Genomic DNA, 144,179 nt, shown 5'->3' on the forward strand with positions numbered 1-144,179 from the left:
ACATTTCGGTGTTCCTCAAGGTTCCGTTTTAGGACCACTATTGTTTTCACTATATATTTTACCTCTTGGGGATGTCATTCGAAAACATAATGTTAACTTTCACTGCTATGCGGATGACACACAGCTGTACATTGCAATGAAACATGGTGAAGCCCCAAAATTACCCTCGCTAGAAGCCTGTGTTTCAGACATAAGGAAGTGGATGGCTGAAAACGTTTTATTTTTAAACTCGGACAAAACAGAGATGCTTGTTCTAGGTCCCAAGAAACAAAAATATTTTCTGTTAAATCTGACAATTCATCTTGAAGTCGTCTCAAATAAAAATGTGAAGGACCTCGGCGTTACTCTGGAACCGAATCTCTCTTTTGACGAACATATCAAGACTGTTTCAAGGACAGCTTTTTTCCATCTACGTAACATTGCAAAAATCTGAAATTTTCTGTCCAAAAATGATGCAGAAAAATGAATCCATGCTTTTGTTGCTTCTAGGTTAGACTACTGCAATGCTCTACTTTCCGGCTACCCGTATAAAGCACTAAATAAACTTCAGTTAGTGCTAAATACGGATGCTAGAATCCTGACTAGAACCAAAAAAAATTATCATATTACTCCAGTGCTAGCCTCCCTACACTGGCTTCCTGTTAAGGCAAGGGCTGATTTCAAGGATTTACTGTTAACCTACAAAGCGTTACATGGGCTTGCTCCTACCTATCTTTCCGAGTTGGTCCTGCCATACATACCTACACGTACGCTACGGTCACAAGACGCAGGCCTCCTAATTGTCCCTAGAATTTCTAAGCAAACAGCTGGAGGCAGGGCTTTCTCCTATAGATCTCAATTTTTATGGAATGGTCTGCCTACCCATGTGAGAGACGCAGACTCTGTCTCAACCTTTAAGTCTTTATTGAAGACTCATCTCTTCAGTAGGTCCTATGATTGAGTGTAGTCTGGCCCAGGAGTGTGAAGGTGAACGGAAAGGCTCTGGAGCAACGAACCGCCCTTGCTGTCTCTGCCTGGCCGGTTCCCCTCTCTCCACTGGGATTCTCTGCCTCTAACCATATTACAGGGGCTGAGTCACTGGCTTACTGGTGCTCTTTCATGCCGTCCCTAGGAGGGGTGCGTCACATGAGTGGGTTGAGTCACTGATGTGATCTTCCTGTCTGGGTTGGCGACCCCCCTTGGGTTGTGCCGTGGCGGAGATCTTTGTGGGCTATACTCGGCCTTGTCTCAGGATGGTAAGTTGGTGGTTGAAGATATCCCTCTAGTGGTGTGGGGGCTGTGCCTTGGCAAAGTGGGTGGGGTTATATCCTTCCTGTTTGGCCCTGTCCGGGGGTATCATCGGATGGGGCCACAGTGTCTCCTGACCCCTCCTGTCTCAGCCTCCAGTTTTTATGCTGCAGTAGTTTATGTGTCGGGGGGCTAGGGTCAGTTTGTTATATCTGGAGTACTTGTCCTGTCTTATCCGGTGTCCTGTGTGAATTTAAGTATGCTCTCTCGAATTTTCTCTTTCTTTCTCTCTCTCGGAGGACCTGAGCCCTAGGACCATGACTCAGGACGACCTGACATGATGACTCCTTGCTGTCCCCAGTCCACCTGTCCCCAGTCCACCTGGCCAACTGTTCTGCCTGCGGCTATGGAACCCTGACCTGTTCACCGGACGTGCTACCTGTCCCAGACCTGCTGTTTTCAACTCTCTAGAGACCGCAGGAGCGGTAAAGATACTCTTAATGTTCGGCTATGAAAAGCCAACTGACATTTACTACTGAGGTGCTGCACCCTCGACAACTTCTGTGATTATTGTTATTTGACCATGCTGGTCATTTATGAACATTTGAACATCTTGGCCATGTTCTGTTATAATCTCCACCCGGCACAGCCAGAAGAGGACTGGCCACCCCTCATAGCCTGGTTCCTCTCTAGGTTTCTTCCTAGGTTTTGGCCTTTCTAGGGAGTTTTTCCTAGCCACCGTGCTTCTACACCTGCATTGCTTGCTGTTTGGGGTTTTAGGCTGGGTTTCTGTACAGCACTTTGAGATATCAGCTGATGTACGAAGGGCTATATAAATACATTTGATTTGATTTGATTTGATGTGTGTCTCCCCAGCCTAATGAGCCCTGTGGCAGCTCCACGTACCAGACCGCCCATACGTCTCCTCACTCCAGTGATGATCCATGACACGAAGCCTCCAGTGATGATCCATGGCAAGAAGCCTCCAGTGATGATCCATGGCACAAAGCCTCCAGTGATGAGCCATGGCAAGAAGCCTCCAGTGATGATCCATGGCACGAAACCTCCAGTGATGATCCATGGCAAGAAGCCTCCAGTGATTATCCATGGCACGAAGCCTCAAGTGATGATGCATGGCAAGAAGCCTCCAGTGATGATCCATGGCACGGGGCCCGCGACGAGGGTCCCCGCACCAGAGGTGCCACCAAAGTGGGGTGAGCCAGTGGTGGAGTGGGGTCTGCGTCCCGCACCTGAGCCGCCACCGCGGATAATTGCCCACCCAGACCCTCCCCTATAGGTTCAGGTTTTGCGGCCGGAGTCCGCACCTTTGGGAGGGGTACTGTCACGCCCTGACCTTAGAGAGCCTTTTAATGTCTCTATTTGGTTTGGTCAGGGTGTGACCGTGACAGGACAGTCGTTGGGAAACGCTGCAGTAGGCTGTATATGCTTCCATTGCTTTACTAAGCTGTATACAGTATAAGCTTTTGGAGTTGGGAAACACTGGTCTACTGTATATGCCACCAGCTATAGCCTAACCTAGCAACACCATAGTGTGGGCATGCATTCTCATCACAGACCCTGTGCATGCAGGGAGATGCACCATCACAAAGTCTTTTGACTGAAGTGTGAGGGGGAGTTTTTCTGCCCATCCCCACGCATCCCTAGTATTGCGGTGATTACTAGTTGCAAGGCTCATACATCATAAAGGCCCATCGCACAAAGAGGATCACGCTGCACCCAGGGGAACGGCGGCTGCCGAGGGGGTTCAACTTTGCGGCGATAACAGCCACGATTAAAGGAGTATAATTAATGCTCTATGAGGTAAACCTATGACATGCTTCTTCTATAGTAGCCAGCACAATCTGATACAAGTAGAAAAGACAGAAGGGGGAAAATACAATGAAGAAAAAACTGGAGGAGAGGGAAAAAAAACTGAGGATCTAGGAAACTGTTCTCTCCCGTTTTCTGGGCTCAGTCTTGCTCTGTCTCATCTTATTAGAAAGCTAATACAACTGTCTGTTCTAATACGGGAGAGCAGCTTTTACATTTTTCTTTCTCCCTCACACCCTTTTTCTATTCCGTTCACCACTAATCTGTGCTGTGCCAGCAGACGATAAGATGGGGCACGTCCGTCGCTTCATAGCCGTGGTTTCGCCGGGCTTTGTGGGAGCTTGAGTTGTACAATGATTTGTTTCAAAAAGTTTGGAGTGGAAGGAGAAAGAAAAAGTAAACTTTTCCAGGTGTATTTTATGTCGAATTGTGCTGTAGTTCTTAGGGTTTTTGTGTTGATTTTGCTTTCTAGAAACCTGAAAGAAGGAAAAGCACATCCCTTCTTTGTTTTACGTACAAAGAAAGCTCAGTCTTGGGGCCTTTGAAGTATACAAAGTGGTGGAGCTTATGGAGGTATTGTTGCTGAGGAGAGGGATGAATTTAAATCTACGGAAATAACTCCTACTGGCTCAGCTATTGTAAAGGATCAAGCACGTGTTAATGGACCTTGAAAACAAACTAAGAACCCCCAGGCAAAATGGGAAAGGCTCTCAAGCGCTACTCCTATAAAGAATTCTGTAGTACTAGTAATAGTAGTATGATAGTACAATATATGATCAAATTTTATGGAAACACAATTAAACTCAGCATTCATTCTCAATGGATATGCTAGTAATTCACACTTGCCCTTTGCATTACAACATGTATTTTATCTCTCCCAGAGAACCAGTAAGGTATCACATTTAGTCCTGCACACATTTTGACGACAGGTGATGAAAGACAAAATCAAAAATGTGTTGAGCAATATGCATATAAGTCACAGCCCCCACTGGTATCTGCAGAATCCCTCACCCCTGGATGTCTGCATGTGTATATTTGACACAGGGAACATCTCTCTGGCAATAGAACAGTGTATATCATGCATAGACATTGCTAGTCATAAGGGTGCCTGGAGTATACTGGAAAGATACAGTCCTCTTATTCATTATCATTGAGCTTCTCATCAGTATTTTAGTATTCTAAATGAATATTGGTTACTTATCCAGCATTAAAAAAAAATATCTCTCTATCCAAACATAAATTATACGCCATTTACGAATTCTGATGAGAGTTATTTAAGGACATTGACATTTCCAGATGGGTATTTAAATACTTACAATCTTTTGCTGATATGTCAGACTAGGGGATCTATGCTTATTTCATGAGTCAGTCTGATGCAATATTTTGGCATGCCATGCATTTTGACAAGTGTCCAGTGTTGGGAGCCAACTTGGCTGTATTGATGTCGTATTTTTTTAAAGAAATTAAGTTGATTTGGCTGACATCTGATGCAATGCTAGTTGAGGAATGAAGCATTTTCAGGGTAAGGTATACAGACTCCAACTCCTGAGGATTGAGGAAGTGCTGGTTAATACATATATACCTTTTAAAAGTATAATCCATTGGACAAACTCAGCAAGGAAAAAAAACATGGCTGGGGTACTGTGCCTACAGCGGTTGGTATTTTGACTGTCAAAATAGTGCAGCTATAATTATAACATATAATTATGTTTCAAACCACATGGAACTTTTCTCTGTGTTTTTCTGCATGTTTAAAGCTGGAGTCCATAGCGGTGAAACTGCCACGTCCGTTTTCGATATTACAACAGCAAAGACGTTACTTCAAACAATGTTTTTTCTCCCTATGACATCATTGCTGGCATAGTAGAACAGCAGAGTTTGTCCTATGATTCTTTTTACCATTTTGGTGGATGCTCATTTACTCAAAACAAAAACAATAACAAATGCGCCTGGGTTGGCCAGTTGCGCTATTTCGCCTATCGTGGATTTCGGCTTTAAGGCAACAGAGATGGATATTGTTGAAGACACATTCTTATGGGGATTTCCCAGTTGGAAATTGGGAATCAATTCTGGAAAGCCGAGGAATACATTGACGTAATCTCATAGCGATATGGAGGCATGGCGCGGGAAGCCTAATTTCTTCCTCCTATGAAAATTGTTGTCTTAACATTTGTGAGAGTACATTGGGCTTTTCATGTGGTAGTAGGTGACAATGTCTTAATTGGCAAAAGCTTTTTGAGATCCATTGGGCTCATAATGTAGCTAGCTTTTCGGGTAAGAAGCCCTAGCGTGTCATCTGCACCTCATCATACTGATTCTACCCCTGGTGGCATGATTCAACTTTCAGGGAGTCACCAGATTCGCTGACACAGGGAGATTAGACTGATCTTGGTCAATCCCTAAGGCAGGGACCACAATCCACCATTGTAATGTTATGCTAATGAGTAGATATCACTCACAATGTAGGCAAGTAGTGATTCCAAATCTCTGTCAGACCCAGGCAGAGGTTATGCCGCAGTGGAGGGTCCCTGACCGCTTCCAATTCATACTTATGAGTTTTATGATTGGATGTATTTCAAGGCCTACCTTCAAACTCAGTGCTTCTTTGCTTGATATCATGGGAAAATCTAAAGAAATCAGCCAAGACCAAATGTAAGTCTGGTTCATCCTTGGGAGCAATATCCAAATGTCTGAAGGTACCACGTTCATCTGTACAAACAATAGTACACAAGTATAAACACCATGAGACCACACAGCCGTTATACCACTCATTCTGTCTCCTAGAGATTAAAATACTTTGGTGCAAAAGTGCAAATCAATCCCAGAACAACAGCAAAGGACCTTGTGAAGATGCTGGAGAAAACAGGTAGAAAAGTATCTATATCCACAGTAAAAAGAGTCCTATATTGACATAACCTGACAGGCCGCTCAGCAATGAAGAAGCCACTGCTCCAAAACCGCCATAAAAAGCCAGACTATGGTTTGCAACTGCATATGGGGACAAAGATCGTACTTTTTGGAGAAATGTTCTCTGGTCTGATGAAACAAAAATATAACTGTTTGGCCATAATGACCATCATTATGTTTGGAGGAAAAAGGGGGAGGCTTGCAAGCCTAAGAACACCATCCCAACCGTGAAGCACGGGGGTGGCAGCATCAAGTTGTGAGGGTGCTTTGCTGCAGGAGGGATTGGTGCACTTCACAAAATAGATGGCATCATGAGGAAAGATAATTAGGTGGATATATTTAAGCAACATCTCAAGACATCAGTCAGGAAGTTAAAGCTTGGTCGCAAATGGGTCTTCCAAATGGACAATGACCCGAAGCATACTTCCAAAGTTGTGGCAAAATGGCTTAAGGACAACAAAGTCAAGGTATTGGAGAGGCCATCACAAAGCCCTGACCTCAATCCTATAGAACATTTGTGAGCAGAACTGAAAAAGCTTGTGTGAGCAAGGAGGCCTACAAACCTGACTCGGTTACACCAGCTCTGTCAGGAGGAATGGGCCAAAATTCACCCAACTTATTGTGGGAAGCTTCTGTAAGGCTACCTGAAACGTTTGACCCAAGTTAGACAATTTAAAGGCAATGCTACCAAATACTAATTGAGTGTATGTAAACTTCTGACCCACTGGGATTGCGATGAAAGAAATAAAAGCTGAAATAAATCATTCTCTCTACTATTATTCGGACAGTTCACGTTCTTAAAATAAAGTGGTGATCCTAACTGAGAATTTTTACTAGGATTAATTGTCAGGAATTGTGAAAAACTGAGTTGAAATGTATTTGGCTGAGGTGTATGTAAACTTCTGACTTCAACTGTAGCTACCACAAATCATTATTTACTAGGCTTCTCTTTTAGCCTCCCACTCGTCTATCTCAGATAACCTTGGGTGGGTGGGTGACATTTCCTGTTCCACCAAAACTACAGTGCCAGCAACCTTCACCAGATAGGCAATTATGAAGGCCTAAAATCCTCTGAAGATCTGCATGTTGAATCAATAACACACTAGCTGTCCCTTACTTACCAATGTGACAGGAACAACCTCAATGTGAATCGACTTGATGTGCCAAACTGGTTGAAATGTGAACGCAGCTCTTCTAGGCAAAAAGCTGACTAGGTGATTATTTGACTGTAAATGTGTTTTAGGGGTACAAAATACATGGATTTACACTTTTGTAGGGAGGTCACACTTACAGTAGGCATTTACCCACTGTATAAACAGTGTATTTACGCTGTAGCAAGCTAACAAGTAGGCCTTACTCTGTAAAATTGCTGGTTACAGAAATTCCCTTACATTTTCCTCAATGTCAAGTAAAGCATGTGAAACTACTGTGAAATGTCCAAAAGTAACTCCAAGAGGAAATTATTGACTGCATTTGGTTTCAAGTATGTCATATGTGGGTTGCTTCCCTGAGACACACACATGAAATAGCCTCAGAATAGATCGATAGCTATTGATCATTCCTGGTTCGCAGACATTGGAGTTCTTCTAAAAAGTTTTTGTTTATTTTATTAAGGTAAGAAAAATGCATTGGAAAATCTAGAGAAGGTATGGATAAAACCAAGTTGGCCTACAATACAAATGTCTACTTGAAATGTTTTTCCCAGCATAACTTTGAACTCAATTACTCCGTCTTCTGAGATCCCTTATGGATGTCACCTGTTAAATCCACTTCAATCAGTGTAGATGAAGGGGAGGAAACAGGTTAAATAATATGTTTTAATTGAGACATGGATTGTGTATGTCTGCCATTCAGAGGGTGAATGGGAAAGACAAAATATGGTCGTAGGTGCCAGGCACACTGGTTTGAGTGTGACAACAACTGCAACATTGCTGGGTTTTCATCTTAAACAGTTTCCTGTGTGTATCAAGAGTGGTCCTCCACCCAAAGAACATCCAGCCAACTTGACACAACTGTGGGAATCATTGGAGTCAACATGGGCCAGCATCCCTGTAGACTGCTTGTGGAGTCCATGCTCCAACTCATTGAGGCTGTTCTGAGGACAAAAGGGGGTGCAACTCAATATTAGGAAAGTGTTCCTAATGTTTTGTACACTCTGTGTATATATTGTAATACAAATGAAAAATACAACATAATATCCATCATGTCTTTGTGGAACGCATCACCTGATCATCACCCTTAGGTGGTTCTTGGCCGTGAGTGGTATGGCCCAGGGAACGATGCCCAATCAATGAATAAGTGCTAGGTATAGCTCTGAGTTGCAAAAAGCCTTACAGACTGTGGAGGCTCCCCAGTGGACCTGATCTCTAGTTGCCACTGCACTCCAGTGCACATAGTCTCCAAGCCTATCTCTCTGCGGAGCCCTGCTCCGAGATAAGAGGAGGAAGGTGCTAACCCGGTGATAAGGTGGTAGTAAGGTTGGACACTTTTCCCTCAACACTTGCAAACAGGCCATCACCATTGAAACCCCCCTTGTGTGTAATAGTGGGAGCTCCTTTGGAGCAATACTCAAAGTCTTCTATTTTTAATCGGAACACATTGGCAAACACTGCCATGCTGCTGTGGGAAGGGGGAGCCAATCTATTACGGTCCAGGCACATGTTTCACCGGGAGTCTAATTTCAATTTTCTTCAAAGACACTGAGCGAGGTTGCAGTCACAGTGGAACTATGCTTTTCCACAGTAATATTCAGATCACTTTATTTTGGAAATTAAATCTGTGAGGCTGGTGGTCTCGGATAGGGATACCTGAAAACCTCTTAACTACATTACTTATCCGCTATATCAAAGTTTAATGGACGTGAAATCCATTTTACAGTCTTACGCATGCTCTTTGTATGCCATTAGCTACATACTTGTCCATGAGACCCCCTAGAGCTATATATTACCAAGAAACACATTAAAGGAGACATTGGACAGTCTCGGTTTGTCAGCCCCTTTCATTAATTACCACTTTTTCTTAATTTCTTTCTCTGACTCTCATGAGGAGGGAGTGTACTGTTGCCGGAGAGTCAAGTCTAGGTCCAAAAGGTTCCTCGACGTCTTCTACCCTCAAGCCATAAGACTGCTGAAAAGTAAATTAAATGGCTACCCGGACTATTTGCATTGACCCCCTTTTCCTTTACATATAGATGTTTCTGTTGTTCCTGAAGTATGTTAGCTACCATACCATACATTTGAACACGCAGTACAGTAGGCCTGTATGACGACAGGTGGCATTTGAAAGATTTTTTCCTCTCAAGCTCAAACCAAAATGGCTTCAGAATCCATATTATTTCCAAATAAAATCATTTCTCTTATTCTTAATTTCTTTCTCTGATTCTCATGAGGAGGGAGTGTATATACTGTATGCAGTGTTGGGTAGGTTACTTTCTAAATATAATTTGTTATAGTTACTAGTTAGATGTCCAACATTTTTAGCAGTAATGTAGCTTTTGGATTACCCAAACTCCAGCCTGATCTGAGACTTGATGTAATGTAGTAAAAGTAAAAAGTAAATGCTACGTTTGGTATGGTATGGTTACATAAGACAGAAGCTTACTTAAGGCAGAAGCAAAAGTAGGGTGGCTGGTTGGGAGGATGGGTAGTTCTAGCAACACAAAGGTTGCAATTTCAAATCTCTTAATGGACAACTTTAGCATTTTCGCTAAATACTAACTCTGCAACTACTTACACATTTTTAGCTACTTTGAAATGACTTAACATCTTAGCTAACCCTTCCCCTAATCTTAACCCTAACCCTGTCATGCGTTTCGGAGCAGGTGAAGTGTCCAAGTGGTGTGTGGAACACCGTTTTCCACTCGTCCCTCTCTCTGATGCGGACCAGGTGGTAGGCATTCCGGAGGTCGAGTTTGGTGAACACCGTGGCAACATGGAGGGGGGGGAAAGCAGAACTGATGAGTGGCAAGAGGTACTTGTTCTTCACAGTGATGTTATTCAGCCCACGCCTCATTCCAGATTCTCTCAGTGGCGAGGGTGCGAGGGTGCGAAACGCAATCGCCATCTCAGCGGCACTATAGGAGCCTTGACGGAGGGACAGAAGTCGCTTAGTGGCATCCCTACCACAGACAGGGTGGTCGAAGACTCATCTCCTCTGTGAAGCTGGAGTAGGAGGAGCAGATGGGAGACTGTTTCATCCATACCACCGTGGCACAGGAAAGCGCTGCTTCACAGAGGCTGCCAATCAGGAAGGAAATCTTGGCCCGTTCGCTAGCATTAGCTTAGGGCTGTTGCTCAAATACTAGTGAACATTGTACCAAAAAGGCTTTGCAAGCTCCGAGGTTACCATCGTAACACTTGGGGGTCGGAACAAACGGCTCATAGGGCAGAGGAGAGGGACTCGGGGCAGGTTGCGAGCTCTGGGCGGTTTGGCCTTCCAGGTTCGAAAGGCTCTGTGAAAACTCCTTGGCGTGCTCCAGAAGGTTTTTCAGGGCTTGGTCATGTTGCTTGGTCGCCTTGGCTGGCGAGGGTTTGGTGGAGAGGATCTGAGTCTGCTGGGTTCATATCTGGGCCAGATCGTACTGTCACGCGGAGAGGAGCAGATGAACCCAAGAGCAGACTCGGAAGAGGAGACTGGGATGAGGTATTTTGGTATTTGGTATTTTATTTGGATCCCCATTAGCTGTTGCAAAAGCATCAGCTACTCTTCCTGGGGTCCACACAAAATATGAAACATTATACAGAATGACATAATACACAACATCATTAGACAAGTATAGCTCAAGGACAGAACTACATATATTTTTAAAAAGGCACATGTAGCCTACATATCAATGCATACACACACACTATCTAGGTCAAATAAGGGAGAGACGTTGGGCCACGTGGTGTTGCTTTATCTGTTTTTTGTAAACCAGGTTTGCTGTTTATTTGAGCAATATGAGATGGAAGGAAGTTCCATGCAATAAGAGCTCTATATAATACTGTACTTTTCTTGAATTTGTTCTGGATTTGGGGACTATGAAAGTCCCCTGGAGGCATGTCTGGTGGGATAAGTGTGTGTGTGTCAGAGCTGTGTGTAAGTTGACTATGCAAAGAATTTGGGATTTTCAACACATTAAAAGAAGAAGTGATGCAGTCAGTCTCTCCTCAACTCTTAACCAAGAGAGACTGGCATGCATAGTATTTATATCAGCCCTCTGATTACAATTAAGAGCAAAACATGTAGTTTTGTTCTGGGCCAGCTGCAGCTTAAACTTCTTCAGGATCGGTGGGACGTTGAGCTAACGTAGGCTAATACAATTAGCATTAGCAATTAGCAAAACAGCATCAGGCAAGGGAAAACAGGCATAACACGAAAACAGGATCTTAATCAGGAACAAATGGCAAAAAAACGCAGACTGACTAAGCAGAGGTTACGATCTGTAAGTGTGGAAGTGGCAGGGCTGAGTATTTGTAGAGGTCTTGATTATGGAACAGGTTGCAGCTGGTGGGGATCTGCTCTGCCTCCAGCACACCTGTCTCTACACACACACACACACACACACACACACACACACACACACACACACACACACACACACACACACACACACACACACACACACACACACACACACACACACACACACACACACACACACACACACACACACACACACACACAGAGGAAGAGGGAAAGAGCACATCGGGAGTGGCGGCAGGTTAGGGAGACACAGGATGTAGTAGAGGGCGTGGTAGGCGCAGATGTAACAAACCCTAAGCTTAACCCTAACCTTAACCCATAATCCCTAGTTTAGGTAATGTTAGCCACCTAGCTAACCTTAGTGTTAGCCACGTAGCTAACGTTAGCCACAAAACATTTTACAAACTTCATTACATATCAAACATATTGTAATTCGTAACTTATCATTCGAAATGGATGATGGATATCCAGAAATTAACACATACTATACGAAACATAACATATCATACTAATTGGCATGTGCTGGATTTATGGTTACTATGTTACAACTACTACGGAGTCCAGGTTGCAAACTCAGTAACGTAACCTAATTACTTTGAGTTACTTTTGGATTAATTCCCCTTAGAATAAAGACAAAAAGGATCCATCAAACGCATTTGATGTGTCATCATAGTTGTGGTCAGACTCAAGCAAACATCCTTTCTGAATTTAAAAGTCAACCAAGAAGTAATCACCTACTTTTTGTTTGTTATCTGATTCCTGGTAACGTAACGGATTACAGTTACAGTGATCTTTAAATTGACAATTTATCATGAGATGTGCTTTAAAGGGTAAACCTCTATTCACTCTGTGTACACCTAAAAGGCTATGAAGAAATAGAAATTCAGACAATGTAATGCATACAACTGTATGATAAAAACTCTCCAGCCTTGAGAGAATACCTGAGGCAAATACTGTATGTATGCACTTAATCATTTATCCTTAGCCCATGTTGCTATAAACTGGAAAGTACTGAATGTGATTAAATTACCAAAGGGCTCTGCATGACTGTATGTGACTGAGCCTCCATTGAGAGAGCAGCAGTGCATTTTTAATGACTACACTACACAGACTACTACCTGCTATCTCTGCGGATCACACGAATTAGACTGTGGTTCATTTGATATGTCAAAAGCACTGAATTAACTTTGTAAGGGGTTTTACTCAGTGGGATATGTTCAGTTCAGGGTGGATGAATTAGACATAAAGAAATCAGCTTGGGTGATAGTAGAGTGGTTCACTGGGATCTGGAATTTGTTTTGTTTTATATGACTATAAACTTATGTGAATATCTGGATAGTACTAACTAATAGCCTTCCCACAAATGTATAGCGAACTATAGGGTACTGAATTCAAGTCTACACTAGTAACACCCTTGTTCCTGTAGAAATGGTTTGTCTCAACTTTCCACAGACACACTTTAAAGGAAATGTACTAACAGCCTTTTGGTTTGCATTTAGTGGGTAGCATTGGTGTGACAAACTAACTGATTTCTCACTCCCAGAGTAAGGTAGTCATGTTCTCGAAATTTAGCAAAGATGGCAGTAATTTTCAAAAGCGCAAGACCTGTTTTTTTTTTTTCTTCATGTGAATATTTTGGCAAGGCGCTACCTTGACAAATAGCACTAATTTTAGCACAACTATGAGGACATATAAATACACAGAAAGACATGTCAGTCTGTGGACTCAGCTCGGGCCGAGCTGTCTAACAGTGTTTCTGGTTTGGAGAAAGAGAAAACACAAGGCCCCCGTGGCTGATAAGGACTGGCACTGATATGGTAGCCAAACTAATTAGCCAAAGAAAATTGGGCCCTGGTCCATATCAGTTAGCTCCAGAGAAGCCAATCTAGCGCTCTCAAAGTGAATAACCCCAGTTTGGGCTGTCTGACTAGGGGCTGCCAATGATAGCTAAGCGGGTTCAAGTGATTTTTGAAGGGAAATAAAATGTATTTTCTCAGACGGCCAACTAGCTCTGAGACAAATTCGTTTTTGAGTATAACAGTACCAGTTTAACTTTGGATCCAATTCCTGGAGGTCTCTTTGGCGCAAATTGTTTTTGCATACAGTGGGCTAGCTTTACAGTGAGAAAGTCTGCACCAGAGTCTTTTTCCTACATTGTTTTTCACCTGTACAATTTTAGACTGTACAAAAGTACTAAAACTATCATTACATCAATGTTTACTAGGGGTGGCAGGTAGCCTAGTGGTTAAGAGCATTGAGTCAGTAAGCTAAATGGCCCTGGTTCCAATCCCAGGGCTGACTAGGTGAAAAATCTGTTGATGTTCCCTTGATCAAGGCACTTAATTCAAGTTTGTCTGGTAAATTGCTCTGGGTAAGAGTGTTGACTATAATAATATGTAGGTGTCCAGCATTTTTTTCTTAGCTGGCTGTTCCATGTCAAGTCCTTGCTTAGTAAAGCATTTATTTATTTATGTAGTGCTCTTGGCAATTACATTTTTTGAGGGGGAGGGAGGGAGGGGGGGGGGGGGGGGGGCAACACACACAATGAGGATCCAGTGTCAGTTTCTCTCGACCCCCAATGAGATGCCCCATGTTGCACAGTAGAGTGTCAGCCCAAAGCTGGCCCTACACATAAAGGAGGATTTGCTCATGATAGAAAGATACAAAGAGTATTACAACTTCAAAATCAGGTTTGCACTATGCTCCTTATGCACATACATACAGTGTTGAACCTAGGTAATTATTTATTAACAATGCTCTCTCCTATTGGATTTGAGGCACATTGGAAATGTACAGACAAAACATAATCAGAGATTAACCTCACTGAATGAATTGAGGCTAGGGGAGTTGAGATTTGAGCCGGAGCAAACAGTGACAATGTAATTGGATTGTGACAAGCGAGCAGCCGTAATTCCGTGGATTTTATAGCTTGCTCCATTCTTCATGTTATTTCCCAACAGCACTCAATAATAGACAGAACACGATTACAGCATCATGGATGACCATTTTGTTGAACATATTGCATCTACAACACTATGGGCTGTCACACATGTGACACATGCCAGTGTTCTTGATGCAGGCACAGTATGTGATGAAGCAGTGCTGGTCTCACTCTGTGTTGACCGGAAGGGGGAGCCATTTTGTAAACACAGAGTCCTGCACTGCCCCCTTATGTGGTGGCACTGCACAGGGCATTGTGAATCCTAATTGCCTTCGTACAGCTCACACGTTGGTGAAATTGGGTGTTTGTTCGATTACTTATGATATTTTACAGGAGATCCATCTACAGTAGGTATGCAAACATAGGCCTAGATCTGGTCCCATACATAAGGTGGGAGCTGCATCTGTGTAAAATATAATTTGTGGGAGGAGAGGTACTGTACAAGGTTATGAAGGCTGTAGCCTACTCTTTAATATCAAAATCTATAGTCAAAGACTTGCCAAGTTCTGTAGCTCAAATACCTTGAATATCATCTCACTGTTGTCTTATTCATGTTTTACATTTATGTAAATACTTCAGAGGTACATTTCTCTCTTATAACCTCTTCTTAATCGTTTTGCCCTCAAGTATGCCAACTCCTACATGTAAAATACACCCGTACTCTAACCTTGTCAGCATTTCCCCAAGTACACACTTCCTCTCCTCGCCTTGTGCATAGAGTTGTATGGTTTGTTACATTTTTAAATAAATGTTTTTTGTTTGGCAGACATTTTAAAGTGAAAAATCAGAGTCTCGTTGTAATTTCATTCATGTGGAATTGCCCAGCTTCGTTTTTCTCTCTGTATTTGTTTACTCTTGTTGCCTGGCAGTTTTCAATTACCCACGTCATCAGAGTAGACTACCTTTTAGCTGAAGATGTTATGAATCACAATAATGACACTTCTCTAATAAGCTTTATGATTGTCTTGGCATAAGACATGAATTGACTTAGTGCTGCTGTGCCAATTAACTGTATTTGGACATATTAACTGTATTTAAACGCATATCAGATAAAATAATGCTATTGTAATGTTCGCTTCCAACTCACACTCTCAAATACGTAGATCCCCTGAACGCAGCTCACTCTCCAGATCCTGATCACCTGAATTCTGATCACCTGTTCACACACTTGTATGTCATTATCACACACTATTTAGTTCAGTTGTTTGCACCCCATCATTGTGAGGTATTGTTTGTTTTGTGACACACTTCTATTTGGAATGCTGGGGTTCCTATAATGTAACCCTCCCGTTTATGATAGTTTTTGCCTGCCTCACTAACGATGCCTGTTGGATTTCCTGCTATCAAGCTATTGCCTGATCTCCCTGATGACGTTACTAGCCTTTTCCCTGGCTATACTGTTGCCTTTTTGGAACCCCTGTCTATGACATTCTGCCTGCCCCTGGACCCAGCTACCTGCCTCCTCCTGTGGTCCTTTACTTATATACACCTGCTGCGCCCTGCGCTTGAAACCAGCTCTCTGTCTCCCATCGTGTTCGTTACAGTTATGTCTTTATAATGAGTATGTAAATGTATTTGTTTCAGCCCAATGGCAACCCCACTACTTGGTTTTGATACTAAGCTGCGGGTTGGGGCTGGAGAAATGTAAGCACTCTCAAAATCATAGATGGAGCCATCAATGAGACTGACCATCCATGAAATCAAAAAGATAGTTTTAATGATGTTTTGAAGCTATACCGTGTGTGTTTACAATAACATTGGGTTGTGATTAAGACAGTTGAACTAAGCTCATGTGGCATTTATAAGTTATTCTTCAAGAATAAATGGACATATCATTATCTCATATTGCTCCTTTAATTCATAAAATAATTGGTTGGACAGTATCATCAAGTAGCCTCCAGTTTACTCAACATGTTACCAGTTGCATATAGACTCAGATAAAAATACTTCACTCGCCATACACAATAACAATTTTTTTTACCACTGTGGAGAAACACAAAGTCTGGTTTTATGAAGCTGAAGTGAGCATGCTTAGTCAAATCCACATGGGTATGGTTATTCTGGGCAGGCTAAAGTTAAGCTGCAGAAGTTAAAATGTCACCGGGGACAATTCTCACAATTTGTTTAAAATAAGTGAATGCATCAGAAAACACAAAAGCCTTAGTTTTATTCTACTTCATTGCACACCATTTCATGGGAAATATACCTTAGGTTTCTGAGGAGGGACTCTGCCCTCAACTTGGTCTCTTTGTTTCTTTCCCAATTCCTATTAAATATTTAAACAAGCTTGACAATGCCTGAAAAGCTCAGCCTACCATGAAAGGATGGGAAATACACAAGAGGACTTTGAAAGAGGAAACCCATGGAGAAAGAGAGAAAAAAAATATTCCATCAAAGTAACCACAGGTTAACTTTTCTAGGTGTGTGTGTGTGTGTGTGTGTGTGTGTGTGTGTGTGTGTGTGTGTGTGTGTGTGTGTGTGTGTGTGTGTGTGTGTGTGTGTGTGTGTGTGTGTGTGTGTGTGTGTGTGTGTGTGTGTGTGTGTGTGTGTGTGTGTGTGTGTGCGGGCGTGCCTGCGTCCATGTCTCATAGAGAGAGTTGAACTGTTGAAAGTTGACAGCATACAAACATATTTTATTTTCACATAATATGCAGCAGTCTGGGTCAGGAAATCACCAAAAATAATCCTTAAAATAGCTGTTTGCCTGGGGAAAGACCTTGTCCACTACATATCTGTCGCCAAAACCACTGGCTCCAGGTCATCTATGAGTCTTTGCTAGGTAAAGCCCCGCCTTATCTAAGCTAACTGGTTACCATAGCAACACCTACCCGTAGAACGCGCTCCAACAGGTATATTTCACTGGTCATCCCCAAAGCCAACACTTCCTTTGGCCGCCTTTCCTTCCAGTTCTCTGCTGCCAATGACTGGAACGAATTGCAAAAGAGAGCAGCTTACCGATCACTGTACCTGTACACCAATCTGTAAATAGCACACGTCATCCCCCATATTGTTATTTTATCTTCTTGCTCTTTTGCACCCCAGAATCTCTACTTGCACATCATCATCTATCACTCCAGTGTTAATGCTAAATTGTAATTATTTCACCTCTATGGCCTATTTATTAACTTACCTCCCTACTCTTCTACATTTGCGCACACTGTACACAGATTGTATTATTAACTGTTACATTTGTTTATGTGTAACTCTGTGTTGTTGTTTTTGTCGCACCGCTGTGCTTTATCTTGGCCAGATCACAGTTGTAAATGAGAACTTGTTCTCAACTGGCCTACATGGTTAAATAAAGGTGAAATAAGAAAATAATATATATATATATTTTTTATTGACCCTCAGATCCCATTTCAGCAGTAAAATAACAATAGCGAGGCTATATACATGTAGGTAGAGCTAAAGTGACTATGCATAGATAATAAACAGAGTAGCAGCAGCGTAAAAGAGGGCGGGAGGGCAATTCAAATAGTCTGGGTAGCCCTTTGGTTAGCTGTTCATGAGTCTTATGGCTTTGGGGTAGCTTTTAAGGAGCATTTTGGACCTAGACTTAGCGCTCTGGTACGGCTTGCCGTGTGGTAGCAGAGAGAACAGTCTATGACTAGGGTTGTTGGAGGCTTTGACAATTTTTAGGGCCTTCCTCTGACACCGCCTGGTATAGAGGTACTGGATGGCAGGAAGCTTGGCCCCAGTGATGTACTGGACCGTACGCACTACCCTCTGTAGTGCCTTGCGTTCAGATGCCGAGCAGTTGCCATTTAAGACAGTGATGCAACTTGGCTCAAATTAAGATCCTACATCTGTACAGTATTATATAAATAGAGAGCAGTCACAGAAGAAGTAAGAAAAAGCATGGCATCAAGCATCAACTACATTTCATGAATTTTTAGCCAGTCAGCCAACATGTCATAATTTCAGATCCATATTAGTGCTCATGAACAAATCTGCCTTATTGACTTCGGTAGTTTACTGTAAGATCGTATTAGAGTGTAGAGGGCATTGCGTTTCAGCTGCCATTTTGTGTCATCTTGGACTTGAGCTGGGCAGTCCGGCCCACCACATGCCTGTAGGAATTGGCTGTTATGTCACGTCACAGAAGAAACATCTGTGACTCACTTCTGCCAGGGAATCCAATGTGACACGCATGTTCCCTTATGCCCGTATGGGTGCCACACATTGATTGGGTATAGGCGATGGGCAGAGGCTGGTGGAAAAGTCTTCCCATGTCACATTTTAATGCCTAGAGGGCCATTCCTAAAATGGTTGAGATAGAGGAAAAGGATGTGTCATTCTCTTTGGCAAAGGGCAGACATCAACAACTTGCGAGATAGTTTCAGATAGCTGTGTTTGATGTTTGGCTGTCTTTCTAGAGATTCTAGGAGAATGTTATGGAGGTCAAGTGGGATAGGAACAAAGGTTGATCGTACACTCTCTGTTCTGATAAAGATCTTCAGCTATGATGGCATTAAACCGGCTGACATTTCTCTTTCTCTACTCCTCTGCCACCCTCTCTCTCTGTGTTTGAAATATAACATTCTGATGCTGTACAGTTATCTGATTTATATAGAAACTCCGTGCAATTCTATTCCCCCTTTCACATTGTTACCCAAGCAGGGTTCAGTGCAATGTCAAGGTGACATCAACTGAACACATTATCGTATACACTTGCAGTGGAAGCAAGTGTGGTTTCCAAGAAACCCTCAGTCACCATCCCATAAGAAATGCATCTCATCAATTGAAATCACAGGTAGACGCTTCTGGTTTTCAAAACATATTTCCATCAGTGCATTAGTAACGAAATGGCAGGCAATTTTTAAAAACTCAAAGAAGTGTCCTGGTTGAGGAGATTGAGTTTTGGTTAAGCATCTTCGATCGAACGTTATGCCATATTCAAATGCTTTCTTGGGATTAAAATAGCAAATTAACCACATATGACAAGGCCATATTCCATTTCAATTAAGAATCAGACATAGTTTCATGACTTGCCTGCCTAACTAAAAATATTACCCAAATGAAAGAATCTGTCTTAAGACTGAACTGAGCTGTTCTTCATCCTAAACCGTATTAAATAAAACTACAGCACAATCGCCTTAGACTCTGTGAAATGGATGTACAGCTTTTCAAATTAATAGAGCCATTCTGTACCGTTCAGTGTTGACTGCTTATCAAGAGCAAAAACAACCTTAAAGTTAACTTTAAATTCAACTGTGAAATTTAGAATCAGTATAAACACAGGAAAGCTATCTAAAATGTCTGTGAAGATCCAAAAGTATTTTTTTTCTCATCGACCTTGACCTACTTGCCGGGGGTGGGGGGGGGGGTCTTCATAATCAGGCATCTGTCAATGTTCAGAACACCTTAAGCACCTCCTCAGTTAATATGTTGTTTGTGTCAGATTCTCTCTGTACTGTAGCCCCAAATCTCTGTCCTGTAATATTGTCATAAATGCTTAATCTGCCAATTCCAGAGTACTCTTTAAATGACACGTGCTCGTCTTGAGTGAGTCTACTTCTCCAGATGCATCTTAAAATGAGATTAATCATCAGGGACAGCGGTGTTTAGATGAGTCGTGCACCTGCCATCGGAAATGTGCCATATCAATCAAAACCCGAGGTGCTAATGATCATCTGCCAGAAGTTCTAGCAGAGGGGACCACCATCTCCCCCGGCGAAGTCATTTGCGTCGATCTGCACAGCCAGCGCATTTGGCCTCCTCTGCAGTCCTAATAGCTCCAACGCTTTGTCTCCTGCCGAAACGCTCTCCTCGCTCGAAGATTAATTATTCTCGTCCACAATGCAGATCTGACAGATCAGATTTGCCAAAAATAGACAAATAAATAGAATGGGGGGAAATAAATAGCAGGCCCGAGACACAGCCCGGGTGCATCAGAAGAGCTGCTTAACGTCCCAAAAGCATTTTTTTTCGGAGTGTTCTTTACATTGAATTGGATGACATAACTTTGGCAATAGGCTTGGGAATGGACCTGCGGGCAGGAGTTCTCTATAGTTTAATACGATTAGCCCAATGAATGTCTACACAGACCTGGCTCCTCAGGAGCCCGGGAGTCATTCTCAAAATCGGACTAAGCCATTTCAAATTGGCCTCAGAGCATTTGGTATTATTTTGCATGTAAATCCGAGACACTTTATTTCGTATGATATGTTACATTTCGTTTGGTATGTATTCATTTGTGGATGTCCATCACCCATTTCGTACAATACGTTACACATTTTCAAAACATATGATATGTTATGAAATCCAGCTCATTGCCAAAGCTAGGGGTTAGGGTTAGGGGATAAGGTTAGGGTTAGGTTTAGGAATTAGGTTAAATGGTTAAGATTAGTGTTAGGGGAAGGGTTAGCTTAAAGGGTTAAGTTTAGGAGATTGCTAAAAGGGTTAAGGTTATGGGAAATTCTTATCTAACCATACCAAATGTAACATACAGTATGTACTAATATGAGCATTCCAGATTTACATTTACTATGTTCTGTCTAGTCTATGAGACCAGGCTTTCCACTCAGGACAGGGATCACAAGGCATCTGAATACTGGTGTTTTGGAGAGAGGGCAAATACGTCTTTGGGGAAAGGCTCTAATGAATTAAGGAATGCTGAGTAGCATAAGTCCTTTGTGGTTTGATGGTAGAAAAACGATGCTGTAGTACGGTGTCACAGGTTATGGAAATATGCCTGTCAAGCATCAGAGCACTGCAAGTTCAAGGCTCAGATAGACTGTATAGTACTGTGAGTAACATGACTGTACACATTGGCTTTGAAAACTTAAAAAAACTTAAACATCATTTTTTAATTACAACAATTGCATTCATATTCATGCCAATGTTTTATCTATTGATTTGGGGTCTCCCTACTCAATTCATATCTCATAAATGCATGTTCTAATTGAGGTTACAAATAGCACACGCAGACTATCTGCAGTGGGTTGCAGTCTGTTGAAGATGGCCAAATAGAACGTGATAGGTTGCAAGCTTCAATTTCTGTGCGGGGGCCGAGATAGATCCATAGAGCACTCATCGAACGCCTCCACACATGTGCTATGGGTAACCAGATTCAAATGCTCTTAAGTGACGCAGATGTCCTCTTTATCCTACTCCAACATTGTGTTTGCATGCTGCGACAACGCATCTCTGATCAGCATGTGGTAGAACATCTCTTCCCTCGAACAAACTAATCGGAGCAGGATAGATGACACCTCCTTTGCTTATTCTACCAATTTGTTGAGATGCCAGATAAAATCCTGTAATGCTACCATATGACAGTTTGCAGTTGTCATAGAAAGCCCATTGATTAAAAAAAAATATATATATACAGTGGGGAGAACAAGTATTTGATACACTGCCGATTTTGCAGGTTTTCCTACTTACAAAGCATGTAGAGGTCTGTAATTTTTATCATAGGTACACTTCAACTGTGAGAGACGGAATCTAAAACAAAAATCCAGAAAATCACATTGTATGATTTTTAAATAAATAATTTGCATTTTATTGCATGACATAAGTATTTGATACATCAGAAAAGCAGAACTTAATATTTGGTACAGAAACCTTTGTTTGCAATTACAGAGATCATACGTTTCCTGTAGTTCTTGACTAGGTTTGCACACACTGCAGCAGGGATTTTGGCCCACTCCTCCCTACAGATCTTCTCCAGATCCTTCAGGTTTCGGGGCTGTCGCTGGGCAATACGGACTTTCAGCTCCCTCCAAAGATTTTCTATTGGGTTCAGGTCTGGAGACTGGCTAGGCCACTCCAGGACCTTGAGATGCTTCTTACGGAGCCACTCCTTAGTTGCCATGGCTGTGTGCTTCGTGTCGTTGTCATGCTGGAAGACCCAGCCACGACCCATCTTCAATGCTCTTACTGAGGGAAGGAGGTTGTTGGCCAAGATCTCGCGATACATGGCCCCATCCATCCTCCCCTCAATACGGTGCAGTCGTCCTGTCCCCTTTGCAGAAAAGCATCCCCAAAGAATGATGTTTCCACCTCCATGCTTCACGGTTGGGATGGTGTTCTTGGGGTTGTACTCATACTTCTTCTTCCTCCAAACACGGCGAGTGGAGTTAGACCAAAAAGCTCTATTTTTGTCTCATCAGACCACATGACCTTCTCCCATTCCTCCTCTGGATCATCCAGATGGTCATTGGCAAACTTCAGACAGGCCTGGACATGCACTGGCTTAAGCAGGGGGACCTTGCGTGCGCTGCAGGATTTTAATCCATGACGGCGTAGTGTGTTACTAATGGTTTTCTTTGAGACTGTGGTCCCAGCTCTCTTCAGGTCATTGACCAGGTCCTGCCGTGTAGTTCTGGGCTGATCCCTCACCTTCCTCATGATCATTGATGCCCCACGAGGTGAAATCTTGCATGGAGCCCCAGACCGAGGGTGATTGACCGTCATCTTGAACTTCTTCCATTTTCTAATAATTGCGCCAACAGTTGTTTCCTTCTCACCAAGCTGCTTGCCTATTGTCCTGTAGCCCATCCCAGCCTTGTGCAGGTCTACAATTTTATCCCTGATGTCCTTACACAGCTCTCTGGTCTTGGCCATTGTGGAGAGGTTGGAATCTGTTTGATTGAGTGTGTGGACAGGTGTCTTTTATACAGGTAACGAGTTCAAACAGGTGCAGTTAATACAGGTAATGAGTGGAGAACAGGAGGGCTTCTTAAAGAAAAACTAACAGGTCTGTGAGAGCCGGAATTCTTACTGGTTGGTAGGTGATCAAATACTTATGTCATGCAATAAAATGCAAATTAATTACTTAAAAATCATACAATGTGATTTTCTGGATTTTTGTTTTAGATTCCGTCTCTCATAGTTGAAGTGTACCTATGATAAAAATTACAGACCTCTACATGCTTTGTAAGTAGGAAAACCTGCAAAATCGGAAGTGTATCAAATACTTGTTCTCCCCACTGTATATATATATAGACTATATATAGACAGGACCAGTCAAAATTTTGGATACACCTATCCATTCAAGGGTTTATCTTTATTTTTACTATTTTCTAATAATAATAGTGAAGACATCAACACTATGAAATAACACATATGGAATCAATTAGTACCCAAAAAAGTGTTAAACAAATCAAAATAGATTTTATATTTGAGATTCTTCAAAGTTGCCACCCTTTGCCTTGATGACAGCTTTGCAAACTCTTGGCATTCTCTCAACAAGCTTCACCTGGAATGCTTTTCCAACTGTCTTGAAGGAGTCCCAACATATGCTGAGCCCTTGTTGGCTACTTTTCCTTCACTCTGCGTTCCAACTCATCCCAAACCATCTCAATTGGGTTGAAGTTGGGTGATTGTGGAGGCCATGTCATCTGATGCAGCACTCCATCACTTTCTTTCTTGGTCATATAGCCCTTTCACATCCTGGTGGTGTGTTGGGTCATTGTCCTGTTGAAAAACAAATGATAGTCCCACTAAGCGCAAACCAAATGGGATGGAATTTCACTGCAGAATGCTTTGGTAGCCATGCTGGTTAAGTGTGCCTTGAATTCTAAATAAATCACAGACAGTGTCACCAGCAAAGCATCACACCTCCTCCTCCATACTCCACTGTGGGAACCACACATGCAGAGATCATCCGTTCACCAAGAATCTCAAATTTGGACTGATCAGACCAAAGGATATATTTCTACTGGTCTAATGTCCATTGCTCGTGTTTCTTGGCCCAAGCACGTCTCTTGTTCTTATTGGTGTCCTTTAGTAGTGGTTTCTTTGCAGCAATTCGACCATGAAGGCCTGAATCATGCAGTCTCCTCTGAACAGTGGATTTTGAGAAGTGGAAAGAAATTCCACAGATGAACTTTTGAGGCACACCTGTTAATTGAAATGCATTCCAAGTGACTACCTCATGAAGCTGGTTGAGAGAATGCCAAGAATGTGCAAAGGGTGGCTATTTTGAAGAATCTCAAATATAAAATATATTTTGATTTGTTTAACACTTTTTTGGTTACTACGTGGTTCCATGTGTGTAATTTCATAGTTTTGATGTCTTCACTATTATTCTACAGTGTAGAATATATTCAACATAAAGAACCCCTGGAATGAGTAGGTGTGTCCAAACGTTGACTGGTACTATCATGCCCCATTTGGCGTGATAGATTCAATTGTACACGTATATAATTCTAAAGGAAGCAAATGAATAAGCAAATGAATAGAAGAATACTTGGTCAAACTCACAGGTCTCTCATACAAATGCATGCATGCATAGTGTTAGCCATGCAGTATCGAGATAGACTCTCCATGACTGTGGGGTGGTAGACGCCTTGCTCCCAGATGCCCTTGCAATCGTTACTGCATATACACAGACATCTAACTTCCCCTGGATGTTTCATTTGGCAATGCATACCGGGGTCGATGGCAGGCTATCATTAATTAACATTGACAGCTAGGGCGTTGACACACACCTCAAACAACACAATTACATCCATGCCCTGACTCACAAAGGCAGTATAAGGATATTATCTCTGGCATACCTTGGGATTCGGGCCCTGCATATATATTTTTTATTAGTTCTATGGAATTTACTTTATTTCAAAGCATAATTGAAAATATTCTGATAGCGGTTGCTATGAGTTGACCAATAGGTTACCCAATGGATAATTTAGTGTTGAAGCACTACACGAGGCCCACTTTATCAATATTTAATCCAGACAGACAACCAGTTGTGGTTCCCAATTTGAATACTTTGAAAATGCAGTCCTTCTTTGAGATAATCACTGATCTTACATGAATAGGTAGGGGAAAGACTGAGTTTCACTAAATGGCTTCCAATGTCAGATCAGTGATTAGATAAAAGAAAGGTGTATCTGAACTGGACCTATGCCTGGTAGGGTACATAAAGAATGACTAAATATACAGTTACTTGAATACAAGACTACCTGACTGTGAGGGGCATTGTATATGGAGCTATTAGTAATAGGGATGCACAATATATCAGTGAACATATCGGAATCGGCTGACATTAGCTAAAAATGCCAACATCGGTATCGGCCCGATGTCTAGTTTAACGGCGATGTGAAAAAACGATGTCAAAGCTGATGTGCATACCTATATAACGTAGGTACATGACATAATGACGCCACATAAAATTTGGCGCTACACGTAAAACACAGCATTCCTAACCTAGCCCACAATGTCTGCTGTGTGGATCGAGCAGTCAACAAGTCGAGCAGTCATTTGAAAGAGTAAGAAAATTTCAGCATGACAACTCAAAGGCGATATCCATTAACACCAAGATAATGGAATTCATTGCCCTTGACAATCAACCGTTCTCTGTCGTGGGTGATGTTGGCTTTCGCGACTGGTCGAGGACCGGTACACACTAACGTTACCAAATGCGTATTGTTCAGATGTTGCCCTGCCGGAGTTACACAGTAGTAGCGTCACTGCTATTAGCTTCACGACATATGATGGAATGCCATTTGGGTCTTTGCGTGTCAAAAAAGATAAACGTCAAATAACACTATTTGACGCGTTAAATAAGCTTTTCATTTGACACATCAAATAACACAGTTCTATTATAGAATGTTGTGTGTTCTGAATTTGCACGTGCAAGCCAAGCGCCACCACTACTATCAGTATCAATGTCAAAGCTGTACAAAAAAGTCTGAAAACACCGGCCACGAATGATGTGTTTACAATACCACGTTGGAAATAAAGCATTATTTGTTCGACCGCAACTTCTGGAGTAGCGAGCTAGCTTTAGCTTGGTACCTAGATAGCACCAATGCAACCAGCCTGAAAACAATGACCAGTAGAAACTGCATTAATTTTCACTGTTCTTAGCCATGAGTTAGGAATGAGTAAGTTTTAACTAGGTAGACACTTGTTGTTTGCCTATTGAAATTAATCTTCAGTTCATGAAAATAAATAGCTAGCCAGCTACTTAACCCTGTTGTCCAAAGCTAACTTTATAAGCAGCCAGCTAGCTTCATCTGGCTAGTGAGGCTTAACCTGACCAGGTTGTGTTTTGTGAAGCTAGTCACAATAAGGATTAGGCACAATATTGGAATTTGCGGTTTGCCTTCAAAATAAAAGTACCTCTTTGAAAGTGATGCAGAAGGTAACAATTGGTGGATTCATGACATATTTAGACTAGATAATGTTTAACAAGGTTGAAATGTGAAGCAATAAAATGGGGTATCAGGCTATTCGGTGACACCCACAGCACACAACTGTGAAGAGTTTATGCAAATATTAGCATTGTAGCTCTTATTGCGGGACTGTGAATGTGTGAAATCATCTCCCCAGTCAGCATATTGTGTGTATTGACATTCATATTGTACTGTACAGCTTTACCTGAGGATTGGGGATCAATGAAATGCGGTAACAGTCTACTCAATACTCAATATATTTTTTCCCAACGTCCTCCTCAGAGTTATCAGTCTCCAAAACATCCACGCAATATTGTTTTTCCTCAGGAATAGAGTTCAATACACGTAGGTTGACAATACATGTGTATCAATTCAGTTGTTTCAGAGTCCCGCAATAAGAGCTACGATGCTAATGTTCTCTGAGTGTCACTGAGTAGACTGATACCCCATGTAATTTATCCACAATCCATAGGTAAGGCTGTACAGTGAAATAAGTATAGATATATATATATTTTTTTTTAACCTTTATTACAGAACAAATTCTTATTTAGAATGATGGCCTAGGAAGAGTGGGTTAACTGCCTTGTTCAGAACAACATATTTTTACCTTGTCAGCTCAGTGTCTAGTAACCTTTCAGTTACTGGCCCAACGCTCTAACCACTAGGCTACATGCCGCCCCATACACTAGGCTACCTGTATGCCCCCAATGCAATTCTAAAGTATAATACATCCAGTGTGATTTCAACAGATTTTTGTCAAATTAACAAATTATTGTCTTTTGTTGATTTTTATATAACAACATTCCAAGCTCATTTAGTATGATCTATTAAAGTATTGCATAATTCTAATATTTGCATTCATTTGCATCACTGTCAATGACATACTTTTATTTTGAAAGCTAACCGCAAAGTCCACTATTGTGGCTAATCCTTATTGTGGCTAGCTTCACATAGATGGGTCCGACCACCATTAATCAAATAACTGTTTTAAAAATTAGGGTTATTTTAGACGATGACACCTAGCTATATAGTTAGCTAGCTAACTATAGCTACTGAAACAGATTGTCGTTTTGCTATGTTTTTGGGAAAGAACATTGTTTGCATCCATGAGCTAGCTAGCTTTTTTTATAACCAGCACTGTAGGTGCGCGACACAACTTTACCAGCATCATAGCATACATATCGATATATCATTGTGACATATGAAATACGAGTGATAGTGTAATCAATGTGTAATAACTACTAAAAAATGTATGAACGCATTCAATTATTATGTGACGCGCAGTCATATTCAGGTCCTGATTGATCAACAAGCTTATTTGACATGTCAAATAGTGTTATTTGACATGTATCTTTTTTGACATGCAAAGACCCAAACGGCATTCCATAGAAATTCTGGATTGAGAATGAAACGACTGAACAAATGAACAACGAAACAACACATCAAGTAAGTGAAAGAAATAGGTTTGGATGATGTTTTACTAGTTTTGGAGACATACGTCAATGCCAACAAAATAACTTTTTGGTTAGTGTGGTGTGTGTGTCTGTATGTTTGTGTGTAACCTTTATTTAACTAGGCAAGACAGTTAAGAACAAATTCTTATTTACAATGACGGCCTACCCCTGCCAAACCCGGACGACGATGGGCCAATTGTGCGCCGCCCTATGGGACTCCCAATCACGGCCGGATGTGATACAGCCTGGATTCGAACCAGGGACTCTAGTGACGCCTCTTGCACTGAGATGCAGTGCCTATGTGTGTGTGTTAACTATTTTACTGTACTAGAATGCTTAAAAGGCTGCAAAAATATTAAATATCGGTTAACGGTATCGTTTTGTTTTGGCGTGTAAAATATTGGATATCGGTATCGGCCAAAAATGTCATATCGGTGCATCACTAATTAATACTTTGATATCCAGGTGTGGCCGTTGCTGAGTTGCCATGATTAGAGGTGCTTAATTTAAATGGCTTCAGCACATATTAACAGACTAGGGTCTATTTTTCTCCACTTCTTGTCTGACTGACGTGCCCAAAGTAAACTGCCTGTTACTCAGGCCCAGAAGCCAGGACATGCATATAATTGGTACCATTGGAAAGAAAACACTTTGAAGTTTGTAGAAATGTTAAAATAATGTATGAGACTATAACACAATAGATATGGTAGGAGAAAATCCCCCCAAAAAACAACCATAATTGTTTTTTTTGAGAGCCCATGCTCTTACAATGGAAAGTATAGGGGAATATCCAAATTCAGCTCCCAAATTGCAATTCCTATGGCTTCCACTAGATGTCAACAGTCTTTGTTCAAGGTTTCAGGCTTGTTTCTTCCCAAACAAGGAAGAATTCTGAGTTTCAGTACTGGGACTCAGAGTTGGAAATCAGTCTGTGCTCTCGCGACGAAGAGGACGCGCACCTGCTAATATCGTTTTCCTATTGAACATACTTCTTTCCGTATGAAATATTATAGTTTAATTACATTTTAGGGTACCTGAGGATTAGATAGAAACGTATTTGGACTTGTTTTAACAAAGTTTAGAAGTAGCTTTTTGGATTCCTTCTCCGCCTGTTGAACGAGTGGATTACTCAAGTCGATGGCGCCAACTAAACTGACTTTTTGGGATATAAAGAAGGATTTTATCTAACAAAACCACACCTCATGTTGTAGCTGAGATCCTTTGGATTGCAAATCAGAGCAAGATTTTCAAAAAGTAATTGAATATTTAATCGCTATTTGTGATTTTATGAAGCCAGTGCCGGTGGCAAAATATGTTGCTGTGGGGCGCCGTCCTCAAACTATCGCATGGCATGCTTTCGCTGTAAAGCCTATTGTAAATCAGACAGTGCAGTTAAATTAACAAGAATTTAAGCTTTTAATCGATATAAGACACTTGATTGTACCTAAATGTTTAATATCTATATTTTTTATGATAATTTTTTTAATTGTACGCCCTCCAATTTCACAGGAAGCAGTCGACAGGTGTCCCGCTAGCGGGACTTTTTTCTGTACTATTTTCTGATTAGTTTTGCCTTGTGTTTGCCTAGAGTCTAATCAGCAGCAGACATTTGAGCTCTGGCAGGTTGTGTGGATCTATATAGAGCTGCAGCTGCCCTGCAGGGCTGGGATTAAGCCCAGACAGGAGACGAGACCATCTACCCACAGTTTCATTCCACAACATTTCAACAAGCCATGACACCCACCATTTCAAATTGTTCCGAAATAACTTCTCTTGTTTGTTAGAAACAGGTAAGATTGGCATTCCTGAAACATCATTTTTTAAATGTAATTTGATCTAGGAGAATAATTTGATCTAATTGATTGCACCCAAATTTGCCCATTTATGTAACGCTCCTCCTCTTCGTCTGATGATGAGGAATAGGAATCATCGGACCAACACGCAGCGTGGTAAGTGTTCATAGTAAATTTAATCAAATAAACTGAACACTGAATGACAAAAAAACAACAAAGAGAGTGAACGACACGAAACAGTCCTGTAAGGTGAAAAAACACAAAACAGGAAACAACTACCCACAAACACAGGTGGGAACAGGCTACCTAAGTATGGTTCTCAATCAGAGACAACGATTGACAGCTGCCTCTGATTGGGAACCATACCAGGCCAAACACATAGAAAAGGACAACATAGAACAAAACATAGAATGCCCACCCCAACTCACGCCCTGACCAAACCAAAATAGAGACATAAAAAGGATCTCTAAGGTCAGGGCGTGACAGTACCCCCCCCCAAAGGTGCGGACTCCGGCCGCAAAACCTAAACCTATAGGGGAGGGTCTGGGTGGGCATCCATCCGCGGTGGCGGCTCTGGTGCGGGACCCTTGCCGCCGACACCGGACTGGGGACCCTCGCAGCGGGCCCCGGACAGGAGGGCGACTCTGGCTTCTCCGGACAGGAGGGCGACTCTGGCTTCTCCGGACAGGAGGGCGACTCTGGCTTCTCCGGACAGGAGGGCGACTCTGGCTTCTCCGGATAGGAGGGCGACTCTGGCTTCTCCGGACAGGAGGGCGACTCTGGCTTCTCCGGACAGGAGGGCGACTCTGGCTTCTCCGGACAGGAGGGCGACTCTGGCTTCTCCGGACAGGAGGGCGACTCTGGCTGCTCCGGACAGGAGGGAGACTCTGGCTGCTCCGGACAGGAGGGAGACTCTGGCTGCTCCGGACAGGAGGGAGACTTTGGCTGCTCCGGACAGGAGGGAGACTCTGGCTGCTCCGGATTAGAGGGCGTCGCTGGAGGCTCCGGACTAGAGGGCGTCGCTGGAGGCTCCGGACTAGAGGGCGTCGCTGGAGGCGATGCCTGAAACTCTTTCTAAAGACTGTTGACATCTAGTGGAAGCCATAGGAACTGCAATCTGGGAGAAATTCCTTTGAATATCCCATAGACAATTGAACATTGAAATGGCCTGTGACCTCAAAATGTTCTTTTTACGGATGGATACTTCTCGGGTTTTCGCCTGCTATATCAGTTCTGTTACACTCACAGACATTATTTTAACAGTTTTCGAAACTTCGGAGTCTTTTCTATCCAATGCATATTCTAGCTTCTGGGCCTGAATAACAGGCAGTTTACTTTGGGCATGTCAGTCATCCAAACTTCCGAATACTGCACCCTAGCCCTAGCCCCCTGCCCCCTAGCCCAAAGGTTTTAACCCACTGTTCCTAGGCTGTCATTGAAAATAAGACATTTGTTCTTAACTGACTTGTTCTTAACTGACTTGCCTAGTTAAATAAAGGTAAAATAAAAAATTAATAAAGTACTCCAAGTAAGTCAGAGTAGTCAGCTTGGACTGCTGTTCTTCATTCACAATTGGTGATTACATAATTATGCAGCATTCACTTCCCCTCGCTCATCAACTCCCACATCATACTACTTCATTTAATCTGTTGTTATATGTGTGAAATTAGTTTCGGTATAGTTTAGGTGCAGTTTTGAGGCAATTATTGGGGTGATTATCAACTGGGCACAGCACTTTCAAATGTTGGGAGAAGAAGTGGCAACAGTGGAAAACCATTCAGAAAATGACATGCCCTTCTAAAACTGGTTAAAACTCCAGTTCTATTTGTGATATTAAGATTCTAACAACGACAGTGTGTTATATAAACTTATTTAAGAAACATCAAGGATGACAAATAAAATGGCAGAGTAATAAAAAATGACATTCATGAGCCGTCCAAATGACTGCTTTAACGGTTCTAGTGTTAATCTGTGTCCAGGAAATGGCCCCATTGGGTGTGGTTTATTCTCTTAAACAATGGCTGGATTAGTTACTGTTAGACCATTCCTGTTGAACAAGCAAACCATTAAGCTACAAAGGTTATAATGGTTTCAATGTCATGGTCTCTAAGGGTCTTCAATTGTATAAGTCCCAAACACAGACTGTAAAGTGTTTTGCAGGTATTTGGTTGGGTTTAATGGTAAATGTCAATAATTACAATATATATAGAGCAGTTTCCTACACAAATTATTGAAAAACATAAGACTGCCATGCAATGTAATATTTTATTAGGATTGTCACAACATTTTAGTCCCTGTCCCATTTCCCCATCAAAGTTTTGGGCTTGTAAAAAAAATCTTCATATGAGAATTGCATAGGGATAGCCCTCGCAGAGTGGACACTTGTTGGACTATTCATGGAGAGTTGGGTTGATGTATTAGATTTCTAAGAGACGAACAAACTTAATTGCTTTCATGGAGGACTGGCTTGAATTGTGAGAATGACCAGACAATTTATTTTCATAATGAGCCAAATCTTTTGTTTTTTCTACTCGAAGTTGTAAATAGAAATGCTGTGATATGTTCAATAAACACAAGAGATCAGCAGAATGGATAAAAGGGTGTGACGGTATATTAGGAACAGCGGCATCCAGTGGTCAAAACATGGTACATTCACACTACTTCATGGTCAATAACAAATTTATCTGACCAAGCCCAAAAAAAGCCATCAGCAGATTCACAGGGAATACATTACACAGTATGAAGAAGCAATACTCCAAACCACATACTACTTGTCAAGTAGTCAGGCTAAACACATTCTTTGCACGCTTTGAGGATAACACAGTGCCTCCTTTGCTACTAAGGACTGTGGGCTGACTACTTGTCAAACAGATCATTTATACTGTATACTGGTTGTTTGAGTTTTATTGGCTTGGGGTGTGGAGGTCCATAGTTGGCTTTTGGATTTCTGATGTCATTATTTATTGGTAGGAAGAAGTTTGGTCCTAATCGGATTTTGGATACTATATTTATTGAATATTATCTGAATCCTATAAATGGAAGTGGCCAATTCGGGTGCAATAAATTAGCTTAATTTCTCTGAGATCAAATTATATTTCAGGAATGCTACTCGTGTCTATTACTAACTACAGAAATGATTTAAGAATAATCTGAGATGGTGGTTGTAGAAATCCTATTTCTTGTTCTTTTGAACTTGGAATGACCCCACAGGGTACTACCCCTACTACCAAACACTTTAATACCAACCTTCACTGCCACCATTTTCTGCAACTGGAAGAGTACATTTGTGGGGTTGTGTGTTCTGTTGTGTGTTGGTTTTAAACCATTCACTGTGGCAGAGATGGACCTTGTACTGTGCTACATTTGGAACCATTTGAGTAGAGCGCAAACAGAGAAAGCCCTGAATGCAGAGTATTTTGTGTTTCCAAAAGCTTTCTCCAGAGAGAAAATAGGGGCCCATTTATAAACCCTGTCATTTAACCATGTTTATTCGACTCCAGGAAAACAGTCTGGAAGAGAAAGCAGAGAGGACAGCCAAATCTAGCCTCATTATGTTTTCAAACAATGGCCGCCATTAACGTCCAGTAGAGTTTGCACAATGGAACAACAGAGCATCTTATGCAGATGGATCTCCACCTCCACCAGACCTTTCAGCACATCTTTCAGTTACCCCCACAGGGATCTGGAGGAAGGCCAGTGGCACGTTTTATTCTTTGGTCGAGATGCCCATCCATTGTGCCAATATCTGCCTGGGCAATGAGAGGAAGCAGTTGGGTTTGACATTGAGCGATGTGTAAAGATATGTGATATTTGTATTATATTTTATAAAACTGTGTTTTATTTTAACCTTGATATATACATTTCTACAGATTGATTACATGTGTGTGGTTGTGCAGCATGTTAAAAGAAAGAGCTCAGAAAGGAGAAAGCTTGCAGAACTGTAGCAGGAGGAGTTATTCAAGTCCATCTTCTATACACCGTCTTATTTAAAATCTTGTTAACATGGCACGTGTCCTTGGTGTATTAGCACTTTGTGCCAGGTCTAAAGCCGAGCCTCTTAGTTACACGGGAACACTGTGTGTAAGCCATGTTAGGAACATTCATTATTATCCCTGCAAGAAATTCTGAGGCACCTTTTCAATTGGCAAGTTTCAGTGTTTAAACCACTGTGATATTTTAGTGACGCATGTCACGATGCTGTCACGACTTCCGCCGAAGTCGGTCCCTATCCTTGTTCGGGAGGCGTTCGGCGGTCGAAGTCACCGGCTTTCTAGCCGCCGCCGATCCACTTTTCATTTTCCATTTGTTCTGTCTTTGTCTTATCACACCTGGCTTCACTTATTCAAATACTTGTTAAAAAAATTATTTAACCCCCTGTTCTACATGTTGTATTTGTGAGTGATTATTTATTGTAATTTCGGTCCGTCTGTGTGTGCTCAAGATGTTACTTTGTATATTTGTCTTTTTTGAGTAAAGCACGTTTTTTTACTCGTATCTGCTGTCCTGCACCTGACTCTCTCACCAGCAACACACAGGACTCATTACAGATGCTCAGCTCACAGCCTATTGTTTGATCCATTTACATTGTATTATATTGGGACTGTAATTACTTTTCGTAGTTTCATTAAATGGAAATGGAAATTGGAAAATGTCAGGTACAAATTTACAGCGGTATTGTCTCACACTTGATAATGACGAATGGAACGGGTGTGTGATCCGTCATTCCGTGTTACCTTTGAGCCCGAATAGATGGCTTCTGCTGACAACAGTGACAGTGTCATCTCCAAACTGGAGGTAATGTACTCTGAACTGCAAAGATTTCAACAAAATGAACTTAAGTAACTTAGTTATCGTGACATTACTATGGGTGGGGGGGGGGGGATGTGTGAGGTAATGTCTTCTCAATGTCTTCTCCTGGTGATTAAAAATGAACAATTTACTATTATATCTGTTGTGAGGTGACATACTGGTTAGGTAGAGAAGTCAGCATGTGGAAAATGGAATCCCCAAATGCTGCACTACTTTTCAAAGCTACCATATGAACCAGTTCATCTTAAAAGACAGGATATGACATTATCCTCACTCTCTGAGTCAGAGGAATCCCGAACATATCACACGACAGAGAGGAAGGTCAGGAGGTTGAAAAGAGAAGGATGCTGAGGGTATTGACTTAATACTGTCATAAATAATCAAAGGGTCCATCATGAATGCTGTTTGACTTGTTGCTTGCTGGCAACCACTGAGCATCTGTTCAACCACAAAGCCAGTAATCTACCCACCCTTAAGCCAAAGCCATCTCAATTACAGAAAGCCATAATATCATGGCCATATCATGGCCCCTCACCCAGACAGGATAATGCCACCTGCATCCGGAGGTGTGTGTGTGCCACTGCAAATATCGGCCCCAGCTGCCTCACAGATGCCCATTTGTCCTCTATAAACCCAGACGTGTTACTACATTTGACATTTACAAAGCCATATTTACATTCATTTAACATTTACATTTTAGTCATTTAGCAGACGGTCTTATCCAGAGCTACTTACAGTTAGTTAATTCATCTTAACTTGACTTTCGAAGATTTTAGAAAGGCAGGGCAGGATGGATATACAGTGGGGAGAACAAGTATTTGATACACTGCCGATTTTGCAGGTTTTCCTACTTACAAAGCATGTAGAGGTCTGTAATTTTTATCATAGGTACACTTCAACTGTGAGAGACGGAATTTAAAACAAAAATCCAGAAAATCACATTGTATGATTTTTAAGTAATTAATTCGCATTTTATTGCATGACATAAGTATTTGAACACCTACCAACCAGTAAGAATTCCGGCTCTCACAGACCTGTTAGTTTTTCTTTAAGAAGCCCTCCTGTTCTCCACTCATTACCTGTATTAACTGCACCTGTTTGAACTCGTTACCTGTATAAAAGACACCTGTCCACCCACTCAATCAAACAGACTCCAACCTCTCCACAATGGCCAAGACCAGAGAGCTGTGTAAGGACATCAGGGATAAAATTGTAGACCTGCACAAGGCTGGGATGGGCTACAGGACAATAGGTAAGCAGCTTGGTGAGAAGGCAACAACTGTTGGCGCAATTATTAGAAAATGGAAGAAGTTCAAGATGACGGTCAATCAACCTCGGTCTGGGGCTCCATGCAAGATCTCACCTCGTGGGGCATCAATGATCATGAGGAAGGTCAGGGATCAGCCCAGAACTACACGGCAGGACCTGGTCAATGACCTGAAGAGAGCTGGGACCACAGTCTCAAAGAAAACCATTAGTAACACACTACGCCGTCATGGATTAAAATCCTGCAGCGCACGCAAGGTCCCCCTGCTCAAGCCAGCGCATGTCCAGGCCCGTCTGAAGTTTGCCAATGACCATCTGGATGATCCAGAGGAGGAATGGGAGAAGGTCATGTGGTCTGATGAGACAAAAATAGAGCTTTTTGGTCTAAACTCCACTCGCCGTGTTTGGAGGAAGAAGAAGGATTAGTACAACCCCAAGAACACCATCCTAACCGTGAAGCTTGGAGGTGGAAACATCATTCTTTGGGGATGTTTTTCTGCAAAGGGGACAGGACGACTGCACCGTATTGAGGGGAGGATGGATGGGGCCATGCATCGCGAGATCTTGGCCAACAACCTCCTTCCCTCAGTAAGAGCATTGAAGATAGGTCGTGGCTGGGTCTTCCAGCATGACAACGACCCGAAACACACAGCCAGGGCAACTAAGGAGTGGCTCCGTAAGAAGCATCTCAAGGTCCTGGAGTGGCCTTGCCAGTCTCCAGACCTGAACCCAATAGAAGATCTTTGGAGGGAGCTGAAAGTCCGTATTGCCCAGCGACAGCCCCGAAACCTGAAGGATCTGGAGAAGGTCTGTATGGAGGAGTGGGCCAAAATCCCTGCTGCAGTGTGTGCAAACCTGGTCAAGAACTACAGGAAACGTATGATCTCTGTAATTGCAAACAAAGGTTTCTGTACCAAATATTAAGTTCTGCTTTTCTGATGTATCAAATACTTATGTCATGCAATAAAATGCAAATTAATTACTTAAAAATCATACAATTTGATTTTCTGGATTTTTGTTTTAGATTCCGTCTCTCACAGTTGAAGTGTACCTGTGATAAAAATTACAGACCTCTACATGCTTTGTAAGTAGGAAAACCTGCAAAATCGGCAGTGTATCAAATACTTGTTCTCCCCACTGTAGGTCTATAACAGTTTGGGTGTAGAGTGTCTCCCCTTTGAAGAGGGGGATGACCGTGGCAGCTTTCCAATCTTTGGGGATCTCAGACGATACGAAAGAGAGATTGAATTGGCTAGTAACAGTGGTTGCAACAATTTCGGGCAGATCATTTTACAGAGGGCCCAGATTTTCTAGCCAAGCTGATATGTAGGGATCCAGAGCTTTGTAGCTCTTTAAGAAGATCAGCTGTCTGGATATGGGTGAAGGAGAAGCGGGGAGGGGGGGGGGGGGGGGGGGGGCTTGGGCAAGTTGCTACAGGGGGTGCTGAGATGTTGGCCAGGGTAGGGGTAGCCAGATGGAAAGCATGGCCAGCCGTAGAAAAATGCTTATTGAAATGATCAATTATCCTAGATTTCCTATCCTCAGTGCGGTGGGCAGCTTGGAGGAGGTGCTCTTATTCTCCATGGACTTTACAGTGTCCCAAAACTTTTTGGAATTAGTGCTACAGGATGCAAATTTCTGTTTGAAAAATATAGTCAGTCAGGAAAGCTAAGGCTGAGTATATTGATTCCTGACCTCAATGAAAAGTTACATATCGCAGGGGCTATTCGATGTGAATGCAGAATGCCACAGGATGATTTTGCGCTGGTCAAGGGCAGTCAAGTCTGGGGTGAACCAAGGGCTATATCGGTTCTTAGTTCTACATTTTTTTGAATGGGGCATGCTTATTTAAGATGGAAAGGAAAGCACTTTAAAAGAGCAACCAGGCATCCTCTACTGACGGGATGAGGTCAATATCCTTCCAGGATACCCGGGCCATGTCGATTAGAAAGGCCTGCTCGCTGAAGTGTTTTAGGAAGCGTTTGACAGTGATGACGGGTGGACGTTTGACCACGGACCCATTATGCACGCAGGCAATGAGGCAATGATCGCTGAGATCCTGGTTGAAGACAGCAGAGATGTATTTAGAGGGCAAGTTGGTCAGGATGATATCTAAGAGGGTGCCTGCCCATGGTTACAGATTTAGGGTTATACCTGATAGGTTCCTTGATAATTTGAGTGAGATTGAGGGCATCTAGCTTAGCTTCTGGAAAGGTGCATTTTTAAAAGTAGAGGCTCGAATTGTTTGGGCACAGATCTGGAGAGTATGACAGAACTCTGCAGGCTATCTCCGCCCCCTTTGGCGTTCTATCTTGTCGGAAAATGTAATAGTTAGGGATGAAAATTTCTGGATTTTTTGGTGGCCTTCCTAAGCCAGGATTCAGACACGGCTAGAACATCTGGGTTGTCAGATTGAACCAGACATTGTAGAGTCTTCTGATGACAGTGATGGGAAGAAACAGTGATCAACAGTGTTGTTGTCACAGAAAAAGTTGACCGAGTTTTGAAATCACTGGAATGCCCGGTGGAAGCAGAGTATGATTGCAAATGTGAAGGGAGTCGAAAAGAGAACACAGACGGCTGTTGTATAAAAAAACAGTCTGAGGATTACATCTTCATACAAAGGACAACCATGGCATCCAAGACAGAGAGGGCAAATCGCTCATCCATATACAGTACCAGTCAAAAGATTGGACACACCTACTTATTCAAGGATTTTTATATATTTTTTACTATTTTCTACATTGTAGAATAATAGCAAAGACATCAAAACTATGAAATAACACATATGGAATCATGTAGAAACACAATTTCTTTTAACAAATCCAAATATATTTGATATTAGAGATTCTTCAAATTAGCCACCCTTTGCCTTGACAGCTTTGCACACTCTTGGCATTCTCTAAACTAGCTTCACCTGGAATGCTTTTCCAACAATCTTGAAGGAGTTCCCACATATGCTGAGCACTTGTTGGCTGACATTCCTTCAATCTGCGGTCCAACTAGGGTGATTGGGGAGGCCAGTTCATCTGATGCAGCACTCCATCACTCCCCTTCTTGGTCAAATAGCCCTTACACAGCCTGGAGGTGTGTTGGGTCACTGTGCCGTTGAAAAACAAATGATAATCGCACACCAGATGGGATGGCGTATTGCTGCAGAATACTGTGGTAGCCATGCAGGTTAAGTGTGCCTTGACTTCTAAATAAATCACTGACAGTGTCACCAGAAATGCACCCCCACACTCTTACAACTCCTCCTCCATGCTTCACGGTGGGAACCATACATGCAGAGATCATCCGTTCACCTACTCTGCGTCTCACAAAGACACAGCGGTTGGAATCAAAAATCTCAAATTTGGACTCATCAGACCAAAGGACAGATTTCCACCGGTCTAATGTCCATTGCTCGTGTTTGTTGTCCCAAGTAAGTCTTCTTATTGGTGCCCTTTAGTAGTGTTTTTTTTCTCAGCAATTCCACCATGAAGGCCTGATTCACGCAGTATCCTCTGAACAGTTGATGTTGAGATGTGTCTGTTACTTGAACTCTGTGAAACATTTATTTGGCCTGCAATTTTTGAGGCTGGTAACTCTAATGAACTTATCCTCTGCAGCAGAGGTAACAGCGCTTGATGGTTTTTGCGACTGCACTTGAAGAAAGTTCTTGACAATTTCCGGATTGACTGACCTTCATGTCTTAAAGTAATGATGGACTGTCATTTCTCTTTGCTTATTTGAGCTGTTCTTGCCATAATAATTTTTAAAAATGTAATACAAGTAAATGTTGTATTGTAAAATTGTAATGCAGAGTGCCAGGTCTCTCTCCATTCAGAGATGACAGTATGAAGCCTGTCTATCAGTCTAGACTTCATCACACCATCTTGCAAGTCTCCTTGTGCTGGCACTACATGTTTCTGTGAAGACATACACGCATACTGTAGTCACTGTTCTATTACCAATGACAGTTTGGATAGGTAATATCTGACACATAAACAGTTACTATGTTGAAGTTTGAAAAGGTCAGATAAAACCTACCCAATTATTGTCTCGGCATCAAACGACCAAGGCTGGCATCTAACCAAAGCATATACAGTCCTTTCCATCTGTAGAAATAGGCAAAGTTGAGGCAGAGTTCATCATTGACACATGGAATGAAAAGGATGTTGCAAATACTGGACATTTCTGCTGCACTCTATTCGTAATCACCTTCTATCCCATATGAGGGATGTGTTGAGTGCCATGTCTCTCTCCCTTCAGAGATGTCAGTACCAAGCCTTTCTATTGGTCAGGACTCCATCACACCATCTTGCAAGCTTCCAAGAGCTGGCTCCATAGATTCATCTTTGAACGCATACACAGCCAGAAGAGGACTGGCCACCCGTCATAGCCTGGTTCCTCTCTAGGTTTCTTCCTAGGTTCTGGCCTTTCTAGGGAGTTTTTCCTAGCCACCGTGCTTCTACACCTGCATTGCTTGCCGATTGGGGTTTTAGGCTGGGTTTCTGTACAGCACTTTGTGACATCAGCTGATGTAAGAAGGGCTTTATAAATACATTTGATTTGATTTGATGATATTCTGCATGGTAGAGTACTAGGGTCCTTTGGCAGGGCATGCCAGCCATATTTGTCTGTGCATCCTGCTGGAAGCATGAATTGTCAAAACGGAGGAATGGTCAATCCGCATAGGGCTTTTCCGTCTCACGGCCGTGATCCTTTAAACACGTTGGTGGCAATGAAACAACGGAGGCTCATCCAATAAAGGGGAACTAAGTTGGTGGAGGGGTGATTTGCATGTAGAGCTTAAGAGAATACAGGAGGTAATATTTTCGCTTTAGCATAATTTGCTCTACAGATTAAACTGCCTCTTATTCAATCATTGCTCTTACTATATGCATATGAATCATACCATTGGAAAGAAGACAATCTCTAGTTTCTAAATCCGTTTCAATTTTGTCTCTGAGTGATACAGAAGTCATTCAACAGCACTTTCCATGACCAAGAACATAAAATCAAGATGTGTTATGCTGGCTTCAAAGCTCTGCCTATATATGGTCGTGCCCCCTATGACCAGAAACACACCTCGTTCTCCTTCCTCTGGTTGTCAAGATGACGTCAGAGGAGAAATTCTTTGTTTATCTGGGACTGACGTGAAATAGGACCCAATTCTTTGGCGTGACCGACAACTTCCGGTTTACTGAATCGCTCGAATTTGAGCTGCGTTGGTGTACTGTTTTGCTGGCGTTATGTATGCAAACTATCTCCGTGTCGAATTTTGTTTGATACATGTGACCATATCATCGTAATGTATGTTTTTTCAATATAGTTTAATCAGATTATTTGAATTTTTCCGGGAGTTTTTCGGTGTACCGTTGTCGGATTGTATTTACGTTTGAGAAATTCGTGCCACTCGGCCGGTACCTGTGCTAAATGCAGTGGGAAAAGAACATTTCTGAACGGAACCAACGACTCATCTTGACAAAGGACACTTTGATCAACATTCTGATGAAAGATCAGCCATAGTAAGACCCAATTTACGATTTTATATCATATCTGTTGTGCATGTGAACTGGACGTGGGCGCCTAGCCGAATCTGCCTGGTAAAAATATCGTGTCCTCCGCTAACGTGGTTAGCTAATAGATTTACATATTCTGTCTTCCCTGTAAAACATTTTAAAAATCTGAAATGGTGGCTTTATTCACAAGACCTGTATCTTTCATCTGGTGTCTTGGACTTGTGATTTAATGATATTTAGATGCTACAAGTTACTTGTGACGCTATGCTATCTGTGCTAATCAGTGGGGTGAGTTGGGGGGTGCTACCGGATCAGGGTTGCTGACTCGTGAGAAGTTTTAACAAAAGGGGACATGAATTGTTGACATTTGTAATCCAAACCCAACCTTCAATTACACGTTGTGACGCACATAGTTTCCAAACTCCGTTTTAGACGAGACTGACTTTATGACCACAATGATCCTATTTACCGTTTGTTGTCAATTTTGACACGAAATGTTTGACTCATGTTTGACCACATAGGCAGTTTTTTATTTGATTTCACCTTCATTTAACCAGGTAGGCCAGTTGAGAACAAGTTCTCATTTAAAAAACTGCGACCTGGCCAAGATAAATCAAAGCAGTGCAATAAAAACGTTGGTTTTTAGGAGCAATCGTTCTTCAAAGTGAAATGCAGACTTGAAATGTAAGAATATGCATGACTTGTGACTTAACTCGTGTATGCAGGTAAGCACCACAATTTGAAATTAAAGATTAATGAAAGGGTTTTGAAAATAATCAAGCAGAGCACTGGGAGGAGTCATCCACCTTGGCCGAGGTTGAACCTCCATGGGGGTTACTTTAGTTTCAGGCCCTGCTTAGCCTAAATGCATATACTATTACCTGCTTTCTCCTGCTCTACTAAAATTAAGTATCCTTCAAGGACTGTATTTGTGTGGTTTATTCAAGGAACGAAGAGATGTTTAGTTTTATGTGACCCGATTCAGGAAAATATTTTTTATCAAAATGCGTTTTTGGGCAGAAATGCCTTTTTTGAACATTTGAACTTTCATGTGTCTTAATATCAAACTTGTATGTAATTTGTAAATATGAATACAATTGTTAAATTACTAGCCTAGCTGGTTTAGCCACAGAGAAAGAACACAACCTCCCCTGCTAGCCATGATTGGCTGAGATAATGAGTGGACTGGACATGCCAAGAGATGAGTTTGGATTGGTCATCTGTTTTTTATTTTACCTTTATTTAACTAGGCAAGTCAGTTAAGAACAACTTCTTATTTTCAATGACAGCCGAGAGATGAGTTAACTGCCTTGTTCAGGGGCAGAAAGACAGATTTGTACCTTGTCAGCTCGGGGATTTTAACTTGCAACCTTTCGGTTACTAGTCCAACGCTCTAACCACTAGGCTACGCTGCCGCCCCTGTGTTGCATCTTGTGTCTATAAAATGAGCTGCTCGTAATGCTTCGATAATCCTTTTTTTTTTTTAAAGATAGAACGTTAGCCATGAAGAACTGCAAATATGTCGCTACTTCTCTCAATGACATTGTTGCCCTGAATTTATCAGGCGCTATCGACAAAGGTCAGTGGGAAGAAGTTGTGATGGACTATCGTGCCATGCAATGCTGACTCTCTCTCACTCTGAAAATAACACGTTTTGAAATCAGTGGAACACAAAGGGCCAAACAAGCTGTGCAAACTAAAAGGAAACAACACAGGATATCTTATAAAAGGGTTGCAGTCTGCGGTGAAGCTTTTATCCATGAATACAGGTAATAATCTAGCTACAGATTATGTTATATGTTTTTAATTGTTTTCATTGCAATCTAAAGCTTGCTGTTAGCTAGCCAGCTGGAGTTTGATGGCTGGCTTGCTAACTAACATTGCAGCTAACGTTATTTGGTTAACTTTAGCTTGCTATGACAATCGGTTTGCATTGCTAGTAACGTTATGGATTGGGATTATAGTTCATTTTTTAGCTTGCTAACATTACCCTGACATGTCTAAACGAAAGACCCCAATCTAAAGCTCGCTGTTAGCTAGCTAACGTTAGCTGAGGTTATGTGGCTGGCTTGCTAGCTAACATTAACTTGTGTGTGTAACATTAATGATGTATCTCAGAATGCCGTTTCGCATCAATTGTATAATAATGCTAAAATATCTGTATCTGGAATATGTCTTTCAGCATCAATCAGTATAACACGCCTGACAGACATCACTGTGACGGGTCAACATCTCACAGGCTGGAAGATGGTATGGTGCTGGTGGAAAGCTATGGCTGGCAACAACACCTGACTCCGTACTTCAGGCCAGTGCCACAAATCATGCAGTACTAGCACTTCAGTTAAAACAATTAAAATGTAATTGTATTTGGTTATTCTTATCTAAACCTGGGAGGTGAATTGATGTTGTGCAGGGTTGTTATGTCTAATGATTTTTTTGTTGTTATTCCCTGTTTTACATCTTTGATGCTTTGGAGCCTGGTGTTGTCACCAAGGAGCGTTCGGACTGTCGGGACCAGGTTTCAGCTGCTTCGCAACGCTGACATCCTTCCTCCCATAGATGGTCAGCCTGTAAAAGCACCACCTGGACTGGACACAGCTCGACAAACTATCTTTTTGACAAGATCAGGGAGTTTTGCGACGAAGAGGCTATGGACATCACATGCCCTGCACCAAAGTCAATGGCAGGACTGAAACAGGCTCTCCGAATATAGATTCCCTTGTTCATGCGTGGTTTGGACGGACCAGTTATAAGCACTATCTGCAGTGCCTCTATTCAAATGACTCTCCTAACACACACGCCATACGTTGCTGCTACTATTTATTTTTTTATCCTGCTGCTCAGCCACTTTACCCCTGATTGTATGCATATAACTACCTTGTCTATCACTGATATTGATATTGTTCTTGTACATACTATATATTTTATTTATATTGACACTGTTTCTGATATTGCTACTATGCAAGTAACCATTTGGCTGTACCATTTACACCTTCTGTAGGGAGCATCCACTTAGCAAAATGTTGATGTATAAAATTAATATTGATCTGGTCATAACATTATTTTGTGACATACCACAACAATATCATGTGACCGTATAGTGTCCACCACATAAATACATGGTGCATGCATCAGTGTATGTACTGTACATGTGCACCTCACTCAGGTTTAAACTCAGGTTGCATGGCCTTCACTTATGTATGGAATAATATGTGATAAGTGCATGTGTAACAGTATTTAAAGTTTGCTGGTGTGAAGGCCTTTGAGCAGTGGTAAAGTGCGTAAGTAAAAATACTTGTACTAAAGTAGTTTGTGGTATCTGTACTTCATTTATATTTTAGCAACTTTTACTTCACTACATTCCTAAAGAAAACAATGTACTTTTTACTCCATACATTTTCCTTGACACCCAAATGTACTCAAATCATTTTGACAGGAAAATTGTCTAATTCACACACAGAGAAAATCCCTGGTCATCCCTACTGCCTCTGTTCTGGCAGACACACTAAACACATGCTTCGTTTGTAAATTGTGTCTGAGTGTTGGAGTGTGCCCCTGGCTAGCCGTCAATAAAAATAAAATAAATTGTGCTGTCTGGTTTGCAATGGTTTATATGTTTTCTATTGATACTTCAGTACCTTGTGCCCCTGGCTATCCATCAATTTAAAAATAAATACAATTGTGCCGTCTGGTTTGATATAAGGAATTTAAATGATTTATAATTTTACTCAAGTATGAAAATGTAGTATTTTTTCTGCCACTGGATGTGGCTGGGAGTTATAGCATGTCTTTCACATGACCCATTTTAGACAAGTGTGTCTGGGTTAGTCTCATCTAATATTCATAACATTTTTATCTGAACACTTTGTTTACCTGTAATTGTTCCTTATTGTAGGCTACCACTTTGACTTAATCTTTACTACACTACCCACTGTTTAGCACATGACCTCACATGTGAATCCTTAAAAAGAGACAGGTGGGGCTGGCTTAAGAGGGTGTGAACAAAATACTGAATGGGTCTAGACAAAGGAGAGCTCTCCAGTAGGTAGCAAAACTTTCAAAGGCCCTTTTATGAAAAGTGAGTTTACAAGTTGATCAACTTTCAAAGCAGAATTAGTTTCCCATTGTTTCTCAAAAATAAGTCTACTTTAATCCAATGTAAAAAAAAAATTGCTACATAAGACCGATTTGAGCTGGTCAGTCACATATGTCAAGAGGTGCTGGTAAAACCTTGATAGTGGTGCTTGAATGTTTTTTCTGAAAACATGCAGGCACCCTGAAGTGTGATAATAATAGAAACAGTTCAAAGTAATGTATTCATTAATTCATAATTCACTAAATCCTTCATTTAATATACCAGTGATAGCCACTAAGGCAAGCTAGCAGTGACTAGCGTTATCATTCAGTGTGGCAAATAAGCATGCACAACCTTAAACAAGTGAATGATCATTTACTGACATTTATGGAAGAGACGTGGGCAGATGTGGACAAAGATTTAGTGCAGCTGACGTCAAAGGCACACGTAAAGTGTTTATCGGAGATGTACAGGATGTGTGCAGGTCCGACCACGGCTGTACACATGCCCACAAATATCCAGAAATTGTACTTTCAGACTTACGTGCTGGAGTCTTCGACCCGTAAATGTGCCTTTCCATGGAGAGTTGCTTTTGCCACTGTACAGCTATGATTACCGGATATTGTATATTAATGTAGTATTACCATATTCTTGGCCAACTGTATATATATATTTCACCCCCACCACCTCAAGCATGTGTAACGGATGTGAAATGGCTAGCTAGTTAGCGGTGGTGCGCGATAATAGCCTTTCAATCGGTGACGTCACTTGCTCTGAGACCTTGAAGTAGTGGTTCCCCTTGCTCTGCAAGGGCCGCGGCCTTTGTGGAGTGATGGGTAACGATGCTTCGTGGGTGACTGTTGTTGATGTGTGCAGAGGGTCCCTGTTTCGCGCGAGGGGACGGACGTAAAGTTAAAACTGTTACACATGCACAATCAGTGGTCTTGAATCTACAGTATAGCTCCTCTCCACCTACTGTAAAAATGTAGAGTACTTTTGCATACATTAACTATGGGTCGTAGAAAAAAAGAAGGGAAGCGCTGTTGACGTACACAACAAACTCCAGGTCAAGGCAGGCAGAGGTCGGTAATCCAGAGGTAGAGCAAAGGTACAGGACGGCAGGCAGGCTCAGAGACAGGCAGTGGTCTGGCGGGCAGGCACAGGGTCAAGACAGGCAAAAGGTCAAAAACCAGGAGGACGAGAAAAAGAGAAACCCAGGAGCAGAGACAAACCACTGGTAGGCTTGAACAAACAAGACAAACTGGTAACAGACAGAAAACACAGGTATAAATACACGGGATAATGGGGAAGATGGGCGACACCTGGAGGGAGTGGAGACAAGCAGAAGGACAGGTGAAACAGATCAGGGCCTGACAACTATGGGTCGTTCCATTTGATTTCAAACCCTTTTTGATTTGAATGCAACTTTCTATCCATATTTGCCCATGGTAGAAGTGGTCAGAAATTAATATTATGGACCTGACTGCAAAGGAGGAGGTTGAGTTGCTCAAAGTTGACACATTTTCCACCCTACCATGAGACATCCATGTCTTCCGCACTGTAAAAGATAAACGGTTGAGTTCAATATAATTGAAAAGTTTACAAAACAGCGTTGTCAAACAATTGTATACATTTCTTGAAAAAAATATGTTTTATTTTATCAAAATTGACATTTGTTTTACCTTTAACTCTTTACACTCCAGGGAATGGGCCTATATGGGTAGGGCTACATTGAAATGTTTCTTACAGAATAAATATGAAAAGCATACAGACAAGCATGGTGGCAATTGAAGTTTGGAGATGATGGGAAAAGAATTAGACCAAAGTTGAAGACACATCAGTTCACCTGACACAAGACTAAATCCAAACAATACACTGTTGGTTTTATGTGCATTACATTTGCTGTACTTTTCACTGCATTTTTTGATAACTAAATCTGAAAATACTCTGAATACATGCTTAGTATATTCCTGGAACATATGGGGTAGGTGCAACATAAGACAAACAAAATGACAAGGGTTTGAGTGAGAGGACTAACTGGTTTCTCCAGGTGGCCACACACCTCTCCAAAGTGTGCACAGTTTGTAAGTAATTTAAATGTACTTTTATGACTCAAAGAAGCGTCTTTAACTTAAAGGTGTTTTTTGAGCTCTCCTAGCTGTACTAGAGCAAGTACACTTGTAGTTTTGTTTGCAACACAACCCTGCATCCCCACCATCTCACAATTACTGATGTTGACTCTATCCAAAAACGACCCGTTATAAATCGCAATCTGGGTCAGGTGGGCATCATTTGAAATCTTGTTGTATTGCCAATATGACTAGCCAAGGTATACAATGCAATCTTACAGTGTTAGGCTTTCACAAGGCAATTCAGAGAAACAGATCGTCATTTTGGTGCGCATAGAAATGAGTCATGAGTGCATTCAGGTGCGTTTTTCGTGACCAATTTTCTTCACAATATACAAACATAGGCTCATTCGGTTCACAACAAACATGGGTATGATGCCCTGTCATCTTGTAACTGTAAATCAAACACCCCCTCCCCAAGGTGTTGTAAGCGTTCCACAGGGATGTTCGCCCATGTTGACTCCAATGCTTCCCACAGTTGTGTCAAGTCGGCTGGATGTCGCCTCCCGAGTGGCGCAGCGGTCTCAAACCCAGCAGCGTTGTAGTTCTTGACACCGGTGCATTTCGCACCTACTACCATACCCGTTCAAAGGCACTCATTTTTTTGTCTTGCCCATTCACCCTATTAATGGCACACATACACAATCTATGTCTCAGTTGTCTCAAGGCTTAAAAAGCCGTATTTAACATGTCTCCGCCTCTTCATCTACGCTGACCGAAGTGGATTTAACAAGTGACATCAATAAAGGATCATAGGTGTCCTTAATGTTTGTACACTTACTGTACGTATATGACATGAGTTCTATGATGTCGAAATGTGAAGTGCACATTTGGTGTTTGGCTTGCTTGTATGACATCAAAGCAGTATTTATTATAATCCTCAACGTCTCCTCTATAAAAATACCCTCGAGCCCTCAATTCACAGCATTTCCCTTCCTCAGACAACAGAACATTTGCAAAAGTTGCCTAATTAGCATGACGGATGGGGGCAATTTCTTGTCGTGTGCAGTGCTCAAGTTCAGAACCCATACAGCGCTGTGAAGTGCAGAGCTTGAGCTCTGAAATAATGTGTAGCATGTTATGGTCCAGCCACTGCTTTCTAATTTAGGCTCTTATCAGTGCCCAAATCTGCCATTTTCAACAAGAATGTGTGTGCAAGTGTACATTTCTGGAAATTTCCAGCCGCGTTCAACCCTGCACAAGTCCCGTATATCTCCAATAACGTCGCTCCCATAAATGACAGTAAATGATTTGGTTGTGCATGCTTATTTGCCCCCACTGAATGCTAATGCTAGTCATTGATAGCTTGCCTTTGTGGCTGTCACCGGTATATTAAAATCAACAATCAATAATTAAATTAATGAATTACAGTGAATGATGAATGAAAACTTTCCTAGAAATGATTTGTATTATCATTAATATCACACATCAGAGTTTCTAAATGTTTTCAGAAATAAAATTCAAGCACCAGTATCAAGGTTTTAGTTCCTTGAATAAAACACTGAAATCCACTTAATTACTTCTTGAAGGATAATTAATTTCAGTAGAGAAGGAGAAAGTGGCTAATAGTATCTGGATTTAGGCTAAGCAGGGCCTGAAATGAAAGTAACCCCTGTGGAGGTCGATCTGTGCCAAGCTGGATGAATCCTGCCAGTGCTCTGCTTGATTATCTCGAAAACACTTTCATTTTATCTTTGAATATCATGCTTACCTGCATAATTCAACGATTATCTGATCAACTAACAGGAGTCATCCAGTTTGGCCCAGGGTGATTAGCAGGCCACCCTCCTAATCGCTAATCAGGTCAACATTAACTCCTGTCCAAATATCTCTATCATCCTCTGCCAGCACTCTCGACTGTGCATCTAGAAGCAAAAAAAAAAAAAACGAAGAAACAATAGAATACAGTAAACAAATGAATCAGTCTCAAGTCATGCATACTCTCACTCTGAGCTTCAGTCCCACCAACCCCAGATTGAGAGATATTCAAGGGGAATTGTAACCTTTGACATTTATCACTCTTTCCTTGATTGTAGTTCCCCCAAACAGTTGTTGATATTTCGTGAAATAACTGTCATTATTGGACTATTGTGAAAACACCTGTTTTAAATGGGGTCCAGATTCCTTTGGCTCCATGCAGTGGATGTATCGCCCACAAACACCTACCCAATGGTCATTATAATCAAATGAGGTATGCAACAAGTTTTGCTTGTGATACATCCAGTGCACAGATCTAAAAGGCATGTGAACTAGAGTAGGAAACATACTTTTTTGCTTGAAACATGTAATAGGGCCATGTATGACCTGTTTATTCCAATGACCAGGAGTAATGCATGAGTAACAAACCTAGTGTTACACAGAAGCTACTTGCACAAAAAGGCTTACCCACTTTCTCCTCTGGCATTCCCTTCTTTGCATATTTCTCCAAGATTGTGTCCCTCTATGTTCTCAGGTAAACCTGAGAGATGCACCTGCCTCACAGTCTCCTAATAAGTGGCACAAGAACCTGTAATAGATACAAGCACAAGGTTAATTTTACATTGTTTTGGTGGCCAAGCCACCAGTGCAGCGCTTTGCTATTGAATGTTTACAGAGCATTAAACATACCTTTGAGAGTATCACTCTTTTTCAGTGTTTGAATGAACACATTACAGAACATTTTATAAAAATGTATCTAATACCATTCTTATAAATGTTACAACCTGAAAATAGAATAAGTTAAAAGACAAGGAGAGTTGGCTTTTCACTGGGCTTCTCTTCTACACATGACGTAGAGGCACACACTTGAAGCAGTTGAGAGTTTACATTACTCGCACAACCTGGACATTTCAAGAAACTTGTTAATGCATTATTGGGAATTTACTACCCCAGAAATTCCTGTATCACGGAAGTGTTCGGGGGATGCGTGGGAGTGTGCAGGAATCCACACACTCGCATGGGAAATTCCTTCACGACCATGCACCTCAAATTTCACGGGAATATAGCCAATCCGATTTCTTTCTTTTTTTTCCATTTTCACATATGTTGTAGCGTAGACCCTTTTTTCACATCTGAGGTGTTTGTGTTGTGCCCGCCATCGGCAACTCCGGGATGCTGGCCTTCTAGGCAGAGGTCCTTTGTCCAGTGTATGTGTTCTTTTGCCCATCTTAATCTTTTCTTTTTATTGTCCAGTCTGAGATATGGCTTTTTTTTGGAAACTGCATAGAAGGTCAGCATCCCGGAGTCGCCTCTTCACTGTTGACGTTGAGACTGGTGTTTTGCGGGTACTATTTAATGAAGCTGCCAGTTGAAGACATGTGAGGCGTCTGTTTCTCAAACTAGACACTAATGTACTTGTCCTCTTGATCAGTTGTGCACCAGGGCCTCCCACTTTCTATTCTGATTAGAGCTAGTTTGCACTGTTCTGTGAAGGGAGTAGTACACAGCATTGTGCCATTGGAACACAGGAGTTGCTGGTAATGGGCCTCTGTACGCTTATGTAGATATTCCATTTAAAAACATTTTTAAAAGTAGTTTCCAGCTACAACAGTCATTTACAATATTAACACTGTCTACACTGTATTTCCAAACAATTTTATGGGGCAAAAAAAGTGCTTTTCTTTCCAAAACAAGGACATTTCTAAGTGACCCCATACTTTTGAACGATAGTGTATATGTTTTTGCTCTCAATACTTTTGGGATTATGTTTGGCTCTCAATATTATTATTTTTGTTTTGCAATAAATTCAATCAAAATTGAATGATGTACCAGCTACATTGCAGTGGTCTGAGGGATATATCTGTTCTATGAATTACATTTCTATGATTGACATAACACCCATCCTTATTCAAGAGTATGCTGTGTCTCAACCGATGGCGGGCACAACACTAACACCTCAAATGATGTCAAATATGTTCTAAGCTGCAACATATGTGAAAATGAAAAACAAGAATGACTTGAGATAATTGGTGTTAAAGGTTAAAAAAAAAGTGATTTACAAAAACAATGTTTTTAAGAAATTATAAAATAGTTTGACAACCCTGTTTGTAATATTTTAAATGTTATCTAACTCATCTGTTTATGTTTTTCAGTGATGAGGACATGGATGTCTCATGGTAGGGCGGGGTATGCAAAGTCACCTTTGAGAACCTCTATCTCCTAAATATTTTGGCATTCAGGTACAAAAAGTCACCTAACCATTTCTACCATGAGAAAATATGTACAGAAAGTTTCATTCAAATCAAATCTGGTGTGGTCAAAAAAGTTATTGTAATCACATGAAACGACCCCTATAATAAGTGGAGAAGTGGAGCCTCTAAACAAACACCTTGTTCAAATGCAGGCCCTGGTCACCCAACAAATTCACCCCACAGGCGCAGCATAGTTAGCTACATGCTAATGTACCTCCCAAAGTAAAATAAACCGCAGCAGCTCTGAAGTGGCACCAACCAGAGACTTCATACGGTAGCCCAATGTATGTGCATGGAAATGAGCTAGCTGGAGCACCCCTGCTGCAGACCCCTATGTACTGTATCTATTTTGGACACCCAAGCTGAATTGTGACGTCTATTATTTGAATAAGTTCCACATCAGGTGGACTGTTTAGAGATAAATGTACACTGTTGTGGAAAATGATATCTATCAGCCGTCTGTCATCTTAACACATTAAAATGGTGCTTTACTCTGCCTATCCAATGGACCCCAAGTCAGTCATTTTTTTCCACCTGGAAATGTCTTCTCTATTCTTTGTTTATCTGACTATCCATTAATTATGAAAGGGCTACATTTTGATAACTATATGTTGAGATAATGAAATTAGAGTACAGAATATAATAACGTTTGTGGGCGTAGAATGGTCCAGTTCCAGAGTCTCTTAAGCATGTCCCAGTTTAGGTCACCTAGTAGCACGAGCTCAGAAGATAGATGGGGGGCAATCAATTCACATATGGTATCGAGGGCACAGCTGGGGGCAGAGGGTAGGTCTATAGCAAGCGGCAACAGTGAGAGACTTGTTTCTGGAAAGGTGCATTTTTAGAAGTAGAAGCTCGAATTGTTTGGGTACAGACTAGGATAGTAATACAGAACTCTGCAGGCTATCTTTGCAGTAGATTGCAACACCGCCCCCTTTGGCAGTTCTATCTTGGTGGAAAATGTTATAGTTAGCGATAGAGATTTCAGGGTTTTTGGTGGTTTTCCTAAGCCAGGATTCAGACACGGCTCAGACATACGGGTTTGCAGAGTGTGCTAAAACAGTGAGTAAAACAAATTTAGGGAGTAGGCTTCTAATGTTAACATGCATGAATGAAACCAAGGCTTTTACGATCACAGAAGTCAGCAAATGAGAGCATCTGGGGAGTGGGGCTAGGCACTGCAGGACCTGGATTAACCTCTACATCACCAGAGGAAAAGTAGGATAAGGGTACGGTGAAATGCTATACGAACTGGCCGTCTAGCACGTTCGGAACAGAGTAAAAGGAGCAGGTTTCTGGGCTCGATAGCATAGATTCAAAGCATAGTGTACAGACAAAGGTAAGGTAAGATGTGAGTACATTGGAGGTAAACCTAGGCATTGAGTAATGATGAGAGAGATATAGTCTCTAGAGACGTTTAAACCAGGTGATGTCATAGCATATGTAGGAGGTGGAACAACATAAGACAGTAATCACTAACCAGGACAGTAATGGACGAGGCATATAGCTATTAGAGAGAGGCATGCGTAGCCAAGTGAACATATGGATCCAGTGAGTGGTTGGGCTGACTGGGGACATGGCTATTCAGACAGTTAGCAGGCCGATGCTAACAAGCTAACAGTTAGTAGGCTGGGGCTAAACAAGCTAGCAGTTAGCAGACCGGGGCTGGCAAGCTAGGAGTTAGCAGACCGGGTTAGCAAGCAAGCAGTTAGCAGGGGCTAGCAGTTAGCAGACCGGGGCAGGCAAGCTAGCAGTTAGCAGACCGGTGCAGGCAAGCTAGCAGTTAGTGGAATAAGTCAAGGGGTATGAATACTTTCTGAAGTAAAATGGTGGAGAAAAACATTTGTATTCAGTACAAGAAGTTAATAACTTTGCCACATTTTTTTCAGCATTACTTTAGTGGCTTGTTGCAAACAGGATGCTTGTTTTGGAAAATTGATATTCTGTACAGGCTTCCTTCTTTTCTCTGTGAATTAGGTTAGTATTGTGGAGTAACTACAATTTTGGTGATCCATGCTCAGTTTTCTCCTATCAAAGCCATTAAACACTAACTGTTTTAAAGTCACCTATGGCATCATGGTGAAATCCCTGAGTGGTTTCCATCTTCCAATAAGTGCCCTTCTTTGTGAGGCTCTTGAAAAACTCCATGTGTCAAGGCACAAGGCGAGACCCAAATGCAGACACAGGAGGCAGATGTTTGGAGTCTTACAATGTTTATTGTCTTCATCAGGATTGTACCCTGATGAAGACAGCTTGCCTGTCGAAACATTGGTAAATTAAATATTTTTGCATCTGAGCTCCTAGAGTGTGCGGCTCTCTTTAATTTACAATGTTTATTAATCCAAAGCGGTAGGCAAGAGAATGGTCGTGGACAGGCAAAAAGGTCAAAAGCAGATCAGAGTCCAGGATGTACAGTGTGGCAGACAGGCAGAATAGTCAGGCGGGTACAAAGTTCAGAAACAGGCAAGGGTCAGAACCGGGAGGACTAGAAAAAGGAGAATGCAAAAAGCAGGAGAACGGGAAAACCGCTGGTTGACTTGGAAACATACAAGACGAACTGGCACAGAGAGACAGGAAACACAGGGATTTATACACTGGGGAAAACAAGCGACACCTGAAGGAGGTGGAGACAATAACGAGGACAGGTCAGGGTGTGACACCATGGCCTTTGTGGTTGAATCTGTGTATGAAAATGCACTGCTTGACTAAGGGACCTTACAATTATCTGTATGTGTGGGGTGCAGAGATGAGGTAGTCAGTCAAAAATCATATTAAACACTATTATTGTGACACCGTTTAAGCTAGACATGTGTTTTTGCATTGGATGCGTCTCAATCCATAAAATCCGCCGATATCGCACATCCGCATCTGCGGTTTCAGAACTAGAATGTTGTTAGTGAGAACATTAGACATCCCGAAGATTGGTCTATTCACAAAATCGTCTGTAGCGTCCAAACGGTTTGGCCTACGTTTTGCTCCATGACCCCCACAAGCGTCTTGGGACTCGCCTGAAGTCTTTACAGCCGATCTGCCAACTTATGTTGGCAGATCGGGCTACAAGCAGTTTGGGCTACACAATGTGACCCCTCTGTGGAAAGGTGAGATTCTCACAAACACGTACAGTACCAGTCAAACGTTTGGACACACCTACTCATTCAAAGATTTTCTTTATTTGTACTGTTTTCTACATTGTACAATAACTTCTTCAGGCTGCAAGCCCGAGGTCGGTACACTTATGACAACATCCAGCTCAAGTGCAGGGCGCGAAATTCAAAATATACTTTTTAGAAATATTTAACTTTCACACATTAACAAGTCCAATACAGCATTTGAAAGATAAACATCTTGTCAATCCAGCCAACATGTCCGATTTTTTAAATGTTTTACAGAGAAAACACCACATATATTTATGTTAGCTCACCACCAAATAAAAAAGGAGGACAGACATTTTTCACAGCACAAGTAGGATGCAAGTAGCATGCACAAGCCAACCTAACTAACCTAGAACCAACCTAAATAACCTAGAAAAAACTACCTCAGATGACAGTCCTATAACATGTTACACAATAAATCTATGTTTTGTTCAAAAAATGTGCATATTTTAGCTATAAATCAGTTTTACATTACTGCTACCATCATAGCTACAGTCAGAAATCGCACTGGAGTAGCCAGAGAAAAAACAGACACCAACGTCAACTACTAATTACACATCATAAAACATTTCAGAGAAATATATGGTGGATAGCTAATGAAAGAGAAAGATCTTGTGAATGGAGCCAATATTTCCAATTTTTGTAGTGTTTTACAGCGAAAACACAATATATCGTCATATTAGCTTACTACAATAGCTAACATCACAACAGCATTGACTCAAGGCAAACGGTAGCATAGCACAGTTCGACAGATATATGAAAAAGCATCCCAAATTGGGTCCTTATCTTTGTTGATCTTCCATCAGAATGTTCTCCAAGGGGTCCTTTGTTCAGAAATGTCTTTATTTCGATCCAGAACGAACAATTTCCCTCTTGAATTAGCAAGCACACTGGCAGTGCGACGCTAACCTCTCCATCTTGAAAAAATTATTGCGTCGCATCACGTCTAAAGTCCAGAAAACATTTCAATAATATAATTAAACTATATTGAAATAACATACTTTAGGATGATATTGTGACATGTATCAAATAAAATCTAAGTCAGAGATCATATTCACCTTTACAGAGTGTTTTCCAGGAGCCGAGTCCAGGTGCTACTTCCCGCCCAGAAAGAAAAATAAACTGCGCAATACTCACTCAAAGAGGCTGTGTTCAAATACAGGACGAGATAATCAACTGATTTCTTCTCTCACTTCCGCATGACACCCAGAGGAAGGCGTATGACGTGTTTCTACAGTCCTAAGTGACATGCCCTTTTATAGACAAGGGCTCGAAGAGCGACATCGATTTTGGAAATCTCACTTCCGGATAGGAAATGGACTGTAAAAATAGTTCTGTTCCACTTAGAGAAATAATTAAAACGGTTTTAGAAACTAGAGACTGTTTTCTATCCAATAGTAATAATAATATGCATATTGTAAGAGCAAAAATTGATTAAGAGGCCGTTTGAAAATTTGCACATATTTTCCAGTTTTCAATACGCCCCCTGCAGCCATAACAGGATAACAGTGAAAACATCAAAACTATGAAATAACACATGGAATCATGTAATAACCAAAAAAGTGTTGAACAAATAAAAATATATATTATATTTTAGATTCCTCAAAGTAGCCACCCTTGCCTCGATGACAGCTTCAAAAATGAAATAAAATGTTATTTGTCACATACACATGTTTAGCAGATGTTATTGTGGGTGTAGTGAAATGCTTTGTACACTCTTGGCATTCTCTCAACCAGCTTCACCTGGAATGCTTTTTCAACACTCTTGAAGGAGTTCCCATATATGCTGAGCACTTGTTGGCTGCTTGAATTCTAAATAATTCACTGACAGTGTCACCAGCAAAGCTCCCCTACATCATCGCTCATCTACAAAAATTTGGAATCAATAGACAAAAGGACAGATTTCCACCGTTCTAATGTCCATTGCTCGTGTTTCTTGGCCCAAGCAAATCTCTTCTTCTTATTGGTATCCTTTAGTAGCGGTTTCCTTTAGTAGTGGAACAACCAATACTCTTCCTAGAGCTGGCCGCCCTTCCAAACTGAGCAAACGGGGTAGAAGATTCTTGGTCAGGCAGGTGACCAAGAACCCGATGGTCACTCTGACAGCGCTCTAGAGTTCCTATGTGGAGATGGGAGAACCTTCCAGAAGGACAACCATCTTTGCAGCACTCCACCAATTAGGCCTTTATGGTAGAGTGGCCAGACGGAAGCCACTTCTCATTAAAAGGCACATGACAGCCCACTTGTATTTTGCCAAAAGGAACCTAATGGACTCAGACCATGAGAAACAAGATTATCTGGTCTGAGGTTTGAACCCTTTTTCCTGTATGCCAGGCATGACATCTGGAGGATGCCTGGCACCATCCCTACAGTGAAGCATGTTGTGGGGATGTTTATCTTCACTGTACATATTTTTTTTACATTTTCATGATTGGACATAAAATACTGTAAAAACAGCAGGAAATCAGCACCAAGCAATTTTGATTTTTGAAATCTGTTCCCAAGCATAGAAAACAAGTGATCGTACACAAATGTAAGCAAGGTTTGAAATGATTAGGTTTTAGTCATATATTATATCTGTTTTGGCTTCTTGTGGTCAATTTGCAGTCTACAAAGTATTTGTAATTATGTTCTGACCCCCCGAACATCTGCTCAAGAAAAATCGGCCCGTGGCTGAATCTAGTTGATGATCACTGTTCTGTAGTATATCATTCCATGATTAAATTCCATGATTAAAGATTATCTGTAAATAAATAAAATCACTCCTCTTCTGTGTTTGTGTTTTTCCCCTTTTTTCAATTATAATTTAACTTCTACTTGGTACTCATCCCGGATCTGGGAGCATCCTCATCAGTAAAAAGCTGACTAGCATAGCCTAGCATAGCGCCACAAGTAAATACTAGCATATAAATATCATGAAATCACAAGTCCAAGACACCAAATGAAAGATACACATCTTGTGAATCCAGCCATCATTTCCGATTTTTAAAATGTTTTACAGCGAAAACACAATATGTATTTCAATTAGATAACCACAATAGCAAAAGACTCAACCGCATATTTTCACAATTTTTTTACCGCATAGGTAGCTATCACAAAACCGACCAAATAGAGATATAATTAGTCACTAACCAAGAAACAACTTCATCAGATGACAGTCTAATAACATGTTATACAATAAATCTATGTTTTGTTCGAAAATGTGCATATTTGAGGTATAAAATCATAGTTTTACATTGCAGCTACAATCACCAATAGCACCGAAGCAGCAAGAATAATTACAGAGAGCAACGTGAAATATCTAAATACTCATCATAAAACATTTATGAAAAATACATGGTGTACAGCAAATGAAAGATAAACATCTTGTGATTCCAGACAATATTTCAGATTTTTTAAGTGTTTTACAGCGAAAACACAATATAGCATTATATTAGCTTACCACAATAGCCAAACACACAACCGCATTCATTCACCGCAAAGGTAGCGATCGCAAAAAAACAGCAAAAGATATAAAATTATTCACTAACCTTGACCAACTTCATCAGATGACAGTCCTATAACATCAGGTTATACAATACACTTATGTTTTGTTCGAAAATGTGCATATTTTAGCTATAAATCAGTTTTACATTACTGCTACCATCATAGCTACAGTCAGAAATCGCACTGGAGTAGCCAGAGAAAAAACAGACACCAACGTCAACTACTAATTACACATCATAAAACATTTCAGAGAAATATATGGTGGATAGCTAATGAAAGAGAAAGATCTTGTGAATGGAGCCAATATTTCCAATTTTTGTAGTGTTTTACAGCGAAAACACAATATATCGTCATATTAGCTTACTACAATAGCTAACATCACAACAGCATTGACTCAAGGCAAACGGTAGCATAGCACAGTTCGACAGATATATGAAAAAGCATCCCAAATTGGGTCCTTATCTTTGTTGATCTTCCATCAGAATGTTCTCCAAGGGGTCCTTTGTTCAGAAATGTCTTTATTTCGATCCAGAACGAACAATTTCCCTCTTGAATTAGCAAGCACACTGGCAGTGCGACGCTAACCTCTCCATCTTGAAAAAATTATTGCGTCGCATCACGTCTAAAGTCCAGAAAACATTTCAATAATATAATTAAACTATATTGAAATAACATACTTTAGGATGATATTGTGACATGTATCAAATAAAATCTAAGTCAGAGATCATATTCACCTTTACAGAGTGTTTTCCAGGAGCCGAGTCCAGGTGCTACTTCCCGCCCAGAAAGAAAAATAAACTGCGCAATACTCACTCAAAGAGGCTGTGTTCAAATACAGGACGAGATAATCAACTGATTTCTTCTCTCACTTCCGCATGACACCCAGAGGAAGGCGTATGACGTGTTTCTACAGTCCTAAGTGACATGCCCTTTTATAGACAAGGGCTCGAAGAGCGACATCGATTTTGGAAATCTCACTTCCGGATAGGAAATGGACTGTAAAAATAGTTCTGTTCCACTTAGAGAAATAATTAAAACGGTTTTAGAAACTAGAGACTGTTTTCTATCCAATAGTAATAATAATATGCATATTGTAAGAGCAAAAATTGATTAAGAGGCCGTTTGAAAATTTGCACATATTTTCCAGTTTTCAATACGCCCCCTGCAGCCATAACAGGATAACAGTGAAAACATCAAAACTATGAAATAACACATGGAATCATGTAATAACCAAAAAAGTGTTGAACAAATAAAAATATATATTATATTTTAGATTCCTCAAAGTAGCCACCCTTGCCTCGATGACAGCTTCAAAAATGAAATAAAATGTTATTTGTCACATACACATGTTTAGCAGATGTTATTGTGGGTGTAGTGAAATGCTTTGTACACTCTTGGCATTCTCTCAACCAGCTTCACCTGGAATGCTTTTTCAACACTCTTGAAGGAGTTCCCATATATGCTGAGCACTTGTTGGCTGCTTGAATTCTAAATAATTCACTGACAGTGTCACCAGCAAAGCTCCCCTACATCATCGCTCATCTACAAAAATTTGGAATCAATAGACAAAAGGACAGATTTCCACCGTTCTAATGTCCATTGCTCGTGTTTCTTGGCCCAAGCAAATCTCTTCTTCTTATTGGTATCCTTTAGTAGCGGTTTCCTTTAGTAGTGGAACAACCAATACTCTTCCTAGAGCTGGCCGCCCTTCCAAACTGAGCAAACGGGGTAGAAGATTCTTGGTCAGGCAGGTGACCAAGAACCCGATGGTCACTCTGACAGCGCTCTAGAGTTCCTATGTGGAGATGGGAGAACCTTCCAGAAGGACAACCATCTTTGCAGCACTCCACCAATTAGGCCTTTATGGTAGAGTGGCCAGACGGAAGCCACTTCTCATTAAAAGGCACATGACAGCCCACTTGTATTTTGCCAAAAGGAACCTAATGGACTCAGACCATGAGAAACAAGATTATCTGGTCTGAGGTTTGAACCCTTTTTCCTGTATGCCAGGCATGACATCTGGAGGATGCCTGGCACCATCCCTACAGTGAAGCATGTTGTGGGGATGTTTATCTTCACTGTACATATTTTTTTTACATTTTCATGATTGGACATAAAATACTGTAAAAACAGCAGGAAATCAGCACCAAGCAATTTTGATTTTTGAAATCTGTTCCCAAGCATAGAAAACAAGTGATCGTACACAAATGTAAGCAAGGTTTGAAATGATTAGGTTTTAGTCATATATTATATCTGTTTTGGCTTCTTGTGGTCAATTTGCAGTCTACAAAGTATTTGTAATTATGTTCTGACCCCCCGAACATCTGCTCAAGAAAAATCGGCCCGTGGCTGAATCTAGTTGATGATCACTGTTCTGTAGTATATCATTCCATGATTAAATTCCATGATTAAAGATTATCTGTAAATAAATAAAATCACTCCTCTTCTGTGTTTGTGTTTTTCCCCTTTTTTCAATTATAATTTAACTTCTACTTGGTACTCATCCCGGATCTGGGAGCATCCTCATCAGTAAAAAGCTGACTAGCATAGCCTAGCATAGCGCCACAAGTAAATACTAGCATATAAATATCATGAAATCACAAGTCCAAGACACCAAATGAAAGATACACATCTTGTGAATCCAGCCATCATTTCCGATTTTTAAAATGTTTTACAGCGAAAACACAATATGTATTTCAATTAGATAACCACAATAGCAAAAGACTCAACCGCATATTTTCACAATTTTTTTACCGCATAGGTAGCTATCACAAAACCGACCAAATAGAGATATAATTAGTCACTAACCAAGAAACAACTTCATCAGATGACAGTCTAATAACATGTTATACAATAAATCTATGTTTTGTTCGAAAATGTGCATATTTGAGGTATAAAATCATAGTTTTACATTGCAGCTACAATCACCAATAGCACCGAAGCAGCAAGAATAATTACAGAGAGCAACGTGAAATATCTAAATACTCATCATAAAACATTTATGAAAAATACATGGTGTACAGCAAATGAAAGATAAACATCTTGTGATTCCAGACAATATTTCAGATTTTTTAAGTGTTTTACAGCGAAAACACAATATAGCATTATATTAGCTTACCACAATAGCCAAACACACAACCGCATTCATTCACCGCAAAGGTAGCGATCGCAAAAAAACAGCAAAAGATATAAAATTATTCACTAACCTTGACCAACTTCATCAGATGACAGTCCTATAACATCAGGTTATACAATACACTTATGATTTGTTCGAAAATGTGCATATTTTGAGCTGAAAACCGTGGTTATACATTGTGAAAATGTAGCAACTTTTTCCCAGAATCTCCGGATATATTTCTGACACTCACCTAATCTGACCAAATAACTCATCATAAACTTTACTAAAAAATACATGTTGGACAGCAAATGAAAGATACACTAGTTCTTAATGCAATCGGCGTGTTAGATTTTTTAAAAATAACTTTACCATAACAAACAGCTTACGTTATAGCGAGACAGCGCCCGCAATAAGGGCGGAAAATAGAACTAAACATTTTCCACAGAAATACGAAATAACATCATAAATGGTTCCTACTTTTGCTGAGCTTCCATCAGAATCTTGTACAATGAGTCCTTGGTCCAGAATAATCGTTGTTTGGTTTTAGAATGTCCTCTTCTCCTGTCGAATTAGCAACCATAGCTAGCCATGTGGCGCAAACGTGCCCAACTTCACCTCACGCAAAGAAAAGAAAATTCCAAAACTCGCAATTAACGTTCAATAAACTGATACAACTCGGTTGAAAAAAACTAGTTTATGATGTTTTTATCACATCTATCAAATAAAATCAGAGCCGGAGATATCTACCGTGTATACCGAAAGCTTTTCAGAAGGCAATCTGGGGTTCCTTCTCGCGCCTTCGAAGACAATGAAATTTCCAGACACGTCATTCCAAAAGCTCTTGTTCGACCTCAGATCAAGCTAGACACCCCATTCCACCTCCCACTGCCTGTTGACATCTAGTGGAAGGCGTATGAAGTGCATGTATATCCATAGATTAAGCAAATTAATAGGAAGGCCCTGGAACAGAGACTCGATTTCAGATTTTTCACTTCCTATCAGGAAGTTTGCTGCAAAATGAGTTCTGTTTTACTCACAGATATAATTCAAACGGTTTTAGAAACTTGAGAGTGTTTTCTATCCAATAGTAATAATAATATGGATATTGTACGAGCTAGAATAGAGTACGAGGCAGTTTAATTTGGGCACGATTTTTTACAAAGTGAAAACAGCGCCCCCCTATGGAGAAAAGGAAGCAATAAGTGACACTCATTTCCAATCACCAAAAGGCCACTGCATATCTTTGAGAGTACAAAAGTGTTTGAAATGCAAAATGCAGTTAACATTATGAAAGAAGTTTGAGTTACCCAGTGCTTTCAGTGTGGGTTTGTGCCCAATTTCTTTAATTCCAAATGATCCTAGACCACAGTCGCTCTGTTTGTCAGACCAACCATCTCACTAAAATACTAGGTGGATTTAGAGACTATCACTTTAATTGAAATGACAGCAATCCTGCCGAGTATGGAATATCATGATATGTTTTTATAGCGATAGTCAATCTTGAATGAGATTGAATTACAATTGCTTTCACCAATATGTTGCATCATAAATTACAGCTACAGTGAGGGAAAAAAGTATTTGATCCCCTGCTGATTTTGTACGTTTGCCTATTGACAAAGAAATTATCAGTCTATAATTTTAATGGTAGGTTTATTTGAACAGTGAGAGACAGAATAACAACAAAAATATCCAGAAAAACGCATGTCAAAAATGTTATAAATTGATTTGCATTTTAATGAGGGAAATAAGTATTTGACCCCCTCTCAATCAGAAAGAATTCTGGCTCCCAGGTGTCTTTCATACAGGTAACGAGCTGAGATTAGGAGCACACTCTTAAAGGGAGTGCTACTAATCTCAGTTTCTTACCTGTATAAAAGACACCTGTCCACAGAAGCAATCAATCAATCAGATTCCAAACTCTCCACCATGGCCAAGACCAAAGAGCTCTCCAAGGATGTCAGGGACAAGATTGTAGATCTACACAAGGCTGGAATGGGCTACAAGACCATTGCCAAGCAGCTTGGTGAGAAGGTGACAACAGTTGGTGCGATTATTCGCAAATGGAAGAAACACAAAATAATTGTCAAACTCCCTTGGCCTAGGGCTCCATGCAAGATCTCACCTCATGGAGTTGCAATGATCATGCGAATGGTGAGGAATCAGCCCAGAACTACACAGGAGGATCTTGTCAATGATCTCAAGGCAGCTGGGACCATAGTCACCAAGAAAACAATTGGTAACACACTACGCCGTGAAGGACTGAAATCCTGCAGCGCCCGCAAGGTCCCCTGCTCAAGAAAGCACATATACATGCCCGTCTGAAGTTTGCCAATGAACATCTGAATGATTCAGAGGACAACTGGGTGAACGTGTTGTGGTCAGACGAGACCAAAATGGAGTTCTTTGGCATCAACTCAACTTGCCGTGTTTGGAGGAGGAGGAATGCTGCCTATGACCCCAAGAAACCATCCCCACCGTCAAACATGGAGGTGGAAACATTATGCTTTGGGGGTGTTTTTCTGCTAAGGGGACAGGACAACTTCACCGCATCAAAGGGACGATGGACGGGGCCATGTGCCGTCAAATCTTGGGTGAAAACCTCCTTCCCTCAGCCAGGGTATTGAAAATGGGTCGTGGATGGGTATTCCAGCATGACAATGACCCAAAACACACGGCCAAGGCAACAAAGGAGTGGCTCAAGAAAAAGCACATTAAGGTCCTGGAGTGGCCTAGCCAGTCTCCAGACCTTAATCCCATAGAAAATCTGTGGAGGGAGCTGAAGGTTCGAGTTGCCAAACGTCAGCCTCGAAACCTTAATGACTTGAAGAAGATCTGCAAAGAGGAGTGGGACAAAATCCCTCCTGAGATGTGTGCAAACCTGGTGGCCAACTACAAGAAACGTCTGACCTCTGTGATAGCCAACAAGGGTTTTGCCACCAAGTACTAAGTCATGTTTTGCAGAGGGGTCAAATACTTATTTCCCTCATTAAAATGCAAATCAATTTATAAAATTTTTGACATGCGTTTTTCTGGATTTTTTTGTTGATATTCTGTCTCTCACTGTTCAAATAAACCTACCATTAAAATTACAGACTGATCATTTCAATGTCAGTGGGCAAACGAACAAAATCAGCAGGGGATCAAATACTTTTTTCCCTCACTGTATATGTCGATTATCACTGCACATTGTCAACCCTGTCTAACCAACCTCTCTGCTGCCTCACCCTCAAAACCTGGTGCTGGAGAGCCACTGGGTGCAAAGTTATTATTACAGCCCAGCGCTAATACCTGATTCAACTAATCAATGGTTTATTAGTTGAGTAGGAACAAAAGGTGCACACCCACTGCGTCTCCAGGACCAAGCTTGGAGAACACTGGTTGAACGTACTGTGATACCAATCCATTCTGGTATATTCAGTTATTCCCTAATTTTCTCCACTCCAGTAACGCTAGGCTAACAAATCATGCTGAAATGAAACTTTGGAAAATGAGACACACTTCAAAATTACAAAAATAAAGAAGTCTATGAAAAGATGGATCTCTAACAAAGCAAACCTCTGGGTTTTCTGGGTAGAAAACAACCACTTTGCTTTTGTTCCCTTCAACAGCAGCTTTGGAACTGTTGAGTTCAATGCATTTGACAAGTGGGATAAAGCCAATGATCGATCACCATGGAAATGTACAAAGGCAGTCAGGAAACCATCCATTCCAATGTATCATCTCTCAGATTTATATATATTTCTCCCTCTGCCATAAAAACGGCATAACAATAACAAATGGATGCAATCTAAGGATGTTTCCCGTGATTCATATCCCACACAAGAAGAAATTGGTGACTCTGAAGAGATCCCCCCCCACCCCTCTCCGATAAACGAAAATAAATGTACACAAAGATTACAAACAATTTAAGACACAACGTTTTCTCCTTCTCAGTGGATTTCATTTGTAGAACACCTTAAGAAAATGTCTTTGTCTTCCACTCTGGTGTCGCTATAACTCCCACCAGAACGTGATGCTTGGCATTTATGCTTTCCGTGCCAGTGGGAATCTTCAAACGCTAAAGACTGAGGTGATATTGTTTCTGGTCCACATTGTTCAAAATGACCATACTATATGTTGAGTTACTTTACTTTTTATCAGAGATGCATTTTGACTGGACATTGACGTTATATTGTAAAGAACCTGGGTGAGCGCTACACACAGTAAATTATTATTCTTCAAATATTTATATCACATGACTCAATACGAGACATAAGTGTCTGATTTTCCATTTTCAGGTGACATCCTTTTTCCCCCATTTTCTTTTCATTTGGGGGGAGTTCCCACTCCTCTTGTATTTTTTTTTACAAGCTTTTAATTATAGGACAGTGAGTAGAGGGGGTAGGAAAAACAGGAGAAGACATTGTGTCAAATTAGCAGTGGGATGTACAGTCGTGGCCAAAAGTTTTGAGAATGACAAAAATATTAATTTCCACAAAGTTTGTTTATATTTGAGATTCTTCAAAGTAGCCACCCTTTCCTTGATGACAGCTTTGCACACACTTGGCATAGCGGGGTTTACAGGCTGTGGCTCGGGTGCTTGATGTCCTTGATGATCTATTTGGCCTTCCTGTGACATTGAGTGCTGTAGGTGTCCTGGAGTGCAGGCAGTGTGTCCCCGGTGATGCGTTGGGCAGACCATACAACCCTCTGGAGACCCCTGCGGTTGTGGGCAGTGCAGTTGCCATACCAGGCGGTGATACAGCCCGATAGGATGCTCTCAATTGTGCATCTGTAAAAAGTTTCGGAGTGTCTTAGGGTTCAAGCCAAATTTCTGCAGCCTTCTATCTGTGTGGGTGGACCAATTTAGATTTTCAGTGATGTGTACGCAAAACAACTTGAAGAGTTCTTTATTCCTGCCTGTGCGATGAACTGAGAACCCAGCTGGCTGTAAAGACAGGGACAGTATATTCCGAGAGAGCCATTATTCCGTGAAAAAAGTATGTTACAGTTCCTGATGTCTCTCTGGAAGGAGATCCTCGCACTGAGCTCATCTACTTTATTGTCCAGAACTGAACATTAGCGAGTAATATTCTCAGAAGCGGTGGATGGTGTGCCCACATCCTGAGTCGGACTATAAGTCCACTGTAAAGTGATGGTAACATGTTTCATGAGCTGAAATAAAAGATCCCATTATTTTTCCATACACATAAAGGCTTATTTCTCTCAAATTTTGTGCATAGATTTGTTTATATCCCTCTTAGTGAGCATTTCTCCTTTGCCAAGGTAATCCATCCACCTGACAGGAGTGGCATATCAAGATGCTGATTAAACAGCATGATCATTACACAAGTGCACCTTGTCCCGAGGACAATAAAAGGTCACTCTAAAATGTGCAGTTTTGTCACACAGCACAATAATCAGATGTATCAAGTATTGAGGGAGTGCGCAATTGGCATGATGATTGCAGGGATGTCCACCAGAGCTGTTGCCAGAGAATTTAATGTTAATTTGGCTGCAACGTCATTTTAGAGAATTTAGCAGTACGTCCAACTGGCCTAACAACTGCAGACCATGTGTAATGACTCCAGCCCAGGACCTCCACGTTAGCCCAGGACCTCCATATCCGGCTTGTTCACCTGCCTATGACACAATCTACCCGGACAGCTGATGAATCTGTGGATTTGCACAACTAAAGAATTTCTGCACAAACTGTCAGACACCGTCTCAGGGAAGCTCATCTGAGTGCTCGTTGTCCCCACCAGGGTCTTGACCTGACTGCAGTTTGGCATTGTAACCAACTTCAGTGGGCAAATGCTCACCTTCGATGGCCATTGACACGTTGAAGAAGTGTGTTCTTCAAGGTTGAATCCTGGTTTCAACTGTACCCCGGCAGATTGCAGAGAGCATGTATGGCGTCGTGTTGGCGAGTGGTTTGCTGATGTCAACATTGTGAACCCATGGTGGTGTTGGGGTTTTGGTATGTGCAGGCATAAACATTTTATTAATGGCAATTTGAGTGCACACAGATACCGTGATGAGATCCTGAGGCCCATTATCGTGCAATTCATCCGCCTCCATCAAATGTCCATATTTGTGACATTGTGGTTACAATAAAGAATGTAAACAAGTTGTAAACAAGATGCTGTGTTTTTATTTACAGTAGTGATAGACAGCTGGTGGCATTTTAAAAACAGGCATCAATGTTGTTGAGAAAAGTATAACTTTTTTAGTTCTCGATGGCTGATGTTATATCTTTCAAAAACGGTGCGGTAGAAAGGCCTATAAACACATACTGAAAAGCTCACGTTACAAACAGAAGCATGCTACATGGCAGACCAATTCAAACTCATCTTCCGGCATGTACAGCCCTACCATTATCTCAGCCAATCGTGGCTAGTGGGAATGTTCTGGTCTTTTTCTGTGGCTAAACCAACTAGGCTCATCCAGGCTGTATCACAAGCGGCCGTGATTGGGAGTCCCATAGGGTGGCGCACAATTGGCCCAGCGTCGTCAGGGTATGGCCGGTGTAGGCAGTCATTGTTAATAAGAATTTGTACTTAACTCACTTGCAATAGTTAAAAAAAGGTTAAATAAAAATGTAAACATTTTACTGGTATTTATGGATGGATTACAAGTTTGTTATTATAAAACGGCGCTGACAGAGATTGTCGCCTCGCTTCAGGTCCTTAGGAAACTATGCAGTAATTTGTTTATTTTCTGTATTATTTCTTACATTGTTAGCCCAGAAAATCTCAAGTGTTATTACATACAGCTGGGAAAAACTACTAGATATAAAAGCGATGTAAACTTACCAACTTTACGACCAAGAATACGACTTTCGCGAAACTGATCCTTTGTTCGGGCCTCCACCCCAGACATACGATCTTATCCCAGAGGCCGACCCAAAACAACGCGGTCGCAGCAGGAGAGGCAGACGGAGTGGCCTACTGGTCAGATCAGAAGGTGAGCACACCATCCATCGCTTCCGAGCATATTACTCGCCAATGTCCAATCTCTAGACAACAAGGTGGATGAAATTAGGGCACGAGTTGCCTTCCAGAGAGACATCAGAAATTGTAGCATTCTCTGTTTCACAGAAACATGGCTCACTCGGGATATGTTGTCAGAGTCGGTACAGCCACCCGGTTTCTTCATGCATCGCGCCGACGGAAACAAACATCTTTCTGGTAAGAAGAAGGGCGGGGGTGTATGCCTTATGATTAACGACTCGTGGTGTAATCATAACAACATACAGGAACTCAAGTCCTTTTGTTCACCTGACCTAGAATTCCTTACAATCAAATGCTGACCACATTATCTACCAAGAGAATTTTCTTCGATTATAGTCACAGCAGTGTATATCACCCCCAAGCAGATACCTCAACGGCTCTGAAAGAACTTCACTGGACTCTATGTAAACTGGAAACCATATATCCTGAGGATGCATTTATTTTAGTTGGGTATTTAAAAAAAGCTAATCTGAGAACAAGGCTTCCTAAATTCTATCAGCATATCTGGATCATTGCTACTCTAACTTCCATGATGCATACAAAACCCTCCCCGCTCTCCCTTCGGCAAATCTGACCATGACTACATTTTGTTGCTCCCAGCCTATAGACAGAAACTAAAACAGGAAACACCCGTACTCAGGCCTATCCAATGCTGGTCTGACCAATCCGATTCCAAACTTCAAGATTGCTTCGATCACGTGGACTGGGATATGTTCCGGGTAGCCTCAGACAACAACATTGACGTATACGCTGACTCGGTGAACAAGTTTATTAGCAAGTGCATTGGTGATGTTGTACACACTGTGACTATTAAAACCTTCCCTAACCAGAAACCATGGCAGCATTAGTGCAAAACTGAAAGTGTCAACCACCGCTTTTAATCATGGCAAGGTGACTGGAGTCATGCCCAAAGACAAACAGTGTAGCTATTCCCTCCTTAATCACATTGAGAACTTGTGGTCAATCCTCAAGAGGCAGGTGGACAAACAAAAACCCACTAATTCTGACAAACTCCAAGCATTAATTATGCAAGAATGGGCTGCTATCAGTCAGGATGTGGCCCAGAAGTTAATTGACAGCATGCCAGGGCGGAATGCAGAGGTCTTAAAAAAGAAGGGTCAACTCTGCAAAAATTTACTCTTTGCATCAACTTCATGTAATTGTCAATAAAAGCCTTTGACACTTATGAAATGCTTATAATTATACTTCAGTATTCCATAGTAACATCTGACAAAAATATCTAAAGACACTGAAGCGGCAAACTTTGTGGAAATTAATATTTGTGTCATTCTCAAAACTTTTGGCCACTAATGTACAGTCAATCACAGATTACAAAAATAAATCACCCCATAGCACTCACTTCTGTCATCATGAAGTGCTTTGAGAGACTAATCAAGGATCATATCACCTAACTGATATCCTAAACCCACTCCAATTTGCTTACCGACCCAATAGGTCCACAGACGACGCAATCGCCATCACACTGCCCTATCCCGTCTGGACAAAAGGAATACCTATGTAAGAATGCTGTTCATTGACTAGAGCTCAGCATTTAACACCATAGCACCCTCGACCCTGCCCTGTGCAACTGGGTCCTGGAATTTCTGACGGGCCACCCCCAGGTGGTGAGGGAAGGAAATTACATCTCCACCCCGCTGAGCCTCAACATTGGGGCCACACAAGGGTGTGTTCTCAGCCCTCTCCTGTACTCCTTGTTCACCCATGAATGCGTGGCCATGCACACCTCCAACTCAATCATCAAGTTTGCAGATGACACTACAGTGGTAGGCTTGATTAACAACAACGACGAGACGGCCTACATGGAGGAGGTGAGGGCCCTCAGAGTGTGGTGTCAGGAACGTAACCTCTCACTCAACGTCAACAAAACAAAGGAGATGATCGTGGACTTCAGGAAACAGCAGAGGGAGCATCCCCTCATCCACATTGACGGGACAGTAGTGGAGAATGTGGAAAGTTTTAAGTTCCTCGAAGTACACATCACGGACAAACTGAAATGGTCCACCCACACAGACAGTGTGGTGAAGAAGGCGCAACAGCGCCTCTTCAACCTCAGGAGGCTGAAGAAATTTGGCTTGTCACCAAAAAAACTCACAAACTTTTACAGATGCACTTTTACATATCCTACATTACTCATCTCACATGTATATACTGTATTCTACACCATCTACTGCATCTTGCCTACGCCGCATGGCCATCGCTCATCCATATATTTATAAGTACATATTCTTACTCATCCCTTTACATTTGTGTATAAGGTAGTCATTGTGAATTTGTTAAATTTCTTGTTCAAATATTACTGCACTGTCAGATCTAGAAGCACAAGCATTTTGCTACAATCGCGTTAACATCTGCTAACCATGTGTATGTGACCAATAAAATGTGATTTGATTTAAGGCACATGAAAGTTTGTATGCTCCAGAAGGTATTTCTGACAAAAAAAAACAAATTTTGATAAAAATGACTCTCCTGTGAAGTAGCGACGTGTGACATATGCCTAGTTTCCTGAATAGAGTCACATATAAGGTCCCACAGTTGACAGTGCATGTCAGAGCAAAAACCAAGCCATGATGTTTATGCTTTGTCTATATGGGGCAGTGGTTCCCAAACTTTTTATAGTCCGTACCCCTTCAAACATTCAACCTCCAGCTGTGTACCAGGGTCAGCGTACTCTCCAAAAAATGTTTTGCCATCATTGTAAGCCTGCCACACACACTATACAATACATTTATTAAACATAAGAACGAGTGAGAGTTTTTGTCACAACCCGGCTCGTGGGAAGTGACAAAGAGCTCTTATAGGGTCAGGGCACAAATAATACTATAATAATTGTCACGCCCTGACCTTAGAGAGACTTTTTATGTCTCTATTTGGTTTGGTCAGGGTGTGATTTGGGTGGGCATTCTATGTTCTTTATTTCTAGGTTTTGTATTTCTATGTTTTGGCCGGGTATGGTTCTCAATCAGGGACAGCTGTCTATCGTTGTCTCTGATTGGGAATCATACTTAGGCAGCCTTTTTTCCTTTGGTGTTTGTGGGTAGTTATCTTTGTTAGTGGCACTATAGCCCTGTTAAGCAGGGCTATAGTTTCTTGTTTTGTGTACGACATTTACAATAATAAAAGGAAAATGTACGCTCACCACGCTGCACCTTGGTCTCCTTCCGACGACGGCCGTGACAATAATAATCATTTAGCTCTTTATTTTGCCATCTTACATATAACACCTTATTTGTTGATCATAAATTGTGTATAACTCACCACAGGTTAATGAGAAGGGTGTGCTTGAAAGGATGCACATAACTCTGTAATGTTGGGTTGTATTGGAGAGATTCTCCATCTTAAATAATTTTCCACACAAAGTCTGTGCCTGTAATTAGTTTGTATACTAGTGAGGGCCGAGAATCCACTCTCACATAGGTACATGGTTGCAAAAGGCATCAGCGTGATTTGCCAAGGCAAGTAAATCTGAGCGCAGCCCTATCCAGAAATCTGGCAGTGGCTTCTGATTAAATTCAATTTTTACAGGACCGTTTGTTGCAATTCCGATGAGGCTCTCTTGTTCAGATATTGGTATTGGATATTGGACTGGAGGCAGGCCATGAAAGAGATAACGAATCCAGTTGTTTGTTTCATCCGTTTCGGGAAAGTACCTACGTAATTGCGCACCCAACTCACTCAGGTGCTTTGCTATATCACATTTTACATTGTCCGTAAGCTTGAGTTCATTTACACACAAAAAAATCATACATTGATGGAAAGACTTGTTGTCCTAGTTAATGCAGAAAGAGAAGAGCTCAAACTTCTTAGTCATAGTCTCAATTTTGTCCCGCACACTGAATATAGTTGCAGAGTCCCTGTAATCCTAGGTTCAGATAATTCAGGCGAGAAAAAACATCACCCAGACAGGCCAGTCATGTGAGAAACTCGTCATCATGCAAGCGGTCCGACAATTGAAAATGATGGTCAGTAAAGAAAACTTTAAGCTTGCCTCTCAATTAAAAAAACGTGTCAATACTTTGTCCCTTGATAACCAGCGCACTTCTTTCTGTATGATGTAAAAGCGTTACATGGTCGCTGCCCATAACATTGCATAGTGCAGAAAATACCCAAGAATGGGCCTTGCTTTAACGAAGTTAACAATTTTCACTGTAGTTTCCAAAACGTATTTCAAGCTTTCAGGCATTTCCTTGGCAGCAAGAGCCTCTCGGTGGATGCTGCAGTGTACCCAAGTGGCGCCGGGAGCAACTGCTTGCACGCGCGTTACCACTCCACTATGTCTCCCTGTCATGGCTTTTGCTCCATCAGTACAGATACCAACACATCTTAATCACCTGCCATTAATACAGGTAACGAGTGGAGGACAGAGGAGCCTCTTAAAGAAGAAGTTACAGGTCCTTGAGAGACAGAAATCTTGCTTGTTTGTAGGTGACCAAATACTTATTTTCCACCATAATTTGCAAATAAATTCATAAAACATCCTACAATGTGATTTTCTGGATTTTCTTTTCTAATTTTGTCTGTCATAGTTGAAGTGTACCTATGATGAAAATTACAGGCATCTCTCATCTTTTTAAGTGGGAGAACTTGCACAATTGGTGGCTGACTAAATACTTTTTTGCCCCACTGTACATTTTTACTAAATATGTGAATAATATTTTTATTTGGAGTACCCCTGACGGCATTGCGTGTACCCTTTGGGAATACCTGATATGGAGTATTGTGTGTAGATTGATGAGGGAAAAAAACTATTTAATCAATTTTAGAATAAGGCTGTAACTTAACAAAATGTGGAAAGAGTCAAGGGGTCAGAATACTTTCCTAATGCACTGTAATTTTGACTGCACTGGGCCTATAAACGCATTAATGTTCTCAACTCAAAAACTGTTTATTCATGAGTTCACTCCTGTTTGTATAAGTTGCTGGGAAGTCTCACCAAAGTCTAAAGTAAACAAACAACAAGAGCAAAAAAACAACTTTGCTTATGGGTGTTTGATTTTCTATTATTTTGGGGGGGCAAATGTTTTTGGTTCAAAAAGTATACATTTCAGTTGATGTCTAGAAGCTGAAAGTGAAGATAGAATTTGTGGACTAGACAAACACGAAGACATAGTGGACACCTTCATGATGGCTTTGAAACATAGAACTGTCACTTGAACTATGATGTGTTGTTGTAAGGCTTGTGACCTATTTTCAGTGAAGAATCCGCCAATTCTGAAGTCATGCTTATATCATTGATGTTTGACAATTCTGCTTTGGCTCGTACAGAAAATGACATGTGACATGGCTTAGCGTTGCTGCCGTATTTTACTGTGCATGCATGCATTGCATGATTCACCCCACTGTTCGCCTTCTCGCTCTATTTTTCAAAGTGCCTCGAGGGGTAAAGAAGAGAAATTGAGAGCTGTGATGGCTGTCTATCTATCTCAGTCTCCAGCTGCGTCTGAAATAGAAAATTGTGGAAAGTTAAAGAAAAAAACAAGCACTTAAGTGTGATATGGGTTCACAATGCTCTTGTCGGACACAGGCCTCCAGAATTGAACATTTATTATTTGAATTCACATTTGCTCATGTGGAATTCATGCACAGCACTGTATGTATTTAAACTGTATGTAATGTTGATGTGTGTATGACATATACGGTGTGGAGACTGTAGTGCATGTATTGTACATTATACAGCATGGACACAATCATATTCCTTCCAAGGATATAGCTATTACTTCTGGCAATGACAAGCCGGGCTAGTCTTTTGACATGTTGTTATTTGGGAGGGATCCTTGGGTAAGCAGGAACAAATCCTTGGTATTATTGACGTCGGGTGCGGCTTGCGTTGACACTTTTTGCATGGTGTCTCAGTGTCATCTTTTCTGCATGTCATCTTTCTGTCATCTCGGCAATCTGTGTCTTCTGCATCGCTGGTAACCCAATTAACTCCCTTCTGATCAATCCTCCACTTCTGTCTCTAAGACGTCCTTCAGAAGGACAATATTTTCCATATATTAAAATGTATATTAAAGGGCATTAAGTTGCTGTTACTTCAAGTGGTACTTGATTTTCCACAACTTTTTTTAAGGAAACGTCCATTGTCATTACTGTGTAGTTAGATTACTGTGTAGTTACTTTGTAGTTAGATTTGAAAACCTATTATTTAGATTTGAGCCTTAAGTTTTTAGGTTAACATATACCGTATTTACTTTAACCCAAAAAATATTTTGCATAAAAACATAAAGGAAATATATACTGTATATATTATATTTTACATTTAATTAACTGCAACCGCCAACCACAGGAATATTCTCTCAACGAGTGTAGACATTCTGCTGCTGCTCTGCTAATCATCAGATGGGGGGAGGAGAGGAGGTAGGGGGACCACATGAGTAACTAGGGAACCCTGCCTTGATTGGGTAACTGGTTAATATATATATATTTTTTAACTGCATAATATATAATGTGACTGGTCAATTGTGAGTCAGGGGCCCAAGACTGTAGGTGATCCAAGAGGCAAAAAAACAATGATTTAAAACAATTTATTTTTTATTATTATACTTTTGTATCCAACCAAAGGAGCCCGTTCTCAATGTTCAAAATACACCAGAGAGCATAATTTAACCACAGAGGATAAATAACTGGATTATGTTTTATCACAAGCACATTTCTGACAAAATTAAAGAAACACCAACATAAAATTACTTGAAAGGATGTTGCAAAATAGCTTCAATGCGGCTTGACATAGATTCTACAAGTGGACTTAAACCATGCTAGGAAAATGCACCCCACACCATAACATACAGTTGAAGTCGGAAATTTACATACACTTAGGTTTGAGTCATTAAAACTAGTTTTACAACAACTCCACAAATTTCTTGTTAACAAACTATAGTTTTGGCAAGTCGGTTAGGACATATACTTTGTGCATGACACAAGTCATTTTTCCAACAATTGTTTACAGACAGATTATTTCACTTATAATTAACTGTATCACAATTCCAATGGGTCAGAAGTTTACATACACTAAGTTGACTGTGCCTTTAAACAGCTTGGAAAATTCCAGAAAATTATGTCATGGCTTTAGAAGCTTCTGATAGGCTAATTGACATAATTTGAGTCAATTGGAGGAGTACCTGTGGATATATTTCAATGCCTACCTTCAAACTCAGTGCCTCTTTGCCTGACATCATGGGAAAATTCTAAAGAAATCAGCCAAGATCTCAGCTTTTTCTTTTTTTTTTTTTTGACCTCCACAAGTCTGGTTCATCCTTGGGAGCAATTTCCAAATGCCTGAAGGTACCACGTTCATCTGTACAAACAATAGTACGCAAGTTTAAACACCATGGGACCACGCAGCCGTCATACCGATCAGGAAGGAGAAACGTTCTGTCTCCCAGGGATGAACGTACTTTGTTCTGGGATTGATTTGCACTTTTCACACCAACAGCAAAGGACCTTGTGAAGATGCTGGAGGAAACAGGTACAAAAGTATCTATATCCACAGTAAAACGAGTCCTATATCGACATAACCTGCAAGGCCGCTCAGCAAGGAAGAAGCCACTGCTCCAAAACCGCCATAAAAAGCCAGACTACGGTTTGCAACTGCACATGGGGAAAAATATCGTACTTTTTGGAGAAATGTCCTCTGGTCTGATGAAACGAAAATATAACCGTTTGGCCATAATGGCCATCGTTATGTTTGGAGGAAAAAGGGGGATGCTCGCAAGCCGAAGAACACCCTCCCAACCGTGAAGCACGGGGGTGGTAGAATCATGTTGTGGGGGTGTTTTGCTGCAGGAGGGACTCGTGCACTTCACAAAATAGATGGCATCATGAGGGAGGAAAATTAGGTGGATATATTGAAGCAACATCTCAAGACATCAGTCAGGAAGTTAAAAGCTTGGTTGCAAATGGGTCTTCCAAATGGACAATGACCCCAAGCATACTTCCAATGTTGTGGCAAAATGGCTTAAGGACAACAAAGTCAAGGTATTGGAGTGGCCATCACAAAGCCCTGACCTCAATCCTATAGAAAATCTGTGGGCAGAACTGAAAAAGCGTGTGCGAGCAAGGAGACCTACAATCCTGACTCAGTTACTCTGTCAGGAATGGGCCAAAATTCACCCAACTTATTGTGGGAAGCTTGTGGAAGGCTACCCGAAACATTTGACCCAAGTAAAACAATTTAAAAACTGATTTTAAATGTATTTGGCTAAGGTGTATGTAAACTTCCAACTTCAACTGTATACTTTGTTTATCCCTTTTTAACTCAAGTGTTTCCTTTATTTGGGGAGTTACCAGTATGCCTACATTTGGGAAGGCTGCAGTTTGGTCAGCATGTGCTCCAAATATAGGCTACAGCTTGTTGTGTTGTGGCCATAGACATATAATCCATAGAAGGGTCTTGTAACCTCTTACCCTGGCAACTTGACTGTTAAACTCATGGGTACACTAACAACGGATGCCAGTCCTAATTTGAATGGGCCTGCAATTTAAGGTTTATATTTAAATGGTTGGCTACGGCTGTCAGTTTGCCTTTTGCAGATTTCAAAATTCTATCGAGAAAAACAGAGTTGGAAAGCAAATTCCTACTGCTGAAAAGAAAAGACTAATCTGTCTGTAGGAGCAACATAATGATATTTTTTTTCTCAACTCCCAATTTGTAGCTAAAAGGAGCACTGTTTTTCAAAGTAACTCATCTTGAGGAAGGCTATTGTCACAACGAGCAAATCGGCCATCACCGTGAATAGCCTATGGCTTCAGCATCATCATTAGGTGAGTCAGTGGGTCACTGGAAATGTTATTAAGTTGCCTACTGTAGCCTATGATATATATATATACAATATATACAGTGCCTTCGGAAAGTTTTCAGAACCCTTGACTTTTTTCACATTTGTTAAGTTATAGCCTTGTTCTAAAATGTATTACATTGTTTCTTTCCCTCATCAATATACACACAATACCCCATATGTCACGCCCTGACCGCAAGCTTTTTATGTCTCTATTTTGGTTTGGTCAGGGTGTGATTTGGGTGGGCATTCTATGTTCCTTTTTCTATGATGTGTGTTTGGCCGAGTGTGGTTCTCAATGAGAGGCAGCTGTCTATCGTTGTCTCTGATTGAGAACCATACTTAGGTTGCCTTTTCCCACCTGTATTGGTGGGTAGTTGTCTGTGTAGTTGCATGTCAGCACTAGTTGTTTATAGCTTCACGTTCGTTTTGTTGTTTTGTTAGTTTAAGTGTTCTTCGTTTGAATAAAAGAAGAATGTATTCCAATCACGCTGCGCCTTGGTCTCCTCCCTTTGACGGACGTGACACCATAAAGACAATGCAAAAAAAAAATTGGGCAAAATGTTTTGCTAATTTAAAAATTGAAATATTACATTTGCATAAGTATTCAGACCCTTTACTCAGTACTTTATTGAAGCACCTTTGGCAGCGATTACAGCCTCGAGTTTTCTTGGGTATGATGCTACAAGCCTGGCACAACTGTATTTGGGGAGTTTCTCCCATTCTTCTCTGCAGATCCTCTCAAGCTCTGTCAGGTTGGATTGGGAGCATTGCTGCATAGCTATTTTCAGGTCTCTCCAGAGATGTTCGATCAGGTTTAAGTCCAGACTCTGGCTGGGCCACTCAAGGACATTCAGAGACTTGTTCCAAAACCACTCCTGCATTTTCTTGGCTGTGTGCTTAGGGTTGTTGCACTGTTAGAAGGTGAACCATCTCCCTAGTCTGAGGTCCAGAGAGCTCTGGAGCAGGTTTTCATTAAGTATCTCTCTGTTCTTTGCTCCGTTCATCTTTGCCTCGATTCTGACTAGTCTCCCAGTCACTGCCGCTGAAAAACATCCCCACAGCATGATTCTGCCACCACCATGCTTCACTGTAGGGATGGTGCCATGTTTCCTCCAGACGTGACGCTTGGAATTCAGACCAAACATTCAGACCAAAAATTCTTCCATATAAGAATGAGTGAGGCCACTTGGGACCTTGGGGACCTTCAATGCTGAATAATCATTTTTTGGTACCCTTCCCCAGATCTGTGCTTCAACACAATCCGGTCTACGGACAATTCCTTCGACCTCATGGCTTGGTTTTTGCTCCGACATGCACTCTCAACTGTGGGACCACATATAGACAGGTGTGTGCCTTTCCAAATCATGTCCAATCAATTTAATTTATCACAGGTGTACTCCAATTAAGTTGTAGAACACCTTAAGGATGATCAATAGAAACAGGATGCAACGGAGCTCAATTACGAGTATCATAGCAAAGGGTTTGAATACTTAAGTAAATAAGGTATTTCTGTTTTAAAAATGTAATACATTTGCAAACATTTCAAAAAATCTGTTCTCGCTTTGTCATTATGGGGTTTTGTGTGAGGATTTTTACTTATTTCATCCATTTTAGAATGAGGGAGTAATGTAACAAAATTCGGAAAAAGTCAAGGGTTCTGAATAACTTTCTGAATGCACTATATATTGCACAATCTGTGTGTAGCTTCATTGGCCTGGGCAATTGTTTGTTTGAATTCAAGACCAGATTGATCTCAGTTTGTCAGTGTCACAGTAGTTACTCATTTCGGTCATTTGAGTACAATTAAAAAAGATTCATCTAATGTCTTCAGTCATGTAAATGACGTACAAATGCTGAAATGCGTTTTAAAAAGTATATTTTCTCAATTTAAAAAAAGCAAAGCCCCGGGGCCTATGATTTCTTAATCCGGCCCTGACAACCGAGCATGTGGAGGTAAAGGGAACTGAAAGTGTCCAGTTTATTCAGAATTCCCAGCTAATTTGGACAACCATAGATTACATGTGATGGAGTCATTTTCTGCACTTAAATTTACACATTAACACTTATCTATGTGAGTCATTGGTTAAAGGTAAGTTTAAGTACCCACATCAGAGTGAGAAAAAAAAATCAAATGCATACATGGATTAAATGATGTATGCACTTGCTGTGTTTTGTGCAAAATGGCTGGGTTGTGTGAAAGTATCTGCTCACGATTTAGGGTATCACATATTTGGTTTGACCATAAGACATGTTTGGACACACCTACTGTACTCATTCAAGGGTTTTTCTTTATTTTTACTATTTTATACATTGTAGAATTATAGTGAAGACATCTAAACTATGAATTGACTCATATGGAATCATGTAGTAATCAAAAAAGTGTTAAACAAATCAAGATATATTTTATATTTGAGATTCTTCAAAAGGAGCCACCCTTTGCATTGACGACAGCTTGGCACACGTTTTGCATTCTCTCAACCAGATTAATGAGGTATTCACCTGGAATGCATTTAAATTAACAGGTGTGCCTTATTAAAAGTTAAGTTATGGAATTTTTTTCCTTCTTAATGCGTTTGAGCCAATCACTTGTGTTGTGTCAAGGTAGGGTGTTATACAGAAGATAGCCCTATTTGGTAAAAGACTTAGTCCATATTATGGCAAGAAAAGCTCAAATAAGCAAAGAGAAACGACAGTCCATGAATATGGACATTTCAAGAACTTTGAAGGTTTCTTCAAGTGCAGTCGCAAAAACCATCAATCGCTATCATGAAACTGGCTCTCATGATGATCGCCACAGGAAAGGAAGACCCAGAATTACCTCTGCTGCAGAGGATAAGTTCATTAGAGTTACCAGCCTCAGAAATTGAAAAAAAATAAAATTACAGACACATCTCAACATCAACTGTTCAGAGGAGATTGCGTGAATCAGGCCTTCATGATTGAATTGCTGCAAAGAAACCACTACTAAAGGACACCAATAAGAAGACTTACTTGGGCCAAGAAATACAAGCAATGGACATTAGACCGGTGGAAATCTGTCCTTTGGTCTGATGAGTCCAAATTTGAGATTTTTGCTTCCAACTGCCGTGTCTTTGTGAGACGCAGAGTGGGTGAACGGATTTCCCCCCGTGGAGCAGAGGAGGAGATGTGATGATGTGGGGGCGCTTTGCTGGTGACACTGTTGGTGATTTATTTCAAACTCAAGGCACACTTAACCAGCGTGTATACCACAGCATTTTTACGCCATCCCATCTGGTTTGCGGTTTGCGCTTAGTTGGACCATCATTTTGTTTTTCAACAGGACAATGACCGAACACACCTCCAGGCTGTGTAAGGGCTATTTGACCAATAAGGAGAGTGATGGAGTGTAGCATCAGATGACCTGGCCTCCACATTCACCCGACCTCAACCCAAATGAGATGGTTTGGGATGAGCTCATCTGCAGAGTGAAGGAAAAGCAGCCAACAAGTGCTCAGCATATGTGGGAACTCCCTCAGGACTGTTGGAAAATAATCCCAGGTGAAGCTGGTTGAGAGAATGCCAAAAGTGTGTAAAACTGTCAAAGGCTGGCAACTTTGAAGAATCTCAAATATATTTGGATTTGTTTAATACTTTTTTGTTTAAAACATGATTCCATATGTGTTATTTCATAGTTTTGATGTCTTCACTATTATTCTACAATGTAGAAAATAGTAAAGATAAAGAAAAACCCTTGATTGAGTAGATGTGGCCAAACTGTTGACTGGTACTGTACTTGTCGGTAGGCGTAAAGTGACTATGCATGGATAGATAATAAACAGTGAGTAGCAGCAGCGTAAAAAAATGGGAGGTCAATGCAATTAGTCCGGGTAGGTGTGTCCAAACTTTTGACTGGTACTGTAGTTAAACCTATGAGATTTTTATGAGGTTATTGATTTGCAATGTCTAGAAATGCAGTTTATAACTGTGTGGCAAATGAAAAGCAAAATCCATATTTTCCAATGATAACTGACAAGTCTGTTTTCTATGAGGTATTTATCGATATTCCTGTCAGTGTCCTGAGCCTGTCAAACTGCCATTTGAGAGGGATGCCTATTAGTAGAAACACACAGACAACCGAGGCAACACTCTCAATCAAAAGTGATACCTCTGTGACCTAAGGAGCACCTGTGGGATACAGTTGAATACAACATGATCATTTGACAGACATAGCCTATGGTAGCCATGCACCATGAGGAACTGATGGAATCTCAATGAGATTCGATCAGCTTTTGATGTCTGATTTTAGTACAAAGATGGACCTATAGATTGGATTTCTTATATTTAAAAAAAGTCTGACCACAAATTACTGAACATTGACGCCTGACAAACTTAGAATTATCTGGAACCTAGCTAAGAAGAAGCCCAAAGCATTTTTTTTTTTATGTGACGTGGGTGCAAACCACAAAATATTATTTGGAAATGGGATCATCATAAGTAGGTCGATTTTATGTCTCATTCAATGTGGATTTGGTTAGAAAACTGGTATGAATATCCCCTACTAAAGGACTCTCAACTATTTACATAACAACTACTGAAGACATCACAATGAGCCCATTCTGGGAAGTCTGAGAAGATGTCAGATAAACCATCCAATTTGTGGTTGAAATCTTGGTTAAACTAAGAAAAAAAATACATGGTAGTACATTTTACAAGGTACATTTTCAGTCTACAGAACACACGGGTGAGTTTTTTTGTCCAACACAAAGAGACCTCGTTTGAGGAAAATAAAGCTGTAACATATGAGGTGAAAAATGATACCTGTGTACTGATCATTCCAACTGTAGACAGTAATGGTTCTTGGCAACCCTTTCAGCGACACAGCCTAGGACAAAAACCTGACTGGTTAGGGTCAAGAAGATCATTCTGAGCGAGACAGCGAGATAGTTGGTCAGAGACGGCACGCTCAAGTGTTTTGCAAAGAAAATAAGTAAGGGATACTGGTCTGTAGTTTTTGACGTCAGATGAGTCGGGTGTTGGTTTCTTGAGGATGGGAGCGATTCGGGCCATTTTGAAGTCAGATGGGATGCAACCAGTGGTCAGGGAGGAGTTGATAGGGAAGTGAGGAATGGTAAATGGTATCCAGAGATGGTCAGGAGAATGGAGGATGGGATGGGGTCGCATGGGCAGGTTGTCGGGTGGCCAGACCTCACTAGTTGCAGGACTTCATCTGGAGAGAGAGGGGAGAAAGATGTCAAGGCGTAGAGTAATGCCGTGTGAGTGGGACCAGTGGACTCAATGGGCTGAGTGATTGAGGAAGGGGATATCGTCACCCTTCTTTCAAAATGGTTGAAAATGTTGTCTGCAGAGAGGGAGGAGGGAGAGAGGTGGGGGGGTGGAGGATTAAGGAGGAAGAAGAAATGTGGATAAGAGTTTCCTAGGGTTAGAGGCAGAAGCTTTAAATTTAGAGTGATAGAAAGTGGCTTTGGCAGAGATAGGGGAAGAGAAGGTAGAGAGGAAGGAGTGAAAGGATGATAGGTCCACCGGAAGTTTAGTTTTCCTGCATTTTCGCTCAGCTGCCCACAGCCCTGTTCTGTAAGCTCGTAATGAGTCACTCAGACACGGAGCAGGAGAAGAGGGCCGGGTCGGCCAGTAGGAAAGGGGACAGTGCGAGTCATAGGATGAGGAAAGGGAAGAGAGTAAGGTCGAAAAAGGCAGAATAAGGAGAGAGGAGGGAGTAGGATTTAGCAGAAGGGAGAGATGATAGGATATAAGAGGAGATAGTGGTGAGAGTGAACATTGCTACAGCGCATGACCATCTGGGCTGAGAGGCTAGGGTTGAAGGAAAGAGACAGAAAACAAAGTAGTGATCAGAGACCTGGAGGGGGGTTGCAGTGTGATTAGTAGGCAAACAGCTGCTATTAAAGATGAGGTCAAGTATATTACCTGCCTTGTAAGTGGGAGGGAAAGGGTCAGGTCAAAAGAGGCAAGGAGGGAAAATAAAGAGTTGGAAAGAAATTAATCGAAGACAGGTATTGGGAGGTTGAAGTCACCAAGAACGAAGAGCGGTGAGCCATCATCATGAAATTAGCTTATCAAGGTGTCAAGCTCATTAAGGAACGCTCTAAGGGCACCTGCTGGGCGATAGATGACAATGTTATGCTTAAGTAGACAAGTGACAGTGGAATTTATATCAGGAGATGGACAGGTGAGTGAGGGAGCAAAAAGAAAAGTCCACTTAGGAGAAATTAGTAGTCCTGTGCCTTCACCGTGACAACCAGATGCTCTCAGACTACGAGAGAAAGCATAGTCAGATGAAGAGAGAGAAGCTGGAGTAGCACAGTGTTCTCTGGGGTGAGCCATATCTCTGTCAGGGCCCAAAAGTCAAGGGACTGAAGGACAGCAGGCTGAGATGAACTCTGCGTTCTTGACCGCAGAGGTTGTATGTATAGGGTACACTAAATTAGAAGGTTTGCAACCAAGGGGTGGGGAGTGTCTGTAAAGCCTGAAGGGAGAAGAGCAAACAGGTATAGAAACACACATAGTTGCCAAATTTACAAAATAAGAAAATTAGATAATCCTAAAATAACTAGGTAAGATATTCATGTGAAAGAGTGGTGTGGAACCTTCACCTATTTCCTTCCTTGAATAGCTCTGCAGAAAAACTCTGCAAAACCGTCTGTGTTTCGGTGGCGGTCTTAGTTTTGCGACTAGAACGGCGCTGACACAAGTGCCGTTGAGAAAACAAGGGAGACTGAAGTACAAACACAAATTACTAATTGCCTTGCAAAAGTGAGGAGCACACCTCCCGGAAGTAATGGCTGATTGCCTAGGGGAGGAGAAACCACTCCCTCTCCAATACAGCCACTGATTACGAAAACAACAAGTGACAAATTGCCCTGCCCTTTAATCCTGGTTGATGTGTCAACAATAATCTGCAAGTTATGAGCAGTCAGCAGTTCAAACACCAAGTAGGCTACTGGGAAGACAGGCAGCACTTAAAGTAGATTGATTTAACTAGCAAAAAGACAGTATTAGACAACAACAGACCAAAACAAAAATTATACTTATAATGCCTGAAGATATTAGAGGTCCTCTAGCTATTTAATGAAGCACACTGAGATGGACCCTGAGAAGCTGGTTATATACTCAGAAAAGAGTTAAAAACAACCCCTCCTCCAATACAGACACTGATTGCAAAACAACAAGTCACAAATTGCCCTGCCCCTTAATCCTGGTTGATGTGTCAGCAATCATTTGCAAGTCATGAGCAGTCAGTAGTTCACATACTAAGTAGGCTACTTTGAAGAGAGGCAGCACTTGAACTAGATGGCCATAGCTAGCAAATCAAGGATACTTTTTTATTTTATTATTTTAAGTCATTGTCTTGACGGAATGCTATGTACCCACTCACCATGGAAGTGAATGTTACCACAGAATAGTTTAGGTCGCAAAGATAGGATCATTACACATCTTTGCAATAACACACTTTTGCAATAACATTCAATGTCTCTCAGCCATGCACCATGAGGAATTGTTGAAACTCAATGAGATTCGTTCAGCCTCAATGTCTGATTTTAGTAGCGGGATGTACCTATAGTTGGCTTTCTTTGATTTTTACAATTTCTGACTGAAAATAGATACCTGACGAAGTTCTAATTATCTGGGACCAAGCAATATTTTTTTTCTCCAAATGTTATGTGGAAATGGAACCAACGTAAGTAGGTCTATCTACTTCAATGTGAATGAGGCAATGGATTTGGAAGAAAACTAGTGTAAATATCTCCTACACAAGGAGCATCAACTATTTACATAACATCTGCTGAAGATGTCACTGAGGACAGCACAAGGAGCCCATTCTGGGAAGTCTGAAAAGATGTCAGATCAACAATTCAATTTGTGGTTGAAATCTAGCCTCAAATAAGAGGAAAATCGTTTTCCTGGTAGTACATTTAACAGTACATTTTACATCTTCAGTCTACAGAACACTCGGTTTCGTTTTTTTGACCAACACAAAAACACTGTGTTTGAAGAGAATAAATCATACCTGCTTACTGAGTATTCCAATTGTCCACAGCAATGCTTCTTGGCAAGCCTTTCAGGGACACAGCCTAGTGAAAAAACCCTGGCCTGATTTCCATATCGTGTAGCTACCTTTTTATCTCACTGGCATAAATCCCAAAAACCTTCCCAGTGTGTGCACTGCTGCATAAGACAGGTTTTATTTAATTTTATCTGGTTATCTCTGTAATGACTTTGCAAGAAATCCATACCCCATTCCCAAAGTTCACAAAAGTTATGGCCCAAGGAGTTGGGAGACTTTAAAGAGTGCTGTCAAGATCAAGCTCAAGCAACATCCGTTTCCCAAAAGTGTGGAATCTATTTCACAAGGTAACAATTAAATTGCAGCTGTCAGCACTGGAGATATTAAACTCTCTTCCTGTCTGCCTTTCCTCTGACAGTGACCTTGGCCGGTAAGACAACGGCTGGCTGGTGAAGCCTCATGCTGGTTGAAGGGTTTGCTTGTTTTGACTCGTGTAGGTTTGGCCATCTGGGATAGTGAAATTCATCATAGTGGAACAGCACACTCAGCCGCCGGCACCGACACTATCATCAGTTTACCTGCACCGTCACATTTCCCCAGGCTCTGCGAAAGACAGTGACCACCACATATACAGTATTTTGCTTCTGTGGAACAATATGTTTGCAGGGTGGAAATTTGATTTGGATTAACCAAGCTATTGTCAGAATGATAAAACACAGCAACGTAGTCTGCTAGCAATTCTGAGCATTCAGCCTTCAAGAACATCTTGATATATTTTACACCGTGAATGTCACTTTGTAAATAGAAAGGAACCACATTTCCAGTAAACTTAACAGACTCCAGATTCATGAGAATATATCGCTTGTCATTTTTGTCTCTTGAATAGTCAAGTCAATGGCCTTGTGAACATCGATTGAATGATCTGTACTACAACATGAGTCATAGCAGAAATGTCAAATAATACTTATCTTCAAGGTTAGATGACCTTATTGTTTAATATAATACTTTTTTATTTGATTATTTTAAGTCATTGTCTTGACATTGACTGCCGTATGGAATGTTATGTAGACACTCACCATTATACCCAACTGCACGGTGTCCATTTTAGGACAGTCATTCACAAGTGGAAGTGAGAGACATTGAATGTTACCGCAAAAACGTTTTGGTTGCAAAGGACCTGTAGTGGGGGAATCAAATAGGATCATTACAAATCTTTGAATAAATCTGCAAAGATTAAAATACTTACATCTCTGACAGGATTGTTATATATTATTCTGTAGCTACACACCACACTTTGATCACCAACATTTGGCTGTCTACTTTAACACCATCTTGGGGAAAAACACAGAATGCTACCAATGTTTTCTAGTCAAATAGTTCCCACCTTAAATATTTCTCTCCCTTTCAAACCAAACCCGCTTGCTTGAGTTCACTGCCTGGCTGGATGAGTATAATTGTGTTAAATGGTCAATGACAACCCCGCCACTGGAATGGCACCTTGGATCCAATGCATTATTAAAGAATGTCAGCTCTGCCTCTGTTTGCATCCAGAGACCATGTGAGGATGCACAAAAGGCACACCATGTATGATCATGGACTCGGAATCGCGAAGATAAAAGAGGAAAATGGAAAATGAATTTAGATGCATAAAATATCTATAAGGAAATGGAAACATTGTTTTCATTTCCGTAAATGCTTTCCATCATGCTGTTTTGTATTTATTAAATCACCCAGTCATAGATTTTCCTACAGTTATGTTGTGGTGATTTTACTTTAAATTTGTCAACCTACTGTAGACAGAGAGACAGATGTAGCCTTAAATCTATTTATGACCTGTGTTGATAAGGGTTTTTAAGGTCCCATTTTGGAAGCCTTAACACATGGCTGAACTTCAGTACAAAGCATAGCCAAAGTCACGTGTTTGTTGCATTCTACCTTATACAACACTGTGGGCCTAACATGCCATAAAAATGGAATGTATTGAGGCGATTGCCCATGTCATCTCACGCTATGCTTCTATTATATTTGTGTTGTCACATTTGAGTTGCCCTGCATTTACATGGAAATATGTTGTCTATCGTTGCTTTGAGAGGGGTTGCCATAAAACATAGCATACGCCAAACGGCGGATGGAAATAGGAATGGCTGCTTTTGGCACATTTCTAGATATGAAATTACTCAGTATAAGATCCATCTTGTTAATTGTTTTTGTTACACACTTTAATTAAGGTCTCTTACCACTGGATTGCGTAATTTAAGGTCCAGATTTTGGGCGGTATAATGCAATCATCATTAAGTACATTATTGTTATACCCTCAATTTGTTATGACTTAGCTATAGGTAACATGCTGTAACGGCTTTCATAATCCTCCTCCTCCTCCGTCGAGGAGAGGCGAGAAGGATCGGACCAAAATGCAGCGTAGGTGGAATACATGATGAATTTATTAAATAAAGACGAACACGAAGAACACTTGGATAACTACAAAACAATAAACGATGTGAACAAACCTGAACTAGAGAACATAACGTACTAACAGGAACTAACACATACACGAACGAAAACGAAAAAGTCCCGTGTGGTGCGACATACACAGACACAGGAACAATCACCCACAAACAAACAGTGTGAACAACCTACCTTAATATGGTTCTCAATCAGAGGAAACGTAAAACACCTGTCCCTGATTGAGAACCATATCAGGCTAATAGACAATGAACCTAAACATAGAAACACATAACATAGAATGCCCACCCCAACTCACGCCCTGACCATACTAAACAAATACAAAAACAAGGAAAACAGGTCAGGAACGTGACACATGCTGTGTTACATACGTACTACCTATTGGATAATGTATGGTTGATAAAAAAAAATCTGTAAGATTTGAATTCTTACAAAATCCTTAAATATGGACACACATATGCATTTATTTCCCTTTATTTTAGCACATAATTGCAAGGCACATATTATCCCTAACTGCCTGCTCATATTTCTGCATTATAATCAACATTGATTAGAACATCCCTGGTTAAATACAATGTTCCATATACAACTCAACTGTTGCATGAAAAACATCTATTCTACCTCAGAATAGAGACAGCCTCACAACACAAACGGTACGAAATGGCTGAGGCACTCAGAGGCACACTTGCCACAAGGATGGGAAAAAAATTCCCCTCGAGTGCCCACGCTAGCATTATGCTCATAGCAGGACGAAGTGCCACCCGCCATCCTCTTCCCCCTTTCTCTCACTCCCCTTTCCTCTTATGGATTGGGGATGCTTTGAACCCACATGGTGTGTGTGGGCGAGCAACCTAAAAGCAAAGGGCCAAGCGAGCCACAAGTGAATCACTCTGCTTTGCTTTTATCTGGCCGCCACAGCATTATAAGGATTCAGCCATTTGTGTCTGATCAGGAGTGGAGGGTCACCAATGTTCTCGAAGTGCAGCCAAACAGTCATGAATTATGAAACAGAGGTGAGACATAAAAAGCAGTGGAAAAATATGTGCATTCTACAACAGTCAACAGGCACAGTCCTCTGGCTTTGCCAAAGGTATTTGTGATGCGTCCTTGAATAGACAGCCAGGTCCGAAATGTTGATAAAAACACGGTTTAAATAATAAATTATACAAATGCTGAGTTGTATTGATTGCTGAAAAGGTATATTATTTTATACTAATACAATTGCTCAGAGAAAGAGATTTTCTTTTAACAAGTAACACAAACATCTAAAAAATATGTTTTCAATACTCCAGGCATCTATACATGCCCCTTGTAAGAATGAATGATCCGTGAACCGTACATGATAGAGGCAATTATACTCCTAGTAGTGTGCTGTAAAATATGGAGTATCGCCCACATACTGAAGCGCAATTTTAGACATTGATTTATTCAACCTTAAAACTATTATAAATATTAATATATCTTAGAAGTACCCTTTTTGATGTTGTACATTTTTTTGACATATTGTTTTAATACATTTTAGACATATCTTAAGAGCTCTACCAGAGAGGATAACTGGGCCCAAAATCTGCCTTCTGCAGCAGGTGTTTTTTTTGTTTAGTTTTTTTTCACTTACCAACAAGGAGTTTTTGTATGGGGGTCAATGAGAGTTGAATTTGGTTAACAACATTTTTTATGGCTGATTTGCTAAGTATGGTTTATTTGAAGGAATAGAAGTGTCATAATGCTTAGCTTGTTACAAGTGTAATGATATAATTAGGACACATGACATCCCAGCAACTTTGAGAAAAAATTGAGTTGTGCTTGTCATTTACGTGCGTATCTGCCCTTTCATTGGATAGAATGGTCACAGCTGATCTTTCCTACTCCTGACTGCCTTCCATTTTTGAAGACATTTCTTTTCATTGTTAGGACAACCACTTGATTATCTGGTTAATATAATGGATAATCTGTGGCACCACCAACACAGTGAATGGGGAAATTGATTCAAAGGGAACTTCCTCGTGTTGATGATTTGCTGAATGTGCAATCCTACAGGAGGGCTGTGATTAGTTCATGACATATACTGTCAACGTATATCTATAAAATTTATAATTTCTTCAAAAGCAGCAGAGAGCCCACTCTGAAAATGTGATGTGTTTGGAGAGTGTATTGTTCTGAACAATAGATATTGATATATTCATATGAATAGTGTTACGTTCCCCAGTTTCTGTTGTAGTTTGTATTTGAGTGTGTGTGTTTCAAGAGATGGCTTCCTGAAATTCTCCCCAAGCAGCTGATTGGTCGGCCCCAATTGATGATTGGAGAGCTGACCCCACCCCCTCGTCAAGACGCAGCTGTCTCTAATTACCAATGCCTTCTGAAGCTATAAAAGCCAGTGTTCTGTTGTTCAGAAGAGAGAGATCATGGGCAGGCTGAGGAGATTGCAGAAATATTGATTGTGATTTAGAGAGATCATGGCTGAGGGTCATATATAGTGTTGGTTGTTTATCAGAAAGCGATTAGGTATGTACTGTGTTGTTGCTGGGAGCAGTTGGTATGTTCTGTGAGATTGTTGCTCAGAGCTTATTTGATGTTCTTAGTTTGTTTGAGTAATTGTTTGTTATTCTGTTTCATTTGTTCCCAGGGGGGAAGGCGAAGGCACCTAGGGAGTGCTAAGGCAAGAGGCCCGCGGGCATACATATACCCGTAGTATATTCGCTGTCTAGGCACACTAGGTAAGACCTGGGTGGACCACCCCCTGTATTTTGGTTAGCGCACTAGGCGTTGCTAAGTTGGGTAAGTAGTGGGTAGGCAGGTTAGATATTTACTTTCTTTGCTTTGGTTCCGTCCAGCCCCTTTTCCCCATATTACCGTGTAAAGGAATAAAATCCTAGTAAACGGTCAATTCTGCCTTTTGCTGTCCTTTCTCGCACCTACAGTCCCATACCTATTTCACCTTGCGGGGAGTTGCGTTGCAGCAGGGTGTTGCGTTCCCTCTTCAGAGGCGTGCTCTAGATCATGTCTAGATAGCAATTTTCAAGTCTTGCCATGGATTTTCAAGCAGATTTAAGTCAAAATATTAAGTTGGCCACTCAGGAACATTCAATGTCTTCTTGGTAAGCATAAGTGTATTGTCCTGCTGAAAGGTGAATTCCTTTCCCAGTCTCTGGTGTAAAGCAGAGTGATGCATGTTTTCCTCTAGGATTTTGCCTGTTCTCCGTTCCGTTCCTCTTTATCCTGAAAACTTGCAGATGTCAAGCATACCCATACCATAATGCCAGTGGAGGCTGCTGAGGGAAGGACGGCTCATAATAATGGCTGAAATGGAGTGTATGGAACGGCATCAAACACATGTTTTGGATACCATTCACTCCATTCCAGCCATTATAATTAACTATTATTATGAGCCATCCCCGCCTCAGCAGCCTCCACTGCATTATGCAGCCACCACCGTGCTGGAAACTAAGGAAGCAGTTATTCCTGTAAGTGATGTGTTGGATTTGCACCAAACATAAGGCTTAATGTATTCCTTTGCTGTTTTTTTTTGCAGTATTACTTCAGTGCCTTGTTGCGTACAAGACGCATGTTTAGAAATATGTTTTTTCTATTTGTGTTCTCATTTTCACTCAGTCATTTAGGTCGTTATTGTGGAGTAACTACAATGTTGTTGATCCATCCTCAGTTTTCTCCGATCAAAACCATTGAACTCTCCTATGGCCTCATGGTAACATCCCTGAGCAGTTTCATTCCATCAGCTCAGTTCAGAAGGATGAAGTTCTTCAATATGTCAGGGTGGTTTAATACAGAATCTACAGAATAATGACTAACTTGACCATGTTTAAAGAGATATTCAATGTCTGATTTGTTATTCTTACTCATCTACCAATCACTTCCCTTCTTTATGAGGCTTTTGAAAAGCTCCCTGGTCTTTGAAGTTAAATCTGCTTGAAATTCAAAACTTGACTGAGGGACCTTACAGATGTTGTATGTATGGGGGACAGAGGAAGGGTTAGTCATTCAAAAATCAACCCCTATTATTTTACAGAGTGAGTCCATGTAACTTATTATGTGATTTTTTTTAAGCCACATTTTACTCCTGAACTATTTTAGTCTTACCTAAACAAAGAGGCTGAATAATTATTTCTTTAAAACATCTTCCACTTTGACATTGGGTATTTTGTTAGATTGCTGACAAAAATGTACAATTTAATCCATTCTAATCCCACTTGTTGTAACACAAAATGTGAAGAATTCCAAGGGATCTGAATATTTTTGAAGGGCACTGTATTTAAAATGCGATGGTTACAATCCGACAACTTTACAAGCTGCCAAGACTAATTTGCAGACTGAAAATGTCAACCTTCATTTAACACCAGAAGTGCAATAGAAACAATTCCTTGACATCAACTTCTCATCAACTAGAATTCAAACAAAGTAAATCTTGAAGCATTATAAAAGCTTCCAAACACTTTTTAAAGACTAGTGATATTGTAAGAGCTGGTCTCTAGGGTTGCCTAGCTACTGGGACTCCATGTCTGCCTCTGGACCACAAAAGGCTTGCTGTCAGACGTTTAAAAGGAAGCACACCATCACATGTAAAGTATTACCCTGCAGTATGTTTAGTTGACAATGTTTAATCTTTCAGAGGGGAATGTTCATGAAAAATGAAAGCAAGGCAAAATACAGCTTCAATTTTACCATAATTTCTGTCCGCACAAACTATTGCACTCACAGTTTCTATGTGTAAATAACATGTACGGTGCATTTGGGAAAGTATTCAGACCCCTTTACCTTTTCCACATTTTGTTACATTACAGCTTTACTCTAAAATGGATTAAATCGTTTTTTCCCGCTCTTCAATCTACACACAATAACCCATTGTGACAAAGCAAAAACAGGTAGTCTTCTTGGGTATAATGTTATAAACTTGGCATATGTCACACCCTGACATTAGAGGTCCTTATTATTCTCTATGTTTGGTTAGGTCAGGGTGTGACTCGGGTGGGAAATTCTATGTCTTCTGTTTCTTTGTTTTTTGGCGAGTGTGGTTCCCAATCAGAGGCAGCTGTCTATCGTTGTCTCTGATTGGGGATCATACTTAGGCACCCCTTTTCCCCACCATTAGGTTGTGGGATCTTGTTTTCTGTTTAGTGTCTTAACCTGACAGAACTGTGCTCTTTCGTTTTCACTTTTGTTATTGTGTTTTTAGAATAAACAAATCATGAACACTTTCCACGCTGCGCTTTGGTCTACTCTTCCTACCACCAACGAGAGCCGTTACAGCATATCTGTATTTGGGGAGTTTCTCCCATTCTTCTCTGCAGATCCTCTCAAGCTCGGTCAGGTTGGATGGGGGAATCGCTGCACAGCTATTTTTAAGTCTCTCCAGAGATGTTCGATCGAGTTCAAGTCCGGGCTCTGGCTGGGCCACTCAAGGACATTCAGAGACTTGTTCCGAAACCACTCCTGCGTCGTCTTGGCTGTGTGCTTAGGGTCTTTGTCCTGTTGGAATGTCAACCTTCGCTTCAGTCTGAAGTCCTGAGCGCTCTGGAGCAGGTTTTCATCAAGGATCTCTCTTCACTTTGCTCCGTTCATCTTTCCCTCTATCCTGACTACTCTCCCAGTCCCTGCCACTGAAAAACATCCCCACAGCATGATGCTGCCACCACCATGCTTCACCATAGGAATTGTGCCAGGTTTCCTCCAGATGTGACACTTGGCATTCAGGCCAAAGAGTTCAATCTTAGTTTCATCAGACTAGAGAATGTTGTTTCTCATGGTCTGAGTCCTTTAGGTGCATTTTGACAAACTCCAAATGGGCTTTCATGTGCCTTTTACTGAGGAGTGGCTTCGGTCTGGCTACTCTACCATAAAGGCCTGATTGGTGAAGTGCTGACGAGATGGTTGTCCTTCTGAAAGGTTCTCCCATCTCCACAGAGAAACTCTGGAGCTCTGTCAGAGTGACCATTGGGTTCTTCGTCACCTCCCTGACCAAGGCCCTTCTCCCCCGATTGCTCAGTTTGTAAGGGTGGCCAGCTGTAGAAAGAGTCTTGGTGGTTCCAAACTTCTTCCATTTAAGAATGATGGAGGCCACTGTATTCTTGGGGACCTTTAATAGTGCAGAAATGTTTTTAGTACCCTTCCCCAGATCTATGCCTCGACACAATCCTGTCGTCTCGGAGCGCTACAGATAATTCCTTTCGACCACATGGCTTGGTTTTTGCTCCTACATGCACTGTTAACTGTGTGACCTTATATAGACAGGTGTGTGCCTTTCCAAATCATATCCAATTAAATTTACCACAGGTGGACTCCAATCAAGTTGTAGAAACATCTCAAAGATCATCAATGGAAACATGATGCACCTGAGCTCAATGTTGAGTCTTATAGGAAAGGGTCTGAATACTGTAAATAAGGTATTTAAATTTTAATTAATGTGCAAACATTTCTACAAACCTGATTTTGATTTGTCATTATGGGGTATTGTGTGTAGGTTGATGAGGAACATTTTTGATTTATTGCATTTTAGAATAAGGCTGTAACGCAACAATTTGGAAAAAGTCAAGGGATCTGAATACTTTCCTGAATGCACTGTATGTATTGACTATGCAAATGTCTGCTGATACTAAATGTCACCTGCTTGGTCTGTCTGAATGTGTACAATATTGTTTTCCTTAAATGTACAGGATATTATTTATATTTTTAAATTTTAATCATATAGCAGATGCTCTTTTCCAGAGCGACTGACAGTAGTGAGTGCATACATTTTCATACTTTTCTGTACTGATCCCCTTTGGGAATCGAACCCACAACCCCAAGCGCCATACTCGAGCAACACGGGACAGTGATACTAGTAGTCCTTTGTATAAAACCGCACAATGGGGGTGCTGTTTAGAGTAACCTGTGAAGCTGTGACTGTCAGTCTATGACTGTTTTTAATCTTGATAGCCTGGTAACACAATGCTGTAAACACTCTGCTATATTAAGATGACAAGGACCAAGAATGAGTAATAGATGTTTGTGCAACAGTCAACACACCATAGGCAACAGCAGAGCTGTGAAACTTTGTAACCGCCATGAAAATATACAACCTCCCAAATTATAACGCTCCCAAATCTTATAAAACCTATGCCTTGGGAGCTTTGAGGTCTTATTTTCATCCTTAATGCAGCTCCAATTCAGCCATAATACCTTTAATGAAAGAGAAAAAAGACTGTGTGTACATCACTGTAAATATTGCTTATTATAAAATTGCTTCAAAACAGCTCTGGCATGGTGGATGTAGCCCTTTAGCGATAGCCCTGGTATGAAAATGATTCTTTAGCAAATGCATCTCTCTCTGCTTCTGGCCTTGGAGAAGGACAGTATTTTATGCCATAATCTCAATGGGCACTTTGTCATAGTATTTTCATGGTGTGGCAATTGAAATGTGCCACGCTGAAGCATAGCAGGCCCTGGCGAGAGGTCTGTTGACATTTATTGTCTCAGAGCTGGGATAACAATTCTATCCCCACATTTACTTCAAAGTGTTCCCGAGCACTTGGTGTGTCTTCCCTATCCCAGTCAATAGTCCCGAAAGAAAACACTTTAGAAAACTAAAACGGCTTTGACATTAACCATTGATGTTAGTATGGTGTTCGGAGGGGCGGACTGGGTCCATGAATCGACCCTGGCATTTCTAAAACACCAGACACATTTTGATCCTCAGGCCCCCACACTGGCACATGTTTTCCTTGAGGCTGCCAATATTAGACATATAATGATCATTTTTCAGTTAGACAGGCCCACTGGGCTAAAAATGGAACAGCCACATGGCTAGTCCTCCCCTGGATGTTTGGGAGCTACAAACAGCTCTTATTGTGTATTTGATCATTTATTTTAATTGTTACTCAATTTGGGTGATAATAGTGCCCACATTGGTTAAGTATTAGTATTGCCACCGAGGGACACCGAAGAGCTTTTGCATTGTGTGGTAACAACAAAAACACCAACTCTGCTACCCTAAATTGGTTACTATATGCCAGGACAAATTAACTGTTCGTTTCTCAATAAAATCAGCTTTATCCAAATATCAAAACCATTCAAATAGATTTGAAGTTCATACAACGTGGATGGCACACTATTTCCAGCACTGCTCTATATCTTTGACAGAGATCCTCACTCAAACAGCAGCCTGTATTCTTTCAGAACTTATAGGGTCTTCTTCCTTGTGCAGATGTTGCACTTCCTATGCTAACCTGGGGAGCTTTGACTCTCCAGAAGGAACATCCCATGGCAGCTTGTCCCTCTGTGGGTGAGCTGGAGAGAAGAACCTATAACCCTCTCTCATTATGATACTGCACAAAGGCACACTGCCTCTAAACACACGTCTCCATAGGCCCATCAATGAGCTGTTAAAGCAGAGAAGAGATCCAGGGATGTGAGTGGTAGCATGTTCACACTGTGGACCGAAGCAGTTCCCATGTACTTAGTAGTTTGAAAGCCAGAGAGTGAGAAGCACAACTACCAGTTTAATGTTCCCGCATTAGGAATTCACTTAGCACCAACAGGCATTATTATCACTGACAGTGAAATTAATCTGGGTTTCTAACTTTGTATTAAAGTGGTATTCTGGGGCAGACTTCTAGCTCTGACTTAAACATTAAATTAGATCCGTTTTAGTACCCCATAAGCCCTTGGAAAACACATGGGAGACAGTGAACAGAGTTTGGCGTGGCATTGAAAGGCACATCAAAAGAAATTCATGAAATACAATCAAAAGCCTGATTTGCAAGGAGCTTTGATGTATATTTTGATCATGTTCCAAAATGATTGTATCTTGTGTATTACAAAATATATGCAGGCAATGATAAACTCTCAAAGCCCCAAAAGTGACGTAGCTTTAGTAAGCAGTCACAATGCTAATACGCCTCCTACTACATTTTCTCCAGCAAATATTTAGATGGCACAGGTGGCAGATGCATATTGATGAGAGTTACACAAGGACATATGCACTGGCATGTCATGTCTGAGAGAAAATATGCCATCACATAAGTGCAAATTATTCCCCACATGTTAAAGATGTATACAGCCACAGCTGTTCCATTTTGCTATCTAATCATTATTTATTTATTTTACATTTGAATGGCTTTCCCTTATTGTCAGAACTCTCTAGAGTGCTGACTGGAAACTGTCATTTAAAAAAATAAAAAGATGTTGTACATAACAATAGCCGGCCCAGCTACAGTAATGTGGAATTTCAGAATGTTCTGGAACAGTAAACAGAATATTCCCCAAACACCGGTGTACAAAACTAGACAGATTGAGGTTCTGCACTTATTTTGTATATATTATATTTTAGATGGTGGGTGTTTGCCATTAAATTGTGAAATTATAAATATTTATGAACTATTTACCAGCCATCTGTAAACCTATACACAATATGGAAATTGCATTTTAATGATTAACCCCCGAGAGTTGATGTTCGTGCCCCCGTGGAAATCTAATTAGCATAATAAAAAAATCCCTCAGTTTAAGCTAGAGATAGTGTTTTTTGCATTGTACGCGCCTCAATTCACCGCATCCACTGATTTCGCACTTCCGCATATGCGGTTAACTTCTCTGAGATAGGTGGGACGGTAGCGTCCCACTTGGCCAAAATCCAGAAAAAATGTAGCGCGCCAAATTCAAATATATTACTTTAAAAATCAATCTTTCATGAAATCACACATGAAAGACACCAAATTAAAGCTACACGTGTTGTGAATCCAGCCAACATGTCTGATTTCAAAAATGATTTACGGGGAAAGCACACCAAACAATTATGTTAGCTCAGTACATAGCCACAGAAAAACACAGCCATTTTCCCAGCAAAAGATAGTAGTCACAAAAGCAGAAATAGAAATAAAATTAATCACTATCCTTCGATGATCTTCATCAGATGACAGTCATAGGACATGTTACACAATACATTTATGTTTTGTTCGATAATGTACATATTTATATCCACAAATCTCGGTTTACATTGGCGCCATGTTCAGAAATGCCTCCAAAATATCCGGAGTAATTGCAGAGAGCCACGTCAAATAACAGAAATACTCATCATAAACTTTGATGAAAGATACATGTTTTACACATCATTAAAGATACACTTGTTCTTAATGCAACCGCTGTGTCAGATTTTTTTTTAACTTTACGTAAAAAGCACACCATGCAATAATCTGAGACAGCGCTCAGATTTAACAACCTTTCTCCGCCATGTTGGAGTCAACAGAAATACGAAATTACATCATAAATATTCCCTTACCTTTGATTATGTTCATCAGAATGCACTGCCAGGAATCCTAGTTCCACAATAAATCGTTGTTTTGTTCGATAATGTCCATTAATTATGTCCAATTAGCTACTTTTGCTAGCATGTGTAGTACACGTGTCCAAACGCTCGCGCAGATGCAGGCAAACGTCGGACGAAAACTTCAAAAAGTTATATTACAAGTCGAATAAATTGGTCAAACTTAGTAGAAAATCAATCTTCAGGATGTTGTTATCATTTATATCCAATAAGGTTCCAACCGGAGAATTCTTTTCAGTCTCTATAAGTAATGGAACGCATGGCGATATCATGAGGAAAGCGCATGACCAAGAACTGGCAATCTGCCAGACCAATGACTGAAACACCTCCCATCCGGTCCCACATCACACTAGAGGCTTCATTCAGCGTTCTACAGACTGTTGACAGCTAGTGGAAGGCGTAGGAAGTGCAAACAGATCCATATATTACAGGGAATTGAATAGGCGATGACTTTAACATCGACCAGTCTCAGAATTTTCACTTCCTGTTTGGATTTTTCTCAGGTTTTTGCCTGCCATATGAGTTCTGTTATACTCACAGACATCATTCAAACAGTTTTAGAAACTTCTGAGTGTTTTCTATCCCATAGTAATAATAATATGCATACATTAGCATCTGGGACAGAGTAGGAGGCAGTTCACTATGGGCACGCAATTCATCCAAAAGTGAAAATGCTGCCCCCTATATCAAAGAAGTTAAAGGTGACAGAGGTCGAGCGTTTGTCAGACAATGAGACATCCAGAAAATTGGTATTCTCACAAAATCGTCTGTATCGTCCGAACGGTTTGGCCTACACGAGGGTGTTGCTCTACGATCCCCACAAGTCTCTTGGGAGACGATCTGCCAACTTCTGTCTGTAACGTCCAAATATGACCCCTCTGTGGAAGGGTGAGACTCTCCTGAATAGATACATGTTGCTAGTTTTGCTCTAGGATGCCCACAGGCCTCACAAGACTCGTCTGAAGGTCACCCCGGCCAATTTACAGTACCAGTCAAAAGTTTGGACACACTTAAGCATTCAAGGGTTTAGCTTTATTTTTACTATTTTCTACATTGTAGAATTATAGTGAAGACATCAAAAAGATGAAATAACACATTGGGAATCATGTAGCAACCAAAAAGTGTTAAACAAGTAAAAATATATTTTAGATTTGAAATTCTTCAAAGTAACCACCCTTTGCCTTGATGACAGCTTTGCACACTCCTGGTATTCTCTCAACCAGCTTCAACTGGAATGCTTTTCCAACAGTCTTGAAGGAATTCCCAAATATGCTTTTTTCATCTTTTTTTACCTTTATTTAACTAGGCAAGTCAGTTAAGATCAAATTCTTATTACAAAGGACGGCCTACTCTGGCCAAACCCTAACCTGGACGATAGTAGGCCAATTGTGCGCCGCCCTATGGGACAAAATTATTTTATCTTGTGTATTACAAAATATATGCATGCAATAATACACTCTCAAATCCCCAAAAGTGAAGTAGCTTTTGTAAGTACTGACAATGCTACTACGCCTCCTACTACATTGTCTCCAACAAATATTTAGATGGCACAGGAGGCAGATATGCTGAGCACTTATTGGCTGCTTTTCCTTCACTCTGTGGTCTAACTCATCCCAAAACATCTCAATTAGGTTCAGGTCAGGTGATTGTGGAGGCCAGGTAATCTGATGCATCACTTCATCACTCTCCTTCATGGTCAAATAGTCCTTACACAGCCTGGACATGTGTTTTGGATCATTGTCCTGTTGAAAATCAAATGATAGTCGCATTAAGCGCAAACCAGATGGGATGGCGTATTGCTGGAGAATGCAGTGGTAGCCATGCTGGTTAAATGTGCCTTGAATTCTAAATAAATCATAGACAGTGTCACCAGCAAAGCAACCCCCCACCACCACACTTCCTCCTCCATGCTTCACAGTGGGAACCACACATGCAGAGATCATCCGTTCACCTACTCACAAAGACACGGCGGTTGGAATCAAAAATCTCAAATTTGGACTCATCAGACCAAAGGACAGATTTCCACCAGTTGAATGTCCATTGCTCATGTTTCTTGACCCAGGCAAGTCTCTTTTTCTAATGCTGTCCTTTATTAGTAGTTTCTTTGCAGCAATTTGACCATGAAGGCCTGATTCACACAGTCTCCTCTGAACAGTTGATTTTGAGATGTGTCTGTTACTTGAAGCATTTATTTGGGCTGCAATCTGAGGTGCAGTTATCTCTAATGAACTTATCCTCTGCAGTAGAGGTAACTCTGGGTCTTCTTTTCCTGTGGCGGTCCTCATGAGAGCCAGTTTCATCATAGAGCTTGATGGTTTTTGCGACTTCACTTGAAGAAACTTTAAAAGTTCTTGAAATTTTCCAGTATGACTGACCATCATGTCTTAAATGATGGACTGACGTTTCTCTTTGTTTATTTGAGCTATTCTTGCCATACTATGAACTTGTTCTTTTAATCAAATAGGGCTATCTTCTGTATATCACCCCTACCTTGTCAAAACACAACTGATTGGTTCAAACGCATTAAGAAGGGAATAAATTGAAATGCATTCTAGGTTATTTTAATTGAGATTGTTTGGGATAAGTTGGACCGCAGGGTGAAGGAAAAGCAGCCAACAAGTGCTCAGAATTTGTGGGAACTCCTTTAAGACTGTTTGAAAAGCATTCCAGGTGAAGCTGGTTGAGAGAATGCCAAGAGTGTGCAAAGTTGTCATCATGGTAAATGGTGGCTACTTTGAAGAATCTCTAATATAAAATATACTTTGATTTGTTTAACCTCTAATTCCTCCCAAACCCGGATCCGGGAGCACCCCCCACAGTAAAAAAGCTGACTAGCATAGCCTAGCATAGCGTCACAAGTAAATACTAGCATCTAAATATCATATATCAAGTCCAAGACACCAGATGAAAGATACACATCTTGTGAATCCAGCCATCATTTCTGATTTTTAAAATGTTTTACAGGGAAGACACAATATGTAAATCTATTAGCTAACCACGTTAGCAAAAGACACCACTTTTTTTACTCCACCAGTTTTTTACTCCATCAGTAGCCATCACTAATTCGACCAAATAAAGATAAAAATAGCCACTAACCAAGAAACAACTTCATAAGATGACAGTCTGATAACATATTTATTGTATAGCATATGTTTTTTTAGAAAAATGTGCATATTTCAGGTATAAATCACAGTTCTACATTGCAGCTGCAATCTGAAATAGTGCCGAAGCTGCCAGAATAATTACAGAGACCAACGTCAAATACCTAATTACTCATCTTAAAACATTTTTGAAAAATACACAGCGTACAGCAAATGAAAGCCCAACATCTTGTGAATCCAGCCAATATGTCAGATTTTAAAGTGTTTTACAGCGAAAACACAATATAGCATTATATTAGCTTAGCACAATAGCCAGAAACACAAGCAATTTACCAGCAGCACAGGTTAGCGATCGTAACAATACAGCAAAAGATATATAATTTTTGACTAACCTTGATATACTTCGTCAGATGACAGTCCTGTAACATCATATTACACAATGCATATAGGTTTTGTTCGAAAATGTGCATATTTAGCAGCACAAATCGTGGTTATACAATGTGATCAGTGGCAACAGGTCATGCATTCTGGCCGGCGCCATCTTGGAAAGGCACCTAATCTAATCAATAAATAATCGTAAACTTGACTAAAAAATACAGGTTGGACAGCAAATGAAAGATGCATTAGTTATTAATGCAACCGCTGAGTTAGATTTTTAAAATTAACGTTACTAGACATACAGTGTGCGTTACAGCCAGACTAGTGCCGCAATAATGGCGGACAAATGCGTTTACATTTTTCCACATAAATACGGAATAACATCATAAATAGCTCTTACTTTTGGACGAGCTTCCATCAGAATCTTGGGCAAGTGGTCCTTTGTCCAAAATAATCGTTGCTTGGTTGTAAAACGTCGTCTTCAACTTCGGAATTAGCAGCTAACATTAGCTATGTGGCCACAACATGCCCAAATGTTCAAAGCGCAATACTAAGGAAATTCCGAAAATAGCAATATACTCGCATAAACTGATATAACTTGGTTTAAAATAACTTCGTTATGATGTTTCTAACACCTATATCGAATTAAATTACAGACGGATATAGCTAAGGCCGATAACTGAGCGTTTCAAAATGCCATCCTGAGGTCTTGCTTTGCGCAATGACGAACGTCGAAAAGAGAGCTCCCTTCGTTCCTTGGCCTTTTATAAGCTCTGAGAACTACGTAAAAACTCCATTCCACTTCTCATTGGTTACTGACATCCAGTGGAAGGCGGGTGCAGTTCATGTCGACCCATAGGATACATACAGAGCTTTAAACTGATCTGAGAACAGAGCCTCGTTTTCAGACCTTTGCAGTTCCTGTCATGAATTTCGCTGCAGAAAGAGTTCTGGTTCACCCACAGACATAATTCAAACGGTTTTAGAAACTAGAGATTGTTTTCTATCCAATAGTAATAATAATATGCATATTGTACGAGCAAGAATTGAGTACGAGGCAGTTTAATTTGGGAACGATAAATGTCCAAGTTGAAACAGCACCCCCTGTAGTGTCAAGAGGTTTTAACACTTTTTTGGTTACTACATACTGCCATGTGTGTTATTTCATAGTTTTAATGTCTTCACTATTATTGTACAATGTAGAAAATTTTTGAAAAAAAGAAAAACACTGGAATGAGTAGATGTGTCCAAACTTTTGACTGGTACTGTATATACAGAGAATGTTCAGTGCCCCAAAAAAAAAAATTTTTTACAAATGTTTCCTGATCTTTCTTATAGGACAAACACTTCAGAACAAACTTAATTTAGATTTTTTGGGGGAATATCTGTTGTTCCATGGAGTGAATCTGTTATTCAATGCCGTTTGTATGGGCTAATAGCAGTAAGGCCCAAAAAATTTTTTCATCAAATAATATTTTTTTATACTTAAAGAGGTCTTAAAATTCAAAATCAAATAGCAAAATTATCCTTGGTATGACCTTCTTTAAACAATTCCATATAGCTCAGTAGAATACTCCCCCCACCCCCGGCTTAGACAGGGCTTAGACACTTATGGGTTAATCGATCAAACAGGCCTTTATGATGGAGTGAAAAAACGGTTGTGTGGAAGAGATAATATAATTCAGTCATAATAAGCTCATGAATTGGTAATGGCACGAGCTGGTTTTCAGCAGAAGTTTCTGAGTGCCAATAAAATCTTTGAATGACCTTGGCGATGCACACAAGATAATTATCTGCTGAAATCAATGGCGGGCGCTTTGACGAATGTTATCATCAAGGCAACTGCCACAGAGGCATACTTCCTCTTCCTATATGACGATTCACTCTCTTTGATGAAAATCCAACATTTACTGTATGTTTAAATTAAATAAATTATATTTTGTTTTCTTCAGCAATGCATTTACACGATTTTCCTACTTCAGGCCTGTTTGATACTATACTCAATTTCAACAAACTTGTTTAGACTATGGACGTTTAAGGAAAAACCTGAAATCCAAATTGGAAAGCTCCGTAACTGCTCTGGACTCGAGCATTAACAATGTCTTCTTATAATTAGGTTGGGCATCATTCTGATGTACTGTATATAGTCCAGGATACGTACAGTATAGGTCAGGAGTGGTCAACTATTTTAAAACTCAGAGTTAATACATGTAATATCTGTGATGTTAGTAGTAACGAGCAGTCAAGGCAAGGTGCTCTAATGCTGATAAACCCAACTGAGAAATATGAATTATATAACCATTGTATACCACCATACTCCAATCCTGCAGAAGCGGCCATTTTGAGTGAGTGCTTACAGATAAGTGATTCTGAATAATGACTAAAGAGGCCATTGACAGACTAAATCTCACCCTTATGACTACTTCTCAGCCCAGATTGCAGTAGGTATGAAGTCAAGGGTGAAATTATGTGACAATTATTCCACAGTGTTGATGCTCGCACCTGTTAGTGGTGGCACCTCAAGCCGGTCCCCTTGACTAGCAACAAAAATTGATGGCTTTAATCACTCCTTTTTAATGGTGACAATATCATATTTTATTGTTTTCTGAAATATCTTTACAGCTTGGGAAAACGCAATCAGCCGTCAGAAACAATTACTGTCATAATTGTGATGTATTAAAGGCAATCCAATGCTGGTGCTTGCCTTATTACAGTAGATTTTAGGGGTCATTTACTGCTTAATTGAGTCACCAACAAAAAACAGGAAATGACATAGCTCCCAGCAGCCTCGCTGCTTATTGTTTCCCTATGGTAGGATCTCGTCGTTGATCCTGGCAGGTGGACATTTCAGGAAAACTTTCAGGAGGTGCCTTGGGACAACAGGGAAGGAATAAGAAAAAACTAAGCAGAGGTAACCACAAACAGTAGACAGTGGAGGTCTAAGTGGGAGAAAGCAGAGGTTGTTTGGGAGGGAGGTGGTTGTCCTGAAGATTCAATGTTCATGTGAAAAGTGCTGAATTGGCCAAACAGCGATATATAATAATTTACCGCAAACTATTATTATAGATTCTATTTTTGGGATAATACACCCTGCCCATTAGTACTTCCAGTATAAAGGGGTCATTGTGGATCAGTATAAGACGTGCCAAGGGTTAAGAAAAATTGACGGGTCATGGATTGAACTTTTGTAACAAAGTGTTTTTCTCTCACAAAGGGGTCTAACAAATCCAAAATCATGTCATACACAGCATATTGAAAGGCCCAGCCTAAATGAAATATATGTGACACACGGAGACATATTGTACATTCTACTTTGAGTCCTGACAGGGCAGCACACAGATGTTTCACATAGGACAATGATGGAGGGGTGGGTGTACAATGGGTGTACAGTACCTTCAAACTGCATACATACCGTGTTACAAAGACAGCAAAGTGATGTCCAACTACGGTCCTGTCCTCCCAAGAGAGACAGATTCACATCAGCTGCTAGTTTTGTACAAAAGCTAGGTCCATACACACCAACAGTCTCATTAAAATAGATCAAAACAGATAGATCAATACTTATTTTACACCATAATTTGCAAATAAATTCATTAAAAATCCTACAATGTGATTTTCTGGATTTTCTTTTCTAATTTTGTCTGTCATAGTTGAAGTGTACCTATGATGAAAATTACAGGCCTCTCCATCTTTTTAAGTGGGAGAACTTGCACAATTGGTGGCTGACTAAATACTTTTTTGCCCCACTGTATGTAGGGCAGGACCAAATCGTAGAGATAGTGGGAGCAAAACCATCTAATGCTTTGTAGGTTAGCAGTAAAACCTTGAAATCAGCCCTAGCCTTAACAGGAAGCCTGTGTAGAGAGGCTAGCACTGGAGTAATATGTTAAAAATGTTTGGTTCTAGTCAAGATTCAAGCAGCAGTGTTTTGCACTAACTGAAGTTTTTTTTGTGCTTTATCCGGGTAGCTGGAAAGTAGAGCATTGCAGTGGTCTAACCTAGAAGTGACAAAAGCATAGATGAATTTTTCTGCATCACTTCTGGACAGAAAGTGTCAGATTTTTGCAATGTTACGTAGATGGAAAAAAGCTGTCCTTGAAACAGTCTTGATATGTTCGTCAAAAGAGAGATCAAGGTCCAGAGTAACGCCGAGGTCCTTCTCAGTTTAATTTGAGACGACTGTATAACCGTCAAGATTAATGGTCAGATCCAACAGAAGATCTTTGTTTCTTGGGACCTAGAACTAGCGTCTCTGTTTTGTCCGAGTTTAAAAGTAGAACATTTGCAGCCATCCACATCCTTATGTCTGAAACACAGGCATCCAGGGAGGACAATTTTGGGGCTTCACCATGTTTCATCGAAATGTACAGCTGTGTGTCGTCCGCATAGCAGTGAAAGTTAACACTATGTTTTCGAATGGCATCACCAAGAGGTAAAATATATAGTGAAAACAATAGTGGTCCTAAAATGGAGCCTTGAGGAACATCGACATTTACCGATGATTTGTCAGAGGACAAACGATCTACAGAGACAAATTGATATCTTTCCGACAGATTAGATCTAAACCAGGCCAGAACTTGTCCGTGCAGACCAATTTGGGTTTCCAATCTCTCCAAAAGAATGTGGTGATCGATGGTATCAAAAGCAGCACTAAGGTCTAGGAGCACGAGACAGATGCAGAGCCTCGGTCTGATGCCATTAAAAGGAAATTTACCACCTTCACAAGTGCAGTCTCAGTGCTATGACGGGGTCTAAAACCAGACTGAAGAATTTCGTATACATTGTTTGTCTTCAGGAAGGCAGTGAGTTGCTGAGCAATAGCTTTATCAAATTTTTTTGAGAGGAATGGGAGATTCGATATAGGCCAATAGTTTTTAATATTTTCTCTGTCAAGGTTTGTCTTTTTCAAGAGAGGCTTTATTACTGCCCCTTTTAGTGAGTTTGGTACACATCCGGTGGATAGGAAGCCGCTTATTATGTTCAACATAGGAGGGCCATGAACAGGAAGCAGTTCTTTCAGTAGTTTAGTTGGAATAGGGTCCAAAATGCAGCTTGAAGGTTTAGAGGCCATGACTATTTTCATCAATGTGTGAAGAGATATATTTAAAAAAAACTTGAGTGTCTCCCTTGATCCTAGGTCCTGGCAGTGTTGTGCAGACTCAGGACAATTGAGCTTTGGATAAATAATCTGATTTAAAGTGAAGTCCGTAATTTGCTTTTTAATGATCATGATCTTTTTATCAAAGAAGTTCATGAATTTATCACTGCTGAAGTGAAAGCCATCCTCTCTTGGGGAATGCTGCTTTTTAGTTAGCTTTGTGACAGTATCAAAAATAAATTTTGGATTGTTCTTATTTTCCTCAATTAAGTTGGAAAAATAGGATGATCGAGCAGCAGTGAGAACTCTTCGATACTGCACGATGCTGTCTTTCCAAGCTAGTCGGAAGACTTCCAGTTTGGTGTAGCGCCATTTCCGATCGAATTTTCTGGAAGCTTGCTTCACGGCTCGGGTATTTTCTGTAAACCAGGAAGCTAGTTTTTTATGAAAAAAGTGTTTTTGTTCTTAGGTGTGAAACTGCATCTAGGGTACTACACAAGTTTAAATTGAGTTCCTCAGTTAGGTGGTTAACTGATTTTTGTAGTCTAATGTTCTTAAGTAGGTGGAGGGAGTCTAGAAGGGCATCTAGGAATCTTTGGGTTGTCTGAGAATTTATAGCACGGCTTTTGATGATCCTTGGTTGGGGTCTGAGCAGATTAATTGTTGCGATTGCAAGTGTAATAAAATGGTTGTCCGATAGTCCAGGATTATGAGGAAAAACATTAAGATCCACAACATGTATTCTACAGAAACAAAACTAGGTCCAGAGTATGACTGTTGCAGTGAGTAGATCCGGAGACATGTTGGACAAAACCCACTGAGTCAATGATGGCTCCGAAAGCCTTTTGGATGGGGTCTGTGGACTTTTCCATTTGAATATTAACATCACCAAACATTTGAATATTATCTGCCATGACTACAAGATCCAATAGGAATTCAGGGAACTCAGTGAGGAACGCTGTATACAGCCCAGGAGGCCTGTAAACAGTAGCTATATAAAGTCATTGAGTAGGCTGCATAGATATCATGACTAGAAGCTCAAAAGACGAAAACGCAGTCGTTTTGTTTTTTGTGTAAATTGAAATTTGCTATCGTAAATGTTAGCAACACCTCTGCCTTTGCGGAATGCGCGGGGGGATATGATCACTAGTGTAACCAGGAGAAGAGGCCTCATTTAACATAGTAAATTCATCAGGCTTAAGCCATGTTTCAGTCAGTCCAATCACATCAAGAATATGATCAGTGATTAGTTCATTGACTATAACTGCCTTGGAAGTCAGGGATCTAACATTAAGTAGCCCTATTTTGAGATGTGAGATATCACAATCTCTTTCAATAATGACAGGAATGGAGGAGGTCTTTATTCCAGTGAGATTGCTAAGGCGAACACCGCCATGTTTAGTTTTGCCCAACCTAGATCGAGGCACAGACACGGTCTCAATGGGAATAGCTGAGCTGACTACACTGACTGTGCTAGTGGCAGACTCCACTAAACTGGCAGGCTGGCTAATAGCATGCTGCTTGGCCTGCACCCTATCTTATTGTGGAGTTAGAGCCCTGTCTATGTTCGTAGATAAGATGAGAGCACCCCTCCAGCTAGGATGGAGTCCGTCACTCCTCAGCAGGCCAGACTTGGTCCTGTTTGTGGGTACGTCCCAGAAAGAGGGCAATTATCTACACATTTTATCTTTTGGGAGGGGCAGAAAACAGTTTTCAACCAGCGATTGAGTTGTAAGACTCTGCTGTAGAGCTCATCACTCCCCCTAACTGGGAGGTGGCCAGAACAATTACTCGATGCCGACACATCCTTCTAGCTGATTTACACGCTGAAGCTATGTTGCGCTTGGTGACCTCTGACTCTTTCTAACCAACATCGTTGGTGTCGACGTGTATAACAATATCCCTATACTCTCAACACTCGCCAGTTTTAGACTTAGCCAGCACCATCTTCACATTAGCATTAACGTCTGTAGCCGTGCCCTCTGGTAAACAGTGTATGATCGCTGGATGATTCGTTTTAAGTCTAATACTATGGGTATACTAAGCCAATGAGTAGGGTTTTCAATTTGTCAAAGCTAATGGTGGAAGGCTCGGCCTCTGACTCAAACCTTTTGCTTAATGGGTAGAACCGGTTGAATTCTGTCGGCTGAATGAGCGACACCGGTTGAGCATTCCTACAGCATTTCCTTCCAGAAGCCATGAGAAAATTGTCTGGCTGCGGGGACTCTGCGAGGGGATTTATACTACTATCTGTACTTATTGGTGGCACAGACGCTGTTTCAACCTTTCCTACACTGATATTACCCTAACGATTGCGTCTGAAGCTGGGCTTGCAGCACGGCTATCCTCGCCATAAGGCGATCGTTCTCCTGTATATTATGAGTACAGCGACCTCAATTAGAAGGCATCATGTTAATGTTATTACTTAGCTTCGGCTGGTGGAGGTCCTGACAAACCAAGTCCAGATAAAGCGTCTGGGTGAAAATGTTGAATGAAAAAAGTAGAGTGAGGGAAAAAATAATATAAAGCGGTAATTAAGAAGTAAAAACCGTAAAGTTGGCAGATAGCAAAGTAAGGTTAGCAACAAACCGCACAGCAGAACGTAAACAAGTCCACAAGTTGTGACCGAATAAAGTCCAGCTGACCAAAGACATGAAAGAAAATGCTTTAACGCCATGCTTTAGCTATCATGTGGTTTCAGTGATTAAAGGCATAAACATCATACCGAGGATGCAGTGGTATAATTTAAGTGCAGTGGTGGGGCTTAAATTATATATTTATAGACAGCCTGGGAGAGGGTGCAAGCAATCAAACGTTTGGACACACCTACTCATTCAAAGGTTTTTCTTTACTTTTTACTATTTTCTAAATTGTATAATAGTAGTGAAGACATCAACACTATGAAATAACACAATCATGCTACAAAAATGTAGCAAACAAATTAGTGGTAAACAAATCCAAATATATGTTATATTTGAGATTCTTCAAAGTAGCCACCCTTTGCCTTGATGACAGCTTTGCAGAGTCTTTGTATTCTCTCAAACAGCTTCACCTGGAATGTTTTTCCAACTGTCTTGAAGGAGTTCCCACATATTCTAAGCACTTCTTAGCTGCTTTTCCTTCACTCTGTGGTCCAACTCATCCCAACCATCTATATTGGGTTGAGGTTGGGTGATTGTGGAGGCCAGGTCATCTGATGCAGCACTCCATCACTCTCCTTGGTCAAATAGCCCTTACACAACCTGGAGATGCGTTGGGTCATTGTCCTGTTAAAAAACAAATGATAGTACCAGTAAACGCAAAACAGATGGGATGGCGTATCGCTGCAGAATGCTGTGGTAGCCATGCTGGTTAAGTGTGAATTCTAAATAAATCACCAACAAAGCACCCACACACCATCACACCTCCCCCTCCATGCTTCAGGGTGGGAACCAAACATGCAGAGATAATCCGCTCACCTACTCTGTGTCTCACAAAGACACAGTGGTTGGAACCAAAAATCTCACATTTGGACTCATCAGACCAAAGGACAGATTTCCACCGGTCTAATGTCCATTGCTCATTTTTCTTGGACCAAGCAAGTCTCTCCTTATTATTAGTGTCCTTTAGTAGTGGTTAATTTAACAATTCGACCATGAAGGCCTGATTCACGGAGTCTCCTCTGAACAGTTGATGTTCAGATGTGTCTGTTACTTGAACTTGGTGAAGCATTTATTTGGGCTGCGATTTCTGAGGCTGGAAACTCTAATGATCTTGTCCTCTGCAGCAGAGGTAACTCTGGGTCTTCCTTTTCTGTGGCAGTCCTCATGATAGCCAGTTTCCTCATAGCTCTTGATGGTTTTTGCGATGGCACTTGAAGAAACGTTCAAAGTTCTTGAAATTTTCCGGATTGACTGACATTCATGTCTTAAAGAATGATAGACTGTCATGGTCACGATCGTCGTCAGGGTGGAAATGACAGGACCAAGGTGTAGCGTGGTGAGCGTACATTTCATTTAATGTTATAAATGTCATCAACAAAACAAGAACTACCAAAAACGAACGTGACGCTGACTATGGCTATCCAGGCCACTAACACAGACAACTACCCACAACTAAGGTGGAAAAACAGGCTGCCTAAGTATGATTCCCAATCAGAGACAACGATAGACAGCTGTCCCTGATTGAGAACCATACCCGGCCAAAACATAGAAACAGAAAACATAGAAATAAAGACACTAGAATGCCCACCCTAGTCACACACTGGCCTAACCAAAATAGAGAATAAAAGCCTCTCTATAGCCAGGGCGTGACAGTCGTCTCTATTTGCTTATTTGAGCTGTTATTACCATAATATGGACTTGGTCTTTTACCAAATAGGGCTATCTTCTGTATACGACCCCTACCTTGTCACAACACAACTTATTGGCTCAAACGCATTAAGAAGAAAATAAATTCCACAAATGAACTTTTAATAACAAGGCACACCTGTTAGTTGAAATGCATTCCAGGCGACTACCTCCTGAAGCTGGTTGAGCGAATGCCAAGAGTGTGCAAAGCTGTCATCAAGGCAAATGGTGGCTACTTTGAAGTATCTCAGATATAAAATATATATTTTTTTAATAATATAAAATAACACTTTTTTGTTACTACATATGTGTTATTTCATAGTTTTGATGTCTTCACTGTTATTCTACAATATAGAAAATAGTAAAAATAAAGAAAAACTATTGAATGAGTAGGAGTCCAAACTTTTGACTGGTACTGTTTAATGGCTATATTGTAGAAATTCATTTTGGTCTTAATTTAAGGTTAGGGTTAGGCATTAGGATTAGCAGTGTGGTTAATGTTATGGTTATTGTTTAGATTTAAACCACTCTGCAGACCGGCCTCCAGAACAAGATTCATGACAAAAAAACACTAACCTGCGATTGTTCCAGCCTATCACCATTATTAACAACAATTGTATTTGTAGGCTTAATTGAGCAGTGAGACAATGATAGGTGATGAACAGGTAAGTAGACCAATCACATCAAGGAGGATTTGGCACATGCAAAGTGATTGGAGAAGCTCCACGTTGACTTTACTTGGTTGACCCTTAGCAAATAAGTGGAACCTATCTCTTGGACTGGCCCAGGGCATAAGTGAAATAAGCTTTCACTTAAGGACCCCAGCTACCAGGGGGCCCCAACAACATCATAATGTTTTACTTACTGTTGAGAGTTAGAATAGTACAATACACAGGAAGCAATTTCAAAATGTTGTGGTGCATCAGCAGTTTTTATCTTGTAATGTCAGTCACTGACAGTCACTTAATTAGCCCATGTCAACTAACATTATTTAAATTGGTAATTTAGTCTAGGCTGCTATCTACACCTTGTAGTAATAATGGCCGAATTACTGACCAGGCACGCAGGGCATGTGCCCTGGGGCCCTGACCTCCATGGGGCCCCCATTGACTTTGTCACTCTCACTCAGATATCATATGAACATGGCATAAATCATAGCAAAATGTATAGAATTGCATTAAATTAGCTTAAAAATGTATATTTTCTCTCCACCCAAGGAAACATTTGTACAATTACATGAAATTATTTTGAAAACTGCAACATGTTCTCTCTGCCCCATGACAAAATGTGAAGAATTGCAGGAAATTTGCTTTCAAACCACAATCTTTTCTCTAGAAGCTCCCAAGAGGGGGACTACTTAAAACGTTTACCCGCGAGGTAGGGGGCCCCCAACCAAATCTTGTTCAGGGATGCCAAAAAGGCTAGGCTGGCCCTAGCTATCTCCACTTTGGAAGTTTTTACATGTCAACAGAGCAGGGAAAACTAGCTGAATATGTACAGTGCCTTCAGAAACTATTTATACCCCTTGACTTATTCCACATGTTGTTGTGTTACAGCCTGAATTCAAAATGGAATAAAAAAAACAAATTTCTCACACACAATACTTAATAATGACAAAGTGAAAACATGTTTTTAGGCATTTTTGTAAATGTATTGAAAATTTAATCCAGAAATGTTTCATCTACATAAGTATTCACACCACTGAGTCAATACATGATAGAACAACCTTTGGCAGCGATTTACACCTGTCGGCCTTTCTGCGTATGTCTCTAAGAGCTTTGCATAACTCTATTGTAAAATATTTGCACATTATTCTTTAAAAAAAATCTAGCTCTGTCAAGTTAGTTGTTGATCATTGCTAGACAACCATTTTCAAGACTTGCCATAGATTTTCAAGTCGATTGAAGTCAAAATAGTAACTAGGCCACTGAGGAACATTCAATGTCGTCTTCGTAAGCTACTCTAGTGTATATTTGGCCTTGTGTTTTTGGTTATTGTCCTGCTGAAAGGCGAATTTGATTCCTAGTGTCTGGTGGAAATCAGACTGAACCAGGTTTTCCTCTAGGATTTTGCCTGTGCTTAGCTGTATTCAATGTTCCCTAAAAAAAAATATGGCGCTGAGAAAATTTCAGGTCTGCTGAGCTCAAACTTGTGTGCATCTTCTGGCAGGCGTTTATTGTGAACACTGAGGATGTACCCGCATTAAGTTACAGTTATAACAGTGGCCAAGTAGGCTACTTTGGCGATTTGATCATAATGTAGGCCTACCAGAGTTGTCTACCATCAAAAACAATGGAGAAAATACATCCCATAACATTTTAAAATGGAAATAGCTGTTCTATCATGAAGCCTACAGTAGCAGCCAATGTGTGATGTTCAATGTAGGCCTACATTCTGTGAGACTTTTTGAAAAAATATGCAGGGCTTGACATTAAGCTGTTTATCCGCTTGTCCTTCCGACAAGGAGGTGACTGAAAATGTGTTGTTTGATGCAAGAAACCACTTTACAAAATAAAGGTCATTATTATTCCCATACTATTATTACAGAGAATCTGACAAATTATGCTACCCTCTGCCTATTGGCTACTTAGCTTATTCAAGCCTGTTCTAAAATACAACAAGAAATGCACTTTACCTGACTCGCTTTTCAAAGATGCCTAGAAATGCACAAGTTTTGTGTAACCAATCCCCCATTGCTGACTAGATATTAGCTATAACTGGGCTAATAACTCACTAACTAGCAAAGAATAGGGACACGTTTGCACACGTGGGTACATGCAGCTCTCGCTTCGATCTCAAAACAAACGCATCTTCTCCCGACCACTCATGCTTCAATGTGAATGGCACCGATCCATATGCTAACATGCTAATGCATGCTACTACTACTTAATAATAATAATGATAATAATGCAGAGGCTAAATGTAGCTACGCAGTTGGTCTGTAGAATTACGTTTTCTTCTGTTTGTTTTGTGTGAGTTATTTGCTACATTGTCACTGTTTCTTTTGTTTGGTCAATTTGCATATAGGGATACTGCAGCTCTGATTGGTTATGCTGCACTGGTTTGTTGAGTATGGGCTGAGTCATGCCTTTCAATGCAATAGAATCCTACTCCGGTGCATTTTGCCCACAAGAAAATCTCTTGCATAGTTAGTTTTGCATAGTAAATCTTGCATAGTTCGTTTTGTTTCGGTATGTTGCATTGAAAGTGGCTAATATTGGTAATTCCCACAGTAGAAGGAACTGTTGATAGTGTTAACTAAAGGGGGAAACTAGAAAATTGGGTGAAGTTCAATCTCGTGCTTCTCTGCGCAGGCTGATATTTCTTCTGCGCAGCAGTCCTGGGGAGCTGCGCAACCGTGCACAGTTTAGAGGGAACATTGGCTGTATTCCGTTTGTTTTTACCCAAAAAACTCCCTAGTCATTGCCGATAACAAGCATACCCATAACAAGCATACCCATAACATTACAGATACTTGTATGTGTGGGATACAGAGGTTAGGTAGTCATTCAAAAATCATGTTTAACACTATTATTCAACACAGAGCGAGTCCATGCAATTTATTATGTGACTTGTTATGCCTTGTTAAATTTTACTCCTGAAGTGATTTAGGCCTGACATAACAAAGGGATTGAATACTTATTGACTAAAGACATTTCAGCTTTTCATTTTTTATTAATTTGTAAAAATGTCCACTTTGACGTTATGGGGTGTTGTGTGTAGGGCAGTGACACAAAATCTCAATTTAATCCATGTTAAATTCAGGCTGTAACACAACAAAATGTGGGAAAAGTCAAGGGGTGTGAGTACTTTCTGATCAGTGCCATTTATGACGAGGGAGGATTATTGTATTTACTTCATGGGCATGGCCTTACTTTTCTATTTCTATTAATATGAGTGATAGTTATTCTATTGCATGTTGGATAACTATCACTCATATTCAATTCACCCAGTTCAATGTAACATTGATAGGTTTAGGCTGTTACACAAATTTAGGCTACTACATACTCAAATTGTCCCTATACCCATCATGAGGTTGCTACAACCTAGCCTATGAATTAAAGTTTACAACGTAGGTGCACACAGGTCGAGATTATTTTTTTAGATGACAGATAGTGGCACATTCAATACCTCCTTGCACACTGTTGCCTGCATCTAGTGTATCTAGGGTGTAATCATAAGCCCAAAAGTTGCAAACAAGAGTTTCGATTGGACAAATTCCGGTATTGTTTATCCCTGTTTCATTTCCTTCCATTTAAGAAATGTTTTAACAGAATCGACGAAATGAATACACCTCTGATCACGCAGAAACACAGTTCACGTTCATAGCAGCCACGTTGTATTCATTCTCGCCTCTACGCACTCTCCTTCTCTCACCTTTACCCTTTGTTTGTGAACTTCAATGAGCAGCTGTATGTGACCAGGTGAAAAAATCTTTCCAAGCCAAACCATATCATAACCGCTACACACAGCCTACATCATTGTCCCCATATTAGCTAACTTAACATCCTAGTGAACATAGCTTATATAAGTAGTGCATTAGTAAACCCGCTACAATCATGCAGTAAAGTTACATTGTATAGTCAGTAAGCAGTTGCACCGACGGTCCCCGGTGGCAAAAAAAAATAATAAAACCAAAAGCTTACCTTGACTTAGAAGAGTTCCAGTGTTGTGATGGATAGTCATAGCCAGCTAGCTAACATAGCATCCCACTGTTTGAGCTGGGTGTTTGAGTAACTAAACTAGCCAGCTGAGTTTGCTAGTAGGTGAAACTGAAAGTTAAAGAAAATGATGAAATCTCTCTCTTTCTCTCTTGCCTTCTTTTTTGAAGAAATTAATTTGTTGAAAACTGTTAAACTATTGTCTTTCTTTCTCTTTGAGTCAACAACTCACCACGTTGTATGCACTGCAGTGCTAGCTAGCTGTAGCGTATGATTTCACTACTAGATTCATTCTCTGATCCTTTGAAAATATCAAAATTACTGTGTAAGTCTTGGAAGGGGGTGAGAACCAAGAGCCTCTGAGGTTTTGTATTGATGTCAATGTACCAGAGGAGGACGGAAGCTAGCTGTCCTCCGGCTACACCATGGTGCTACCCTACAGAGTGCTGTTTAGGCTACTGTAGACCTTCAATGCAAAAGAGTGTGTTTTAATCAATTATTTAGTGACGTGAATATAGGGAATTCAAGGGAATGAGGGAATTCAAAGGATAGGTTTGAATAGTAAATTATGCAAGCAAGTATAGTTTTATCTAAAAATGATCACTTTTTCAATGTTTTACAATTTAATTTTTATGAAATTCACTGAGGAGGATGGTCCACTTCCTCCTCTGAGGAGCCTCCACTGTTTCTGAAGGCACGTGAATATAATGCAAGCAGATTGTACCTTAGCAGGTTCCCATTTAGTAGAAGCTCCCTTTTCCTACCTGCGAGGAGGTCACTGTGGGCTACAGCACTGGAGTCTATTGAGCAGTACAATTTGACAATACTGTACAGTATGTGGGTCTGTAAATCATATAAGTAGTAATGAATTCGAATGTCAGTCCTCCATATGATAAAATGAACGGTGTCCTATTTTGATGTTGCGCAAATATTGGTGTGCTCATAATAATGTGATGCACATCCAATCGGCATGCAGAACACGAAAGAGAGAATTGAAAGGAATGGTTTGAATAATAAATGGTGCAAGCAAGAAAAAGAGGAAGGAAAGAGAGGGATGCATCAGCAGATCTGGGACAAATAACTAGGATAGGGGCACTTAGTTCACGTAGCCTGTGAAATTGGACTAGTCACCCCCTTTATCCACAGGCTGTGTGAGCAAGTGGAAAACAAATAACTCAGCACTTGACTTGTAACGTTGAAACCCTTCTCTGAATTAATTTGCACACTGCTTACCTGATATTTATCTGCACTCTGCACCTCACGGTCAGCTCCCGCTGTTGTTGTCTGTATCTCTGGCTCACCATCGCTTGGCTTTACTCATTTACTGTATGTTAATGGTCAGCTTGACTTTCTCTTCTCCTCACCCTGACGCTCTTTAATAAATCTCTATAGCACCACCTTGCTTTGACTGTCGACTTAGTTGTTTTCGTGGCGACGAACAAATGGGACAACAATTAGGATTGCCTCCCACAATCATCCCCTCTCATTCCCCGTTCACACACAATGCAGGGAGAAACGCGAGACATCTGCAAATCCGCAGCTTTCCAACTGTGTGGAACTAGCATTAGACATCAACCAAATGAGGACAGAAAGCACCACGTAGTGCAGAACTGCGTGTTGTGTTAATATTTTATTTTCCTTGGGAAACAATCCTCTTCCTGTTGGTTCTCAGTCAGTGACACTTGTCCACTTGATAAGAGATTAACTACTTTTGAGGTCTAATTCTAAAGATTTGTCCTAAGGTCCTCCAACAATATTTGAGCTCAAATGTGCTAAATAATTTATTATTAACTTCAATCATTTTCATTAAACTCACCATTTTAGGTCCACTGCCTTTGGGCTATAGTCTGTTAATTTCCTTTAGTTGGGTGTCATTAATTATGGTACATTGAAACAGTTGCAGCTGGTGGATGTCAAGCAATTGAAATACTTAAGAGGGATTGCAAAACTCTTAGTTCACTCTGAATGAGGAGGGTCATGCTACAGTTATTAGCAACTCACTCGTGAAATTGGTGGAAAATCTGGTATATTTGCATTTTCCCTAGTGCTTACCCCTAGATCCTCAAGGCCCACATCTAATCCTTTCATATCTATGGGCGATTCGGCACATAGAGCAAAAAGGGGCAACAGATGAGTTCGGTATTGGTTGGCTTACATCTCTTTATACCCATGTCATATCGAGTTGACTTGAGATATAGGCTATAGGTCACGTGTTGAAAGTAGAGAAGGTTTCAATCTGTCTCTGCTGTCAATCTATACATCTTCCCCAGACACTTCTGCTCTGAAACAGGTTATGGGCTAGATGCAGTAACAAATGTATTGAGGGTGAAAAAAGTATTCATATGTATGGAGTGCTTAATTTCCAAGGGAGCTAAACGAGATCCCTGGCAGAATTTTTATGCTTCACTGATTTAATGATCTTGGGAATCTTGCATCTAACAAACTGGGATGATTGAGAGCCCTCCACACTCTTTACCATCAGAGGTATGCATTTGAATGAAAAAATGCCTATGCTGGACAAAATAATGTATGTTTTTCACATACCTACCAGGAAAAATGCCCATGCTGGAAGAATTGTGTTTCTCACATATGTAACGCAAGCAGGGTTGAGACACATGTGGGCCGATTTCAGAGAAATGGAATAAGGATCTACATGGAGTATCTCAAATGTGATTGTCTATGTCAACATTGGTGTATAAATTAGATGTTTGTAAATAATGAATGTGGAACATGGAACATGCACCCATCCTCATTAATGAGGAGTAGTTTCTCTCTCAATAGTTTCATTAATGAAGATCGTGCTATATAAGACTGTGGTGATTTTCACTCACTGACTCAGTTACACACTCGCTAGCTACAAGGGAGACTTTCAATGATGACACCTTCTTGTCCTCATATAGTAGATGTCTAACCCCAACTTTGACACCAACTTTGATTCAAAGTCATTCGGAGTAACATCAAATGTAGTTCGCGAAAGTTCAATCAGGAAGCTGTTCTGAATGGGTGTAGCTTCTTTATCCATCTAGTAAGCATTATACAGTGGGGAGAACAAGTATTTGATACACTGCCGATTTTGCAGGTTTTCCTACTTACAAAGCATGTAGAGGTCTGTAATTTTTATCATAGGTACACTTCAACTGTGAGAGACGGAATCTAAAACAAAAGTCCCGAAAATCACATTGTATGATTTTTAAGTAATTAATTAGCATTTTATTGCATGACATAAGTATTTGATACATCAGAAAAGCAGAACTTAATATTTGGTACAGAATCCTTTGTTTGCAATTACAGATATCATACGTTTCCTGTAGTTCTTGACCAGGTTTGCACACACTGCAGCAGGGATTTTGGCCCACTCCTCCATACAGACCTTCTCCAGATCCTTCAGGTTTCGGGGCTGTCTCTGGGCAATACGGACTTTCAGCTCCCTCCAAAGATTTTCTATTGGGTTCAGGTCTGGAGACTGGCTAGGCCACTCCAGGACCTTGAGATACTTCTTACGGAGCCACTCCTTAGTTGCCCTGGCTGTGTGTTTCGGGTCGTTGTCATGCTGGAAGACCCAGCCACGACCCATCATCAATGCTCTTACTGAGGGAAGGAGGTTGTTGGCTAAGATCTCGCAATACATGGCCCCATCCATCCTCCCCTCAATACGGTGCAGTCGTCCTGTCCCCTTTGCAGAAAAGCATCCCCAAAGAATGATGTTTCCACCTCCATGCTTCACGGTTGGGATGGTGTTCTTGGGGTTGTACTCATCCTTCTTCTTCCTCCAAACACGGCGAGTGGAGTTTAGACCAAAAAGCTCTAGTTTTGAATCATCAGACCACATGACCTTCTCCCATTCCTCCTCTGGATCATCCAGATGGTCATTGGCAAACTTCAGACGGGCCTGGACATGCGCCTGCTTGAGCAGGGGGACCTTGTGTGCGCTGCAGGATTTTAATCCATGACGGCGTAGTGTGTTACTAATGGTTTTCTTTGAGACTGTGGTCCCAGCTCTCTTCAGGTCATTGACCAGGTCCTGCCGTGTAGTTCTGGGCTGATCCCTCACCTTCCTCATGATCATTGATGCCCCACGAGGTGAGATCTTGCATGGAGCCCCAGACCGAGGGTGATTGACCATCATCTTGAACTTCTTCTATTTTCTTCTATTTTCTAATAATTGCGCCAACAGTTGTTGCCTTCTCAACAAGCTGCTTGCCTATTGTCCTGTAGCCCATCCCAGCCTTGTGCAGGTCTACAATTTTATCCCTGATGTCCTTACACAGCTCTCTGGTCTTGGCCATTGTGGAGAGGTTGGAGTTTGTTTGATTGAGTGTGTGGACAGGTGTCTTTTATACAGGTAACGAGTTCAAACAGGTGCAGTTAATACAGGTAATGAGTGGAGAACAGGAGGGCTTCTTAAAGAAAAACTAACAGGTCTGTGAGAGCCGGAATTCTTACTGGTTGTTAGGTGATCAAATACTTATGTCATGCAATAAAATGCAAATGAATTACTTAAAAATCATACAATGTGATTTTCTGGATTTTTGTTTTAGATTCCGTCTCTCACAGTTGAAGTGTACCTATGATAAAAATGACAGACCTCTACATGCTTTGTAAGTAGGAAAACCTGCAAAATCAGCAGTGTATCAAATACTTGTTCTCCCCACTGTATATTCACATCGCTTTCTATCTCATGGGCATAGCGGGTATTCATATGGTAGCTTTTATAATGTTACCTCATCAGCATAGCGTCACGTCTCTCCTCCTTTACTATTGGCAAGCATGAGAAATATGAGGAATATCATTCACCTTTGTCAATTTGTCAATCGTGTCATTTCTGGTCACAACTTGCAGACTTGTTTACGTGCTGCCGTGCGGTTTGTTGCTAACCTTACTTTGCTACCTGACACCTGTACGGTTTTTACTTTTTAATTACCTTTTATATGTTTAGCTTTTCCCCTCACTCAACTTTTTTTCATTAAACTTTTTCACTCCGGACGCTTTATCTGGACGTGGTTCGTCAGGACCTCCACCACCCGAAGCGAAGTAGTAACATTAACATGAGGCCTTCTAATTGCAGTCGCTGTACTCATAATATACAGGAGAACGATCGCCTTACGGCGAGGATAGCCGTGCTGCAAGCCCAGCTTCAGACGCAATCGTTAGGCAAGGGTAATTTCAGTGTAGGAAAGGATGAAACAGCGTCTGTGCCACCAGTAAGTACAGATAGTAGTATAAATCCCCTCGCACGGTCCCTTCAGCATGACAACTTTCTCATGGCTTCTGGAGGGAAATGCTGTAGGAATGCTCAACCGGTGTCACTCATTCAGCCGAAATAAACTTTCAACGGGTTCTCATCATTAAGCAGCGAGTAGGACTCAGAGGCCGAGCCTTCTCTGGTCTCTACTCCTCCCGTTACGGGGTCTGAGACGCCGAAGCCTCCCACCATTAGCTCTGACAAATTGAAAACCCTAGTCATTGGCGACTCCATTACCCGCAGTATTAGACTTAAAACGAATCATCCAGCGATCATACACTGTTTACCGGGGGGCAGGGCTACCAACGTTAAGGCTAATCTGAAGATGGTGCTGGCTAAAGCTAAAACTGGCGAGTGTAGAGAGTATAGGGATATTGCTATCCACGTCGGCACCAACGATGTTAGGATGAAACAGTCAGAGGTCAACAAGCGCAACATAGCTTCAGCGTGTAAATCAGCTAGAAAGATGTGTCGGCATCGAGTAATTGTCTCTGGCCCCCTCCCAGTTAGGGGGGGTGATGAGCTCTACAGCAGTCTCACAACTCAATCTGCCCCTCCCAAAAGATAAAATGTGTAGATAATTGCCCTCTTTCTGGGACTTACCCACAAACAGGACCAAGCCTGGTCTGCTGAGGAGTGACGCTCTCATCATATCTACAAACATAGACAGGGCTCTAACTCCCCAATGAGATAGGGTGCAGGGTGCAGGCCGCAGGCTGTTAGCCAGCCTGCCAGCTTAGTGGAGTCTGCCACTAGCACAGTCGTAGTCAGCTCAGCTATTCCCATTGAGAACGTGTCTGTGCCTCGATCTAGGTTGGGCAAAACTAATCATGGCGGTGTTCGCCTTAGCAATCTCACTGGAATAAAGACCTCCTCCATTCCTGTAATTATTGAAAGAGATCGTGATACCTCACATCTCAAAATAAGGCTACTTAATGTTAGATCCCTGACTTCCAAGGCAGTTATAGTCAATTAACTAATAACTGATCATATTCTTGATGTGATTGGCCTGACTGAAACATGGCTTAAGCCTGATGAATTTACTATGTTATAATGAGGCCTCTTCTCCTGGTTACACTAGTGATCATATCCCCCGCGCATCCCGCAAAGGCGGAGGTGGTACTAACAATTACGATAGCAAATTTCAATTTACAAAAAAAACAACTGTGTTTTCGTCTTTTGAGCTACTAGTCATGAAATCTATGCAGCCTACTCAATCACTTTTTATAGCTACGGTTTACAGGCCTCCTGGGCCATATACAGCGTTCCTCACTGAGTGTCCTGAATTCCTATCAGACCTTGTAGTCACATTAGATAATATTCAAATTTTTGGTGACTTTAAAACTACTTATGGATAGGGGGCAGCATTTTAACGTTTGGATGAAAAGCGTGCCCAGAGTAAACGGCCTGCTACTCAGTCCCAGTTGCTAATATATGCATATTATTAGTATATTTGGATAGAAAACACTCTGAAGTTTTTAAAACTGTTTGAATGATGTCTGTGAGTATAACATAACTCATATGGCAGGCAAAAACCTGAGAAAAAATCCAACCAGGAAATGGGAAATCTGAGGTTGGTGGTTTTTCAACTCAGCCCCTATTGAAGATACAGTGGGATATGGGTCATGTTGCACTCCCTAAGGCTTCCACTGGATGTCAACAGTCTTTAGAACCTTGTCTGATGCTTCTACTTTGAAGTGGGGCCGTATGAGAGGGGAATGAGTCAGGGGTCTGCCAGCAGCCACGAGCTGGTAATGCGCATTCACATGAGAGGTAGCTCCCGTTCCATTTGCTTTTCTGAAGACAAAGGAATTCTCCGGTTGGAACATTTCCAAGATGGCGTAGCAGTAGGATGTGTCTTTGTCCTGTCTGTCCCGTGTAAATAGTATTCGTATTTTTCGTATACATTTCGTATATATTTTAATTTCACTTTCCATCTAGGAACTGAATATACATTCCTACATTCCGCCTCACCCAATGTGGTACGGACCTGCTATTTTTTTATACTTTAGAACCGTAACCCCAATCAGAAGCTAGCCAGATAACTAGCTACTAGCTAGTAGTCAGTTAGCCACTGCTGCGGTCTTCGCCCTTAACTCGGACACAGCCAGCTTCAATACCGGGCCAATACCTGCCAGTCTGCAAGCGCGATATCAACCCAGAGCATATAGGACTGCTTTTTCTCTACCACATCACCGGATTCCTGACGCAAGCTCTGGACAATTACACCGTATTATCACAGCTAGCTAGCTGCAACCGAGTGGCTACTACTGGCTAACACCTCTGTCCCGAAGCAAGCACCAGTTAGCCTTGAGCTAGCCTCGAGCTAGGCCCATCTGCCGGCTAGCCGAAGAGGTCTACCAGCGAATTCTTGGGCTACAATACCTCTTTTGCCAATTGGACTGGACCTTTATTTTATTTATTAGTATTTTTATATATTTATTATTATTACTATTATTATTTTTTTTTCTATTATATTATTTTGTATTTTTTTTTTTTTTTTTGCCGACACAGAGCCCTGCCAATCCATCACAACTGGTCTAAATCAGCTACAAGCTAATTTAGCCATTTTTTTGCCGCTGCTAGTAGCTTTTACCTTCTGCACAGACACCAGCCCTGTTATTAGCCTGGATATTACTCACCAATTTACCAGCATCGGACTGTCTCTCGACAACAACGCCGGATTCCTGCCGTAATCCCTGAGCCACTACTTCTGATCCTCACAGCTAGCTTGCAGCTAGCGCAGTTAGCGCCACTGCCACGAAGCTAGCACCAGTTAGCAAACACAATTCTACAATTCACAACCTCTCTTTCGCCATTCGGCTTGGATTCTCTGGATTCTCTGTCGACACGACCACGTCTGAGCAGACCCCATCCGTCTGAGCAGACCACCCCCCGGGCTACTAACTTTAAACGCCGCGTGCTAGCTTAGTGGAGGCCTCCCTGCTCCATCTACGGCTGCCCCCTGGACACTATGATCACTTGGCTACATAGCTGATGCATGCTTGACTGTCCATTAATTCACAGTACTCCATTCTGTTTATTTGTGTTTTATCTGTCGGCTCTGTGCTTTAACTCAGGATCTGTGTGTAGTTAATCCGACCCTCTCTGCCTAGTCGTCGCCATTTTTACCTGTTGTTGCTGTGTTAACTGACTAGCTGCTGTTATCTCACCTGTTGTTTTAGCTAGCTCTCCCAATCAAGACCTGCAATCACTTTATGCCTTACTGTATGTCTCTCTCAAATATCAATATGCCTTGCATACTGTTGTTCAGGCTAGTTTTCATTATCATTGTTTTGGTTTGCAATGGACCCTGTAGTTCCACTCTCCGTACCTCTGATACCCCCTTTGTCCCACCCCCCACACATGCGGTGACCTCACCCATTGAGACCAGCATGTCCAGAGATACAACCTCTCTTATCATCACCCAGTGCCTGGGCTTGCCTCCGCTGTACCCGCGCCCCTCCATACCCCTGTCTGCACATTATGCCCAGAATCTATTCTACCACGCCCATAAATCTGCTCCTTTTATTCTTTGTCCCCAACGCTCTAGGCGACCAGTTTTGATAGCCTTTAGCCGCACCCTCATCCTACTACTCCTCTGTTCCTCGGGTGATGTGGAGGTAAACCCAGGCCCTGCATGTCCCCAGTCACCCTCATTTGTTGACTTCTGTGATCGAAAAAGCCTTGGCCTCATGCATGTCAACATCAGAAGCCTCCTCCCTAAGTTTGCCTTACTCACCGCTTTAGCACACTCTGCCAATCCTGATGTCCTTGCCGTGTCCGAATCCTGGCTTAGGAAGGCCACCAATAATTCTGAGATTTCCATACCCAACTATAACACTTTCCGTCAAGATAGAACTGCCAAAGGGGGAGGAGTTGCAATCTACTGCAGAGATAGCCTGCAAAGTTCTGTCATACTTTCCAGGTCTATGCCCAAACAGTTCGAACTTCTAATTTTAAAAATTAATCTCTCCAGAAATAAGTCTCTCACTGTTGCCGCCTGCTACCGACCCCCCTCAGCTCCCAGCTGTGCCCTGGACACCATCTGTGAATTGATCGCTCCCCATCTAGCTTCAGAGTTTGTTCTGTTAGGTGACCTAAACTGGGATATGCTTAACACCCCGGCAGTCCTACAATCCAAGCTTGATGCCCTCAATCTCACACAAATCATCAAGGAACCCACCAGGTACAACCCTAAATCCGTAAACATGGGCACCCTAATAGACATTATCCTGACCAACCTGCCCTCCAAATACACCTCTGCTGTCTTCAATCAAGATCTCAGCGATCACTGCCTCATTGCCTGTATCCGCCACGGGTCCGCGGTCAAACGACCACCCCTCATCACTGTCAAACGCTCCCTAAAACACTTCTGCGAGCAGGCCTTTCTAATCGACCTGGCCCGGGTACCCTGGAAGGATATTGACCTCATCCCGTCAGTTGAGGATGCCTGGTCATTCTTTAAATGTTACTTCCTCACCATATTAGACAAGCATGCTCCGTTCAAAAAATGCAGAACCAAGAACAGATATAGCCCTTGGTTCACTCCAGACCTGACTGCCCTCGACCAGCACAAAAACATCCTGTGGCGAACTGCAATAGCATCGAAGAGCCCCCGCGATATGCAACTGTTCAGGGAAGTCAGGAACCAATACACGCAGTCAGTCAGGAAAGCAAAGGCCAGCTTTTTCAAGCAGAAATTCGCATCCTGTAGCTCTAACTCCAAAAAGTTCTGGGATACTGTAAAGTCCATGGAGAACAAGAGCACCTCCTCCCAGCTGCCCACTGCACTGAGGCTAGGTAACACGGTCACCACCGATAAATCCGTGATAATCGAAGACTTCAACAAGCATTTCTCAATGGCTGGCCATGCCTTCCTCCTGGCGACTCCAACCTTGGCCAACAGCCCCGCCCCCCCCGCTGCTACTCGCCCAAGCCTCCCCAGCTTCTCCTTTACCCAAATCCAGATAGCAGATGTTCTGAAAGAGCTGGAAAACCTGGACCCATACAAATCAGCTGGGCTTGACAATCTGGACCCCCTATTTCTGAAACTGTCCGCCGCCATTGTCGCACCCCCTATTACCAGCCTGTTCAACCTCTCCTTCGTATCATCTGAGATCCCCAAGGATTGGAAAGCTGCCGCGGTCATCCCCCTCTTCAAAGGGGGAGACACCCTGGACCCAAACTGTTACAGACCTATATCCATCCTGCCCTGCCTATCTAAGGTCTTCGAAAGCCAAGTCAACAAACAGATCACTGACCATCTCGAATCCCACCGTACCTTCTCCGCTGTGCAATCCGGTTTCCGAGCCGGTCACGGGTGCACCTCAGCCACGCTCAAGGTACTAAACGATATCATAACCGCCATCGATAAAAGACATTACTGTGCAGCCGTCTTCATCGACCTGGCCAAGGCTTTCGACTCTGTCAATCACCATATTCTTATCGGCAGACTCAGTAGCCTCGGTTTTTCTAATGACTGCCTTGCCTGGTTCACCAACTACTTTGCAGACAGAGTTCAGTGTGTCAAATCGGAGGGCATGTTGTCCGGTCCTCTGGCAGTCTCTATGGGGGTACCACAGGGTTCAATTCTCGGGCTGACTCTTTTCTCTGTATACATCAATGATGTTGCTCTTGCTGCGGGCGATTCCCTGATCCACCTCTACGCAGACGACACCATTCTATATACTTCCGGCCCTTCCTTGGACACTGTGCTATCTAACCTCCAAACGAGCTTCAATGCCATACAACACTCCTTCCGTGGCCTCCAACTGCTCTTAAACGCTAGTAAAACCAAATGCATGCTTTTCAACCGTTCGCTGCCTGCACCCGCACGCCCGACTAGCATCACCACCCTGGACGGTTCCGACCTAGAATATGTGGACATCTATAAGTACCTAGGTGTCTGGCTAGACTGCAAACTCTCCTTCCAGACTCATATCAAACATCTCCAATCCAAAATCAAATCAAGAATCGGCTTTCTATTCCGCAACAAAGCCTCCTTCACTCACGCCGCCAAACTTACCCTAGTAAAACTGACTATCCTACCGATCCTCGACTTCGGCGATGTCATCTACAAAATAGCTTCCAACACTCTACTCAGCAAACTGGATGCAGTTTATCACAGTGCCATTCGTTTTGTTACTAAAGCACCTTATACGACCCACCACTGCGACCTGTATGCCCTAGTCGGCTGGCCCTCGCTACATGTTCGTCGTCAGACCCACTGGCTCCAGGTCATCTACAAGGCTATGCTAGGTAAAGTGCCGCCTTATCTCAGTTCACTGGTCACGATGGCTACACCCACCCGCAGCACGCGCTCCAGCAGGTGTATCTCACTGATCATCCCTAAAGCTAAAACCTCATTTGGACGCCTTTCCTTCCAGTTCTCTGCTGCCTGCGACTGGAACGAATTGCAAAATCTCTGAAGTTGGAGACTTTTATCTCCCTCAACAACTTTAAAAATCTGCTATCCGAGCAGCTAACCGATCGCTGCAGCTGTACATAGTCCATCTGTAAACTACCCACCCAATTTACCTACCTCACCCCCCATACTGCTTTTATTTATTTACTTTTCTGCTCTTTTGCACACCAGTATCTCTTCTTGCACATGATCATCTGATGATTTATCACTCCAGTGTTAATCTGCTAAATTGTAATTATTCGATTTATTGCCTACCTCATGCCTTTTGCACACATTGTATATAGATTCTCTTTTTTCTACCATGTTATTGACTTGTTTATTGTTTACTCCATGTGTAACTCTGTGTTGTCTGTTCACACTGCTATGCTTTATCTTGGCCAGGTCGCAGTTGCAAATGAGAACTTGTTCTCAACTAGCCTACCTGGTTAAATAAAGGTGAAATAAAAAAAAATAAAAAAAATTACTGAAGATTTATGTTAAAAACATCCTAAAGTTTGACATGTTTCTACGACCTGTAATATAACTTTTTGGACTTTTCGTCTGTACTTTTCGCTGGACTTTGGATTTGTTTACCAAACGCGCTAACAAAAGGAGGTATTTGGACATAAATGATGAACTTTATGGAACAAATCAAACATTTATTGTGGAACTGGGATTCCTGGGAGTGCATTCTGACGAAGATCATCAAAGGTAAGTGAATATTTATAATGCTATTTCTGACTTATGTTGACTCCAACATGGTCGGATATCTTCTTGGGTTGTGTTGGTCTCTGAGTGCCGTACTCAGATTATTGCATGGTTTGCTTCTTCCGTAAAGTTTTTTTTAAATCTGACACAGCGGTTAAATCTGTGAGTAACACTTGTATCTTTTATCAATGTTTATTATGAGTATTTCTGTGATTTGATGTGGCTCTGTGCAAATTCACGGGATGTTTTGGAGGCAAAGCCAAATGTAAACTGAGGTTTTTTGGATATAAATATGAACTTGATCGAACAAAACATACATGTATTGTGTAACAATATTGTCCCGGGAGTGTCATCTGATGAAGAATATCAAAGGTTAGTGATAAATTTTTTCAATATTTCAGCTTTTTGTGACTCCTCTCTTTGGTTGGAAAATGGCTGTATGCTTTCTGTGACTAGTTGCTGACCTAACATAATGATATGTTCTGCTTTCGCCGAAAAGCTTTCTTGAAATTGGACACTGTGGTTGGATTAACGAGAAATTTATCGTTAAAATGGTGTCTAATACTTGTATGTTTGAGAAAATTGAATTATGAGATTTCTGTTGATTGATTTTGGCGCCTTCCGCTAGCGGAACCCCAGTCCTAGACAGGTTAATATTCACATGTAACATGTCTCCAACATGTCTCCGTGTCACGCCCTGACCATAGAGATCCTTTTATTCTCTATGTTGGTTTGGTCTTGGTGTGACTAGGGTGGGTTATCTATGTTATTATTTGTCTATGTTGGCCTGGTATGGTTCCCAATCAGAGGCAGCTGCTTATCAATCTCAATCTCTGATTGGGGATCATATTTAGGCAGCCCTTTACCACTGGGTTTTTGTGGGATCTTGTTTGTTTGTGTGTAGTTGCCAGTGTGCACTGCATTTGACTTCACGTTTCGTTTTTGTTCTGTATTGTTTTGGTGAGTTTCTTTAACCTCTACTTAATCACCCTCCCGGATCCGGGATCATCCTCATCAGAAAAGCTGACTAGCATAGCCTAGCCTAGCGCAACAGGGATATCATATTTTTCACCGCAAACATAGCTTTCACAAAACCCACAAATAGAGATCAAATTAATCACTAACCTTTGAACAACTTCATCAGATGACAGTCTTATAACATCATGTTATACAATACATATATGTTTTGTTCGAAAATTTGCATATTTATAGCTACAAATCCTGGTTTTACATTGGTGCCATGATCATAAATGGCACCAAAACAGCCAGAATAATTACAGAGAGCAACGTGAAATAATTAAATACTCATCATAAAACATTTATGAAAAATACATGTTGTACAGCAAATGAAAGATAAACATCTTGTGAAACCAGCCAATATTTCAGATTTTTTAAGTGTTTTACAGCGAAAACACAACATATATTTATGTTAGCTCACCACAATATCCAAAAACACAACGCCATTTTTCCACCGCAAAGGTAGCGTTCACAAAACCCACAAATAGAGATAAAATTAATCACTAACCTTTGAACAACTTCATCAGATGACAGTCTTATAACATCATGTTATACAATACATTTATGTTTTGTTCGAAAATGTGCATATTTATAGCTACAAATCCTGGTTTTACATTGTGAATACGGCGCCATAATGCACCAAATTGTCCGGAGAAATTTTGTACAGTCACGTAATCTAACCAAAAAACTCATCATAAACTTTACTAAAAAATACATGTTGTACAGCAAATGAAAGATACACTGGTTCTTAATGCAACCGCTGTGATAGATTTAAAAAAAATAACTTTAGTACAAAGTACAGCATGCAATATTGTGAGACAGCGCCCAGCAATTCTCCGCCTTGTTGGAGCCAACATATTCCACAAAAATACGAAATAACATCATAAATATTCTCTTACCTTTGATGATCTTCCATCAGAATGTAGTGCAAGGAGTCCTATTTCCACAATAAATCGTTGTTTTGTTTTAGAATGTCCATTTCTTCTGTCGAATTAGCAACTTTGGCTAGCATTGTGGCGCACACGTGTCCATCATATTTTGGCGCATGGAACGAAAAATTCCAAAAGTCACAATAAACGTAGAATAAACTGGTCAAACTCGGTTGAAAATCCATCTTTATGATGTTTTTCTCATATGTATCCAATAAAGTCCGAGACGGAGCATTTCGTCGTGTATACCTAACGCATTTCAGAAGACAATGTTGTGTTCCCTGGTGCGCAGTTGAATACTGCCAATAGGGCGGACCTGTCACTCCAAAAGCTCTCATTTGGTCTCACATCAAGCTAGACACCCCATTCAACATTCTACTGCCTGTTGACATCTAGTGGAAGGCGTATGAAGTGCATACAGATCCATAAATATAAGGCAATTGAATAGGCAAGCCCTGACACAGAGCCCCATTTTCAGAATTTTCACTTCCTGTTTGGAAGTTTGCTGCCAAATGAGTTCTGTTTTACTCACAGATATAATTCAAACAGTTTTAGAAACTTCAGAGTGTTTTCTATCCAATAGTAATAATAATATGCATATTGTATGATCTAGAACAGAGTACGAGGCCGTTTAATCTGGGCACTTTTTTTCCCAAAGTGAAAACAGCGCCCCCTATTAACAAGAGTTAATTAAACATGTGGAACTCTACGCCCGCTGCGCCTTGGTCCGTTAATTCTACAAACGACCCTGACAGAAGATCCCACCACTCACGGACCAAGCAGCGTGCACAGGAGGACAGGGTATCCTGGGCCTGGGAGGATATCCAGGAGGTAAAGACATCCTGGACTTGGGAGGAGATAATGGCAGGAGACGAAAGCCTTCCATGGAAGCAGACACAAGCGGTGAAGGAAGGACAGCGACAACGCCGAGGTTCGCGGCCACGACGCAAGCCCAAGAAGCAGCCTCAAAACTTTTTTGGTGGGGGTCACACGGGGTGGTCGGCGAAGTTCAGGTTTGAGTCAGAGACCGTCGAGTAGTTATTGGACAAATTGGAGGAGAGTGAACGGAGGGGAGCGTTAGAGACCTTCGAGGAGTTGTTGGACAAATTGGAGGAGAGTGAAGCAAGAGAGCTATTGCTTTGGCGTAGTATGCACGGCATTCGCCCTGAGGAGCGTGTTAGCCGTCCGATGCCACCTGTGCCAGCTGCCCATACTCGTCGTGAGGAGCGTGTCATTTGTCCGGTACCATGTAGGCCGGTTCTATGCACCAGGTCTCCAGTGCGCCTCCACAGCCCAGTACGTCCTGTGCTAGCTCCCCGCACTCTCCCTCAAGTGCGCCTTCCCAGTCAGGTACGTCCTGTGCCTGCTCCTCGCACTCTCCCTCAAATGCGCCTTCCCAGTCAGGTATGTCCTGTGCCTGCTCCTCGCACTCTCCCTCAAGTGCGCCTTCCCAGTCAGGTACGTCCTGTGCCTGCTCCTCGCACTCTCCCTCAAGTGCGCCTTCCCAGTCAGGTACGTCCTGTGTCTTCTCCTCGCACTCTCCCCAAATGCGTGTCACCAGTCAGGTACATCCTGTGCCTGCTCCTCGCACTCTCCCTCAAGAGCGCCTTCCCAGTCAGGTACGTCCTGTGCCTGCTCCTCGCACTCTCCCTGAAGTGCGTGCCCCCAGTCCGGTGCCACCTATGCCGGCCCCACGCATCAGGCCTCCAATGCGCCTCCCCAGTCCAGAGCTTCCAGCGACGGTCCCCAGTCTAGAGCTTCAGGCGACGGTCCCCAGTCCAGAGCTTCAGGCGACGGTCCCCAGTCCAGAGATTCCTGCGACGAGTCCCAGTCCAGAGCTTCTGGCGACGGTTCACGGTCCGGAACCTCCTGCGACGGTCCACAGTCCAGAACTCTAGCTCCATGGCAGGAGCCTTCCTCTGCGCCGATGTCCAGTCAAGGCACGGCGTCCAGTCCCACGCCAAGGCAGGAGCCTCCAGCGAGGGTTCCTAGTCCAGAGCCTCCAGCGAGGGTTCCCAGTCCAGAGCCTCCAGCGAGGGTTCCTAGTCCAGAGCCTCCAGCGAGGGTTCCCAGTCCAGAGCCTCTAGCGAGGGTTGCTAGTCCAGAACCTCCAGCGACGTACCCAGTCCAGAGCATCCGGAGACGGTGCCCAGTCCAGAGCCTCCTGCGAGGGTTCCCAGTCCAGAGCCTCCTGCGAGGGTTCCCAGTCCAGAGCCTCCAGAGAGGAATCCTAGTCCAGAGCCTCCAGCGAGGGTTCCCGGTCCGGAGCCTCCAATGATGATCCATGGTCCGGAGTCCCCGGCGATGATCCACGGTCCGGTTCCTCCGGCGACGAGTCACGGTCCGGAGTCCTCGGCGATGATCCACGGTCCGGAGCTTCCGGCGACGATCCACGGTCCGGTCCCTCTGGCGACGATCCATGGTCCGGATCCTCCGGCGGCGACCCACGGTCTTGTTCCTCCGGCGACGATCCATGGTCGGGTTCCTCCGGCGACGATCCACGGTCCGGAGCTTCCGGCGATGACCCCGCACCAGAGCCGCTACCGACGTTGATGTATCCGCGAGCGGAGTGGGTACTTCGCCCCGCACCGGAGCCGCCCGACGTTAGATACCCACCCGGACCCACCCCTAATGAGTCAGGTTTTGCGGCCGGAGTCCGCACCTTTGGGGGGGTACTGTCACGCCCTGACCATAGAGATCCTTTTATTCTCTATGTTGGTTAGGTCGGGGTGTGACTAGGGTGGGTTATCTAGGATATTCTTTGTCTATGTTGGCCTGGTATGGTTCCAAATCAGAGGCAGCTGTTTATCGTTGTCTCTGATTGGGGATCATATTTAGGCAGCTCTTTTTCCACTGGGTTTTTGTGGGATCTTGTTTGTTTGTGTGTAGTTGCCAGTGTGCACTGCATTTTACTTCATGTTTCGTTTTTGTTCTGTATTGTTTTGGTGAGTTTCTTTAATTAAACATGTGGAACTCTACGCACGCTGCGCCTTCGTCCGTTAATTCTACAAACGACCGTCACACTCCGGACCTACACACTGCCACAGTCATACTCTGGACCTAGTTTTGTCCAATGGAATAAATGTTGTGGATCTTAATATTTTTCCTCATAATCCTGGACTATCGGACCACCATTTTATTACATTTGCAATCGCAACAAATAATCTGCTCAGACCCCAACCAAGGAGCATCAAACATCGTGCTATAAATTCTCAGACAACCCAAAGATTCCTTGATGCCCTTCCAGACTCCCTCTGCCTACCCAAGGACGTCAGAGGAAAAGAATCAGTTAACCACCTAACTGAGGAACTCAATTTAACCTTGCGCAATACCCTAGATGCAGTTGCACCCCTAAAAACTAGAAACATTTGTCATAAGAAACTAGCTCCCTGGTATACAGAAAATACCCGAGCTCTGAAGCAAGCTTCCAGAAAATTGGAACGGAATTTTTTGTATATATTTTTTATTTTTTTTATTTCACCTTTATTTAACCAGGTAGGCTAGTTGAGAACAAGTTCTCATTTGCAACTGCGACCTGGCCAAGATAAAGCATAGCAGTGTGAACAGACAACAACACAGAGTTACACATGGAGTAAACAATAAACAAGTCAATAACATGGTAGAAAAAGAGAATCTATATACAATGTGTGCAAAAGGCATGAGGAGGTAGGCAATAAATCGAATAATTACAATTTAGCAGATTAACACTGGAGTGATAAATCATCAGATGATCATGTGCAAGTAGAGATACTGGTGACCAAAAGAGCTGAAAAGTAAATAAATAAAAGCAGTATGGGGGTGAGGTAGGTAAATTGGGTGGGCTATATACCGATGGACTATGTACAGCTGCAGCGATCGGTTAGCTGCTCAGATAGCAGATGTTTAAAGTTGTTGAGGGTGATAAAAGTCTCCAACTTCAGAGATTTTTGCAATTCGTTCCAGTCGCAGGCAGCAGAGAACTGGAAGGAAAGGCGTCCAAATGAGGTTTTGGCTTTAGGGATGATCAGTGAGATACACCTGCTGGAGCGCGTGCTACGGGTGGGTGTAGCCATCGCGACCAGTAAACTGAGATAAGGCGGCACTTTACCTAGCATAGCCTTGTAGATGACCTGGAGCCAGTGGGTCTAACGATGAACATGTAGCGAGGGCCAGCCGACTAGGGCATACAGGTCGCAGTGGTGGGTCGTATAAGGTGCTTTAGTAACAAAACGGATGGCACTGTGATAAACTGCATCCAGTTTGCTGAGTAGAGTATTGGAAGCTATTTTGTAGATGACATCGCCGAAGTCGAGGATCGGTAGGATAGTCAGTTTTACTAGGGTAAGTTTGGCGGCGTGAGTGAAGGAGGCTTTGTTGCGAAATAGAAAGCCGACTCTAGATTTGATTTTGGATTGGAGATGTTTGATATGAGTCTGGAAGGAGAGTTTGCAGTCTAGCCAGACACCTAGGTACTTATAGATGTCCACATATTCTAGGTCGGAACCGTCCAGGGTGGTGATGCTAGTCGGGCGTGCGGGTGCAGGCAGCGAACGGTTGAAAAGCATGCATTTGGTTTTACTAGCGTTTAAGAGCAGTTGGAGGCCACGGAAGGAGTGTTGTATGGCATTGAAGCTCGTTTGGAGGTTAGATAGCACAGTGTCCAAGGAAGGGCCAGAAGTATACAGAATGGTGTCGTCTGCGTAGAGGTGGATCAGGGAATCGCCCGCAGCAAGAGCAACATCATTGATATATACAGAGAAAAGAGTCAGCCCGAGAATTGAACCCTGTGGTACCCCCATAGAGACTGCCAGAGGACCGGACAACATGCCCTCCGATTTGACACACTGAACTCTGTCTGCAAAGTAGTTGGTGAACCAGGCAAGGCAGTCATTAGAAAAACCGAGGCTACTGAGTCTGCCGATAAGAATATGGTGATTGACAGAGTCGAAAGCCTTGGCCAGGTCGATGAAGACGGCTGCACAGTACTGTCTTTCATCGATGGCGGTTATGATATCGTTTAGTACCTTGAGCGTGGCTGAGGTGCACCCGTGACCGGCTCGGAAACCGGATTGCACAGCGGAGAAGGTACGGTGGGATTCAAGATGGTCAGTGATCTGTTTGTTGACTTGGCTTTCGAAGACCTTAGATAGGCAGGGCAGGATGGATATAGGTCTGTAACAGTTTGGGTCCAGGGTGTCTCCCCCTTTGAAGAGGGGGATGACCGCGGCAGCTTTCCAATCCTTGGGGATCTCAGATGATACGAAGGAGAGGTTGAACAGGCTGGTAATAGGGGGTGCGACAATGGCGGCGGACAGTTTCAGAAATAGGGGGTCCAGATTGTCAAGCCCAGCTGATTTGTATGGGTCCAGGTTTTGCAGCTCTTTCAGAACATCTGCTATCTGGATTTGGGTAAAGGAGAAGCTGGGGAGGCTTGGGCGAGTAGCAGCGGGGGGGGCGGAGCTGTTGGCCAAGGTTGGAGTTGCCAGGAGGAAGGCATGGCCAGCCGTTGAGAAATGCTTGTTGAAGTTTTCGATTATCACGGATTTATCGGTGGTGACCGTGTTACCTAGCCTCAGTGCAGTGGGCAGCTGGGGGGAGGTGCTCTTGTTCTCCATGGACTTTACAGTATCCCAGAACTTTTTGGAGTTAGAGCTACAGGATGCAAATTTCTGCTTGAAAAAGCTGGCCTTTGCTTTCCTGACTGACTGCGTGTATTGGTTCCTGACTTCCCTGAACAGTTGCATATCGCGGGGACACTTCGATGCTATTGCAGTTCGCCACAGGATGTTTTTGTGCTGGTCGAGGGCAGTCAGGTCTGGAGTGAACCAAGGGCTATATCTGTTCTTAGTCCTGCATCTTTTGAACGGAGCATGCTTGTCTAATATGGTGAGGAAGTAACTTTTAAAGAATGACCAGGCATCCTCAACTGACGGGATGAGGTCAATATCCTTCCAGGGTACCCGGGCCAGGTCGATTAGAAAGGCCTGCTTGCAGAAGTGTTTTAGGGAGCGTTTGACAGTGATGAGGGGTGGTCGTTTGACCGCGGACCCGTAGCGGATACAGGCAATGAGGCAGTGATCGCTGAGATCTTGATTGAAGACAGCAGAGGTGTATTTGGAGGGCAAGTTGGTCAGGATAATGTCTATTAGGGTGCCCATGTTTACGGATTTAGGGTTGTACCTGGTGGGTTCCTTGATGATTTGTGTGAGATTGAGGGCATCTAGCTTAGATTGTAGGACTGCCGGGGTGTTAAGCATATCCCAGTTTAGGTCACCTAACAGAACAAACTCTGAAGCTAGATGGGGGGTGATCAATTCACAGATGGTGAGGGGGGTCGGTAGCAGGCGGCAACAGTGAGAGACTTAATTTTTAAAAGTAGAAGTTCGAACTGTTTGGGCATAGACCTGGAAAGTATGACAGAACTTTGCAGACTATCTATGCAGTAGATTGCAACTCCTCCCCCTTTGGCAGTTCTATCTTGACGGAAAGTGTTATAGTTGGGTATGGAAATCTCAGAATTTTTGGTGGCCTTCCTAAGCCAGGATTCAGACACAGCAAGGACATCAGGGTTGGCAGAGTGTGCTAAAGCAGTGAGTAAAACAATCTTAGGGAGGAGGCTTCTGATGTTGACATGCATGAAACCAAGGCTTTTTCGATCACAGAAGTCAACAAATGAGGGTGCCTGGGGACATGCAGGGCCTGGGTTTACCTCCACATCACCCGAGGAACAGAGGAGTAGTAGGATGAGGGTGCGGCTAAAGGCTATCAAAACTGGTCGCCTAGAGCGTTGGGGACAAGGAATAAAAGGAGCAGATTTATGGGCGTGGTAGAATAGATTCTGGGCATAATGTACAGACAGGGGTATGGTGGGGCACGGGTACAGCGGAGGCAAGCCCAGGCAGTGGGTGATGATAAGAGAGGTTGTATCTCTGGACATGCTGGTCACAATGGGTGAGGTCACCGCATGTGTGGGAGGTGGGACAAAGGAGGTATCAGAGGTACGGGGAGTGGAACTACGAGCTCCATTGCAAACCAAAACAATGATAACTAGCCTGAACAACAGTATACAAGGCATATTGATATTTGAGAGAGACATACAGTAAGGCATAAAGTAATTGCAGGTCTTGATTGGGAGAGCTAGCTAAAACAACAGGTGAGATAACAGCAGCTAGTCAGCTAACACAGCAACAGCAGGTAAAATGGCGATGACTAGGCAGAGAGGGTCGAATTAACTACACACAGAGCCTGAGTTAAAACACAGAGCCGACAGATAAAACACAAATAAACAGAATGGAGTACCGTGAATTAATGGACAGTCCAGCAGGCATCAGCTATGTAGCCAAGTGATCATAGTGTCCAGGGGGCAGCCGTAGATGGAGCAGGGAAGCTGCCACTACGCTAGCACGCGGCGTTTAAAGTTAGTAGCCCGGGGGTGGACTGCTCAGACGGAGGGGGTCTGCTCAGACGGAGGCCGGTTGAGGGCACAGCGGATGGAGTATTTGTCGGCAGACCAGACGTGGTGGTGCGGCGGGGCGCCGTGTCGACAGAGAATCCAAGCCAGATGGTGAAAGAGGTATTGTAGAATTTTGTTTGCTAACTGGTGCTAGCTTCGTGGCAGTGGCGCTAGCTGCAAGCTAGCTGTGAGGATCAGAAGTAGTGGCTCAGGGATTACGGCAGGAATCCGGCGTTGTTGTGGAGAGACAGTCCGATGCTGGTAAATTGGTGAGTAATATCCAGGCTAATAACAGGGCTGGTGTCTGTGCAGAAGGTAAAAGCTGCTAGCAGTGGCTAAAAATGACTAAATAGCTTGTAGCTGATTAGCTGGTTAGCTACTGGGGGTTCTTGAATGTGTTCCAAAGTTAAAAAATAATAGCGATTCCGTATCACATTGGGTGAGGTAGGTTACCGGAAGGTATAATCGAATTAAAAATCGAAAAGAGATAGATATTTTTTTCAAATATATACAAAAAATACGAAAAAATACGAAAAATACAAAAGTACACGAGAGGACGAAACGAAACACGCCTACACTGCTACGCCATCTTGGCCATCTTGGAAATGGCGCCACACCAAACTGGAAGTCTTCCGACTAGCTTGGAAAGACAGTACCTTGCAGTATCGAAGAGCCCTCACTGTTGTTCGATCATCCTATTTTTCCAACTTAATTGAGGAAAATAAGAACAATCCGAAATGTCTTTTTGATACTGTCGCAAAGCTAACTAAAAAGTTGCTTTCCCCAAGAGAGGATGGCTTTCACTTCAGCAGTGATAAATTCATGAACTTCTTTGAGGAAAAGATCATGATCATTAGAAAGCAAATTACGGACTCCTCTTTAAATCTGCATATTCCTCCAAAGCTCAGTTGTCCTGAGTCTGCACAACTCTGCCAAGACCTAGGATCAAGGGAGACACTCAAGTGTTTTAGTACTATATCTCTTGACACAATGATGAAAATAATCATGGCCTCTAAACCTTCAAGCTGCATATTGGACCCTATTCCAACTAAACTACTGAAAGAGCTGCTTGCTGTGCTTTGCCCTCCTATGTTGAACATAATAAACAGCTCTCTAATCACCGGATGTGTACCAAACTCACTAAAAGTGGCAGTAATAAAGCCTCTCTTGAAAAAGCCAAACCTTGACCCAAAAAACATAAAAAACTATCGGCCTATATCGAATCTCCCATTCCTCTCAAAAATGTTATTAAAAGCTGTTGCGCAGCAACTCACTGTCTTCCTGAAGACAAACAATGTATACGAAATGCTTCAGTCTGGTTTTAGACACCATCAAAGCACTGAGACTGTACTTGTGAAGGTGGTAAATGACCTTTTAATGGCGTCAGACCGAGCCTCTGCATCTGTCCTCGTGCTCCTAGACCTTAGTGCTTGTTTTGATACCATCGATCACCACATCCTTTGGAGAGATTGGAAACCCAAATTGGTCTACACGGACAAGTTCTGGCCTGGTTTAGATCTTATCTGTCGGAAAGATATCAGTTTGTCTCTGTAAATGGTTTGTCCTCTGACAAATCAACTGTAAATTTCGGTGTTCCTCAAGGTTCCGTTTTGGGACCACTATTGTTTTCACTATATATTTTACCTCTTGGGGATGTCATTCGAAAACATAATGTCAACTTTCACTGCTATGCAGATGACACACAGCTGTACATTTCAATGAAACATGGTGATGCCCCAAAATTGCCCTCGCTGGAAGCCTGTGTTTCAGACATAAGGAAGGGGATGGCTGCAAATGTTCTACTTTTAAACTCGGACAAAACAGAGATGATTATTCTAGGTCCGAAGAAACAAAGATATCTTCTGTTGAATCTGACAAGTAATCTTGATGGTTGTACAGTCGTCTCAAATAAAACTGTGAAGGACCTCGGCGTTACTCTGGAATCTGATCTGTCTTTTGACGAACATATCAAGACTGTTTCAAGGACAGCTTTTTTCCATTTACGTAACATTGCAAAAATCTTAAATATTCTGTCCAAAAATTATGCAGAAACATTAATCCATGCTTTTGTTACTTCTAGGTTAGACTACTGCAATGCTCTACTTTCCAGCTACCCGGATAAAGCACTAAATAAACTACAGTTAGTGCTAAACACGGCTGCTAGAATCCTGACTAGAACCGATTTTTTTATCATATTACTCCAGTGCTAGCCTCCCTACACTGGCTTCCTGTTAAGGCAAGGGCTGATTTCAAGGTTTTGCTGCTAATCTACAAAGCATTACATGGGCTTGCTCCTATCTATCTTTCCGATTTGGAAAGTACGCTACGGTCACAAGACGCAGGCCTCCTATTTGTACCTAGAATTTCTAAGCAAACAGCTGGAGGAAGGGCTTTCTCCTATCGAGCTCCATTTTTATGGAATGGTCTGCCTATCCATGTGAGAGACGCAGACTTGGTCTTTATTGAAGACTCATCTCTTCAGTAGGTCCTACGATTGAGTGTAGTATGGACCAGGAGTGTGAAGGTGAACGGAAAGGCACTGGAGCAACGAACTGCCCTTGCTGTCTCTGCTTGGCCAGTTCCCCTCTCTCCACTGGTATTCTCTGCCTCTAACCATATTACAGGGGCTGAGTCACTGGCTTACTGTTGCTCTTCCATGCGGTCCCTAGGAGGGGTGCGTCACTTGAGTGGGTTGAGTGACTGACGTGGTCTTCCGGTCTGGGTTGTGCCGTGGCGGAGATCTTTGTGGGCTATACTCGGCCTTGTCTCAGGATGGTAAGTTGGTGGTTGAAGATATCCCTCTAGTGGTGTGGGGACTGTGCTTTGGCAAACTGGGTGGGGTTATATCCTGCCTGTTTGGCCATGTCCGGGGGTATCAATGGATGGGGCCACAGTGTCTCCTGACCCCTCCTGTCTCAGCCTCCAGTATTTATGCTGCAGTAGTTTGTGTTGGGGGGCTAGGGTCAGTTTGTTATATCTGGAGTCTTTCTCCTGTCTTATCCGGTGTCCTGTGTAAATTTAAGTATGCTCTCTCTAATTCTCTCTTTCTCTCTTTCTTTCTTTCTTTCTCTCTCTCTCGGAGGACCTGAGCCCTAGGACCATGCCTCAGGACTACCTGGCATGATGACTCCTTGTTGTCCCCAGTCCACCTGGCCGTGCTGCTGCTCTAGTTTCAACTGTTCTGCCTGCGGCTATGGAACCCTGACCTGTTCACTGTGATTACTATTATTTGACCTTGCTGGTCATTTATGAACATTTGAACATCTTGGCCATGTTCTGTTATAATCTCCACCCGGCACAGCCAGAAGATGACTGGCCACCCCTCATAGCCTGGTTCCTCTCTAGTTTTCTTCCTAGGTTTTGACCTTTCTAGGGAGTTTTTCCTAGCCACCGTGCTTCTACACCTGCATTTCTTGCAGTTTGGGGTTTTAGGCTGTGTTTCTGTACAGCACTTTGATATATCAGCTGATGTAAGAAGAGCTATATAAATACATTTGATTTGAATTTGATTTGATTAACGTCAGCCTATGAGCACAGCACACTAAGGCAATGTTACCACACTTGCTGATTAACCTACGGGTTCACTCGTGCAATAATCACTTTCCTTTCTTCCGACTACTGGGTGTAAATCTAGGGTAGTATTTAAATGTCAACTTACCCCTTGTGACTCTCACTTGCTGTTTTACAGCAACATTATTTCAAAGGTTGAAATAGCAACAGCCTTCATTTCCTACTTTGTTGACACAGAACCCCTCCACTGGTTACTTTGACTCAGCGCCAGTGGATGACACTCAACTGGCCTTCATTATAAGGGAGGTTTCTGAGTCAGAGTTGAACAAGTTGATTAGCTCACTAAAGCCAAAGATGTGTTTGGGCTGGGCTCTACCTTTCTTAAAAACTAAAACGAGTCACTCATTGGCACATTACACAGGGGGAATTGTTGAGGCTGTATTTCTAGACCTAAGGAAAGCTATTGATACTGTTAACCATGAGATTCTCATCACAAAACTGTCCAGGTTAAACTTTTCCCCCCAATGCCTTGAAATGGATGAAATCATATCTTGAAGGCAGAGCCCAGTGTGTCAATGTAATGTGGGCTTGCACCAAGGGTCAATATTGGGACCCCTCCCATTCAACCTGTATATTGATGATCTGTCTTCTGTCTGTACTGGGTCTGAAGTTCAAATGTATGCAAATGATACAGTGATACAGTTGAAGTCGGACGAAGTTTACATACACTTAGGTGGAGTCATTAAAACTCGTTGTTCAACCACTTCACAAATTTCTTGTTAACAAACTATAGTTTTGGCAAGTCGGTTAGGTCATCTACTTTGTGCATGACACAAGTAATTTTTCCAACAATTATAATTCACTGATTCACTATTACAGTGGGTCAGAAGTTTACATACACTAAGTTGACTGTGCCTTTAAACAGCTTGGAAAATTCCAGAATATTATGTCATGGCTTCTGATAGGCAAATTGACATAATTTGAGTCAATTGGAGGTGTACCTGTGGATGTATTTCAAGGCCTACCTTCAAATTCAGTGCCTCTTGCTTGACATCATTGGAAAATCAAAAGAAATCAGCCAAGACCACAGAAAACAATGGTACACCTCCACAAGTCTGGTTCATCCTTGGGAGCATTTTCCAAACGCCTGAAGGTACCACATTCATCTGCAATTTCCAAACGCCTGAAGGTACCAGATTCATCTGTACAAACAATAGTATGCAAGTATAAACACCATGGGACCACGCAGCCGTCATACCGCTCAGGAAGGAGAAGCGTTCTGTATCCTAGAGATAAACGTACTTTGGTGCGAAAAGTGCAAATCAATCCCAGAACAACAGCAAAGGAGCTTGTGAAGATGCTGGAGGAAACAGGTACAAAAGTATCTATATCCACAGTAAAACGAGTCTTATATCGATGTAACCTGCAAGGCCACTCAGCAAGGAAGAAGCCACTGCTCCAAAACCACCATAAAAAGCCAGACAACAGTTTGCTAATGCACATGGGGACAAAGATTGTACTTTTTGGAGAAATGTCCTGTGGTCTGATGTAACAAAAATATAACTGTTTGGCCATAATGAACATCGTTATGTTTGGAAGAAAAAGGGAGACGCTTGCAAGCCGAAGAACACCATCCCAACCACGAAGCACGGGGGTAGCAGCATCATGTTGTGGGGGTGCTTTGCTGCAGGAGGGACTGGTGCACTTCACAAAATAGATTGCATCATGAGGTAGGAAAATTATGTAGATATATTGAAGCAACATCTCAAGACATCAGTCAGGAAGTTAAAGCTTGGTCGCAAATGAGTCTTCCAAATGGACAATGACCCCAAGCATACTTCCAAAATTGTGTCAAATTGGCTTAACTTCTCTGTGCTACGGATCCCTTTTGCGGGATCCCTTTCCTAAACAACCGCTAGAATTGCAGTGCGCCAAATGCAAACATATTACTAAAAATATTTATAATCATGCAATCACAAGTGAAATATACCAAAACACAGCTTAGGATGTTGTTAATCCACCTATCGTGCCAGATTTTGAAAATATATTTTACAGCGAAAGAAATCCAAGCTTTTGTGAGTGTAGCTTTCAATGCTACAACAGCTAGCCCCAAATTAGCATGGTCACGAAAGTCAGAAATGCAATAAAATTAATCGCTTACCTTAGATAATCTTCGGATGTTTGCACCTCACGAGACTCCCAGTTACACAATAAATGTTATTTTTGTTCGATAAATATTACTTTTATAACAAAAAAACGCCATTTGGGTTGCGCGTTATGCTGAAAAAACTACAGCCTCGTTCCGGTCCTGAAAGGAAAATGAAAATTTCCAAACGTATCAGATTAAAAAAATATTACTAAAAATATCTATAATCATGCAATCACAAGTGAAATATACCAAAACACAGCTTAGCTTGTTGTTATTCCACCTATCATGTCAGATTTTGAAAATATACTTTACAGCGAAAGAAATCCAAGCTTTTGTGAGTGTAGCTTTCAATGCTACAACAGCTAGCCTTATATTAGCTTGGTTAGCTTGGTCACGAAAGTCAGAAAAGCAATGAAATTAATCGCTTACCTTGGATAATCTTCGGATGTTTCCACTCACGAGACTCCCAGTTACACACATTTTTTTTTATTTTTGTTCGATAAATATTACTTTTATCACAAAAAAACGCCATTTGGTTTGCGCATTATGTTCAGAAAATCAAAGCCGTGTTCCGTTGGAAAAATTCCAAAAAGTATCCGTAATGGTCGTAGAAACATGTCAAATGTTTTTTATAATCAATCCTCAGGTGTTTTTTATCAAACATAATCGATAATATTTCACACGGACCATAACCTATTCATTAAGAGACAAAAGGAAAATGGGGTGCCCCTCACTCACGCGCAGGAAATATTCAGAGGACACCTGACTACTTTTGAAAAAACTCACTCATTTCTCAAAATAAAAGCCTGAAACTATGTCTAAAGCCTAGTCACAGCATGAGGAAGCCATTGGAAAAGGAATCTGGTTGATACCCCTTTAAATGGAGGTTAGACGGGCCAGGGAACACAGATTATTATGAATTTTTTAAAATATCACTTCCAGGTTACATTTTCTCATTTTCTTATTTCTTGCAGAATAAGTATTGTTATACTCAAATATAATATTTGGACATTTCTGGAAACTTTGGAGTGTTTTCTATCCTAATCTGTAAATTATATGCATATTCTACGATCTGGGCCAGAGAAAATGTCTGTTTACATTAGGCACGTTATTTAAAAAAATGTATAATAATCTGACCCCTAGCGCTAAGAAGTTAAATGTATTTGGCTAAGGTGTATGTAAACTTTCGACTTCAACTGCATATG

General features: G+C 41.6%; 3 long non-coding RNA genes across 3 annotated transcripts; 1 reads left to right on the forward strand and 2 right to left on the reverse strand.

Annotated features, from left to right (window-relative positions):
- Positions 1-10,865: 10,865 nt before the first annotated feature.
- Positions 10,866-117,028, reverse strand: LOC139580220 (uncharacterized). The gene is made up of 3 exons (XR_011676002.1): positions 116,815-117,028; positions 49,912-50,032; positions 10,866-11,485 (listed from the first exon to the last, which is right to left on the reverse strand). It is a non-coding gene; the product is annotated as an uncharacterized lncRNA (long non-coding RNA).
- Positions 40,629-44,922, forward strand: LOC139581132 (uncharacterized). Its single transcript, XR_011676151.1, has 2 exons — positions 40,629-43,091; positions 43,505-44,922. It is a non-coding gene; the product is annotated as an uncharacterized lncRNA (long non-coding RNA).
- LOC139580219 (uncharacterized) lies at positions 81,567-84,307 on the reverse strand. Its single transcript, XR_011676001.1, has 2 exons — positions 83,829-84,307; positions 81,567-82,426 (listed from the first exon to the last, which is right to left on the reverse strand). It is a non-coding gene; the product is annotated as an uncharacterized lncRNA (long non-coding RNA).
- Positions 117,029-144,179: the final 27,151 nt, after the last annotated feature.

Source organism: Salvelinus alpinus, chromosome 7 (assembly GCF_045679555.1).
Source record: "Salvelinus alpinus chromosome 7, SLU_Salpinus.1, whole genome shotgun sequence".
NCBI classification, from domain to species: Eukaryota; Metazoa; Chordata; class Actinopteri; order Salmoniformes; family Salmonidae; genus Salvelinus; species Salvelinus alpinus.